Source organism: Parambassis ranga, chromosome 1 (assembly GCF_900634625.1).
Source record: "Parambassis ranga chromosome 1, fParRan2.1, whole genome shotgun sequence".
NCBI lineage: Eukaryota > Metazoa > Chordata > Actinopteri > Ambassidae > Parambassis > Parambassis ranga.
In genome coordinates, this window is record NC_041022.1 from 23,091,570 (window position 1) to 23,200,321 (window position 108,752).

General features: G+C 42.3%; 7 protein-coding genes across 10 annotated transcripts; 4 read left to right on the forward strand and 3 right to left on the reverse strand.

The window, feature by feature from the left end:
- Positions 1 to 4,517: 4,517 nt before the first annotated feature.
- On the forward strand, positions 4,518 to 19,602 carry LOC114439168 (heterogeneous nuclear ribonucleoprotein L-like). The gene is made up of 13 exons (XM_028410974.1): positions 4,518 to 4,827; positions 11,283 to 11,401; positions 12,800 to 13,037; positions 13,267 to 13,352; positions 13,667 to 13,763; positions 13,903 to 13,975; positions 15,452 to 15,511; positions 15,625 to 15,869; positions 15,951 to 16,072; positions 16,610 to 16,808; positions 17,048 to 17,105; positions 17,211 to 17,309; positions 17,450 to 19,602. The coding sequence occupies exons 1-13, from the start codon at positions 4,618 to 4,620 to the stop codon at positions 17,503 to 17,505; spliced, it is 1,662 nt and encodes a 553-aa protein (XP_028266775.1). The 5' UTR covers positions 4,518 to 4,617; the 3' UTR covers positions 17,506 to 19,602.
- Positions 19,603 to 20,863: 1,261 nt separating this feature from the next.
- LOC114439117 (atlastin-2-like) lies at positions 20,864 to 32,381 on the forward strand. Of its 2 annotated transcripts, XM_028410892.1 has the most exons (14): positions 20,864 to 20,962; positions 24,469 to 24,755; positions 25,468 to 25,602; positions 25,703 to 25,807; positions 26,271 to 26,321; positions 27,243 to 27,299; positions 27,433 to 27,525; positions 27,638 to 27,776; positions 28,094 to 28,221; positions 28,547 to 28,603; positions 28,736 to 28,807; positions 28,890 to 29,321; positions 29,504 to 29,518; positions 30,311 to 32,381. In XM_028410892.1, exons 1-14 carry the CDS (start codon positions 20,899 to 20,901, stop codon positions 30,419 to 30,421), a joined length of 1,746 nt encoding a protein of 581 aa, XP_028266693.1. In that variant the 5' UTR covers positions 20,864 to 20,898; the 3' UTR covers positions 30,422 to 32,381. The 2 variants fall into 2 exon arrangements, with proteins under 2 accessions (XP_028266693.1, XP_028266701.1); XM_028410900.1 differs by lacking the exon at positions 29,504 to 29,518.
- Positions 32,382 to 33,698: 1,317 nt separating this feature from the next.
- On the forward strand, positions 33,699 to 48,370 carry mark1 (MAP/microtubule affinity-regulating kinase 1). The gene is made up of 18 exons (XM_028410593.1): positions 33,699 to 34,134; positions 38,357 to 38,560; positions 39,721 to 39,774; positions 39,851 to 39,899; positions 40,917 to 40,982; positions 41,060 to 41,130; positions 41,521 to 41,577; positions 41,670 to 41,804; positions 42,056 to 42,157; positions 42,323 to 42,442; positions 42,620 to 42,719; positions 42,916 to 43,028; positions 43,155 to 43,299; positions 43,389 to 43,522; positions 43,660 to 43,745; positions 43,828 to 43,977; positions 44,058 to 44,324; positions 45,045 to 48,370. The coding sequence occupies exons 1-18, from the start codon at positions 34,090 to 34,092 to the stop codon at positions 45,385 to 45,387; spliced, it is 2,241 nt and encodes a 746-aa protein (XP_028266394.1). The 5' UTR covers positions 33,699 to 34,089; the 3' UTR covers positions 45,388 to 48,370.
- Positions 48,371 to 49,130: 760 nt separating this feature from the next.
- Positions 49,131 to 53,678, reverse strand: LOC114439511 (creatine kinase M-type). Of its 2 annotated transcripts, none has more exons than XM_028411493.1 (9): positions 53,607 to 53,678; positions 53,275 to 53,321; positions 52,740 to 52,938; positions 52,391 to 52,548; positions 52,195 to 52,327; positions 51,671 to 51,824; positions 51,254 to 51,377; positions 50,674 to 50,863; positions 49,131 to 50,520 (listed from the first exon to the last, which is right to left on the reverse strand). In XM_028411493.1, the coding sequence occupies exons 1-9, from the start codon at positions 53,620 to 53,622 to the stop codon at positions 50,360 to 50,362; spliced, it is 1,182 nt and encodes a 393-aa protein (XP_028267294.1). In that variant the 5' UTR covers positions 53,623 to 53,678; the 3' UTR covers positions 49,131 to 50,359. The 2 variants fall into 2 exon arrangements, with proteins under 2 accessions (XP_028267294.1, XP_028267303.1); XM_028411502.1 differs by lacking the exon at positions 53,607 to 53,678 and adding an exon at positions 53,432 to 53,561.
- A 1,558-nt stretch (positions 53,679 to 55,236) lies between these two features.
- On the reverse strand, positions 55,237 to 60,784 carry traf5 (Tnf receptor-associated factor 5). Of its 2 annotated transcripts, XM_028410879.1 has the most exons (11): positions 60,619 to 60,784; positions 59,102 to 59,374; positions 58,957 to 59,020; positions 58,659 to 58,760; positions 58,373 to 58,537; positions 58,157 to 58,234; positions 57,553 to 57,627; positions 57,388 to 57,480; positions 57,031 to 57,171; positions 56,705 to 56,870; positions 55,237 to 56,366 (listed from the first exon to the last, which is right to left on the reverse strand). In XM_028410879.1, exons 2-11 carry the CDS (start codon positions 59,368 to 59,370, stop codon positions 55,780 to 55,782), a joined length of 1,740 nt encoding a protein of 579 aa, XP_028266680.1. In that variant the 5' UTR covers positions 59,371 to 59,374; positions 60,619 to 60,784; the 3' UTR covers positions 55,237 to 55,779. The 2 variants fall into 2 exon arrangements, with proteins under 2 accessions (XP_028266680.1, XP_028266676.1); XM_028410875.1 differs by lacking the exon at positions 60,619 to 60,784 and having other exon boundaries at positions 59,102 to 60,590.
- Positions 60,785 to 61,913: 1,129 nt separating this feature from the next.
- Positions 61,914 to 70,922, reverse strand: rcor3 (REST corepressor 3). The gene is made up of 12 exons (XM_028410961.1): positions 70,703 to 70,922; positions 70,541 to 70,597; positions 69,709 to 69,786; positions 69,576 to 69,628; positions 68,893 to 69,054; positions 68,672 to 68,796; positions 68,313 to 68,391; positions 67,439 to 67,654; positions 66,254 to 66,331; positions 66,101 to 66,158; positions 65,693 to 65,937; positions 61,914 to 63,878 (listed from the first exon to the last, which is right to left on the reverse strand). Exons 1-12 carry the CDS (start codon positions 70,824 to 70,826, stop codon positions 63,492 to 63,494), a joined length of 1,662 nt encoding a protein of 553 aa, XP_028266762.1. The 5' UTR covers positions 70,827 to 70,922; the 3' UTR covers positions 61,914 to 63,491.
- A 1,904-nt stretch (positions 70,923 to 72,826) lies between these two features.
- On the forward strand, positions 72,827 to 104,339 carry kcnh1b (potassium voltage-gated channel, subfamily H (eag-related), member 1b). Its single transcript, XM_028410341.1, has 11 exons — positions 72,827 to 72,932; positions 77,236 to 77,359; positions 77,452 to 77,558; positions 78,736 to 78,864; positions 80,144 to 80,262; positions 84,316 to 84,708; positions 86,936 to 87,365; positions 92,803 to 93,002; positions 93,229 to 93,481; positions 96,775 to 96,971; positions 101,729 to 104,339. The coding sequence occupies exons 1-11, from the start codon at positions 72,860 to 72,862 to the stop codon at positions 102,575 to 102,577; spliced, it is 2,874 nt and encodes a 957-aa protein (XP_028266142.1). The 5' UTR covers positions 72,827 to 72,859; the 3' UTR covers positions 102,578 to 104,339.
- Positions 104,340 to 108,752: the final 4,413 nt, after the last annotated feature.

A 108,752-nucleotide genomic window follows, 5' to 3' on the forward strand; every position in this document is an offset into this window, starting at 1 on the left:
GGTGGACTCCAATCAAGTAGTGGAAACATCTGAAGCATGATGAGTAAACACAGAATGCACCTGAGCTTGATTTGGCAAATGCAGTGAGTACATGTTGTGTTTTCAAATTTTATTTATTATTAATTTTTTATTAATTTGCATAAGTCTTTTTGTGATTATGTGTGATTATGTCCATGCTGCCCTTCTGGGATTTTCTTTTATATACCATTTTCTACTCCAGTCAAAATAATAATGAATTAGAACTAAACAAAACATGGGAGCGCACCATCTCAAACAATCAAATCTATGGATCTGTTCCCAGTATGGTCTTATTACCTGGTCTTATTACCCAGAAAATATGGAAGTGGAATTTGCGTAAGCTTCAAACAAACTTTTTTTCACTTTGCCATTATGAGGTATTGTGTTGAATTTTGAATTAAATTTCAATTAATTAAAATGTATTTAATTATTTTTTAATATGGCTGTAACACAAGAAAAATGTGTAAAAAAGAGTAGTGCTAGGAATACTTTTCAGATGCAGTGTACATTGATGTTTACACAGTACCCGGGCCTGACAAATGTAATATCTTGTGGGTTTTTCCCATGGAGGTCTGGATTTGGAAGCATACTCAAAAAAAATGTAAAATCACATTACAGGCTGATCCAACTTGAGTGGTAGTTCCTCAAGACAAGTCAGCATGAGGCTCCATGTGTCTGTATGACCTCCCTACAACACCTGGGCATGTTCCTGATGAGGTGGTGGATGTTCTCCTGAGGGATCTCCTCTTTGCTTCCTCTTCATCATTCTGTAGAGGTAATTCAGAATGAGTGTTGACCTTGCACTACCAAAATACATAAATACAACTGATTTAGTATAGAACTGCATTTAAGTCAGACCCTTGCAGGGACTATTGACCCTGGCAACACAGCTCCTATAGCCCATAGGCCAGACGAGATGTCGGTACCACTCGAGGTGACAAAAGTTGCTTACACTGTTTGAAAAGATACATGTCTGTAGTCAACATTTTGGTATGATAACCCTTCTGAAGTCACAGCTAAACTATCAGCTGTTATCACTGATGCATGTCTTGGTATTGGCTCTTGTTAAGGACATATTTCAATGATTTATATTACATTTAACACTTAAACAACACAATGTAGCTCCAAGTCAGTCACACTTGTGTGAAATCAGCCTGTCCAGTTAGGATCAACACTGACTGTGAATCAGTTTCAGCTGCTGTTGTGCAAATGGAACAGACAACAGGTGGAAATGAGAGGCAGTTATCAAGACAGCCCTATAAAGGAGAGGTTCTGCAGGAGGACCACAGACCATTTCTCTGCTCTCACCCTTTCTGCCTGATGTTTGATCACTTTGCATTTTGTCAGTGCTCTCAGCCCTAGAGGTAGCATGAGGCGGTGTCTACAACCCACACAAGCTGCTCAGGTAGTGCAGCTCATCCAGGATGAAACATCAATGAGAGCTGTGGCAAGAAGGTTTGCTGTGTCTGCACAGTGTCCAGAGCATGGAGGAGATACCAGGAGACAGGCCAGTACACCAGGAGACATGGAGGGGCCGTAGAAGAGGAAGCAGGACCTTTACCTCCTCCTTTGTGCAGGGAGGAACAGGAGGAGCACTGCCAGAGCCCTGCAACATGACCTGCAGCAGGCCACTAATATGCATGTTTCTGCTCAAAGAGAAACAGACTCCATGAGGGTGGTATGAGGGCCTGACGTCCACAAGTGGAGGTTGTGCTTACAACAGATGTTGTCCAATGGCATCTGTTCGAAGGGAATGAATGAATTGAATGAGGGATGACTGTATTCAAACAGGGAATGCTAGAACTGAGGAACCCAGGGGGAGAGAATCTTAGGTGGGTATACAGCTATATATGTATACAGAGACAGAAAAAGGGGAGGAGCAGACGCCCCTGTATATATAGGTAATGAGGCCTGGCCTTGTTCTCGAACCCAATTTAATAAGTTCAAATGTGAACATAGCAGCCATCATGATCTATATATGTTGATGTCCTCACATAGTGTAGTTCCTCCATGCTACTATGGTAAGTGTCCTGTTTTCAGTGTTCTCACACACAATGTAATAAGTAGATAAGGATTTTGGACAAAGCCTGCCTTTGGTGTTAACATTAGCAAGTTTGCAAGCTAAGCCTAACCAGAATTACAGCAGAGAGAAGAAGGGTCACGATGCTGCATTTTATACCTTTGTTTATCCAATTCTTGGAAAGACTGCACTCAGTGTAAATAATCCTGATTTAATTTTCAACGCGATGACGCAGTGTTGTTTTTTCCTGTAAGCCTGTGTGAAACAGGTTCTCTGTTCGTGTTAAGGAATGTTGGATAAACATGTTGAATCGATTATTTTCAGGAATATTTGCTTTAAGAAATGTTTGCCTTGATTCACTTCACTAACATAGTTGGTCAGGGTCCTGGTTTTCTCTCCTGTTTTGAAGAAAGTGGTTTTAAGGTCTGGAGGGAGAAAAAAGCAAAAAGAGTCCAAAAAGTTTCATTCTGACCATCAAAGGTCAAATCAGCCCTCCCTCATTCCTTAACAAAGTTTTATGTAGTTTTGAGTGCAAAACATTGTGTGTTTTTAGATGTCTTTCATTTCCTGTTGGTAAAACTGAGATTGTTGTAATTATGAGAATTGTACTTTTTAAACAAATGTGTTGCTTGTTGGTACTGCAGGATAAAATAGTGAGTTCAAGCCAATCAGACCTTCACAAAAAGCATAACGGGGAGAGATGTGACAGATTAATGACATGGAAGAGGGTGTTAGGTGAGATATCAGTTACAACAATAAAGTTTGTCAGCTGATAAACAGGGTTATGGCACATTTCTATGACTGATGTACAGATACTGTCGGAAAAATGTTTCCCTGAAATGTGAAATATATGATTTTCTATAGCGAATAGCTTCATCCAGGTTTTTTGCTCAGTTAGTGAGCTGAAATGAAGAAAGCAAAGGAACTGTGTAAAACTGTGTCTCACTAAAAGGTATATAAACAATACGTGAAGAAGCTTTGTTATAAATAGCTAGTGTAATGATGACTGTCCACAGACTTCTAACATTACAACAAACCCAGAGAAACGATATCACCTGACTTTGACCATGTGACCTAATCCTTTTCCATCTTCCATCCTGACGTTGGAAGATGGTTGTATGAGGTTATCTGATTGTTCGCATGCCAAAAGCAAAACAACACTACAACATGAATCAGCTGACCCCATTCATGATGCGGTTTAACTTGTTTTACAGCTGGAAAAGATGATGGATGATGCAGTGGTTCAGCGGGGTGCAGCCTCCTTCTCCCTCGTTGATGCTGAGGACTGGAGGCCTGGATGATGTTTAGTATCCATCACATTGCATGATTGGATAAATATGCAAACTTTTCTGCAGCACATAGTAAGTATATTAAAAAGATCAGCTGATGTGGTCTGCTATTTTTGTCCTTTGTAAGGACCAGAAAAACAAACAAACTGACATGATCAATTATTCCATTACATGTGTCATTCTGTGTGGCTGTGTAGTGTTGTGTGTTTCTGTGCCAAAGTCGCCACCTGGAGGATTCTCTCTGCAAACACACGCCCCGTCCTTCCTTTTATTGCCACTATCACCACTTTCTGAGCTCCGAGTATTTTTACTTTTGTTTCATCATCATAAATCCTGTTGTTTCCCTGTCTGTGTACAGTTCTAAAAAAACGCCACTAGGTGGTGCTAATGTTTAAAACATAAGACATCTTTAGGGCTAAACCTCTTGTACCATTTAAAAGAGTAGTCTAATATCAAAAAATACGAATATTTTTCAGTTTAACCTTGTCTGTGTGCGAGTGAAATATCTGTATTAGAACTGAATAAAGTCACGTCACAGAGACATGCGATGTTAGTAAAAACCAAAGATTGTTTATTGTCAAGATGCGTCACTCTGTAACGAGACGAGCAGCAGCAGCAGTTGTGATCATGACTGGTAAAGTTGGTACTGTGCCCATAACCGTGGAAGGGGAATGTGGTGCATCTTTGCATATTATGATGCTATCTAGCAGGTGTGCTGTCACCGTAGTAACCTGATGTAGAGGAAACAGCTGGAGATACCACTGTCCTCATTTCAAGTTAGAGTGATGCCTCTTATTTACCTTTCCCCTCCTTTGACTCATCAGGGAAAAGACAAACATGTAGGCCTACATGTAGTGAATAGAATAGAATAGAATAGAATGCTATTGTAAGAGGTATACAACAGAATTTGCCTATATATTAGGAATAGCAACTAAACAATATAACAACAGGTTTAGCTTGTCGGTAAAATGTCAAAGCTAATAGTAAGAACGAGGCTGGGCCCTTTGGTCCTTGAAATCATGACAGAGTGAGAGGTGTTGTGGCTTTCTCTATCTTTGGAGCAAAAAGCCCGAGCCTGCAGAGACAGAGAGAGAGAGAGAGAGAGAGAGAGAGAGAGAGAGAGAGAGAGAGAGAGACAGAGAGAGAGAGAGACAGAGAGAGAGAGAGAGAGAGACAGAGAGAGAGAGAGAGAGAGAGAGAGTCGGGTCTGGCAGGTGACACCGTCTCTTCCTCGTTCTTCCCGTAAATCTGCGAATCTTCCTTGTTGTCTGTGAATCTACCGTCTTGTCCATGATGGAGGACAGAGAGGACAGAGGAGGAGGAGGAGGGTACCACCGGGCGGCCAAGCGCCTCCGGACGGAGGTGGAGAGCGGCGTGAAGGAGCTGGAGGACGGCGAGGAAGAGGAGGAGGAGGAGGAGGAAGAAGAGGATGACTCCGCGGGTGAGGAGGCTGCGGGAAGCGGAGGCATCGACAGCAGGAGCCGGAGGAGCGAAGGGAAGGTGGGGGACGCTTTGTATCGATGGAGCGCAGACACTGACAGACTGTGTCATTGTGAAAAAGGCCTGAATGTGGTTAAAGTAGCTGTTAATAGAGAGGCGGTTGGAAGTTAAAGATGTTTTTGTTGTTGTTTTAATTTCCTGTTTATGTAGCCTACAACAATAAGTCTGATGGAACATAAGAAATCCTGACCGCCCATTGAATCAGTAACACCATCAGTGTTTCCTCTGAGGGAAGAGTCAGGCTCTCTCTGGTTGCCAAGTCTGTTAAAATTTAAACACAAAACTCTAAAAAAGTCCTCTTCTCCTGCAGCTTCTGTCCAAAAACGTTCACTCAACATTTTCTCAGCATTGAATCAATGTTTATGCTAAATCTACTGACACGCTGGGCCTTTGGAGCCATCGATCTACACTGGCACACCGCCACCAGGAAATACCATGCACACATCTGAAAAGATGAAACTTTATCAGTTCAGTCACATCATTTTTACACTTTCTATGTAACGGTTACAGGACTTACCTGTGTGATATTAGGAACATATTCTGTGAAGATTCTTCTTGGGCCATTACTTTGAGTGAAATATATTTCAATATCTGGACGTGTTCATCAGCTAATATTCTTCAAACATAGCACAAGGAACATGATGATTGCCAGGAATCTGTTGCATGTCTCTCTGTACAGCTCAGTCTCAGTTTATTAACTTAGTAGTGGCACTGGATCTGACAGACCTGTTAACAAGCTACATAGACTACCAGCCTGCTCAGAGACAGGCCCGACTGTTCATGGGAATGTTGCGATCAGTTCTATTTTGGTAGAAATGTACCCATATTTTTATGTACAGTATATTAACAAATAAACCTGGTTAGCCAATTAAAAGGCTACCTGGAATTTAAAGGTAAAGTGTGGCCACTGCTACAAGAAGCAGTTCTAAATCTGAGCTGAGAAATGAAGCCAGCACAGAGGCGTCGAACACTGCACTTCCATTGTGGGTGGACTCAGAACAGCTCCTTAAAAACCAATAGAGACGTCAAAGAAGGTTAATTACTGTATTTTTATTACAGTCTGACACTGATATGTCAGTGATGGGATGATATCAACTAACAGTATCAGCAGCCATATGTCCGTCAGACTCTAGCTGACACTATAGTTGAAGCACTTGATATGGTGTCATTTACTATGTGGCTGTGATGACACCATATCTAAAGTACTCCAAGCATTTGTTATGTTGTGTTCAGTGTTCTGCTTCATAAGATCACCGTGTCCTATTAGATGACAAACTCTTAATGTGATTCAGCTGAGATGTGTGGCTCCATCAGCAGGCTGGAGATGTCAGGGAGTGAATGACGCTGGCTGTCTTGTACCGAAGGGCCGTTCATTGTTCACACCAAGAGGAGGATGGATTGTCAGCCACTGAGGAAGTTTTCACATGACTTTCGGCGAGTCGGCTTTGTCAGTTAGTGTGTCTTAATCTAACAAAGAAGAAAGCCTCAGGTTCCTTCTAACTAGCCTTCTCATTGCATTCTTATGTAATGTTTTTAGTTGTGGATCACCATGTAACTTGTGTGTGCGTGCATCTCTGGCTTTGTGCCTCTTGCTCAGTGAGACAATATGGCATCTCAATGAGATTGTGGCAGTGACAGGAAGTGCCTGCTCTCAGCGGGAAGTGAGGCCATCTGTCTACCTCGCTGAATGTGATATTCTTCTTTGTCACTGTGAGCGTGACAGTGGTCAGGTTGAATCCTACATCTGATCAGAGAAGTGACTGACAACTTCACTCCTGTCAGTAAACATCAAACACTGCTGTTAGGATTTACTATTATCAGATGGCCACTGTTAATAAATTACACATCTGGTACACTGCTGCTAATTTGCTAACAGTTGATTAAGTCAACCCTTATAAACCTCCACCCAAAAGTCCAACGCGGCTCCCGCTGTCTTAGACTTTTCAAGACCAGGTGTGCATACCGTCTGACTGTCCGAGTTAATAGACAATCAATTTTCTAAATTATGATAACTACAGCCAGTGTTACAGCTTTAAAACCCCCACATCTGCATGCAGAAATAAAATGCATTCTTCTATCAAGGTTACACTGTTCATAATTATTATATATAATACATTTGAGTTCTTTCTGCTTAGCCATGAATGTGCAGGACTTTGTGTGCTAAAGCACGCACTGACTGAAAGTGTCTGTTGCACTGCGTTACATCAATGTATGCAGCAGCCTCCTGCATCTGTGTTTGCACCGTAACAGTCTTCCACCATTCAGCTACCTTTCAACACTCTGTTTACATTCTGGTAAAGCAGACAATGAACAACAGTGCTTTTCCTGTTGGCCTCACAGACATAGATATAAGCTGTACGGACCACTTCCTGCCAACACATCTCTCGTCCTCGCTTCTATTGTCCTGTCCTCCTGTTTTTTTAATTAGTCTTCTCTCTAAGTGAGTCAGTAGCCTACAAGATTAAACGTGTAAATAATTAAAGCACTAGTTAGAGTTCAGTTGGTGTGTCCCTGTAAAGCGGATGGAGCGCTCAGTTCAAAGTCATGTTTTCCTGCCAACACCTCCTCCTGATGATTTGCATGTTGTAGAAGCAATGACTGATTCACCTCCTGTGCTGCACTTATTATATTTAAAGTGACGAGCTGTGAGCCGCAGCTCTCTCCAGACTTCACCTGACATCAAAGCTCCTTGGATCTCATGCTTTTAAATCATTATAATAGAGACTAAAGATCAATCAAGCATCAGCAGCCGGGGTGTAGAACTGACCTGAGTGTGGAATTAATCATTCATGTCCACAGCTTTAAAGCACAAATAGAAAAATCGGATCAGTTTATTTATCCAGATGACTGTCTGACCAGTCACGTGTGTAAAATGTCATCCATCCATCATCATCATATCATATATATTTAATTATCCATCCACCTATCTATCTATCCACCTGTCCAGCTGCCCATCCATGCCTCCATATATTTGCATTTCCACTCATACATGCCCGCCTAGTGTTTACAGCTGCTCCTGTTCAGGCAGTTTGTGAGTACTACTTACACTCAAACGATTTCAACATCACACCTCTTGCACAGGGTAGATGAGGTCACTCCTCTCCCACGGTCAAACTGAAGCACAGGAAGCACGCTAAGAACACAAATAGAAAGACGATGATAATGTCATGATGATGGAGTTGTAATCATTTTTAGTATGTCTATATATATATCTATATATAGATATATATATATATATATGATGCTGTCAGGCCATATACATATATATGGCCTTGTTCATGCAGTGAATCCCAGCTGAGGGTGATGGGATTTATAAATGATGTATCATCCTGCCTCGTTAAAAACTCGTTAGCTCAGCGTCTGACCAAGCTAATGTTTACAGTGAAGTGTCAGAGAGAGTAAGAAAGAGAGGAGGTGTGGAAGATGATGTGGCAGTAGACGTGCTGAAGAGGGAGGAGAAGGATGAGAGGATGAGCAGAGGCCGCACAGTCAGGCAGTCCTCTAATGATACAGCAGGCTGACAGGAAGGAAGGAGCATGTCACTGAACACGCAGCCTCAGGTTCACGCACATACTAAATAAAGACTCACACACACAACCACCAAATAAAGCTCTTGTTGCCATGGTAACAGGATTCTGTGCGCGTGTTGGTTATTGTGTTTCTACCAATATCATCTTCACCTTGCACAGGAGATAATATTCTTAATTGTGTCATCGCCACAAAATATTGTCACCATGGTAACTAAATGAAACTGCTTTTACTCAAATTCACCAGAATAGCTGTAACACCTTCCGCCTACTTTAACCATGTTTCAACCACCTGCCTCCCGCATGCTGTTGCCATAGTAACAGAGCCCAGTGTAGAGTGTGCACTCAAACCGAGTCTGTAAAAATATTTTTTGACATCACCTGTTGATTGTTTGTGATCGCTCAAAGCTGATGCTAACGTGCATGTCATTGACTCACCCCTTAGCAGATAAACAGTTTGGAAAATGCTGATTGCATTTTAAAAGAATATTTGTCATGTGACTGGAACATCTGTCAATCACTTTCTATCATAAGCTAAACTGATGTTACAAGGTACAAATAGCACACAGCATGTCTGTAAATGTCTGTAAGTACACACTTTCTTTCTAAGAGAAGGACAGCTGCTTATTTTCCATCATCACCCATAGGAAATATACTCAAACTGCTAGTACTTCTTAAAGGGCAGTTCTGCTTGTGAGCATTGTGCCTGTTATCAAAGCTTGCTGAACCTGAGTTTTCTTGACAGTTGTAGGCGTTTGCTTTTTGTAGTTTAATACTATTTTCAGTATGCTAATGCTGAGCACTCCTTTATGACAGTACAAGCATTACAAACGGTTCAAACACAGATGCCCTGCTACAAATGCTCATCTTTAAAAGCTCAAGTCAATATAGTCACGTATATTTCCAGCTCGTATCAATAATAACATCTGTATTAAAGTGAATTTCTTTGTAACTCTAGTTTAAAATATCCCATGTGCTTCCATACACCATGTTTTAGTGCATCATATGCCAACATAACAGATAATTTGACGTTGACTTGTTGAGTCAGTTTGTCGTCTTCAGCTGAAAACCACAAATAATAAAGTTACATAAACCAGTCAAGAACACAGGAAGTTGGTCAGCTCAAGATTTGGGGGAGAGATTATTAATTATCTTTCTTCTTGTAGTGGAAATATAGTTCAGACATGCATGTTCTATTAATGTTGGACTTTTTCACATTAGCATGTGTTATATTGTGGTGCTGGCTAAACCTCAGCAGTATAATTTTAAGCATGTTGGCCTGTAAAACTTTCCGTTCAATGAGCCACAATGGCTGCATATCTTCAGAAAACACCAGCGTGCAGTGTGCAGCTGAACAGCACCAGCCTACTCAACTGATCTTCCAGAGGTCATCAACCTGCTAATTGACGTGCAGCTTGCAGCCAGTCAGATCAGAGCATGTTTCCGTTTGTATAAAGCAAACTAAATCTGCAGCCTCAACCTGCTGCAAACGAAAGACTGCAAAATCCGTCATGCTTGCTCAACCTCTTCCTGAGAGAGACAGTAAACACCTTTTTGTTTTTTTTTGTCCCATTGTGAGATTTTCCAACTGTAACCGTCACAATGTTTTTTTTCTTTTCAACCACACACTGACTGATCCTCGGCTGTCTGCACAGACAACACTTCACATCTCAAGATTATTGCATTTATTCTCAGTTTTGAAGAATTTTCTATCAATTAAATTACAATTTCTGCCTTTTCTACCTATAAGCCTTCCATACAGATCTGTCAGTGCAGCAGCAACTGCAGACTGTTATCGCTCTCAGTAAACCATCATGAGAAGGCTTTGCTGACTAGTAGTGATTTCACCCCAAGGTTCACCTGTGAGGTTTTCGGCTATCTTCATGAGCTTTAACAGCCTTTCACCTAGATAGAGCTGGATTCAGAAGTACAGCCTAGAATAATAATTTTGCCGTACTGGGACATAGTTCTCTTGCAGGCATACTAAACAGTGTAGAAGCACAATAACACAATATGTAGCCATATTCTTCTTCACACTCATTATTTCTACATGTGTCTTCTTGTTCTTTCAATAAGTTAACCTCCCTGTGTTACCATCCCATGCTCCCAGTGTGTCTCTGAATCTTTTCAGCTGCGTGCAGCTGATTTGTAATTTTTGGTGAATGTAACCTTTAATGAATAGCTCACATTTTGCCTTCACTGTCTTTTGGTTTCATGACTTACAGGTGTCTGTAGTAAGAGGTGTAACCCTTATCTCTTCAAATATCTCAGCTTGTTTTTTTATTGTGCTAAATATACTAGCTTAGCTGAGAAATGCACTGTGTTATCTGCTTCTCACCACAAAGCTGCAATCTTGATTTCTGAAGGGTGTGGAGTCACCACACTGCGTGCATGCTGTTATAATTCAGCACAATAATGCATACCGTTATAATTTCTTTTTATTATTTTCTTAGATTTTACTTTTTTATTTACAGATTGCTTTCCACGTCCAGGAATTTTTATGCAATTTCATTGCAATGCTGTCAAAATTAGTGCAATGACAGTAAAACCTCTTATGTCTACAATTTGTTTTTCTATGTCTGTGGACCAATGGCTGCACAGAGGTGATCTGGTGATAACTGTTGACACAGTTAACTGGGGGTCTCTCTGTCTTTTTCGTGGTTTTTGATTACTCTGGCTTCCTGTCCTGACTTCTTTGATCTTTCTCTCTGTGTGGGGGTGTATGTAGTGTGTTAACCTTGTAGGCTAGCCTATATGTATGTCCTGTTTTGTGGGTTACTGACAGTTACGGTTGCAAAATGCTTGCATGCGATGGTTAAAGAGAGGAGGACAAAAACAAAAACCCACTCACACGCTGTGAGAAGTGAATTTTTTCATTTTCACATTTGGCCCCAGGGTCTCACTCATGGCTCTTGTGTCTCTCTGCAGGATGATGTGGACAACAGTCACCGCATCCCCCCGTCTCCTGTCGTCCACGTCCGTGGATTGTGTGATGCTGTGGTGGAGGCTGACCTGGTGGAGGCTCTTGACAAGTTTGGCAACATCTGGTAAAACTAATAGTGTTCAAGTTTTCCTTCATGTTTCAAACGAAGGTAGCTTTGAATAATACATTCAATCAGTATGTGCTCTTCATTATTTCAAAACTGACTGACTGACTCTTCATGGCAGGTGAAGAAGCAATTACACACACACACACACACACTACAGTATTACTGGTCTTTTCTAGCTGTAGGTGGAGCTGGAGTTACATAATTTATTTTTCACATTTCATATTTATATGTGCAGCCACAGCCTGCTTCAGACAGGTTGTGGTGAACAACGAGCATCTTCCTGTAGTTTTGATGCAGCTGAGCACTCTCTGGCCTCCTGTCCTGCACTGTCTGCACATTTCATGCTGACATGCGAAAGCACAGCGCTTTTAACATCCACACGGGGCACTCATTTTAGGAAAATGAAAGGACGGTTAGAAGATAATGTGTAACATTTATAAACAAAAACATATATATTGTACCTTAATTACTAATTTTGACTGCTGAAAATTGAAATTGAAATTTGAAACCTTTATTAGTCCCACAATGGGGAAATTGCTTAAGGCAGCCCAGCAAAGAGCGCCATACACCAGTGAGTACACTGGAGGCTATGCAGGTAAAGTGTCTTGCCTAAGGACACACAACAGTGACTAGGGAGGAGTTGGGATTGAACCACCAACCTTCCAGTTACTGGACAACCCTGCTATACCACTGAGCCACTGCTGCCCTCATCACAATCATAATAAACATCATAATAAAGTTGCCCTGAGTAAGAATTTGGATAAATGTATAGTTGTTTTATTGTCAATATGTAAACAAGGTGGCCTTTGGTCAAATTACCATAATCCCTTCAGAGTGTCGGACTAACGTTAGGGAACTAGTAACTTAGCTGAGTTATATATGAAGTTTGTTTCAGAATGTTCAGTCCAGCTTTCCCAATATTCTCATTCTCAGGTATACAGTCCTTTTTTAAAAAGAACTGGTGCCTGCTGGAGAGAGACCAGCACTGCTGTATCTTCCACTCATCTGAAGGCGTGTGTGTGTGTGTCTATAACTAAGTGTGTACTGTGATGTGTGACACTAAAAGGGAGCTGCCACGTTGCTGGAAAACAGTTATTACAGCAGTCATCACAGATGTTTGTGTAGAGCAGATCATTGAAAGGCCTTAATTGCCATTCAAAGTGATGACAAATTCAACAATAAGCTGCAGATGGCTATGAATTAAGGCTGAGCACAAAACAGTAATAATAGGCTGTTGAAGTGTGTTTATTTTGAAAAGGCAGCTGCTTCCTGCAAGCTTTGGCTTATGTGAGCTGCCCCTTTAACACGTGTTTGTCTTCCATCACCAAAAATGGAAAATTGAATCAAAATAATTGCAGTTTGGCCTCACACCCTGCTCCTCTGATTTGTCTGCAGCTATGTGATGATGATGCCATTCAAGCGTCAGGCTCTAGTGGAGTTTGACAGTGTGGAGAGCGCTGAGCGCTGCGTGACCTTTGGGACCTGTGAAGCCATCTACATTGCAGAGCAGCAGGCTTTCTTCAACTTCTCCACCAGCCAAAGAATCACCAGACCCACCAACGCAGACGACCCCACCAGTGGAAACAAGGTCCTTCTGCTGTCCATCCAGAATCCACTGTACCCCATCACCACAGTGAGTACTTGCCTCGCCACTAATCCCTAATCCCTGGTTAGCATGCTGACTTCAGTAGATATCACTGCAACAAAATACGCAGAGGTCTAGGCTTGATTCGTCTTTTACACTTTTTGTATATTTTTTTTTAATCCTACAGCTTTGTTATTTATGCAAAACAATAATGCTACAATGAGCAGCAGTGGTTATATTTATAGTGTGCCTTTCTCTGTCTCTCTGTCTCTCTCAGGATGTGCTGTACACTGTCTGTAACCCAGTTGGTAACGTCCTGCGTATTGTCATCTTCAAACGCAATGGCATCCAGGCCATGGTGGAATATCCTGACTGTGTGTTTGTGGGGTTTTGTGTGTATTTTACAGATCAGCAGAGTCATGTTGAAACTCATTAAAATTCCACTGAGCTGCAGCTTAGAGTTTAATAGACTCTTGTAGATACCACATGATGATGAGCACAGGGGGCAGAGGGGGATTAAACTTAATTGGTTAACTTGCTTTGTTGATGCCAGATCAATTATAGATTCACTAAAGATGATGGTACATCCCCTGGAGGGCTGTGGTGGTCTTGTTTCTCTCTTCTGATTGGCCGATTGCCCATTATCCTGATGAGTCATCCTTAATGAGCTTGTTAACATTTGAGTCAGTGGAGGACGCTCAGAAGGCCAAACTGGCTCTGAACGGGGCTGACATCTACGCTGGCTGCTGCACGCTCAAAATCGAATATGCTCGGGTAAACACACACACACACACACATGCTCTTTACAAACACACACTCAGGTGACACGCACACGTACACACTCTCACGACTCTGATGCCCACGCACGCACACACACCCACCCAGAGGTGCTGTGCTCTGTCGCCCCCTGCAGCCTAACAGACTGAACGTCGTCCGCAATGACAACACCAGCTGGGATTACACCAAACCCTTCCTCCTGCACCGAGGTAGGACATGCTCTGCGCTCACACGAACACACTTCACACACGCTCTCTGGAATTTTGGCATTTTATAGTCAATTTAGTAGAATCTGCAGAGGAAAAAACATCCAGAGTCTATTCTGTGTTCCCATTTATTGGAATGTTTTTGAACATAGAAACATATTTCTGCTTTAGTGGGTAATGCAGCATGTCATATATCACCTTTTGCTGGGACGTCTCTTTTATTTTTCCAACAAAAATATGTGAGTTTCCTGCTTCCAGACTTGCCACAAATATTGAGAATCTATAGATTCGAGAGATTAAAGAGATTATAGAAAGATTAGATTAGATTAGAGAAATAAAGAGAGTACGAAATCCTTACTACAGGACCAGAGAACCAGATAAGAGAGTCAGACAGTTCATATATGTCAAAAAAGTAGTGAAAAGGCAACATCCACAATGCACTGCACTGCACTGCATCCTGGCCCATCTAGACAGCGACTACTCCAGCTGTCCCTGCCCTGAACCAGACAGATCTGTCCTGCTTTCTTCTGGCACCTGTAATTCTGCTGCTGTGTCTTCTGCCCTGAAAATATGACACAAAACTATGACCTCTAAAACGTTTTGCAAAACATGGAGGTACAGTTTTAGCAGCAGCTACAGACTGCACCAGATGACACATTTGCTGGTAAACAAACAGGAAGTTCTAGTAGCTGGCTGCATTGAGGGTGTATGTACACATGTTGCATACCACCATAAGGTGGATTGAGCATTGTGTCGGGATGCTGTTAGAAAGACAGCACTTGCCTCAGGGTAGCACTCCTTTCTGTCCATCACAAACAGAACATGCTCTCATGTGACAGCAGTTAGAACCACGATTCATTTGGGGACTTGTTGGAACCAGCGTTGTCCCTCAGCGATCAATGCACTGGCACCAACCAGGAAGCTTTTGTTTTGAACAGGAGGTAAGATGCAGCTCGGTGACTCAAAGGCTCAGTCACAGCCTATGAGAGGTTGGTGATGTTGCTGAAGCTGCTGTAGCCTGAAAATAGAAATGTTTTTCTGCTGAGGAGGATTATCAGAGAGAGCGCGCACACTTCCACCTCCCACTGATCTGCCCTTATTTGGTCCAGAAGCCGCTAACACCGGCCATTACACCAAGCCCACCACACTGCTGGCTTTTTGTTTGTTTGTTTTACTTATGGTACTTACTTCTTTTTGGTAACACGATAGGAGGGCCTTTATGGAAATAATTACTTTTACTTTACAAAAAAGTACCTCAAATAGTAGAATAAACACAACTGGCCAATTACAAGAGTGAAGAGACTGTGATTGTTGGTTTCTGACAACCTGACGTGCAGACCACAAATCCTGCTTAAGGGTTAATGTAATGTCCACTGAAGTGATGGAAACAGAATGTGTGTGTGTGTCACACTGCCACTGGCAACAACCTTCCTGTCAGCTCTTATTTGGCTAAATGTTTTGTGTTAATGTGTGTTGCAGAGCGGGGGAAGGGGAGGCAGCGTCAGGCCATCCTAGGAGAGCATCCATCCAATGGCTATGGTACTTTGTGTCCACCTGTCTGTCTGTGCATCTGTCAGCTCTTTAGACTCTCTGATACTACAGTCTGTCTTTACCCTCTCCCTTTCTCTGCTCCCTCTCTTTCTGTTTCTCAGGCCCACACTGCCCCCTGCTGCCTGTGCCTGCTAACAGCAGGTACAGGAGGAGCAGTGAAGATCTGCAGGACATGATTACTTATCCACTGCTTCTACCTAAGAACTCTTCCTCTTCCTGCTCCTCTTCTGCCTACACTGGCCACACCACCTCCAGCTCTGTTGCCATGGTGAGCGGCCTTCATCCCACCAACATGAACTGCAGCCGTATCTTCAACCTCTTCTGCCTGTACGGGAACGTGGAGAAGGTGCGTGATTCTCGCTGATGTACCTAAGATTGATTTTCATTGTAGCTTAGGAAAAAAAAACCTGATTGGTTGTGTTTGCAGGTTAAGTTTATGAAGAGTGTTCCGGGTACAGCTTTGGTGGAGATGGGTGATGAGTATGCTGTGGACCGAGCCGTGACTCACCTCAACAACATCAAAGTGTTTGGCAAGAAACTCAACGTCTGGTAAGCAGCGTCATCACCGTTTACTGTCAGGACAATATTTAAATGTTATGGGATGGTGGTGATTCCCAAAATAACATGACATTGTTTGATTAAATTACTTTACTTCTGCATAAACAATCCCACCAGGACCAGAACTAAGGGATGATTCATCACATTAGTTTGCTAATGTTTGGTCATAGTGCTTCTGAACATCGTCTTCTATCAAAATGGACAAAAAATTCCAAAAAAGAGTTTGTTGTTGATCTATTTGGTTCCTACTTTCTGTAGGAACCAGGTTGACTGTTCACAGGAACTTGTAAGCTTTTTTAGGGCAGCCTTCTTTGGTGTCGGTATGTCTGAACAGCTCTGAAATATTGCAGGCTGGGGCGTGGCACTAAGTGCTTAAGCTGCAATACTAAGTTTTACATCTATAGGTATATATACAGTATATAGTGTATATGTAGGTAGGGAAACTTTCAGGGGTTCCTGTTCCCTATTTCTGTCATGTCAATTCTAACGGCTTGGTAATCACCCATCACTTCATCTTCCTCCCATTAGCGTGTCCAAGCAGCAAGCAGTGATTCCCAGTCAGGTGTTTGAGCTGGCTGATGGCAGTAGCAGTTACCAGGACTTCAGTCTGACCAGGAACAACCGATTCAGCAGTGCACAGAGCAGCAGGAACATCATCCAGCCGCCTGCCGCTGTGCTCCACTTCTACAATGCCCCGCCCACCCTCAGCCAACACCAGCTGCACAAGGTGGGGGTTACACTGACATGAGTTTAATATTAGATCAGAGTTACCTTTTGTTAGATTGCAAGACATGTGGTGACATGAGGTGAAACCAGAGGGGAAGAGAGAACCAAGTCCTGAGGGACACCTTTAGGGAGAAAATGGTGTTTTAATATTGGAGAGATGCAATGAGCTTTAGATTAAATCAAGTGTTAGTCGTGCCCAACTATGTCTCAATCAATGTGTCCTCTTTTTACTTTCTACAGCTCTGTACTGAACATGATGTTCCTGACTTCACTAAGTTTAAGGTTTTTGATGCCAAACGTGAGTTTAACCAGTCACACAGCAGATGACAAGCTATGAATGAATTACCCACTCCTTTAAATTCCTCTCCTCATGTGTGTCGTTTCTGCCCTCCTCCCCCTGCAGCCAGCTCAAAGACTCTGTCTGGTTTGTTGGAGTTTGACAGTAAAACCGAAGCAGTGGAGGCTTTGACAGTCCTCAACCACCACCAGATCAGAATACCCAGTAAGAACTCTTTGACGTATCTGTAGAGTGTCATACTGTGTTCATGCGCGGCTTTACAAACTGACCTCTGAAAGCTTCCACATTGATTGTCAGCGTTATTTACTCCAGCGTAGAGTAAACTTGTTTTCTTCAACCTGCAGACAGCTCCAGCCCTTTCACCCTGAAGCTGTGTTTCTCCACCTCTTCCCATCTGTGATCCAAAAGCACGACAGACACCACAGATGCTCAGCTCCTCCAGGAGTAACCGGACGGGGAGTTTTGTTCATTACTAGAAGAGTTAACACCTCTTTGGTGTCTGAATGGATGGTTTGGTGTTTTATGATGAGGCAGTTTGACAAAGAGAAGCACCTTAACTTTGCAGTAAATGAAAGGAGTCATGGCCTTGTCTTTTTCCATCATGGCGTCCATAATTTAATGTAAGTTCGTTGTTGGAATCAGTTAAAGTTTTGTGCCTGCCGGTTCCTACTGGTCCTTAAATGTTGGTGTATCAGAAGAACATAACTAAAATTACATCTAAGAAAAAGTGGAAGGGCTGCCTCAAAGATGTTAGGCTAATTGGTCTCTAATTGGACTCTAAATTGCCCATAGGTGTGAGTGTGAATGGTTGTTTGTTGCCCTGTGACAGGTGACCTGTCCAGGGTCTACCCCGCCTCTCACCCATAGTTATCTGGGATAGGCTCCAGCCCCCTGTGACCCTGCACTGCAGGACGAATTGGGTTCAGATGATGGATGGACAGATTGTCCCAATCATAAAACATGTGTGCATTATTACGGTAAAAATAAGCCCTGTCTCTCCAGTATTGTTTAAGTGCCCCTACATTTAAATCCTACCAGCAGGAACCTGCAGATTGTATTCATGCAGCTAAGTTGTACTCTACAGTGTTGTGTTATGATGTCAGCAAACTAAACAGAGCCTGCTCCAGCCTAATGAGTTTTCTTCCAAATGAGCAATCATACGAAATCAAATGTGACAAATCAAATCAATGATGTGGTTCTATCCTAAGTGAACTACAAACACTTCAATAATTTAGCTTGTGGTGTATTCGTGGTTGGATAATAAACAAAACTCAGGGAGGATTCAGTAAAACTGTAAACCAATTCTAAATCAGGCAGGAAGAGAAACTGCTAAAATACTTTTTTGGGAAATATTATTTTATATTTTATATTTAATGTGTGTGTATTTCTTTTAAACAGTGTATTTAATTTAGTTCAAATCTATGTACAGCGTATTACAAACTAGGCTCAACTTTAATAGTTTTATTTGTCTTCTTTTATTTTGGAAATAAAGGACAGGCATTTGTAGTGTGTCCTTAATCATCAAGTTATTTCTAAATAATATTTTGAAGACAAATCTTGGTTTAGTAGGGAAATAGTTTTCATTATCAGTGTAGATGTGACTGCAGAAAAACACACCTTAATACATTTTTATTTGTGGTTGTTTGAACTGTGACTCTTAGCAATACTTTGTTTGGTTCTTTAGCTTTAGCTGTATTTGATTATCACGTGGTCCTAGCAACTACATAAGTGGGATTCCACTTGTTTATATTGCAATAACTTCAAAACAGCTGTAAGATGTGGTTGAACCATCTGTTGGTCCTGGTAGTATCGCTGCAAACTCTCAATCTGCATGAGCTGTTTTTTCTTATCTGGCCACTTGGGTGCAGCAGAAACACACAATGAACACAACATTTGATAGATGGGATCAGTGGTGCATGTCAGAGGTCATCTGGATCTGCTGCACACAAATGGACAGAAACATGGTGCATGGCTATGCACAATTTTTAAATGACTTCGCCACTTAGAATAAAGTCCAGGCCTATAAACCTCATCTAAATGCATTGTGATAAGCATAGCATGTTAGGATCCTCAATTTAGAACTCTTAATACATCGTAAAATACATTTTATTTGGGAAGAAAAGCAAGAAATACATTATTTTGACCTTATGCAGAGGTGTGAGGTATGGATCCAAATACAACCACATGAGCAGCAGACAGAGATGAGAAATACAATTAGTACAATAAAAATGGTGGAGCAACTGTTTTTAAATGTCCTTATATATCATTTTAAGAGACAATCATTAAACATCTAGGTGTGTTTCTGTATCCATGGTTACTGGTAGTAATAAGTGTTGAAACATCTCTGTGAGGTTCATCTCTGCTGATTCTGACTGTGTTTAATTTGAAAAGAAATTCAGTTTGTTTGAAATGTTCTTGATCAGACAGCAGTGTGTTTGACCTACCTGACTGTGCAGACTCTGTGGTCACTGTCTGTTCAATAAACCGTGTGATGTGTTTTGGTTGTTTTTGTCTTTTTTCTTATATAATATATTCAACAGTATTTGCAATTTTCCTGAGGTTTTTTTTTACTTAATGGGAAAAATAGGTGTTAAAGCAAAAACATACACGCTGCTACTTAAGCCACATGTTCACATACAAAGTGCAGTGAATAGAAATGGGAATACTACTTTCATATTATATGTTTAATATATATATATATATATAAAGCCTAACAATACAATCTGGGCATATAATGATTTGACAGATGTGACAGATTTGTGTAAGAGTTATATTAAAAAAGGGTAAAAACTACCAAGCCTCTATTCAAACACACAGTAGAGTCATTCTCTTTATTTATTTCAATTTTAAAAATAGATCCATTGTGTAAAAAAGAACATCTTTTATCTCTTGTGTGTTGTTTTTTTTTGGTGCAGAGCAATTTGCAAATCACAGAAGTAGGCTAATGGTTGAAAGTGTTTCTGCAACAACTGGCGGCATATAAAAACCGCATCTCCTACTCTGTTATATTAAAGTCAGAATAAGCCAGTCTGACTGGACTGTCATCAGATAACTACTCTAAAATCTAGGTGTGAAGACAGATTGTAATCTGCACAGGGCGCTGTGTGACACATGTGCAAGAGAAATGAGGTCAGAGAAAGAGCCTGAGGCCTGGCTCACAATGACCAAGAGAACAAGAGCTTCTTTGGTTTCAGAAATGATAGAAGTACTAAAATTAAGGATGGATTCATTCACAGAGAGGGGACATTTTCTCCTGACAGTATTCAGTGTGAGGCAATCAGCTGACAGCCCAATCCATTTTCTACAGAAATCACAAGGTTTCATGTCCTGATGTCCAAACAAGTCCCGATATTCAGGGTGAATTAGGTCTGGTTTGGTGACATCTTCGTCAAATAATCTGGGAACCTACCTATTAAAGTATCTGCTCAGCACCCATTCAGGATTCACACATTTTAGATCAACTCTCAACTTATCAGTCAGGTAATTATTCCATCCAACCAAAAAAACATGTTGTAAAATGGTTCCGGTGCAGTGCTTTTATCTCATTAACATGACAAGGTTTGGATCGCTTCACTCTTAGTAAAGTAGAAGCAGTTTGTTTAGCTTCAAAAGGGGTGAATACCCCTCCAGAAAACATGCTAACTACAGCCATAGAGAGATGCTAACCATGTATTAGCCACCTGGCTAACACAGGGGCGGGGCTTCCGCTCAGTATTTTAGGACCGCGCGGAGAGCACAGCGCCTGAATTCAGTGACGTCAGAGCGAACTACCGCTATCAGCAGGTCAGGAAAGATGGCGGCGGCGGAGGAGAGCAGGTTGAAACAGCGGAATCATAAAAACAGCATCTTCACAGAAGGTAAAGAAACACATATGAGAACTGAGTGATGATGCAGTGGCGGCGTTTGTGTGTTTGCGGTTTTCGCCGCCGTGTGTCTGTGTGTGTGTGTTACACGGGCAGTAGACACACTGAAATGACGCTGCAGGCAGCGACCTGTTCGTCGAATAATCGCATCGTTTCGCATCCTGCTACGAGTCAGTGACCCGCTGTGTCCAAACGGTAAAATATCACTTAAAACGTGGCACTTTATTGACGATGACACAGTGTGAGGGCTGTGCTTCAACCGACGGTGGCTTCGTTCTGCCTGCTGCATTGTTGCAAAGGATCCAGTGTTAGGCGTTGTGTTAAGCCGCCTAGCCGTACTTACCAGCTGCTGTATGTGCATTTGTTGTTAGCAGCGTCGCTAACATACACGATGGCCCCTTCGAGTTTAGTCTTCATTGTTGCAGAAACTACTGTGTGGAACAGCTGGTAAATGGCCCCAACAGCTGGCTTTATGCAGCAAACGCCACGGACCGCGTATTGTTTAGCAGCGACGTGACTTGATGTAATAGCACTTAAGCTAGTGCGCGTCTACAGGGGTAACGGGATGACGCGTAAACTGTGTTTTTAGCATTATTATTGCCAGTCAGCCTATGCCACATCCTGCAAATATCACTTACGCAAGCACCAGTTATAAATAGAATAAATAAACAGTTTAAGCTAACCGTGCTGTTTGCTGTTAGCAGTCATTCTTGACGCTAATGCTCAAGTATTCCTTTTTGTTGGAGACGCATTCTAATTTATTGCTTCTTAATCTATTCCTAACACAGCACTATAATAGTGTTTATTGTGTTTGTTTATTGGGTTGTTTATTGTGATTGTCCTCATTTACCACTGTGCAATACTGTCATAAAATGCATGCTGGTCTGTTTAGGTAAAAAAAAACGAGATGTGTGTATATATGTGTGTGTGTGTGTATATATGTATATTCATTCTCCCAGGAAAGGGCTTCAGATGAGCAGTTTTGAAATATATTTGTAACAGCTTTATGCTCCTGTGATGTGCTTGCTGTTATTAATTAGAATTATCCACTTGGCTTTAGCTGGAGCTAACAAAATACCTGCACACTGCTAAATAGACAAGTGAATATAACTATTTCTAATACCTGCGTGTCATGCTGTTTTGCTGGTACAGGTGGGACTCAGAATGCCATCATTCATCTAAACTGTCAGTGTCAGCTCATGGTTTGAAGTTCTCTGACTGTGTGCTACTTCTGCAGAAGATGTAGAAGTTGGGTCCAGCTTTCAGAGTTTGCGTGTGGCAGGTAGCTTTGATTCAATAAGCCACATGTTTCCGCAGGATGAAAGAAAGCTACCTTTTGCTGGAATAACATACAATTTGTTAGAAATGCACAATCTTGACTTTGTGTGTTATGACACCAAATACTCTGTGTGAGTGTGTCTTGATAGGTATGTTGGGCAGTGCTGAGAAAGCATGTGTGTTCGTTATGAATGCAGCCGGACCAGACTGTTGAAGTGTCTGAGAGGACATCATGAGCAAATTCCTGTGCTTTATCTGTATAGTATAATTACACAGACCATGACTGCAACAAGGACATTTTAATATGAGACTACAGGAATCCACTGCACAGCTTGACCTGTTTGATAAGCAGGACTATAGGTCTGTTCCTTTCCAGTTTGGTTGTCAGCTGCTACCCAAGCAAGTGGCCTCATTTTAATCCAGTGACCTTCCCCACTTGTAGTCACCAAACTCACACTACAGTAAGTGATCATTATGTAAATAAATCTCACTATATCATGATCAGTTGACCAAATGCGAAGATGAGTGTATTAGTCTCAGCTCTACATGCATTGGAGAAACATTTTCCCCCAGGCAGTTCATGTGCTGTTCAGAGAACACTAGAGTGCTGAATTAATCAGATCACTGGTCTTTTCAACATCATCAGCTGAGGCATACATCACGGTCCCAAACAGTTTTTTTTACCTCAACCTGTACATTTTTTTCCTGCATACGTCCTGCATGGGGTAGATCAGTTTGTTGTGTTGCTGCCTGCAGAACGCTCACATGATCCAACCAGCATTAACATTGACCTGAATGAAGATGCTGTGCTGCTTTCCCATGAGGCTGTGGGCTGCTCAGGCCTTTTCAGTTAGCTGAGTAGTCGCATGACAGGCGTGTCTCGGTGAGCATCGCAATCACGTAAGCTCATTGACGCAGGTTCAGTCCACAAAATAAGACACAGTGGTACTCAACCACTGTAATGTATTGTTCTGCACATTATGTACAACATTTTAATGACTTTCAGAAGCTTCAGTGATAGATCGATTATAACTTTGTATTTGTTAATTTTTACTTGTTAGTTTCTTTCTTTTTTGTGTAAGCCATTGTTGGAAAAATGTGTTAGACGAAAGAATAACCATGTCTTAATGCAAAAATCACTAGGTGAAAAGTTCTGTGTATGGCTTATTGGACAGTTTGATTTACAAAAGTCTAATGTTTACCTATACCTAATTTTATATATTTTCATCATGTTTGTTTGATGTAGTAGTTAAACCTTTCTAGTCCGTATCAGTGTCTACCTCTGTAAGAAAATGCACTGACACAGTCAGATATGTCCTCCTTAAAGAATTTGGATACCACGTACCCAGAGCTGTGGATGGAAGGAAAGAAAAGTTAAACCGTGGCCATACAAGGAGAGCTGCGAGCTTTAGTGAGCCATGGGTTAAAACTGATATTGCAGAGGACTGACCAATGACTGTTTACTGTAAACCGCCAGCCAGCCCTGCCATCCCATAATAGCAATTATCTCCCCTCAGCTTTCCTCTTGGGTGAGTTCCTGTGAAGGCCTGCTAACTAGAGGAGGTCAGGAAACTTTTTCACTGTCCAGCAGCTACTGTCGGTTCAGATCACAGGGTTTATTGATTCTGGTGGGGAAACATGGCTTCTGTGCCTATGGTCACACACAGAAATAAGATCATGATATGCACGCTGTAAATGGAGGTCTTTTGTAATGAATTCATTTAGTGCTGTTTAAAAATGTTACTGACGTGATCAGATATGTTGGTGTGGTGCCAACATCAAGGACACAACATCCTCTATTGACTGTCTTTAGCATTTTCATGCTGCTGATCACACCGCACGGATTGTCAATGACATGCCTTCGTTTTGCTCTGATGCAGTTGTCATGACAATAGAAACGAGGTGAAAACCTCCTAGCATACCTGTCATGCACATATGAAGGTCTAAGCCTATGTAGATAAAACAGCCTAGATTTAGCAACATGCTACATATGCCAGATGGGCACACAGGTAAACTGCAATTAACAAAAGGCCCAAAATGATACCAGTCAAAATATGTGTGAAGTGACAAAATGTTTAGCTTTAAATAATCCTTTGTGTCGGAGTCGTCCAACCTGTTATCCATTACACGTGAAGAGGTCATTCAGTTATTCCACAGCTTTGTGTTTATAGCCATCAGCTTATCCTTGAGTCATATTTTAACCACATTTTTCTTTCTCTTAGGTAGTCACAAGTTTAAATCAGACACATCCCAGATGAGGCGTGACGAGGAAGACGATGACCTGCTGGAAGAAGAAGAGGACGAGGAGGTGGGTGCAGCCCAGCCGGTGCAGCTCGTGGTGGCAGACGAGGAGGAGCACGCATTCTCACTGCAGGAGGGAGCACTGGAGCGGCTGCTGCTGCGGGAGGAGGTCCAGGACCTCCATGTGGTCGTTGTCTCTGTGGCAGGAGCTTTCCGCAAGGGCAAGTCCTTCCTGCTGGACTTCATGCTACGCTACATGTACAGACAGGTACATTTCAACTGAAGCCATGCAGAGCTCACAGATACAGGAACAGGACTCTCGTCTCTCTATATGTGTGCCGATTTGTCTTGGTGTCTTTTTGGGACATTGCTCCACCTAACTTTATGTCAGGTATTTGGCTTTATACTGCAGCGAGTAATGCTAACAGCGCAGGGTGTAGTAGAACTGTGAGTTGACCTTTGGTCATGTAATCTACAGTAGGCACTGAGGAACATTCTGGAGGGTTTCATCGTGCTGCAAAGAGGATTTTAGGCCGGCACAATGCTGGCTCTGTGGTAGGGCCTCCGCAGAGCTCACTGCTGCTTATTCCACACATAAAGGACATCTTTATGCATAGAATAAGCCCTGTCACTGCAGGTCAGGTCATGGTAGGGTTGCTGCTCACAACTCCTACACAGGTCTGAAACAATGAGTTAAAAAAAAAGGTCACGTGATTGTTTTTAGCCCCTGAAACATTTCAAGAATTGCAGTATGCTGTTTTTTTCCCCTTCTGTGTGTTATCATGAAGTACACATTCATTTTTAAATCACAATTAATGTTACACACCCCAATGTTTTTTCTTCTTTAGTCTTGAATGAAACGTTTTCCTATTCCTGCTTTTTCAGCTACACCAAACGTGTTTAGCTGGTGTCCGGTAAATGTCATTTTATGTAGGGTTTGAGATTGTATAAGCATAAGCTTTCTTCTCGTCATCCTTCAGTCACCTGATTCGTGGGTCGGTGGTGAAGAGGAGCCGCTGACTGGCTTTACATGGCGTGGCGGCTGCGAGAGGGAGACCACAGGCATCCTGGCTTGGAGCGAAGTGTTCGTGGTGGAGAAGCCAGATGGCAACAAGGTCTGTTTACTGGCAGACACTGAGGCTTCACATTGTCTCATGATGATTTTTTTCTTTTTAGAATATGGTGCATTTAAGTCTCATAAGTGTGTTTTTGCAGGTTGCAGTTCTATTAATAGACACACAGGGGGCATTTGACAGCCAATCTACCATCAAAGACTGTGCCACTCTGTTTGCCCTGAGCACCATGACCAGCTCTGTTCAGGTAAGCTTTTCTTTTAATAATAATATGTCAAACTTGTATAGGGCTTTTCTAGGACACTCAAAGAGGCATTATTCATTCACACCACATTCACACAGAGTGGAAGTGGTAAACTACAGATGTAGCCACAGCTCCCCAGGCAAAGACTGACGGAGACTTGTGCCCCACTGCCGATTCATTCATGCACCAGTGAGTGCACTGGATGTGGGTATAGTGCCCAAGGACACACAACGATGACTAGGGCAGAGCTGGGATCGAACCGACAAACTTCTGATTATAGGACAACCCTGCTCTACCACTGAGCTGCTCTGCAATGCATACTTGAGTCTCAAAAAAGCACGATAGACACATTTTAATTCTGAGAGCTGGTTGCAATGTGGTGGCAGATTTAAGATCTCTATGGAATCATGAAGGCCTTATTTTGGTTTTACGGAGTGATTGAGATGCAGCTGTGTGTGTGTTTCAGGTCTACAACCTGTCCCAGAATGTCCAAGAAGACGACCTCCAGCACCTGCAGGTCTGTAGCCTACAGTCACATGATTCTTTTTTCACTCCTGAAAACCAGGTCTGCTTTACTGTCTGCTTAGTCAGAGCAGCCTCCTGTCTATTCAAGTGGGTTCAAAAGCAGCATTTATCAAACATATTCCTTTGAGGATGTGAGTGAAGAGCTCCATATCAGGTGTCTTACAATTGACTAACTTAGCTAAACCCAGTGGGTGGCCATATGAGGCAGAAGGCAGCAGAAAGCTCTCAAGGTGGAATTTCTCTTCTATTTTTGGTCTGATCTGCTCATCAGCAGGGAGAGGACTTATTCCCTTTAACTTTGTCTTCATCACCAAAGTTTGGTTACATGCATGTGTACCACTCATTTCAAATGAGTGGACGCTCAAGATTGGAAACATGTTTTCAGCTAGTCTGCCTGTCAATCTCCTGTTATGAATACGTTTGGGGAGTTTCTTCAAATGTGGTACACATTCAGTTAGGTTCAAGAAATGACCTGTGTAGAATTTGTGGCTAAAGGTCAAGGTGACCTCACAAACGGATTAAGTAATGAACTGCCACTCTTTGTCAGGAATACAATCACAAGTCAAGAAGCAAACAGCAGCAGAGTGTTTAAAGCTGCAAATGGAAAAGCTTTTATGGGCTGTATAATGCTCACTGATTTTCATTTGGAGACTTAATGTGGGATTTAATCATGTCTGGTATTTGCACGCTCTCATGCAGTTTATCGGAACTGCTGTGTCATGCACAAAAAAATGGTAACACCATGATGTCCTTAACGATTGTCATATCTTCACCTTATTTTCAAGCAGTGTTGTTCACTGCTTTGTTTAAAGAGCTGCCATTTTAAGAAGTAGAAGCAGTGGGATTTACATTTATTAGAATCACAATAAGTATTTTGTAAATGTATGTCTGTGTGGTTGCTTTCATTTCTCAGCTCTTCACGGAGTATGGGCGCCTTGCCATGGAAGAAGTCTACGAGAAACCATTTCAGGTCTGCTACGCACGATGTATTGTCTTCAATATATTATGATCGTGTTTTTCACACTTCAGGTCAACAATCACCACGAGCTTTCCACAAATTCCCACTATAGGCATCCATGATGTGAATGTGTCTCTCTTTTCAGACTTTGATGTTCCTGATCAGAGACTGGAGTTACCCCTATGAACACCCATATGGTCTGGATGGAGGGCTGAGGTTCCTGGAGAAAAGACTGCAAGTGAGTTTCACCACTACAGTTGGTTGAATTACACATCATACCACTTGTTTTATTTGGACTCTGTGGCATTAAATAAGGTGCCCAGTGATGACATGTCCATGCCTGCTTTCAGGTGAAGCAGAATCAACATGAGGAGCTCCAGAATGTCCGGAAACACATCCACTCCTGCTTCTCCAACATTAGCTGCTTCCTGCTGCCGCATCCCGGCCTCAAGGTGGCCACCAACCCTCACTTTGACGGCCGGCTCAGAGGTGCAGTACCACAACTGCTCAGCCAGTTTCAGTCAGCTAATATAAGGATGTCCCAGTCCCAGGACATTCTGGCTGGTTACGAACATCCTCATTGGCATAATGAGAACTAAAGCATGGTCCTTTGATTTGTGACAGGCAGAAGGAGAGATTCCACTCAATGAGTGAGAAAAGTGGTGATCTGAACAGGCTACAGTGGTTCTGTTTTTGTTTTCCCCAACCCTAGAGTTTCAGAACACCAAAAAAGTCAGCAAAAGTCCTGTAATCATGTGTGGAAGCAGCCAATTTCCCCAAAAAAATGTTTTTGGTGTGTGTCTCAGATATTGATGAGGATTTTAAGGAGCAGCTGATGAACCTCGTCCCCACACTGCTCGCTCCAGAAAACCTGGTGGAAAAAGAAATTGGAGGAGTCAAGATCACCTGTCGAGACCTGCTGCACTACTTCAAAGTGAGTTTATGTTGTTGCTCTGCTCATTAGCTGCTTCCAGCAAGAACGTGACTTCTCATACCATGTTGTTGTTCCACAAGTTTCCTACAAACAATCTAGAAACTCCTATGCAAATAGCATAAAAGTCTCTCTGCCTTTACTCTTCTGGGATGAGTAATCCCAGTTTTGAGAGCCCATTCTCAGTCACAACCCCATTTTGAGGGTTTTATTTTGTAGAACCAAAAGTCTACAAATCCTGAACATTTTGACGATCTGCTTTGGTGGAAAACGGCTCTGACGGATGTTGACGTTTTTCTTTCACCTCAACTTGTGTTTTTGTTTTCAGGCCTACATGAAGATCTACCAAGGAGAGGAGCTTCCTCACCCCAAGTCAATGCTGCAGGTCAGTTCAGCTCACAATGACTCCACCTGGTGGGCAGTTCATATGATGATCTGTGTCTTTAAATACTGCTGAATAAAAAACATTATTTCAGTGTCTAAAAACACTGTATTGACCATGTGTGTCTTCACTTAGGCTACAGCTGAGGCAAATAACCTTGCAGCTGTAGCAGGAGCCAAAGATGTATACAACAAAAGCATGGAGCAGGTAAAACATGGTTGTTCACTGTATATCGGAGGTTTTATTGGAGAACAAATTGGCCACAAATACACCCATTTGATTTTCTCAGGTCTGTGGCGGAGACAAACCCTACATTTCCCCAGCTGAGCTGGAGCGCCGGCACCTGGAGTTGCGGCAGATGTCAGTGCGGCACTTCCGCTCTGTTAAGAAGATGGGTGGCGAGGACTTCTGCCGGCGCTACCAGGAACAGCTGGAGGCGGAGCTTGACGAGGCCTTCGCCAACTTCAGCAAGCACAACGACGGCAAGAACATCTTCTACGCCGCAAGGACACCCGCCACACTGTTCGCCGTCATGTTCATCATGTATGTGGTGTCGCTGGTCACCGGCTTCGTGGGAATCAACTCCGTGGCCACGCTGTGTAACCTGGTGATGGGAGTGACTCTGACGGCGCTCTGCATCTGGGCATATGTTAAGTACTCCGGAGAGTTTCGTGAGGTCGGAGGAATCATTGACCAGGTGGCTGAAACCCTCTGGGAACAGGTGAGAGGACAAGCCTGTATGTTCTGTTCTAGACTTTGTGACTTTTGGATTACGGGAAGTGGGTTTAAAGCACGAGTCCTCTCTAAATTCACTTTATTCATATTTCTATTCTTTCACATTCTTGTCTTCATTCTTCATTTCTTCTAAACTTTCCTCTTTATTTTGTCCCTCAATGCTTCCAGAGGACTCCACGAAAGGTGAGCACTGTAAGAACCACATGTAATTGATGACCGTGCTTGAGCTGGCAGGCTTTTTACCCTCAAACTCCGCCGGCATTCATCTCAGCCAGAAACGGACGAACTGTTGACCTTTGAACTTTCCAGAAGTCATTGAACTCTACATGTGACACGGCTCCAAAATAATGAAAATATTTGATCAAAACCTCTTACTTATGATCTCTGGTGTCTGACATTGTCAAACATTCACTCAAAGTAATATAAGTGTTTGACTGATCTGCTGCTCTTCTACTTGTAGCCCTGACTCTGGGTCAACTTTATCACTGCACCCCTATGTGCTATCTGCCTCCCAGTATGTTTTAGAGTACAGCTTTATTTTCCCAGCTGTATCTCTGACTTCTTTACAACGTCACCAGTACATAGTGTGCTTTTCACCGGCAGAGGTCATTTATCTGTTCCAGAGGCCTGGCTGAAACTTAAAGGGACAGAGGAGTTACAGTGAGGGCTGCTAAACTCAGGAACCTTTAGTCTCGGTTTAAAACGCTTTTATTTTAGACCCTTTCCAGATTTTAAGTTCTCCTTATAACAGTCTTCTTTTAAAACTTGATGGTTTTTTTGACTTATTTGCTGCTCCTCTGACACATGCTGTAATAGGTGTTTTGCTGTTTGACTGCTAGATGCTAATTAATTGAAATATAGAATTGTTAACGTGTAATGACGCTGTCTGTGTTGACTGAAGCTTGATTTAGTGGTGTTGGATCAGTACTTGGTCATTCACAGGCCTCCTGACCTCTCCTCCTCCTCCTTCTACAGATTTTGTCCAAACTCTTCGAGGTAGCTCGGAGTCGAGTCCCGTTGGGAAGCCTGATCCCGGCGCCACGGCCCCGGCTCGCCTCAAACAACAACGTCAAGAAGAAAAACTAGCAGCACGCCCTTTGGGCCCGTCATGTGTTCACCTTCACTCTGTTTTGACAATGACGGTTTGAGCCGTGTAAATGAGTTTTGTTTTAACTGTAGATAATGGTTCCTCGCCATGCTGGCTGTAGGTTTAAGAACTCTCGGTAGATCTGGGCAAAGCAGTCTGTTGTATTATTTGTTAGTGGGTGGGGTTAAGGTATTTATTGGTGGGAGGGGCCATTATTCTGTCAGCTGAGACGTCCCAGGTGTGTGTTCACCTGTCGGACCATAGCACCACATTGATTCCCATTTATGTGAATGTACGGATGAAGAGCATGATCACAGACACTCCTCACTGCTCTCCACATGGTTCCCCTCCTCCCTCCCTCGTCTTCGTCAGGTTGTCGCTGGGCGACGTCATGAGGAGGCGTCGCAACCAAAGTTTACAGCTTTATTCGTAGAGGCTCTCACTGAATGGACTGAAACGGGCTGGGAAGGCTTTTAGGATTCAGAGGAAAGTTGGTTTTGGGGAAGTTTTACAGTTTTCCTTTTTATCCAGACTCAGCACAGATTGAATTGAATGGTTGTCTACAGCGATCCAGTCAGAAACGGACAAATGCAAACGGCAGCGATGATCAAAGCTTTGTGGGCTCCTGGTATCAAACCTACATTTAAATTCAGTATCTGTAGTCCTCTGCTGCTCTAGCTATAGAGGCTTTTTAGGTTTTAACCCACACAAAAGAAACTTTAAGACCCTAAAGAGTATTGGTAGCTGCAGCATTATTTCTATGAATGAGTAATAGCTGATGTTGATGCTGAGTCCAGTTAGGATCTAGCCAACAGGACATAAAGCGATTGGGTTTTAGTCTGTGCCTAATGGGCGTCTAAGAGTTTGACTGGTTGTGATAACATGGGGAAAGACTTGGCAAATTTCCCTAAAGCCTGCTTCATGTTAAAGCATGCAGCTGTCGGTGTGTTTTGAGAGATCACAGCTCCATGATATTGACGTTATTGGTTTAGAAATGATCGTGACTTTCAGTATTTACTTTCCAGTTTTTTGTTTTTTTTGTCAGGTTAAACACGCTGGGAAGTTTTCAGTAAGATTCTGATGTATGGTAATAGAGCTGGAGCCAAAGGCAGCTTGGAAATGCTTCATAGCCTTTAGCCATGACTCCAGCTGTGTACCTAGACAATATTAGTCTCCATCTGTCATGTTGTCATGGTGGCCACAGACATGACCTCACTACCGGAGAATAAGGCTCTTCAATTGCTGTCCTCCAGTCCAGCTCAGCTGAGACTGTAGATGATTCACTTGTCTTGTTTTTAAATCGTCATTCTTCCTCTTTGTCTTGACAAACCTGAGGGATTGGGAAAAACCTCCTCCTCTTTTTAAAGCACGACAAGCCGTTTGGTAAAACACTAAAGAATTGAGTTATCACTCATCTTTCGTCTTTTCAGCAGTTGTGACATCCACATAGTATGAACACTTGAATATATACACTGATGGGGTCATTGATTCCATTTTCAAAGCCAAAATCCATGGATCTGAGAGAAAGGTCAATTCCAAACGTTTTGCTGAGTCGTATTTTTTTATTTATCATTCCATCCACAACATCACCACTGTGTGCTTTTGTTTTTGTACAGCTTAATTTTTTTACAGCCTCATCGACACATAGGGCATGTGTATGAAATATATACATATATAAATATAAATTTTCTAGACTTTTTGTAGCTGGAAGAACAATGGTTGGGTGGTAGACCAGATTCAGCTCACTGGATGTAAAGGAATGCTTTCGTGATTTGTGGATATGTCTAATAAATTCCTTTTATATATATTTGTAAATTGAATCTTACATGAGCACTGCTATTCCACCCCCTGCTGGCAAAGAATGTTTTTAATCTGAATCTTTTTCTTTCTTTGTCTTTGTTGCAAGTTATTTTCGTTAATTTATTTTTCAGTACAATATTAAACCAAACTCCTACAACACACTGCGATGTCCTTCTCTCTGTTCTCTCTTTGGAAGGATGTTGTCATCATGGAGGAAGCTGTTATCTCTGCTGGCACTGCTAAGGATAACGCAGATTATTTATTGTGCCATGTCGAACTGACAACATGGAAGCTTGGGTGGCAACTTCTTCATTCTGAGATGTTATGTCAGATAGTTGTTTTGTGTTAGAATAATGGCCCAGAGTGTATGAGCCACAGACAAAACAGCTTGGTATCCGTGGAAACACTTCACTCATCAGTCTCCTAATCTGCTTGTTTTTAAAATGTTGACATCGGGCAAATCTGAGACGCGGACCGATGTGGTGTACGATGAATAGCCAGATACACAACATGTCTGTATGCTAATAAAGGTCATCCTGCTGCAGACATAACACTCTGGTTCAGCACAGCCTGGTAAGCTGGAAGGTGTTAGGTCAGGCATCCCGGTGGCTTTGGTAAGGATTAGCAGAGGAAACTTGTGTCTGCTATCGTAATCTCTTTGGATTGTTTTTGCTAGTACACCTATTGCATCTATTCCTGTATTTGGATCACCATTACTTATTTGTATTCTTCCAAATGAGAGTCCATACCTAAAATGAGGCTGGGCTGTTATGGACCCCTGAAATGGTCAGCATAATATAAACTATTTAAATTTAAAGGTGGTTTAATTACGTCCATATTTCTACATATGCACATAATACAGACTGAATTTACCTTTGTTATTTTAAATTGACCTTTAATTACTGTGACTCTTCTTGTTCTTCTCTTCGCATTAAACCTTCAAAAACAGATTTAACAGGATGCAGCTAGGCACTGACGCCACAAGATGGCAGCACAGTGTAAACTGGAAACAAAACTAATTTTCTAAAAGACATGAAGGAAAACATTAAAGGCACAAAGCGCAACAACACACGAGGCAAAGAACGTGCTAGTACTGCTCAGTATATAAAACAGTATACATTCAGATGACATTTCCCGTGTTTGACCTTTACAAATGTATGTGCGCGATGCTGAAATGGTCCAATGTGTTCATTTGCCGATGATCTAATATATAAAATATATATATATATATATCACCGCTTCAGATTTCTACAGCAGTTATCTTCCTCCATACTTAGCTTGCAGCCCTGCAGCATCCTCTTTGGTTTACAGGTCAAAAAGCAGGAAGTCTGTGATTAAAGTTAGCTGACCTTCCAAAATAAAAGACTTCCGGTGACATGGCTCGGTAGCTCCGAGGAGGAGTGTGTTTTGGAGAGAGCAGCTGAGGATGCTGGGATATTTTTAGGATGACGGTGATGATGATGAAGATGAGGAGGAGCTCTGACGTCATGCTTTTTTCAGCTCTGCAGTGCTGCTGTGTGACCTGGTAAACCGCTGGCAGCTGCAGGAAGGATTTTTACTTCACACTTTCCCTCCTCTTCTTCTTCCTCTTCCTCTCCTTGTCTCTGCCTTTTGTCTCCATGCGGGTCTCACTTCGGCACCAGCGCAAACACCGGGTTTTGACGTAGCCGCCTCCGCCGCCGCTGCTGCCGCCGCCACCACCGCCGCCGCCGCCCGGGCCTCCCGCTCCTTCCAGCCGGCGGAACCTCCCAGCTGAGCCCGGCCGAGGTGGCCTGGTTCCCGGTGTGAGATGCTGTAGAGCAGCCGGCGGAGGAGATGCTTCTCCCGGACTAAAGAGTGCCGAAAGCCGCAGAGGGAAAGCAGGAAGATGTCCGGCAGGATGCCTCTGACCCCAGTGAGCGAGTCCGAGCAGGTGAGTGATCTTCAGACCCCTCTCTGGTTATTGATTATTGATCACGTTCAATTATTGATGGAGGGAGATGATGTGTGTGACTGAAGGGCGTCACGTTATTCAGTGAGTTGTTCTGATTGACCAACCTGTGTATTGCCACTGGTTTTACTTCTTAATCAGTGCAGTTTATAAAACAGTGAGTGAATTGATACTGTAATCGATTAAAGCCTGCAGTGTTTGATTTAAGGTCAATAGTTTTCATTTTTCATCAATTGATTTTCATAATTGCACTGTTACTTACAGCTTAATGACTGATTAGAGTGGACTTTAGAAACACAGGAAGTGAATGAGCTGCTCAGAAGAGAAGTTAAATATCCATTTATATTCACCCCTAATCTACTAAAAACACAATGAAGATCTATTAAAAAATCTGTCGATATAAATACTATGTAGATCTACATTCTGCTGCCTGTTTTAGTAGCAGGGTCTTTCTTAGTGTTGGGTGGTAACGCTCAGGCTCTGTAAGTTCACTTCAAGCTTTAACTACATAGCTTACAGTCATGTAATGGCATCTGAGTCGTGACTCATCTTTAATAGAGGACTCAGGTGACACCGAGGTTTCTGCACGGGCAGAGCCCACAGCATGTTCACACACCTGAGCTGAAAGTGAGCAGCAGCTTCAGACCTGACGTGCAGATGTTAAACTGTGGCGAACATTAGCCACCCTGTTGTTATAGTCTGTGGTGAAGGCACAGTCAGCGGCTAACCTGAGCCCCGGTGGTGCAGATGAGCACCACTGTTACACTGAATAACAGTGTGCATCCTGGAGGACATCAGTCACCCAGCATCAGTAATCAGTCGTCTTTGTGATAGCGTGTGTTTTGCTGCTTTCATCTGTTAATGCTGTAAATATAGGGAATATTCTATGTGCTTCTCAAATGCCCATCTGTACGGGTCTTGGTATGTGGACCTGTGGATGTTGTGGAGCCTGTTGGACCTTGTAGGAACGCTGGGTAAACCTTATCCTCCACATTGTCATGCTAATGCTGGAATGCTAGCAGTGAGCTATTCTCAGGCCCCTCATCATTCAGCTTCATGCCCTGGTGTGTCTCCCAATCTTAGACCTACCAGCAGTAAAAACACCTCAGAACACGTCAGCAGCTGAGGGCTCTGGTCGAGGCTTTCATCGAGTGTGAACACTAATGATAAGCAAACTGAACAGTACCGTAAATGAGCCTGTGTGGATGTTGTTCATATACACTCTTGCCCAGTCATGCCCTTGTCTCCTGAGTTTTGATCACGCTTTCCTCTGTCAGACATACAGCAGCTACAGCTGGCTCCTACTGTCTGTTTATTATTGATCCTTCCCGAAATACACTGCAGGCCGTGAGCACAGTGATCTGGAAGTCACATTCAAAATTCTAAGATCGTCACGACCGCGTTTAAAGCACGTCTTCCAACCAGTAGCTCTGTGTAATCAGACTGATAATAACTATGAACACACAGAAAATACCACACATTAACCAACAGTAACAACAAAAAGACATGGAGACACAAAATGTTATTTAGATGCAAACCCATTGAGACATAAACAGACACAAAATATGTACAGATGGCAGCAATATGACTACATGGCAACAACTTCATTCTATTATCGACACACAAACAACTGCAAAGACATGAATAAAAGGTACAAAGAGCTCCAGCAGCCACAGACATAAGCACACACATGTTTTTGTTATGTATACAATTCCACATGTGTTAATTCATAGTTTTGATGCCTTCAGTGTGAATCTACAATTTTCATAGTCATGAAAATAAAGAAACCTCTTTGAATGAGAAGGTGTGTCCAAACTTTTGGTCTGTACTGTATGTTTTTGTAAAAGTAAGCCAGTTTTGTGGCCCTCTCTCTTCTACAGCAGGGCTCTGTGGGTGCTTTCTGCATCGGGGGCCCGTTGTCTCCTAATCCGTCGGTGACCCTGCTCCCCGTGTCATGTGCAGTTCATCACAGAGAGTGAAGCTCCACTCCCTGCAGAGGAGACAGTCATTCTCCCCCAGTGATGAATCACTCCTCTATTTTTTTTGCTGAACTGTGAAATCAGCTGCTGGAGGCTTTTTCTGTCACCATGGCAACACATAGCTTTACTATAGGATTCACCCAGTGGGAGTGGAAACCTCCTCCTCCTCCACCCACCTACTTTAGTAATGAGACAAGAAGTCACACGGGGGTTGAAATGCACCTCCACCCTGCTAAAGTCACACTGAAAGTCCCAACTAGACCCTGAACTCTGACCTCTGACCTCTCTGTGGGGGGAGCCGGGGTCAGGGCAAACACTGGCACGATAACAATCCGACTCATCTCTTGGATAGCAAAGAGTAATTTTGTGTTTTTAGGCAACATTAAAAAAAAACTTTACAAACTTATTGGCTTCAGTGAGAAACACACACTCCTATCACAGCTATGTACCACAGCTGAGTTATACAATGTCTGCTGCTGCAATGTGTGTGGCCTGGTGACTGAGGTCAGGTCATGGCACTGAGAAAACCCAAGGCCGCAGAGGGCATGATGGCTGCAGCCACAGATCTGCTGCTGAAGTTAACTTTGAACTATTGTATGTGAATACAATACTGTGGACCAATGCCATGAATTGAGTTTGTGGCTGTTGGCTACTGACCACAATGTTACTTCCTCCATTTTAAACCAACAATAACCAATTAAAAATGGTCATCAACATTTTTTTGAAAAGTACTTTCAGTTTTTACACAGGTCCATGTCCTAACATAGAGGGGGCGGGGTTTAAGAGCTGTGGTGCCAGTCAGCAGGGGGCAATGCAGGAAGTAATCCAAGATTGTGTAATTTCATCATGTGAGAGAATTTTCTCAACATGACATATCAGTTCATATTGAGTGGGTTCTGTGATCCTCTTTTGTAGATAAACCAAACAGGAAAATAGGTTAATTCGTCCAAAATGTCATGTTAAGTAACAGTAACAGTGTCAGCTGGGCTCTGCTTGCAGTCACCAACAGCCAGATGTTTCGACAAACCAAAGACAGTCCTCTGCAGTGACTGTGATCTGTAAACGGAGCCTTAAAAAAGTTCCTGTTTTTAGAGTGCTGCAGGGGGAACTCATCATAAACCAGATTTCACAGCGTGTTTCTGGAATATCAGCGGTTAATAGATAAGGAGAATTCACAGTCATTTTGTGGTAATGCAGTCCCTCACAGGCCTGCACACGTACAGCACCTGAGTCAGCCAGACATCACACTTTATGACAAGTTAGTCATAAAGTGTGATGTGAGGTTTTTACCGTTGAACCCTCTTCATCCTCCTCCTGCTCCCTCTCTTTGGGAGGGCAAGGAGAGCTCTCTGTCACCTCTGCCATGTTCTTTTTCCTTCTCTTCTTCCTCCTCCTCCTTGTTGTTCTCCTCTTCTTCTCCTTCATGTGCAGTCACTAATTCAGGATGTTAGAGGCCGTAAGGTCAGATGTGTCTGTTAAAGTTTCTGAACCTGCGCAGTGAGTGTGTCTGTAACACGCCATCCTTCGGTTGGGGTTGTGTGTCGGCAGTGCTGCTGTGGTGTAACAGTAGAGGTGTTTATCTTCTCAGCGCCGACTCCTCCAGCTGGTTCAGATGCTGTCAGACTGGTTTCTGTCAGCTCCAGTTCCTCTGACAGCCGTCGGCCAGCAGTAGATAATACTGTAGAATAGTCCTAAACCTTCTAGTTAATGAAGGGGCTTTCTGAGCTTTCTGTCCTTTTTCTGTTTTTGTTTAGTTTTTTCTCATTTAATCAAAGCATTTTAGTTCAAGTGATGACACAAGGTGAGCACCTTATTCACTCAAGTAATACAGATCATCTCAAGCACATTCAGTATTTTATCCGACTATATCAATAATAAATTTTATTTTAAAAAGTGTATAAAATGTCAGAAAATGAAAATTGCTCTAGGGTTTAGTTATCATTGTATTCAGTGGAAAACCTTTGCATAGGCCCTCTAGACAAAAAAGAAGTACCAGTGTATTCCACTGTGGCACACCTATCACCATGGCTTTAGAATTAATACTTCTTGTGCCAATTGTGACCAAAATTTGGCATCAAAGAATCAACTCCAGACTTTTCCTGTCCAAATCTTGACTGCAACTCAGCTGTTCACAGAGGCATGTAAACAGCTGTAAAACATCTGGCACTGTTTGTTCAGTTCAGTCCAAGATGATCTAAATGTCCACAATAATCTGTCTCTTTCAGGTTAAGTCTTCAGATGGCCTCCCTGAGCCGCCGGCACCGCCCACCAAGTCGTCCAGCCGTCACAGTCTGCCGCCATGCCGCAGCTCTGTGGCTGCCATCGCAGATGAACAACCGCATGTCGGCAGCTACCGCCTGCTGAAGACCATCGGCAAGGGCAACTTTGCCAAAGTCAAGCTGGCCAGGCACGCGCTGACCGGCAGAGAGGTGAGAACACCACACAGACATGAGACGGCCAGTGACAGGCTGCGCTGTACATTCTCCCACAGACATGTTCAGATACACAAAGTGTTTTCATTCACAACATTTACATATTGTAGCACTTTTATTATCCAAGCCTCTGTATAACTGCAGAACGTGCCTCACAATAGTTTAGGCTGTTTTCTGTTTCAAAGTCCTTCAGTGATCTGTGCACAAATGTATGCAGTGCAAACAGCAGCTGATAAAGGCTAATGCAGTGACTGTGGTTCTTTTACCTTGCTCAGTGTCGGTGGGGTTAAATCTGCTTGAACCTGTGACATCACAAGCAGGAGGCGGCGGCTTTAGGATGAAATATTGATGTTGCAGACGTCAGCAGCTCAGAGCTGGTTGGCCAGGCTATCAAACGGAGAGTGTGTGCATGTGATGTTTTTCCCCCCCTGAACTTATTTTAAGATCCATTCTCTGACAGGAGATGTCACGTGCGACCTATCAGTTGCTCTGTTTCTCTCCGGAGACTGTTGTAGGTGTGATAGAGAGGAATGGGACAGAAGCAGTGTAGAAGAAGGTAAAGGGAGGAGGAGCAGGAGGACAGGGATTGAGGGGAAAGAGGAAATGCTGGTGTTTACTGAATGAATCCTTGCATCTTCTACCCGCTGATTTTAACATATTAAAACATCTGTGCTGCAGTCTGCAGTCAATTCTACTCAGATTTGAATCTATAAGTGATTTCTGGACCTGAGCCTGAATAAAACTTAACAGTTTTCTTGTAAAACTCTTCTCATCTCTTTAACCCATCATACCTCTTCTGTTGCTTAATGTAAAAATCAATACAACACAATGATGTGAATAGATCTACCTGTATCCTCTTAACCCTTCTCAATATTTTTTTTTTTGCCTAAATTACATCTTTCCACATTAGAAAGAGAAAAAAAGACAGATTCATAGCACCGTTTGAATGCATCATCAGTTTATTCTACTCATGTCTCTGTTAAAAGTTGTTCAAAACTAAAGCGTCTGCATCAACAAGATTGTTAAAAACAAAACATTTTGCACTGTTTTGCAAAGAGGGTGTGTGGCTGATGTGCAGAGCAGAGTGAAAAAATGCTTTATGCTACTACTATACACTGTTAAGTGGTCATAACCTCTGCTTTTGCCTCCTCTTGCAGGTTGCCATCAAGATCATCGACAAAACTCAGCTGAACCCTACCAGCCTGCAGAAGGTACTCACTTCCACCAACTTTTTGGACGTTTAGCAGGACACTTGTCACCTAGTGTAATCTTACATTGTCTCTGCAGCTTTTCAGGGAGGTCAGTGTGATGAAGATTCTCAACCACCCGAACATTGGTGAGTCTCCTTCTCCTGCTGCAGAAGCAGCGGAGCTCTCTATTTAACAGTAGTGCACACCACTGAAGAGTAAAGCTCAGTATTACTCAGCATTTGGCAACAGTAGACCTGTCATTTGTCAGCAACAAAATGCAAGTGTTTGATAGCAGTGCTCAGTATTTATCAGCTATTTACTGACTGTTTCACAGCAGTGGATTAGTTTTACCTGGGATCCTCCGGGGATGTGATCTTAAAGGAGATTTTGAAAACTCAGTGAGTCAGCCAGATTTTTAAAGTAAACACACGCCCCTTTCTCTCGGAGCTCACCCCAAAGCCACGCCTCCCAATCACAATCACATTACCTGAAGACAAGGTCTGTGACTTCGGCCATCATGCACGTACCTCTCTGGTGCGCGCAGAGCAGGAAGAGAGTGACAACCAGCCAATACTCTGTGCAGGGTCGCCTCGCAAGATTGGCTGATGTGTTTAGCGTTTTATAGCTTCCACAGATGATTCATATTCTTCGTTTTAAAGCGAAACTGCCGAACTAATCGGTTGCTATCGGATTGTAAAGAGAAGTTACACTAATTTAACAAAAAGTGCATCAGAATGAACTCTACCCGATCTTTAATGATGGCCATGTCTGTATGTGTACAGTAAAAATCACCCACCATATTTCACCTCATACAGGGGTCCACTCATAGCTCTGTGAACCAGCACCTATGTGATTTGGGCTTTAGGCGGTATGAGTGTAAAGTATTTGTCAAATGCAGTGCTCATTATTTGCTATTTGAGCTTTGTAACCTGATAGGTTTGTGATCTGTTGAGGCTTGAGAGAAGCTGCTTCCCAAGGTTCATTCAGCAGAACTGCTGTTCTATAGTCAAGCATAGTTTATTTGTGCTCATTATTTTATTTAGTATCTGACAGTAGAGTCAGTGTTAGATGCTGGAGCTACATGTTTGACAGTAGAGCTCAGTGTTTGACAGTAGAGTTGATGTTTGGGAGCTGTAATGTTGTTTTTTCTGTGTTTTTTTCAGTGAAGTTGTTTGAGGTGATTGAAACGGAGAAAACTCTGTACCTGGTGATGGAGTACGCCAGCGGAGGTAAGAGAGACATTGTTTTTAAGTTTTTAAAGTGCTGAGGTGTGATACATGTTCTCACCTGACTGTCTGTGCCACAGGAGAAGTCTTTGACTACCTGGTGGCTCATGGACGAATGAAGGAAAAAGAGGCCCGCGCCAAGTTTCGCCAGGTGAGATCAGTATCCCAGAATTCACTCTGTTAGTTAAAGATGCATTTTGGAACCATGTGTGAATGTCAAGAAATGGTTAATGGCTCTATCAGAATGATATAATCAGTGGATCTGTGGTCAGCTCTCCTGCTGTGTTCACTTCTATGGGTCTGTGTGCAAACAGAAAAGTTTTAACGGAGACTTCAGGGTAGATTGTCCGTTACTCATTGCCAACCAGTGTTAAAAACATAATAGAAATGCTAATGCTCAAGTGACCCAGCAGGCCACTGAGAAGCCCTTTCTGAATAAAGTTTCTCCTGTGGCGCCATCCTCAGGACAAACTTTAGAATGCACTTTATTCTATAGACAGCCTCAGAGCTCTTTTATTAAAAGTGTGGCTGTCTGTGTCAGATTGTGTCAGCAGTGGAGTACTGTCACCAGAGGAGGATCGTTCACAGAGACCTTAAGGTAAAAATAACTCATATTAAGTTGTTATTTTCAGTTTCTACAGCTTTCTGTTCCTGTTGGAACAGTTGTTTATAAAGTTGTTTGTCTGTCAGGCAGAGAACCTCCTGCTGGATGCTGACATGAACATTAAAATAGCTGACTTTGGCTTCAGTAATGAGTTCACCTTGGGCAGTAAGTTGGACACGTTCTGTGGCTCTCCTCCGTACGCTGCTCCCGAGCTTTTCCAGGTAACACTCGGCTCCTCCTACCACACCTGCCATTCTCTATATAGTTTTTTATATAAACATTACTAATCTGCTATTGTCCTGGTTTACTTGTATTTTCGTAGTAGTCAGTATAAAAAATAAAAATATAAGAAAATTAAATTAAGTAAAAGTCTAAAATGTATGTGGTTATTTTAAGTAAAACGCTGCACCTGTAGACGGTAAGCTGTCAACATCAGTGGGCTGCTGGGTAATGTAGTTCTGCAACCATGCAGGGGAAGAAGTACGAGGGGCCGGAAGTGGACGTCTGGAGTCTGGGAGTGATCCTGTACACACTGGTGAGCGGTTCGCTGCCCTTCGATGGACAGAACCTCAAGGTTAGACCACACTGATACACTGTCAGTTTGATTATGATGTATTACATGTACACAAGCTAGCTCAAACCAAAGAATCATCGGATCGTGTTCAAACCTTAAAAATAATTTACACTAGCAATCAATATATATTAGTAATGGAGCTGTGGTGTGTGTGTGTGTGTGTAGGAACTGAGGGAACGTGTTCTTAGAGGAAAGTACCGTATCCCCTTCTACATGTCCACTGACTGTGAGAATCTGCTGAAGAAGCTCCTGGTGCTGAACCCGGGGAAACGAGGCAGCCTGCAGGTAAAACCAGCACTACGTCCTCAGAGAGCAGGATCCACACTTAAAACTGATCTGTTTACCAAATCTACATGCGCTGCTTCACTGTAACAACAGTGTTATGCACAATACAGACCTAACCAGAAAACCAACAAAAAAAACCCTAAATTAAAGAGAAACAAATTTTTTTGTTTGTGTCAGCAAATCATGAAGGATCGATGGATGAACGTCGGCTACGATGAAGAGGAACTGAAACCATACATCGAACCAGAACAAGACTTCAATGATCTCAAGCGCATCGGTAGGACGCACACACACTCACATTCATTTAGCCAGTTGTGGTCCAAGGCTTGTTTTTAGTGTAGCCTTTGTTCTTCCTAAATTAGTTTCATTTGCAACCAAATCCTTTAACCTGCCCATTAACACATGGACACATTGTATTGAGCATGACTCGGAGTAGTTTTGCTGAGTGTGGAGTGTGTTCTTTGATCAATCAGAGCTGATGGGAACGATGGGATTCCCTCAGGAAGAAGTAAGGAAGGCGCTGGATGGTCAGAAATACAACGAGATGACTGCAACGTACCTGCTGCTGGGAAGGAAAGCTGCAGAGGTTTGTCATTGCAGGTTCTTGTTGTGAATTATAACCTAGCTTAGTGTGAAGCCCCTCTTTTTCCAAATCATGACTGTAAATGAAGCATTCCGTTACCCAGAATCCTCTGTTGTGTCTCTCCATCAGTTTGAGGTCTCCACTGAGTCTTTCTCCAGTAGCAACCTGGCTCAAAGGTCACGACCCATTAGTGATGTGAACGGCTCCAGTCAGTCGCCAGCCCAGTCCCGCACTGTAACAACTGGTCAGAAGCAGCGGCGTTTCAGTGACCACGGTGAGACAAATGCATTGTTTTTAAAACCCAGAATATATAACACAGTGTTCCAGAACCACACCTTGAAGTACCTGTGTTTCATGTCTCAGTGGCGCCCTCTATCCCCCCGTCCGTCTCTTACACCAAGCGCTCTCATGCTAACAGCGTGGAAAGCGACAGGAAGGAAGAGCCAGCTTCACCCATGGGAGCTCCAGACCGCAGGAAGTCAGCCACCGCCTCAGGGGTGAGAGGATGAGGATGATGATTTTTATATCATCGTTTCAAACCGGTGTTCTGAAATACAGATATATGTAGGATGAGTTTCCTTCTATTAGGTACAGAGTGCCTGTTACTCATGAGGTGTGTGCATGCGTGTTACAGAGCATGTCTCGGAGGAACACATACATGTATGACAGGAGCAGCACTGATCGACACTCGGCTGCTATTCCCAATGGGAAGGACAACAGGTGAGGTGCATTCTGGGAGCTGATCACATGCTGAAATTCTCTAGATCAGTATTTGATCTGAAAATATAACTGTGTGTTTCAGTCTAACAGAGGTGCCTGCAGCATCCCCTTCACCGTCGCCGGGGGCAACTGTCTCCTCTGCGCGCCCCCGCCACGTCAAGTCCATGTCAGCGTCAGGTCATCCCATGAAATCCTCCCTGCCTCCCATTGATGACAACGCAGAGTATCAGAGGTGAGCACTTCCTGCAGGAGCATTTTTTATTTTAGTTAGCGTGCTATGTGCTAACAGTACCTCGTCCTCCCCTCCCCCAGCTCCCCTGCCCAGCCCCCATCGTCGCCTTCAGCCTTCAGTGTCACCAGCAGCAACAGCAACACCACACCGGACCGGACCCGCTTCCCCCGTGGCTCCTCCAGCCGCTCCACCTTCCATGGCGCTCAACTTCGAGATCGTCGGCCAGCCACTTACAACGGGCCGCCAACCTCTCCTAGTCTGTCGCAGCACACCGCTGCATCGCTGGCCACGCCCCACCGTACTTCCACCTCACTCATCGGCAAGATCACTTCAAAGTTTGTACGCAGGTCAGTCACCGCTGGGTAACAGCCTAATATGAAGACAGTTTGCTGATTGATTGTCTCTGTCTGCTTGGAGCTCAGTTTTGTCTTTGTTATTTTTAATCTGTCATTAATAAGAAGATGATGTCAATGCACTTCTGGTTTTGCAAGTACAAATGATTTACCTCTTGTTATCAGAACTTGAACACAGTTTCACTGCCCTGCCCCTTTTAGAGACAAGTCATTTGACTCGAATGGGAGGAGTGATGAACTAAATATTTTACATAAGCTAAATATAGCATATATTCATACATTAGATATGTATAAGTGTATATGTATTAGTGACAAAAGCTGCAGAAGCATTCACTCCTCTGATCGTCTACCTGCCCACACACCAGCTACGACACCAGTTATCAGGAGAAAGTGAAACACTGTGGTGGTATACAATGTTTGCAACAATTTAAGACTTGTATCATATGCACCTCAGAAAAAATGCAGAGCTCCAGACCTTGGGGAACTCAGAGGTATGGTCTACACATGCACAGTGGTGCAACAAGGTTCTTTGTTTGAACCTTGGTTTGTCAAACATTAGCTATATACTTCCTGCACATCGATACAAATCAACAGGAAACGGTTTAGTTGGTGTTCTGTCAGTCAGTTCATCTACAGTCTGTGTGTTCAGACCTGCATTTGCTGCTTGTGGCCTACAATCTGCCGGTTCACAGTTTATCATGTCTCCTCCTCCAGGAGTTTATCAGGGGAGCCTAAAGAGGAGGGTCGGGAATCCAAGCCTCGCTCCTTGCGCTTCACCTGGAGCATGAAGACCACGTCCTCCATGGAGCCGGGGGACATGATGAAGGAGATCCGGAGGGTTCTGGACGCCAACAACTGTGATTATGAGCAGCGTGAGCGTTACTTGCTGTTCTGCGTGCATGGCGACGCCCGCCATGACAGTTTGGTCCAATGGGAAATGGAGGTGTGCAAACTGCCGCGCCTTTCACTCAATGGTGTGCGCTTTAAAAGGATCTCTGGCACATCCATAGCCTTCAAAAACATCGCCTCTAAAGTGGCCAATGAGCTGAGGCTCTGAAAAACTTCCTGAAAACTACAAGCCGAACACCTCTGCTCTATGACTTCAATGGCGCCCCCACCAAGTGACGGCAGCCATCTTGTGTTCAGCACTATTCCAAGCTAACTGCTGTATGACTCAGAGAAACGACACCTTATTATAACTTACACAATTAATATTTAATGTTGTCACTAAATGTTGATGCAAGTGAAACCAAATATTAAAACGGCTGACGGCGCAGATATTCACCAGGTTGTGGTTCATCCCTTAGTGTTGCTTCTCGACAACCAGAGAGGATCACAGACTCCAGCGGACTGACATCCAGAACAAACAACAGGGCTAACATCATGACAGCGGTACCTCTGTTCCACCTGTCACTACCTTATGGAGCGAGACATCATGTGGATCGATCCCTGTTTACATGCACTTCTGAAACCTTAAAAAATGAGTTTTTGATGGGACCAAATTCGAGTCCAAGTTTTGTTGGAGCTAAACAATTTGCATGTCGGAGCCTGCTCAGTAAGATAACTGGCTAAACTGCATGTTATCTGGATTTTTACATTTGTGATATAATTGCAGAGCATGCCAACAGACCATCCAGTTACATGGCTTAATCTGATTGCAAACAGTAATGTGGTTTCTGTCGTGCAGGTAAACAGTCAGTAAAGATTGCCACTGTTTAGCCTGTGCAACCCTGCGTGCACACAGAACACACAGAAGAGCTAACTGTGTGTGCTGCACAATGTTTATTATTATACCACCATGCTTTCTGCTGGTGTAAAATACTGTTTTCCCTCAAACTCTGTTGATAAAGAGTGCAGGCTAACACATCATTTAATATCTTGCACAAAAAGCCATCTTTCCCCTTGTAACAGTATGTCCTTGATGATGTTTGTGGTCCCAGTTAGCTACTGTCTTCTGCGTCAGATATCCAACCATGCAAATCATGTTGAGCATCTTAACCAAAACTACCTTGAGAAACTCATTGGCCTTGGCACAAAGGGACTGCTAAATGCTAACACCCCTCCATTTTTTCAGATTCACTTTTATTGCACTCCATTGCATAAGAGTTAAACCTCCTTGTTGGGGAGCATTTTGTGACTTTATTTCATGTTTTGTAAGACCAAAAAAAAAAGTTCATTTGCTTTTAAAAGCAGGCAGATGCCTTAAGGCACACTAGTCACTGATGGTCCTTGTTAAGAAGGGAAGGATGCTGTTTTTAGCTGATATTAGCATAGGTTTAGCACATTTATTGTCATATGTTTTGAAGGAACCACTATAGAACAATCTATAAAATAAAATGATAGAAATTAATAAAACATAGATCCTGACATATATGTAGTCATAGTGAAGTAACATAAGAAATAATCCCAACCGTATACTTTGTATGGGGATTGATAAAGTTGTGGCCTCCCACAGTTCTGTCCTGGTCCACAGAAGGATGATGTCATCATCACTTTTAACACGGCCATCATTGAATTCCTCCTTAATGTGGGGTTGATGTAGTCAGAGGGGGCACAGCAGGTGAAGAGGGAGTTCCTGAACAGAGGAAGACCTCCATCAGACTACAACCCCATAATCTACAAGGCCGTAGCTTTACATCGTCCAATTCTTTTGATAACTGCTTGCAGGTGTTTTCTTGTATGCTGTGAGTTGCACAGGCTACAACAGAGGTAATCCTCACTGTTCACAGCGAGTCCTTCACTCCCCCCCCTGCTGGCTGATGTTAATACTATCGCAATAATATCGGAGCTGCTGGTCAGTGACGTCAGCGCTCAACAATCATGTCAGGTGGCTTGAATGCAAACTCTTTCTCCACATTTACAACTGACAAACAGAATGTGTTTGTGTTATTATGCTGTCTAATAATAATGTGCAGGTACTGATTCCTTTTATTGGTCCTTGTTGTCGACTTTATGTTTTCACCTCTGAAATGTATATTTTGAGGCTCCTAGAAGACGTACAAGATTTATTGTTACATTTTTTTATACACAGTCCTGCTGGGGAAAGGTGGGCTTTTTTTCCACATTATTGGACACATTAACATTTAACCCTTTTTATAGTAGTGTCTAGAGATGTTGGTGACACCGTGATGATTTTCAAATATCAGTTAACACTTTTAATGAGACTTATGATGCACTTAAAGTTCGGCAATGCAAATGTATATTTTAGATTTTATCCGATGTTACTTTTTATCCTCAACAAATCCCATGCAGATCTAAACTAACATGCCCCCCCCCCCACACACACACACACACACGTCATATTTTCCAGATTTTGCACTTTAAACATGTATCATCAGTATTTGTTGTCTTTGTTGATGTCTGTAATGTCAAATCAAGACAACACAGAGATCAAAGAGTTTGAAAACTTGAAACTGGATCCACAATGGAAGCCACACATGATTCATTTAGTCACTCCTCGTTGGTTTGGGTCTTTTTTAGGGATTTGTTGTTTTTTCTTCCAGAAGAATCTACGTTTCTGTGAGCGACATTGTTGCTGCTTCCTGGTAGGCTGAACCACTTTATGCCTTCTGAATGTCTTGGTTTGTGTTTCTGAAGTGACCAGTTGTAACAAAGGAAATTAACCGATTGTTTATAAGTTTGCTTTTTATATATTTTGAATGATTTGTGGCTAATCTTTGGCTGTACATCAGCAGAGCCTCTACAGCGGTCCTGAGGGTTCAATGGTGGCAGTGGTTCTCCTTCCTGACTGAGAACACTTTGTACTGTATGCTGTAGCACTTAAGGGAACAAACTAATGTCACGTCCTTGTCTGACAAGGATGACCGGTTCAAACGTGTGCAAAGTCTGAATATGACGCTGCCTTTGGGTCACCTGGGAAACTCTGTAAATCTGAGCCTCTTACTTGAAAGTAGCTTTCACCTCAGCTTTTAGATAGTCATGTGTACCAGGTGACTGAGTCTGACTTTCAGACTCAGTCACCAACAGGAAAGTAGCAGAAGTCCAGTGTAGCCATGATGGATTCATTTGAAATAAAAACCACAGGAAAAGATCTTCAGTCACTTTGTGTTCACTGTGGGATGAACTGTTTCTAACAGGGTGATTAAAAAACACATGAATGATGCAAACACTGACTTAATCTAACTTCCTGTGTAGTCCTGCAGCAGAGGAGTCCAGGACTGCATGTGCCTCTCACACGGTCAGGGTGATTACATAACCTTCATTTTATTTATTCAAGAGCTACGTTTACATGCTGTACCTCGTTTCGATAAGAAAAGTCTAGGTTTTCTTGATAAGGCATGCACATTTTGACATTATTTTCTTAATATTGTAAAGGAGATTGTAATCTGGACATATCAGATGGTAGTTTTAGCACTGATGTTAGAGCCTTTTGGAAATACAGCATGTGTAATTTCATTGAAGATAGGGTCATTGGATAAATATGTATACCTGTCTTATCAAAAAACTGAAAGTACGTCAGCACATTTTGTCACAGAGAGGCAGCGGGTAGCGTTGAAAGGCTGGGGAGAGGTGGGGTTTTGAGGTCACCTCACTGCGATGAGTTCAATGAGTTATTCAACAGTGGGGTGTCATTATTGTCATTATACTGGTAAGCATCGTAATGTAAATTCAACATAACAATACTGTTTGTAGTGTATGCCAGTGTATTTTAGATTTTAAAGCAGAAACAGTTTAGATTCCTAAATGCACTGCAATAATAGATACAAACTGCTGAAACGTAAGGTGTTTATTGAGACGGTGAACAGACCAGGTTTCACTGTAACAATATGGCTTCCATCGATACTGTCCACTCAGTTCTGTTCTATTTATACAGGCCAGTATCATGAATCACACATTAGCCTCAGAGGATTTTACAATTTGTACTGCAGCTATAGTTAGACACTGATTCACTGCAGGGAACCCTAATAATAGCTTGCACCAATTTTCATAACATCACACAAAACAAATCACATGTACAGTCAAAGACAGGAAGTGGTTTAGCATGCCAATCTTATAATAATAATAAATAATATAATAACCTATAACCTAATATGAAAATAGCCTGCAATGCTACACGAAGGTTTCTGAACGCTGTAGAATTTTCTATGTCTGCATAAATATGACATCAACCTGACCTAACTGGAAAAGAAGAAGCCAATCAAACAAATGAAACACAGATACTCACTTTGTCATTTATTTATCTGTTGTGACCTCTATATGCAGCAATAACAACAGCTGAATGTTTCCTTGCTGATCAGCGATCAGTCGTACACAGTGGTCTGGAAACATTTGAGGTCATTCCTCAGTCCAGAACAGCTTCAGTGTCATCATCTCGCTGCGTGACTCACTTTTTGACGTATAGAGACAGATGTCCCGACATTTTTCTCTTTCCAATTCAACAGTATAAGTGTGAATTCATGGTTCCGTGTCGTAGCTTGTCTGTTTGGTACGCTGTCCTGGCTCAGATGCAGCAAACAGACCCAAACCATGATTCCACCACCCTGTTCAACAGATGGGATGTGTTCTTATATTTGATATCCTTTAAGGCTTCTCATTTAAACCAAATTCTATTCTGGTCTCACCCATCCACCAAACATTTCCCCAGCAGGCCTCTATACGCATCTCTGCCACACACACCATGTTCTCCTGTTGGTGGATTCTGCGTAGAGGTTTTCTTTGTGACGTCACAGACCATTACATGTGTGTTTTTGGAGTGATATTTGTTAGTTGACCACTCATGATGAGGGTAACAATGGTTTAGAAGTTCCTTTGGATGTATGAAATCTGTCTGTGGGTTAGTGGGGTCCAAACTCTTGGAGCCTGATGAGCAACAATAAATCTTGTCCTCAGAAATCTCCTGCGATCAAACAGGGCACTCACTGACATCCTCCATTGATTGAAAGCTTTTCTACTTTCAGGACTTGTTTGAAATGTTTGGGTCATATTTATGCAGAAATCTAGAAAATTCTAAACTTTTAAACAGCCCTGTATCTGTTCTCCTCCTGACTCCAGCCAGTCACCATCCAGATCTACTTCTGTGCAGGAACCACTTCATCGATGTCTCTGCCGCTCTCCAGCCTCTTCTCCATAGTGATGAGCAGTTTGACACCATCCACCACCAGCTGGGCCAGTCCCACCTCGCTTATCCCAAAGGTCGGCACATTGCTCACACAATACAGCACTGGGGATTCTGGGAAATAAAAAGGCAAGTATGAAAAATGAATTGAAAGCCAGAGCTGCTGTCTTGTGTTGAACTTGGTTGTTTAGAGAAAAATACTTGGGGACATATAATGCTAACCAGATCCACAGTTTTAAAGACAACGTCCTCCTTCGACTAGCCTACCTGTTTTGTCCATGCGGATCCTCAGTCTCTTCAAGACTGCCGGGAGTCGCCTGTGCATCGGAAGGTGTTGCAGTTTGAGGTAGACATTGGTCCTCAGACCTGTTCCCACATCTGCAGGAGAGCTCGTCACCCATCCCAGCTGCTGCTTCCAGATGAACGGGTGTCTAAGCTCTCTGTAGAACTCCTCCAGCTGCACACACGCAAATAAAACTTCAAACCTCTGAAGGTCAAAGGTCACACCAGAGAATCATTGAAGGCCCCAGGCCTATATCACTTTCTACCATTTCAGACTTCCTGTCTGGTAGACAATTACATTATATCCTTAGATGTTTCTGTGTAATTTCATGTCATCAGCTAAAAGATAAAAGTATATATGTATTAACCTTATGTCACAGTACATGATGGTGGAATAGGAATTAATAATTTGATTTATTTACTTTGTAAACGCAACATTCCACCTATAATGCTCACAATTCTAACTAAAATCCAGAACTCTAAAATTCTTAAGGTTTTTCTTTTATGTTAGGTTGCACTGACTGTCATTTTAAAACCAGTGATCACAGTGAGGCCTGTCACTGACCTTCTGCAGATTGATGCAGATACTCTTAAAGGCTTCAGCCACATTGCCATCATCTTGTGTGGACACCAGCCTTATGTGGTCCTCTATGTTAACCCAGACTACCAGGCTGCCATCTTGACTCACCCTACATAAAGAATATACATAAATCAAGCATCTGCTCCAAATTAATTGACTCACATAATCCTAATCAGAGGCAGAGTGTAACAGACAGCACCAGTTGCTTTGGTTCAACCAAGTGTAACAGTGGGTGTAGTGTAACTAGGGCTGCTTCTGTACATGCATCTGTAGCAGCTTCGTTGTCTTTGTCAAGGACAGTTTGACATGTGGACAGATACGGCCGGGCTCTTACACTTAATGCCTGACCTGCTCTACCACCTAGGCCTTAGCTCTCCTCCTCATACAAGAAACCGCACTGACCAGACTGCCCTTGCATCAGGCCAGTCTCGAGCCACGCCGATACGGAGCTGCCAGGAGGACGGTGGGTTCAGAGTCAGCTCCCCGCACTGCTCCTCGTTCGGCTTCTCCAGCAAGAGGAGTCGACCCGGCCGCTCCTCCTCCAGCCGCTGCAGAGCTGAGAAAGACAGGAGATTCACAACATCTCTTAGGTTAGCGATCCGGACCCGCATGTTCTATTCTCTACAAAGGATTGTTATTCTGGTCTAGTTCAAGCTGGATTTCCAAGGGGCAGTACCAATGGACACACAATATACTGCTTCTGTTGTATAGGCAACAAATGAAACATGTGACATAGGCAGAACTATGACCTGACTAGTATCAACAAAACACATGGTATGCCACTTTACTACAAAAATGAATGTGGAAAACAGTGACTTAACACATCAGGCCTGTGGTGCAATAAGGTTTGTAAGGTGACCTGGATGTAAGGCTAGAGGTTAGCAACACACTCTAAATCAGCTATTGTATTAGATAACATGTAGTACCTTTCCTTGCCAGCATTAGGAGCTGCCTTCGCTCTCCTCGGCTGCAGTGTGTTGGGAAGCAGAAGTCTTCAACACCTCGAACGACACTGACCTCACAGCGTACAGCATATGACTTGTCCAAGGCATCACCCCCCTGCACACACACACACAATGGTAATAGAGCCTTCTCCAATCATTTCCAGTGTTCTGAGCTTACCTTCAGGTTGTCATAGTTGAAGTCACTCTCTGGAGTCAGGCTGGTGACCTTGTGTTCATGATATGACTCAATGATTCGATCAAAGAAGTCACAGAACAGGATGTAGGACTGAGCGTCGCCAGCAACACACCCGACAGACGCGGGGCCTGACCAGTCACCTACATACAGCACAACAACATTACATGTATTTTAACTTTGGAGTAAGCCTTATTCAATCTGGAGAACAGGACAAATAAACATTCATGAGCTGTATTTTGCAGTATAATACAGTTTAGTCAGCATCAGTTGTCTGTTGCTCCAGATAACCCCAGATTGATCCCTGATGACCATCCTACCACTGTGACATCACCTGGTTCCTCAAGGCCTGGACGGATGACATCATCAAAGATGACTCCACTCTGGGTGCAGCGGTTGAACTGCCTGCGGTACATGGCCGGTGTGAGGATCCGTCCCATCCAGGTAGTGTTCCTGCACAGGTCTGGAAACTCTTCCTCAGGGGAACCTCTTTTCAAGTGGAACTGGGACATGGGGTCAGGAGGAACCAAACTCTGAGCACACAGGAGGAGACGATGAGAGGATTTCACAATATTCCTCTTGTATCAGTATAATTTAACATACACACTATATTAAATAATTGATAACGTGGGCAAGCCCAATTTGTGGAATCTGTGATCAATACACACCAGTAATAACAGCAACAGTGAAGCATCTGGGCTCAGTTCATGTGTTAGTGATAACAGCTTCCATGTAGTAATTATCACTCTCTAGGAGGAAATATCAATACCAAAATAATATCGACTGTCACATCAACTGCTGCTCAGTGAGCTTTAAGTTCTGGCTGAGTGTAGAGATTACTGAACGGTAACATGGATCATATCAGTTACCTCTAAAATCGGCCGGTACCTCGTCTCCATGGGGAATGCAACAGGAGCTGTAACAAATATATAGATACAGATATCAAGTCTGCAAATTTAAACATGTTACTTAATGAATCATTGAGTCAATCCTAAAGACAAATAATGATGGAATCTGGATTCTTACAAGGTTAAAAAAAGATGAAGTGATATAAAAATACAGAGAATACAAAAACTTCTTCAGACACCAAAGATCATGTATCTGTGTGAAATAAAACTGTAGCCGGTCAGACGTGGTTATCTCTGAGTTATCTTCCTGAGTGAAAATCACAGGCATGCAGGGAAAACGATGGGACACTCACGTTTGACCTTCCACATGTCGTCGGCTTGATGGCAGTTCCAGGCGGCCGTTAGCACAACAAAAGGTCTAAGAATAGTTGTGTTGGTCCTGAGCAGCTCATCCCGCAGCCTGCAGGGCTCCGGTTACAGTTCAAACAATATCAGCCTTTTTATAACCACACGGCTGCTATGTTCGTACTGCTGTGAAGGCATGCTCTCATCCACCAGGAGAGATGTGTGACATCATTCTTTGGTTTTTGAAGTAAAGGGCACCCTCTTAGGCTAACAACTACATCAAATAGTGGTTAGGGAAAGTATCACATCGTTTGATTTAAGAAGCCACAACCATTAATTATTGTAAATACAGGAAGCAATGTACAAAACTAGATAGCAACAGCCAGAAGAGACACAGACATGGAAAACAGAAGATAACAAAGAATCTGGTAGGTGAAAAAGAAAATGGAAGAGATGCAGGGAACACAGAGGAAGAGGAGATGGACCAAATACACAAGGTGTAGGAAGGAAAACAAAGACAGGAAGTAAGACTTTCAAATGAAAAAGTAAAGGGTGCCACAGAGAAACACAAGACAATACACATTCAAAAACAAAACAAGCAACAAAACCACAACAAAAACCATGGACATGGACAGTAGAGGGCGCTGTGGTTTCTGTTAAGATACTGAAGCTACTTCTTAACATAATGTGCTGTACTATAGTTACACAGATTTGCTCACCTGCCATCTGGAGCAACAGTTTCAGTGTCTTGCGCAGGTGAGAGGTGGCACACCCACCTGAGCAACAGCCAACCTATAGTCTAGAGCTTTATGGTAATTGAAGTAAAATAATAATAATAATAATAATAATAATAATCTCAGTCCTTGATATTAATGTTTTTCTCTGCCAGGACATGGAATTGCACAGACAGCAGCTGTGAATCTCTGCTCTCAAGAGAGATCACGCCATCACACCAGAGCTGCTGTCAAGCCTGAAGCTCCTGTCTGATCTACAGAAGGACAGAAAGTACAAGCTGGAAGAACAGAACAACAATATAGTAGACTATATATTGTGTGTGTGGGTACATGTTCCTATACCCACATGACAAAAATTCAGCCAGCCATTAAAAACAGTTATTGTACCTATGTTTTTTTTTATTTATTTAATTGTAACACATTATTATTCATTAATAAATCTATTTTATTGTATCTCATTATCACAATTTCTCTGCCATCTTTAAATTTTATTTTAGGCTTATTAAATTGTTAAACAACATAACATAAACTGACCAGAAACTTGAGCAGATGTACACAAAAGTCCTGCGAGTAGACAATCAGACCGATGATTCAAAATGTGTGAAAATCAGGGTCAGACATTAAGCAGAGATATTCAAAACTGAAGATGCACCACTGTTTAGTCAGTATGCAACATACATATAAACAGAACATTTTTTTAAGTTTATTGAAATAATAATAATTATTGTTAATTTCAAAAAAGGTCTTAAATAATGACAAAGATGTTTCATTGTAAGAACCTGGTCATAACATTAAGACAGAATCACAGAATGATCCTAATGTTACATTCATGTTAAACTCAATGAAGACATGAGTATATGACATACTGTACTGTACAAAACATTCGCTGAGGATCTATGGTTAAAACAACATCAGTCTGTCAACATTAGGCTGCGTAACTGATGGCTGTTGATAAACTCAAAACGACACACAGTGTTACAGTCGCTATTTATTATTTGTTTTACCTTATTAGTGCAGCTCTGGGATTACTGATCACCATCAGTATGAGCTGCTAACACTGAAAAAGAGTCTCTCCCTCAGCTTCAGCAGAAGGGGTGCAGCTGCAGTTATACTTCTCTGTAGCACGTGCATGGATTCAAACACTGAATAAATAAATAAATAAAAGTAATATAACGCACCAAACGAGGGCCGAGAGTTTTCTACTCACAGCTAAGTCATGTCATTAAAACATCAAAATAAAGTGAGTACTTTATTAATAATAATTGATTTTATCCCTGAGAGCACTGTGTCCATGTTAGACACATGATTAGAACAAAAAATGATCAGAAACCATTTTATAGTGCACGATCAGTCTTCTCTTGAGAACATGTGCAGTAAATACACAGCTGCCTTCTTCCATCACATCCCTAAACGTTTGCCAGATTTGGTCAAACCTATAGAAGAATGCCTAAAACTGCTCTAAACCCGACATGTCCACCTTCACTTTAAAGAACAGAGTGTCGTCCTTGATGTATGCAGCATTCTGAGGAGTGTCCAGCATGTCCAGAGGAATGAAGCAGGGAAATCCCACAGCAGTGTTGCTTATTGCCTCAGCAGCGGGCCGTTGGAAGCATTTGTTTGCTGGGTCAGGTCTGAAGCTGAGGCTACGGTGGTTAGCGGCTCCACTTTGATCCAGAATGGACAGAGAAACAGTCTGCCTGAAAGGCCATGGCAGCAGAGCGTCAAAGTCTCCTGGCATCAGGACCACATACAGGGAAAGGTGAGTCCCTCTCCCCTCCCCATCCCCATTCAGATAGGCTTTGATCGCCATTTTGTAGCCACAGTGGCCGGTGTAGAATGGTACGCTGCTCAGGCATGGCGGCTGACCTTTGACCTCGGCTTCCCTCTTTGTCCTGAAGTCCTCAATCTTCCAGATCAGTTTCCCGTCATAGGACGTCGTTTCGAGTTCCTGCAGACGCTGCTTGTTGAGGTCGAGCTGAGCAGAGTGGAGGTCCAGGAGACCCGATTGACGCTTCAGCTTCTTCTCCAAAGTTCCTGCATGAAGAAAGCACAAACAATAATTATACAACAGCTGTGCTTGGTTTGTTTTTTTAGATGTACTAACAATCCCAGTCAGTTCAAAAATATAATGATGTCAGATTTTATATTCTGTCAAGCAGTGACCCCCAGGCCTGAAAAATGAAGCCCATGCTAAGTGTGATTAATGCAGTTCTCCTCATGACCTCTGGGGGTCTAACAGTGAGTCAGTCCTTAATGTTAGGTCTAACGTTGCAGCAGAAATAAATAGGTTTACAGCCTAGGAGCTAAGTTAGATAGCTGATTAGGCATATATGCTGAGTTTCATCTGTCCTGTCTAGTCCCAGTTTACTTGCCCATTTGATCTCTGAGAGCCTCAGCTGAGGACACTTCCAGCATCACAGCATCCAGAGACTTTCTGAGCTGCTCCAGCTCCGCGAAACCAGGACCCAGTCCCTGTGCCACCTGCTGGACGTCCAGTTGGAGGGCGGACAGGGTGTCCTCCTGCCTGCTCAGAGTCCTCTGATCACACCCAGAAAGAGACAGGGACACGTTGTTTCATTATGCTGCTCTGACTCTCAGGACAAGATCAATATTTTATGGTTGAGACCTGGTTCAGTAAGTAACATTGTTGTAGCTGTGTGGAGCAGACAGGATGATCAACTTTAAACTGTGAATTAACCTGAGCTGTAGAGATGATGTGTTCGTGGCTGCTGCTCTGCTGTAGCAGCGGCCTGATCTGCTGCTGCATTCCTGTAACCAGTAAACTGTCAGTGTTGGCATCTCGCTGTCTCAGCAGCGCCTCCTCCTGGAGAACCTCCACCTGATCAAGGAGACAAAGGTCTGAGGTGAACACACGTGTCTGAAACCACTCCCTACTCCCTGGTACCTGTATAGGGAGTTCAATGTAGGGCACTCTACAGTGAACTCATGAGGAAGCATAGGGCCATACATAGGGAGTCATTTCTGACACAGCCATTCCTTATGATGGTGATGCTGATGTGAGCTTCTTCTCTGTGACGTCCAGGCTTGTTTTTACCTGTTGTTCAAGGTGTGTGTTGCTCCTCAGTACCAGCAGCATGTGATGATTGACAGCAGCGTCTTCGTGCAGCATCACAGTCCCTCTCTTGCCCTGCATGACACACCAGGTAAGAAGAAAACCAGCTTATCACAAATATTTGATTTGTCTGTTCGATAATCTCACCTGTACAGAGCAGCCAAACTTCTTATAGGAGCAGTCAGTCTGAACCTCAGGACACAACTCTCTGTGCTCCACCAGCTGGAAGACAAGAAAAATACTTTTACTGAACGATTTAAATTTGTTCAAAACGTGACTCTGACTCTACTCTACATGTAGTACTGTGTGCACTGTGTGTGTTTATGTGATTACATACTACACTGTTGGTGTGTAATGTCACATGTTTCCAAATCATCCAAAGTAAGGACTGAACTGAACTGAACTGAAGAAGCCACTCGGAGGAGTGGCGAAACGTCTTCAAAAAAACAATCCTTGAGTCCAGTTGCCTCAATTTAAACTCTTGGAAATACACAAATTGGGCCACAATAACGGTTTCTTGAGTACCACAAAGGCTGCTCTTATTTAACAGACTAAATATCCAAGGCCTTATAGCACGGCAAATTCCAAGACACCCTGCTTGTATCCTCTGGTATGCTGGTATCAATTGCTACAACACAGCAGCAATTGATTTTCAGTCTAGATGGGCCCAAAGTCATGGATTTGTTGCCGAAACACAACCAGTCAGAGACTGTTGATTGTACATATAATGTGACTGTGAGGGGGAGCTCACCTTGTGTCTGGGGACTTGCTGCGAGCAGCCATCAGGACAGTCCACCTCTACCTCCGGACACGAGATGTGCACGTGATCCTGCAGAGTCACCAAAAACACACTGTGAACATAACAGATGACTGTCGTGGAACACAGGAAGGTCAAACACAGAGCTCTTTAAGTGCATCCTTTAGGAAGTAATGGCTCAGAGATTCTTCAGGCCCTGTGCAACGTTACCTGGATGAAGCTGAGCTGCAGCGGCTGCCGACAGTGAGGGCAGGGCTCCCTGCGGTGAGGACAGGTTTTGGTCATGTGCTCCTGCAGGTATCTCCTCTGTAGCGCCACCCTGCAGCCCGGATTGGTGCACTGCAACACCTCATAATGACATGACCTCAGATGCTCCTGCAGATGATGCACAGATTTTTCCCATAATTCTTCACTGCTTGAACAGGAAACAACTTGAACGGACACCGACATGGTCCCACAGTTTGGCCGTTAGAGCCGGGCCCAGACAGGAGATTACCTGCAGGTGGTTTAATGTGACAACCGAGGAGCATGCTGGGGAGTTGGTGCAGTACACGTCTAAACCAGAGATCTCTCGTTTGCAGCACTTATCCTGAAAAACCTGTAGGGGGAAAACATTTCTTCAAACTATTACTGACAAACACATCAATAAGCTATGATGCTGCACTGGCAGCCATGTTTCATCCATCCACGGTGGAGGAGTAAGCAGCCACAAAGCCAGGAGACCAACACAGAGCTAAAAGAGCAAATACTAGATTTTGATTCTTCGGGTGTAACCATTACTGCACATGTCTGACCTCTGCTGGTGTGATGACTGTCTTGTCCACTGGGCAGACTGGGCTGGATGGCGATGAGCTCTCCCTAAAATGCAAAGCAGACAGACATTCAACTGAAATGCAGCTTCAAGGTCAGCCTGTCTGAGTGTGTTGCCCCGGTTCTTACAGCAGTCCTTGGAGGCAGTGGAAGCAGTAGATGTGTCCACAGGAGTTCTGCTGGGGGTTGAGCACCACCCCTCTGCAGATGGGACAAACAAACTCCTCCCTCAGCTTCAACACAAACTTCAGAGAGTGCTGGATGGAGGTCAGCTCCGCCTCCCAGGATACCAAGGAGCCCGTCGATCTCATTTTGGACTCCTCGGACTCCAGTCTTGATCCCTCTGACTGCAAAGTGGATTCCCGGGACCCGCCCAAATTTGGATCTGCTGTTGCCATGAGTCTGCCAGTGATCATACACAGGTGAGTTGATCAAATGAATCACTCATTCATTTTACACATTTTTAAAAACGACTGCTGTATCATGACTTTTGGTCATGTGCCTGATTGTTTCGGTGCAGTTCTATTTATCTGTGTGATTTTTCATGCACCGCGATGCAGCCTAAACTCTGCATCCAGGTGATGCAACAACACACTGAAGAAAAGATTGCTCTAGGGCACCTGGACCTGTTTTAGAATAGAATAGAATAGAATAGAATAGAATAGAATAGAAACACTTTTCTTACTTACTATTCATCGAAGCTTGGAAATTTCACTGTTGCAGCAGCCAAATACAGGCACTCAAGCATACCAAAGAAATAACAAATATACCTCTAACGGTAAAAATAACAGTATAAACATTATTTACAGCAAGATAAAAATAAACACAGGTGCAGAAACAAATGTAATGCAGGTATAAATATAAGTCTGAATCGGATCAACTTTTAAACTGTAGTTAACCCATACGACCAAAAAAAAACACGGTGAATATTACTTAAAAAAACCTTCTGATTATCAGGGTATGATTGATTATAGGACATCTGAGTATTTGGATGTTGTGTGTGTTATGTATGTCAAAAAACCTCGCTGGAAATAGACTGTGATCATAGTGTGGCCTATCTGTGAATACAGGATCATTATATTACAGCAATCTGAACCGTCCAGACCAGACCTACCGCTAACGCATCAGTGTGTGTTTTACAGCAGATCTAATACGTGGTGCATTCAGGTACCTGTCGTGAGAACAGCCTCGAACTGAGTGTGCACCATAGACCGTATATGGTGTGTCCTTAGGGTCGCGATCGCTCGTTTGAACGTCATTTGACGTCTCACGTGTCAGTGACGCGCACACGTGGTTTGACATTACTGTATGGTGATAAATAAAGATATTAACCGGAGTGACACACATGAACAGACTAACAGCAGCGTGTGAATATGAGCGCTGATATCTGAACGTGTGGAGCTCTGCAGGGGAATCCCCGCCGCTGCTTCTGCCCTCACAGCTGAACCTACAGTAACCTTAGCTCCCACTGTGTCTTTGTACGGATTTAAACTATGAAAACGAACACGCGCAGCTTTCTCGCGTTTATACTTTTATTAAAGTTTCTGGTAAGTCTCGCAGTTCCCGCGCCGCAGCTGCTTTACTTTCATTTTCAGGTCTGTCCCGCCAGCCGCACACACTGTTGAGCTGTTGTTGTATTTTCTTACCTCAGTCACTGAAATCCCCGCGAAGTCATTAAACACCTGTAAACTGCCGGCCGGCAGGCACAGCAGATCGATCCTATCGATCGGTGTGATCAGGAGAGCAGCCGCTGCAACAAGAGGAGGAAATCAAAACTGCAGGAAGTGACTTAACATCAGCAACCTGCTGCTGCTGCTGCCCACCGTCATTACTGAGTGGTAAACATGTCTCCTACGACAACATATAAGCATGTGTTAGGATGATTAACATCAACACCGTGAGTATTGTCTCCAATTGGCTCAACAAGAGGGATAGCCCACGCTGGACCTGAGGTATTTGTGTGTGCTGCACATGTCAAAGCATCAGATGACAGCGGAGCAGAGCTTCTATTCAACATTCACTTCTTACTTAAGTAAAGTTGAAGTTTTCAAATTCTTTTTTTCAACAATGCCCTTAAAAAAATCCACAGTCAGAGGCTGGGCCGCTACATCCAGAGGAGTATTCTCCCTTAAGTCCCTTGGCTTCAGCACATCAGGGATGATTGACAGGTAGTGATGCACATTACCTCAACTCAACCAACCAGTCACATCCTGAGGGTAAAAACTAAAACAGCACATGCCTGTCTAGAGCCAGTCTCTAAATAAATGGCCAGTGTCGTAGTAAAATCTTTTAAAGTGCTAGTTATTTTTAACAATAGCCGCTCCTCTGTTCTAGCCTAAAGGTGTGTGAGGCTATTCCTGTGAAGATAATTAGGCTTTTCCATCTCTTACCCAGTGTGCTGTGACATCAGTGTCACTTTCTGATAACATTTTGCGGCACTGAAGCAGCCGAAGCCCTGCCTCCTGTAAGAAAACCACAGCGTGAAGCTTTTTTTTGTCTCACAATATCAAAATGTCACATAATTTAGTGATAGAATGCAAGAATATAAAACTTAAGAAAGAATGGTAAGAAGGGCCCCAGGCCTACATCATTCAGCAATCAAACACTAACAACATGTGATGCATCATACTGTAACTTTTTAAGCACCTACACATGAAATTTAGACAAACATCACAGACAAGTCTTAAGATTTCTAACTTAAATATGTTGGCTGGGCTTTTTTTCTTCACATGCTGAATAAAATAATGACTCTTCAAAAGTGTAGTCACATGGCCAACATTGTTTATGGTTGCCTAGAAACAAGGGATTGCTCAACTTCCCCACAGGCTTACATCACCCCTCTCCTGCTACTCAGACCTCAATGCAGATGGTTAATAAAGGGGCACGCTCCAACATTAACCCCTGCAGGAGGAGGAAAAGCACATTTACTGTCTGAAGTGAAGAAGGAAAACACTGGTGGTACAAATGCAGTCTTTAATGAGAACAGCCAACAACCTCAGAGAGACATCTCAGCAGCTTTATCTTAACATGAATATTTCACAAGTTCTACTGAAACTGAAAGGACTCTGTGTGATTCCAGTTACATTTGTTGCAGTGATACGTTTGTCAAAAAAAGCATTAAGAGCACTTTCACAAGGTTTTTTTTCTTTTTCTTTTCTTGAACACAAACTGGCAGCACCAGGAAGAATAAGAATAAATAACTGAAAGACTAACAGACAGCACACAATCAAATCAGCTTTGTTCCTAAATGGGTGGCGGACATATAAAAACAACAGTTAAACTTGGGGAAAACACAACAGAACAAGAGCAGTCATGAACACGTTCTGTGGGCTGATGGAGACATTTTCTACACATGTGAGAGGAGGTTTGAAGCTTTAGTGTTTTCAAAGAGCATTGAATCAACAGCAGCTGTTCTTTTTGTTTTGTGTTTTTTTAACCAGGTTAGAATCAGTGACAGCTGAGTGAATGGACTGAGGGTTACAAATCATTCAAAAAGATACCAAACTGTACATGTTGCTGTCTAATGCTACTGTACACAACACTTAGGGCTTAGTTTAATCAATCTAGTGACATCATCATTCCATAATTCTATGCCCCCCCCCCGAGTGTGTTCTGTATTAGCAGTAGGAGGGCTAGTTTGTTGTTAACAGGTAATCATTTACTGATCTGTGTGAATTTGAATGTCAACAATCATGCAAAAGTCACGCCTCTCAGCTCCAGCATAGCTCTATATAACTATGGATATGCTTTACTTGTAAATTCTACTACCTTTGCCGATTCTCCTCCTCTTTCTTATGCTGCCGTTAGTATTACTAAATGAATACTAAAGTAACTGCTAATGTTAGCATGCTAACATGCTAACCTCAGATTGTGAACACTGGAGAATGTCGTTGGTCAACCAACCATTGAGCACATTGAGCTCAAAGCCCCGCTTGACTATGCACCTACAGGACTGCTAGCATTGCATGATTGCTATTTCCATCTTGCCTAGAAGATGGCTAATAATAATGACTTAATTACCTTTTTCTGCTGTGATTTTGGCGGTTGTGTCTAATTGGAGTCATTGATAAGGAAACTGAAGGGATCCTGGAGGGAACCCTGAGGGATGCCACAAGTCTGGTGAAGATGAGGTGATCATGAAAAAGCTCTGACTGAACAGCCTGCACACTCTCACATATCTAAAGAGTGGCTTCTAGTCCGGACTCCTTTACAAAACAAACAAGATATGCCCATTAAATTCCAGATGTGCTGCATGTAAGTCCTGTGGGAAGAACAAATATTGTCCATGAATATTAAACACTAAGCCCCTTTGGGTTTAGTTTTGTGTAAATACCATTAGTGAAGCACCTTTACGTCCCTGTGTGATAGATGCGATCAATAGTACTGCTGTTGTTTTGAGGAATAATGTCTTTCAAATTTTCCCACAGGACTGAGTGCAGCAAACTTGCAGTCAGTTCTAGGTGACACTGAAAACGTTTTGTTCTTGTCTTTGTTAAATAGAAACTCAGTCTGACATTCATTAGTGGAGAGAGGAAGACGAGGCAGTGTCCGGTTGGTGGACAGCCAGCCCAGCGGCCTGCTGAGTGGAGCTTGACCCTGACCCTCCTGGGTTGCCACCGAGGGTCATCGGTGCAGGAGGACGGGGGTTGAGGCGGGGTGGCAGAGGGTTGGAAGGGCGTATAAGAGGTGGGGGTTGCTGCAGGGAAGGACGGGGCTGCAGGAAGCGGGCCTGCTGTTGGAGAGGTGGCGGCTGGCGGTGCAGGGAGGGTGTGGCAGGGAGGGAGGGTCTCAGTAGGGGAGGGGGCTGGTGGAGGGAGGAGGAAGAGGAGGCGTTGGACGTGACAGGAGTCTGAGCTGAAGAGGCAGAGGAAGCAGCAGGAGATGCACCTGAAGAGGTCACCTGACCCTAGAAAGAAGGAGAGGGCGGGGCAAGTCAAGCGGTGATCACAAGGAGGTCAGCTGCATTTTGACCATTCAGGCAGTTTTATTGTAATGCCTTTTTTTAAAAATAAGTAAATAATTAAATAAATACATTTTCACAGAATATAAACATTGAAATGCAAATTCAATTTCAATTTTTTTCAATTTGTAATTCACTTTCCTCCTGCTATGTTTCAGGTTTAATGTCACAATTCAGCATTTCTTTTCAATAAAGTTTTTTTACTAAGATTCAAAGTTTAAAATATGAATACTGTCTGCTGAGAATAATGCCAGAAACATACACTGCTCAAAAAAATAAAGGAACACTTAAAGAACACAATGTAGCTCCAAGTCAGTCGCACTTCTGTGAAATCAGCCTGTCCAGTTAGGATCAACACTGATTGTGAAGAGGCAGTGATCAAGACAGCCCTATAAAGGAGAGGTTCTGCAGGTGCTGACCACAGACCATGTCTCTGCTCTCACCCTTTTTGCCTGATGTATGATCACTTTTGCATTTTGTCAGTGCTCTCACCCCTAGAGGTAGCATGAGGCGGTGTCTACAACCCACACAAGCTGCTCAGGTAGTGCAGCTCATCCAGGATGAAACATCAATGAGAGCTGTGGCAAGAAGGTTTGCTGTGTCTGTCAGCACAGTGTCCAGAGCATGGAGGAGATACCAGGAGACAGGCCAGTACACCAGGAGACATGGAGGAGCAGGAGGAGCACTGCCAGAGCCCTGCACCATGACCTCCAGCAGGACACTAATATGCATGTTTCTGCTCAAACTGTCAGAAACAGACTCCATGAGGGTGGTATGAGGGCCCGACGTCCACAAGTGGGGCTTCTGCTTACAGTCCATCGTCATGCAGAGTGCAGAACACCAAGATTGGCAGATTCACCTCTGCTCTTCAGCAGGTTCACACTGAGCACATGTGACAGACGTGACAGAGTCTGGAGACACTGTGGAGGACGTTCTGCTGTCTGAAACATCCTCCAGCATGACCGGTTTGGCGGTGGGGATGGGAATGGTGTGGGGAGGCATTTCTTTGGAGGGCCGCACAGCCCTCCATGTGGTAGCCAGAGGTACCCTGACATTAGGTACCAGGATGAGATCCTCAGACCCATTGTGAGACCGTATGCTGGTGCAGTGGGCCCTGGGTTCCTTCTGATAATGACAATGCTAGGCCTCATGTGGCTGAAGTGTGTCAGCAGTTCCTGCATGATGAAGGCCTTGATGCTATGGACTGGCCTGCCAGTTCCCCAGACCTGAATCCAATCCAGCACATCTGGGACATCATGTCTCGCTCCATCCACCAACACCACGCTGCACCACAGACTGTCCAGGAGCTGACTGATGCTTTAATCCAGGTCTGGGAGGAGATCCCTCAGGACAACATCCACCTCCTCATCAGGAGCATGCTAAGGTGTTGTAGGGAGGTCATACAGGCACATGGAGGCCACACACACTACTGAGCCTCATTTTGACTTGTCTTGAGGAATTTCCACTCAAGGTGGATCAGACTGTGATGTGATTTTCCACTTTCATTTTGAGTATGGTTCCAAATCCAGACCTCCATGGGTTAATAATTTTGATTTACATCATTTTTATGTTAGTTTGTTCTCAGCGTACCTTATTTTTTTTAAGCAGTGTACATTGATTATAAATTCAATATCGATCATCAATTGTACAAAATTTCCCTTTAGAACAATCATATTTAAATATTTGATCAATAATTTAGAAAGTGATCAGCGGAAATGTTTTCTTTTTCAAATATCTATATATAAAATAAAATGCCTCACCTCCTCATCCTCCTCATCTGTGCTCTTTCCTGATGGCGTGGTCGAGCTGTTCTTTCCCTCCTCTCCAGAAGTGACGCTGTCTCCGTTGGGAGCTCGGGTTCCCTGCTCCGCCTCCCACTCCTGCAGCACCTCCTCTAGGTTGAAACGCCTCCGGTAGTTCACAAAGAAGTTCTTCACCTGGCCCACTGTCTTGTTACCAATAACGTCAGCGATGGCCTGGAAGTCTTTGCCGTACTTCCTGACACCTGTAGAGCATTCCGGTTTCATTAGCTCATATCCCAGCATGCAGCAGACAGATTAAAACTGGGCAACATTACAACATATAAAGTTATGTAGATGTTTTGGTACGTTTTAACATTTCAGGCTGTTCATCTTGTCACCTGATGCTGCTATGAATAAGAAGCTCACCTTGAACAGCCAGGAGCTGCTCGTCTGTAGTCCAGCGGGCATTCACCTTCTGGTTACTCTACAAGAATAAAAATCAAAGTTACAGTGAGTAGTTCATATGATAAGCTTCATGCAATATATTGATCATTAATATTAGCTTCATTGTGTTTGTACCTCAGGCAGCCTGAACTCTTCGATCCCAGACTCCAACATGTGTTTCAGTCCACTGTTCATCTGTTTGGCATTCTGGACCTGAAAACCAGTCACAAACAGCTCAGTGAATGAGATTGCTCCAGATGCAGTCTTACCACTAGGTAGCAGAATATTAGCACCAAGTAACATGTTGTGATCATAAGATGAAGCTTCAAATGTTTATTTCTGCACAAAAAAGTGAACATCTGACAGCTTGAAAAACATGCCACAGCCCTTGAGATTAGGGCCCAATCATGTGAGCAGAAAGTGAGATTATTTTAATTTAAATATTTGTAAGGTAGACTGTTCTCATAAATCATCATCATATTTCTCTATTATTCTCTTTGCTTCGCTCAGTAATGTGCTCTCCCATAGTAAACGGCTTTGGTAACAATCCTATGGACAGGCACCTGACAAGACAGCTCAGGGGGGTCTTTAAGCTCCATTCACTTCCTCTGTGCTCGAGCACACGTAGCACGCAGTCCAGAGTGACGGAAAAGAAGCAGGACCTCATCTTAATCAGGGGTGTAAATGAAAAAAGCTCCCTGACTGTTTGGTGGGGTGAGTTAAAACTCTCTGTCTTTACACCTATTTCAATGTGCCAATGCTAAAGAAAATGACATGCTAAAATTTGCATGTTTATGCTAATGACTAGTGTGTGTGTTCTCAGCTGATTCATGTTTGTCTTAAGTTTAATTATTCTAAATAATGAAGGAATATTGTTGATAAAAGCCTAAACACAGACCACACACAGAAATGCCCACACATGTCATTGTAACCAATGCAGTGCTATGCAATTAGCCCATGTTGTCACAAACAGCTACCAGTAGAAGCTGTGCTTACTGAAGTTAACTTCACCACGTGTATTTCTAAAGTTATGAGTAGTCTTTTCTGGGATTTTTATGTAGATTTATGAATGCATATTTGCCAAATGGCTAGAAAACAGTCTTAAACCGTGGAATTTAAGAAGTCTGGTTCACTAAAAGTTCTGTGGAAACTGAGAAATAAAAGTTTATTTAAATCTCATTTGTGGTTTTAAGTTGTACATTGAAAGTCGCTGACACACATAAGGTTAGAGAATGGATCCGGATTACGTTGCTTATTTATGGATGTCTGTATTTATAAGGTCATCAGTGGCATGAGGAGTAAAGTTGTAGCACCTCCTACCTGTCTCTTGAGGGACACCAGCTCCATGTCCAGCTGACGGAGGAGGGTGTTGGCAGCGGAAGAGCTGCAGGACACAGCCACCACGTCCTCCTGGGTCAGGTACATGCCTTTAGGGGGGCGACAGCGGGAGCGCTGGTGGTGCCGATGCTGCAGAGTTTGGTGCTCCCGTCTGCCCAATGCCACCTTAGAGCCAGGCATTACCGGCTCTGCCTGGTTCTGAAGAAGAGGGAATACAAAATGGAGGAGAGAAGATAAAAGCTGTGGAAACCGCATGGTGGCCTCTCCTCTGTCGGTAGTATTCGATCAAGTAAGGATGTCAGTCAATGGGATGTAGGTCAGAGCTGGCCTGGTTCACATGTGAGGAGGAGCTAGTTTTTCTTTCAAATAGATGCTACATACTTTAATATCACATAAAGGGGGCATTGTGTATTACTCTCTTTGTGCTGTTCTAGATTAAGCAGAACCCAAATGACACTGGATTGCTCAGTAATATGCAAATACATGGTAGCACACACCAAGAGCTAATAACTACTAAAAAACATTTCAGAATCAGAATCAGAATCAGAATCATGTTTATTGCCATGTAAGTGAAGGGGGTTCACATTACTAGGAATTTGCCTTAGTGATTGGTGCATACAAAGAACATATAATAATTAACATGCAATAAGATAAAAACTAAAATAAAATTAAGTAAATAAACTAAACTTTCTGCTATGTAATGCTCACCACAGTAATCTGGTCTTTTTTCTGTTTACAGTGAACTTCTTAGCATGCAGTCTCTAAATTCGTATTGCATTTTTTTGTTTCAAAAAAACCACATGCACTGATGTGTGTTATCACCATGCCAGCAGCAGTTTGGGCAAATCCACAATACCTCTTTCTTGGTTTCCTTGTTGGGGTCATAGTCGCTGTCGTTGGCCTCAATGGGATTGGCTTCTTCCATTTCCTCATCGCTACAGCAACGACAAGGCCAAGGTCAGTCACTAGATGGCACATAACACATTCCCAAAGAAGACAGCTGCACAAGGTATGACATCCTGATCTCGAAGTACGGTAATGTTCTGTGAACTCTTTTGTCATTAATAATAAAAAATAAAAAAATCAAGCAATGCTTTCAGAGGCAACTAGACTTGTCTATATATCTCTATATAAAATATGTTGTTTATATAAAAGATAAGAATGAATTTTCTGTTCATTATACACAGAAAAATGGCTGCTGCAGACCAGCTGTACCTGTCATCCTGGTTGCTCCTGTTGGCCAGTTTGCGAGCCTGTCGGTCCATCAGGCTGGTTCTGGAGCGTGTCTTCTTCCATGAGTAGTAGTACTTGACCAGACTGGAGATGGATTTATCTGGTAACTGAATGGAACACAGTATAATTACACATGGAGTCCTCTAAATGAGACTCTGTAACAAGGTAAGATGTTGCACGATTTTCTGTTTTTAAGTGTTTACCATCTGCTGGATACGGTGGAAGCTCTTGCCATGGAAGCTGAAGGCCTGTTCAAACAGCACCTTGTCCTCCACTGTCCACTCATCTGGGAATGGAGTGAAGTTTGGCAGGTCGGCTAAAGACTTCTCTATGTTATGCTTGTGCCAGAAGAGCATGCCAAGAGCCTGGGCACAGAAAATAACACACACATGACATGAAGCTGTGTAAATATCATATGTAGTTTTGATCTGTGTGCATGTTTTCAGTAGGACTTATAGCATCCAAAATCACTGCCTTTATACAGTATGCAGATGCTTGTAGAAGCAAAGAGCAAAATGCAGTTTTATGGCAACTTTCAACACATTTTATAAAAGCAACTGCTCTGAACTCAACACCTCATGAGTCCCAGGTCTCTGTTAGCTCTGTGTGATCAGATTTGTGGTGGCTGAAGTGTTTACATAAACTTACTTGTAGTTAATCAGAAGGTTGAAGGAAAGCGTTTACTTGAAGTTTTCTTCAACCTTCTGAATGAATAAAACCCAGATGACTGAGCATCTTCATCAACATCTTACTTCTAGTTACTTCCCACCACTGATGGAGCAGTGGAGTCAATTCACAGTTCATGTTTCCTTGTATGAAGATTTAAAACTAGCAGATTGACATTTACACCATGTTTGTAAGGACACTTCACTAATGAGGGACCCACCTGCTCCACATTGTATCCATGTTTCTCTTTGGCAATGGCGATGTATTCATCCACTGTGGAGGGGAAAAAACTCTTTCAGTTAGGCCTGAATGGGAACAACAGACTCTCACTCAGAAGAAGAGTTTCAACTTACGTTTGGAGTCAACAATGGTGTGATAAGGAGACCAGACCAGCATCCCTCCACTGTCTTTGTCTGTGTACTTAGTGGAACCTATTTATCACGAAAAAAGGAAACAATAAGTCCAACTTTTGTGCAGATTTGCTCCTTATTATGCAAAGATAAAGAGACAAATTACCAATGTTATGCACAATGATGTGCAGTTCACATATATGTGAACACATCTATCACGTTGCTACTCAGTGGTCATAAAGCATGTACTTAACATATAGAAATTACTGGGGTGTGTGCTGGTGGATAAAAATATCACAATTCAGAAAATTTGAGCATCATTACATCCATGTGTTTAATGGTTCAGCATAAGATAAATAAGATCCTTATTAGACCTGGTTATGGTAGGTAAATTTTCAATCATTGTAATTTTCCTTTTTTTTTTACCTTAATATTACAGGCAAAAATGATAATGATAAAACCTAGATACTAAATTTGTTTCTTTGATATGATGCTATCATTGTTATTCTTGTTGTTTAATAATGTGATTGTGCAGGAAAAGGATAAGTGAACGGCACAGTCGGTTCATTACATTCATTACTGTCACAAGTTGAGAAGTTGAGGTAGCCTCGGTACATGTTCCTGCAGCCCTTATCCTCACGTTATAACAAAGTAATGACTGTTATTACCGCCACAGACTCAAACCCAGCTTCAATTAGCTGCTCTAATGATACAGGCACAGTTTGGATCTTCAAACCCAGTTGCACAGTGAGTGCTGTTACATTCTGTGCTGTACATGTATCGAGGCTACCACCGTCCGTCCCGTCACTCAGGTAGAAAAACAGTAAAACCTCACCGGGCTCGAACTCGGGAATGTTGGCTTGATAATCAGCTCCAACCCGCATGCCCACATCTGGAAAAGACATAATTAACATGTACAAGAGACGAATTATTAGAATGTACACGCTCAAAACGCGGGCATGGGAGGCGATAAGAGGTTGTTCGAGGCTATACTCGCCGTGTTCGTCGTCGCTGCCGCTTTCGTCAGAAAAATGTCCATTAGAAGCATTCGACGGACTCTTGGTACCGTTCGAGCGACCTTTCCCTAAGTATTCCGAACCTTTATCCATCATCCCAGGCATCTCCGCGGGCTATTTCAGCGTTTTTTAGCTGCCGTGTCGGAATATAAAATGTCAGCAGGAGCTGGACGTTTTTCTGCTGCTGTTCGCTCAGCAGCCGCAGCTCCGTCCGTGTCGCTGTGGCGCCCTTCTTTTCACTCCCATCGTATTTATACGGTCACATCATGTTAGGACAAAACATTTTTTACAACGACAGTTTCTTATAAACTTTCTTTTAATTTATATGTAAAATTTACTCCCAGTGGAAGACATATGAGACTCTTAAGCGGAGGCTTAACTAGGGTCTAACCAACGCAGCGGAAGTTTTTTTACGCACCGTGGAGCGGCAGTTGCGGCTGCGGAGCGTGTGGCAGTAAATCCTTCCGCCCACATAAACTGATAAACTAAAAACATCTTTAACACAAGCTAACACTAAAATTAAGATTTAACATCAACCACCTATAAATAACAACAAATGAAAAGCAAACGGAGGCTAGAATATGCGGAGATCAAGAATAATCCAATACAAACGCCTTCTTTGAAATTAATACACATGGTGGCATTTGGTATATAAATTGTCATCATATTTTTATATCATATGTGCTGATGATTGCTGTACATTGATCACAAATTAGCCTCTTATTTTATTTTTATTTTTTCCTCTCCTTGTTTATCAGCGACTTTTCTGCACTGTCCACATTTAGCCAGCAGAGGGAGACACTGCACAACAGTCCGACTCCTGGCAGCAGAATAATGCCACTGCACCCAAACCTGCATTCATGTAGAGAGCAAGCGGTCAGAAATGGTCATGAATGGACTGACCTCTTTCAGCGGTCTGTCCAATACATTTGCTTGCATTTGTTTAAATTAACTTTACTGGTAGACCTCTCACACATAGTGCAGCTCTTTTACATTATATTAATATAAAATACATGTTTATTTGTATTAGATGGGTTAAACATTGAAAGTGTGGCAACTTTGGGACTCATTAAAAAACGTGCTGATGTTGTGAGTTTTGTGTCATTTGCAAATTTGTGGTTAGTCTATATAGTATAGCTACAATATGTGGATTTATACTTAGGATACACACAGCCTTTCAATTTGTCTTTGTTTTCTCCAAGTGTTAGACTACTTTTACTCTGCAGGCATGTTAGGCTACAGCAAGATCCACTGTATTTGTGTCATGCTGACCTTACTCTGGCCTTACTCTCCCTGTTGTACACTGGTTTTCAGTACAGTACTTTGACAAAAAGAAAACACTGTAGTGCCAGGGGACGGCCCAGTTTGGACTCTTGTTTGTATTGCGGGCTAAGTGGCAAAAATGGCACAGCCTTCAGTTTTTGTCATCATGGGTTCTTCATTAAATGTAACCAAAGATCCACTGAGCTGCACAAAGATGTTACTTTGTGACAAAATGTCAGAGTTGGAGATAGAAAAAGGCAACAAAGGCACTGCTGCATCATTTGATGCCTTTCTTGGATTGTATGTATCTTCCTGTGTTACATGTCTGTGAGCCTTCGTTTCATAATGTTCTCCAATCATTGATTGTGTTTAGGTGGACTGACCCTTTAATCACAACTGCTCTCTCTCCCTCTCTCCCTCTCTCTCTCTCTCTCCCTCTCTCCCTCTCTCTCTCTCTCTCCCTCCCTCTCTCCCTCTCCCTCCCTCTCTCCCCCTCTCTCTCTCTCTCTCTCCCTCCCTCTCTCCCTCTCTCTCTCTCCCTCCCTCTCTCCCTCTCTCTCTCTCCCTCCCTCTCTCCCTCTCTCTCTCCCTCTCTCTCTCTCTCTCTCTCTCTCCCTCTCTCCCTCCCTCTCTCCCTCTCTCTCTCTCTCTCTTTCTTCCCCATTGTCTGTTAAGCTCGCTCTACCCCACCGTGTCTGATCTCAAAGCTCGTGCTGCAACCATCTGCCAATAGCGAGCCTGCTAACAGAAGACAGGGGGGGGGGGGGGGGGGGGGGGGGAGCGTGAGCTCCTACTCCTACAGCACGCGGAGCTCGCGCATCATCACATCATCAGATATGTGAGCGGCGCGCAGCAGCTTGGCGGAGGAAGGCAGAATGGCGGGAGGACGGCGGGGTCTCGTGGCCCCTCAGAACACGTTCCTGGAGAACATCGTCCGCCGGTCCAACGGTAAGATATACGGTCCGGTCCGGTTCTGCCTGCGGGCGGGCAGCACGCACATCTGTGTGTGATTGGTGGAAGCTGCGCGTTGTTGCGCCGTCAGGCAGCGTCACTGTGGCATGAAAACCTGCACAGGTGTAGCTCGTTACGGCACGTGCTGTTTAATTAGCGTGTAATTAGATGGAACCTGTCAGTGGGAGGGGGAGGCACGTGGCTGTGGGTCAGCTGATAGCTAACACATGGACCAGCCTTTAAAATTAACTATATTTATAACATTGTTTAAATATTTCTAAAATAAATATTAGGTAGCTTGTTGATGACCACAAACTGAAGTCTGAAGGTATGACAACAGTTAGCTCACTGACTGTTTTTATGCAATGTTGCCAGCATTTGATTTTTGGTTTGCCCAAACCGAAACAATTTTCAGGATTGTACATTAAAAAAGCAGATAACAACATTTTCATGTTTACGCCATGTTTAAAAACTGTTTGTTGACCCAAAGGAATCAGTAGTGCCCCCTTCCACCCAGTTGCTGCAGTGCAACAGAGGATTTGTTTACTTTGTAATAATTCTATGACAATTACCTGTGACTATGGACGCATATGGTTTTGACTAATTCTCAGAACAAACCTCTAAAAACTGTTACCCATCCCCACTTCAAACATACAGGCTACATTTTTATATGTGTTTTTTTATGAAGAGAGAGAAACTGACTGTAAGCATGTGGTTAAAATGTGGTTAATGTCAATAGGCTAAAAACATGAAAGTGTTTGTAATCTCAGAAAACTGAAGGGGTAAAAAAGATTTTGCTCTGACAAAAAAACTAAACATAGTTTTCGAATCAGTTCTATAAAGAGAAAAATAATAATGGCACGACATATGTGTCTGACGGAGGCATTGCTACGAATCTTCTCCACAGTGAGAAGTGCAGTGTTCACACACCTCAGTTCACTCTCAGGTTGTAGCCTGTGTTCCTATTCTCTGTCGACATCGTTGCAGTGAATCTGTCCTAATTTTGCTCTGTTCTCACTGGTGCAGCTGTTTGTGCTCTTTTAACCATTTTCCTTTTCAACTTTTCAGTTTGGACATTATCACATAGACAGACAGGTACAGACCAGTGTTTCCACTTCTCCTGTTGTGTACATGTATCCCTTCCCATCCTCTGACCTGTGGAGACACACACAGCTTCAGTTCCTGACTTCCTGTCAGATGCTGTATTGTATCCTTGTTGTTGCGTGAAACTCAATTTCTACTTTTATGTTGTTGTTGTTTTGTTTTTTTAGAGTAAGAATATAAACCCTTTCATCCACTTAACTCAATTAGGTTTGTTTTTTTATTACCTTTAACCTCAGCTGAGCAAAAACATGCAATTATAACTGCTGCTTGTTGTAGCTCTGTTGGATGTTTTTGTGATCACCTGTCTAGGAAAGGACTTTGAAGGTGTCCCCTTTGCTCGTCCAAAATTCTAACAGGAAATTTAACAATTATTTGTATAACAATAATTGTTAAAAGTGTCTGCCACTTGATTGTTTCTTTCTGTATTGTTTATCTCATGGCAGTGGGGGCTCAGGTGAAATCAGTGACTCTCTTGTTCTCTTAGTATCTACAGTAGTAATTCAGTGATCTACTGTCTTTTCAACTTTTATTTTTCCTCAACTTAATCTGCAAATTAGGTTGTCTCAGGATGCTGTAAAACCTTGGACGCCACAGACATACACACACAGACAGTACAGATGACCTCCTCTGTATACAAAAACCATATTTATCACTCACAAACATCTTTGTCTCTGTCATTGTTCTGTGGTAGCAAAAATGTCTGGCAGTGTCAGATCCCTCATGGTCGTCGGATTAGTGGCCGTCAGGCAGCTCTTGCATTCAGTGCTGAACAATTAATTAACATGACATACTGCTGCTAAACCTAATTCACCCCAATTAATTAAACAACAAAGGATGAAATCAAGCCATACACTGTGAAGAGCCTCCAAAGGCCCTGAAAGGATTCTTTGTTCATTACACCACATAATATGGAAAACGTGTTCTGGTGGTGGTGGTGTTAGAAAGGTCACAGGGTCATCAAGAGGTCTGTCTGAGTGGATGTGAACTTTTTTATAGTGACTTGAAGGAAGTAGCAGCTTCCATTGGTCTGCAGGGACTGAGAACAGTTATAGTTCCTAAAATGCAATTTCAAGGATCTGGACTGTTGGTGCTGTTTTCCAGCAGAAGAGGATAGTGGCGGATGAGGTGATGTGCAATACAGGGGTCAGTCCAGAAATCACTGTACAAACACATGAATGAATGACCAGCTTTGTTTTTTTTAATAAATAAAAGTCTGTAGGTAAAATATTAGCCACAGCTCTCCCTACCTAGAAATGAACCTAAGCATAGTAAAGCCTTTGTTGAGGCGATGCATGTATTGTAGATTGCTATTGCCAATACTGTTTTCAGCTTAACAAAGGGTTTCGTTTTTTAATGGTGTCCATATTCTTCTAGGTTTTTCTTTCAAATACAGTTAATTATCAACAGGATTGGGTTTTTATGAAATAATAACATTATCACAAATATGTCATAGCAAAACAGAAGCAGTTTCTTCTTCTAAAGCAATTCCCCAATCCATTTTTTTTGCTTGGTGTACGTTAAAGCCCTGCAGGCTGCACCACAAGAATTAACTTCCTCTCTGTTGGGATTCAACTCAGGCTTTTGTTTGAAAAATGGATGCAGATGTATGAAATATTTAGGGAATCATATTAATGTGAATCTTCATAAAGTGAGAAAACACTGTACATATGTTTAACACACAACTCATAACAGCTGCACCGTGTCAGTCAGGACCCTCTTTATCAGGCACACACACCTGTGCACACCTGTTCAGCCATAAAGTTACATTTAAATAGGTTGAAATTGATAGTTTATAAAATCAAATGTAGTATATACAGAACAACATCAGATTTGAGCAGACAGAGGCTACTGGGCGCATATGTGCAATTAGCTCAGAGCCCCACTCAGATAGGGAAAGAATATTCACTGTGCTGCTTGATAATTTAGCTGCTAGTTACAGATGGGATTTTATCATGATAAAATTTTAATTATAACCTTTGTTTAGCCAGAAGATGTATTGAAAATAAAAGTCTCTTCTATACAAGAGTCTTTTGCTGGCTAAGACTGTGGATTGTCATTAAATAAATTGTGTGTAACAGAAAAAGAAATCAAGGATCGAACATGTTTACATTATCTTGGGTTCTACAGCCAGTCAGGATTTAGCACAGAACATGACACAAACATATCCACAATACTCAAGTAAACACTCTTGAACAATCGTGACTGGCACTTTTTTAAAAAAAGGTTTTGTCTTTAGTGTCAAGGATCAGTGTCCATATATCCGTGGTTCCACTGCAAAAATATAAACTGCACATGCTGTCACAGAGACTTTAAATATGCCTTTCTGTATAAAATAATCAGAGATAATGCACCATATGCCAGGAGGTGTCGTCCTCATCAGGGTTTGGACTTGAACTCCCCTGATGATCAGAATTATTCAATATGGTGTAAAAAATGCAAAAGACAGTAAGACTCTGTTGTCTACTGCAAATGCATCCCTCCAGACCGTTTGTGGATAACTATAGCTTTATTCACTTTAAGAAACACACTGCAGATGGTTCTTAAAATGATCACTGTCTCTGGTTAATCCAGCCCCACTGTAACCCAGATATCGGAGGTCAACTTTCATTACTTCACACTTTTTGATGAACTCTTTTCAGAATGTTTTAGTTCAATATACAGCAGTGCCACTTTAAAGGGGTCACCATATACACCTGTAGCACCAACTGGTGTAAGGTGGCTCTGTCTGATAGACATGCTTAGAATTGTAGGTCCACTTCTATGAATTTGGTGAGCTCACCCTCACACACATGCACATACACACATATACATACATGCAGAGAAAACCTACCTGTGCAGCTGTGAACTGGTGTGTTTGTGCTTCTTACATGCTATGATTGGCTTTTTGCTATTTGATCTTGTGAGTCCAGACTGAATATTAATTGCAAACACGGTGTGTGCCCTAAATTTAAATTACAGTGAGTTCCTCAGTGAGCTCTAAAAGTACGATGACCCACAATTCCACTGCAGAGACTTTGGTTTGAGACCGATGGTTAAATATGTCACTCTGGCTCTGAAAAGCTGCAGTGAGCATTTTTCACAGGCTAATTCTTCAGCCTTAATGAAGTGTACAGTGCTATTGTGCATAAAGCACAATTGAATGTGTGTAATATATGATGTTTGAGGTAGATTCTAAGCTTCTAATATTTGTGGTCAGATACCAACTTTGTGCTGGGAAATGCTCAGATTGTCGACTGGCCGATTGTCTACAGCAACGATGGATTCTGCAAACTGTCTGGTTACCATCGAGCCGAGGTCATGCAAAAGAGTAGCACCTGCAGGTACTGCAACACAGCTATGCACACTGTTTGGGTAGTGGTCTGAGTCTCTGTGTACTGTAACAGTTCTGCAACACCTCTGGTTTCTCCTGCAGCTTCATGTATGGAGAGCTTACAGACAAGGAGACAAGTGAGAAGGTTCGACAGACCTTTGAGAACTATGAGATGAACTCCTTTGAGATTCTGATGTACAAGAAAAACCGTAAGTACTTAACAGTACTGCATATGTCTGAGGTGTTTCTATGACCTGAATCCACAAAAAAACTAGAAGCATCTCCAGGCCGCAAGGCCCACTTTATGTCCTAAAATGGGACACGCCATGCTGACAGTTGGCGGCCTTTCAGCTGCTTGAGCTTGTCAAATTTGGCAACAGTGGCAGTCAGTGAAAGAGGGAGCTGTCTGGCTTACTGTTCTCCAATGAATCAGCAATTTCAGCTTCTGTTTATATTCTTCTATTCATTTTCTGTACTTTGAAGCAACAGACCAGAGTTCTTGAAAAAAAAATATGCTGACAGCTCTGGAATGTATAGAGCACCATCGGCTCCCCTGCATCCTCTGTGTATTCAAAGGTACCTAGAGGTGTTTACATGTGGTCAGATCACCAAGAGTCATAATAATACCAGGTTTGAACAGGACCTCTGACCAACACTTCATAATATGATGCACGATGCTGAAACAGCAACTGGTGCTGATGGGGAGAATCCCACATGATCCAACCCAGTAGGTTGGCCAAAACCATGTGGCCAGTATCAAGGTGGGACCCCACCATCTTTACCCCTGTTTACTATGATGTGTTTTTATACAAATGAAATCTATTTTATGCTTAGTTGCATTTCCATTTCCATTTTCTTGTTACTCCTAATGAGGATTTGTCTATTTATTTATTCTAAACTGAGGGTTACAAGTCAGAGGGTGTCACATGCTGTACCGATTCAGGCGAATTTGTGATACTTGGCTGCATAAACGAAAGTGACTTGACAAGTATTTCAGATCTGTCTGGTGGCAGCACTGTTTTGGACTCGGGGCTTTTCTCATCAAGTTATCTTTGTCTCTGTGGCTGACAAGTCTGTGGGTTGGGTATTGTTTGTTGGGGCTTGCTGCTGAGCAGGATTTTAGAGCCTAGAGCCTGAAAACAGCTGCCTTATGTTGCTGCCTTATGTTGCCAGATGCTGTAATTCCAGGTAATTGTCCAAAGACTAGTTATCATGTCACTCCTTGGAGCTGAATTATTGTCAGTGACTTGAATCAGCACCATTTCCGCAGCAGAGTAACTTTCTAACATTCTTCATTGTCAGTGAAATAAATTCATTACCTTGATGACAGGACAAATCACTTTGGGGATGAGAGTGGCACAAATGTCTCTCCTGTTTTTACCACAGGGATGCCAGTTTGGTTTTTCGTAAAGATTGCACCAATCAGGAATGAGCAGGACAAAGTCGTCCTGTTTCTCTGCACCTTCAGTGACATCACTGCCTTCAAACAGCCGATTGAGGATGACTCTTCCAAAGGTTGGTAGCATTCCTAAGTGCACTCTGCTTTTGTCACAGAAGAGTTATTGTTTCTAAGATGAACTGTTAGAGAATGAAGATGTCTACATAGTTTATTTAGCTGTAGCTGTACACAGTTAAAAGATGCGCAGAGGATGCTTCTATTGTGGACACCAAAGAAAAAAAAACAGTGAAGAGAGGAAGGGAGAAATTACGTGCAGTGGATCCTTTTATTTCCAGTTTTAAAATAGTAGAAAAAGCCTCAACAATGTAAACCAAACCAAAAACCTGACCTCAGAACCATGATACAAACTGAACTGTGGATTTTATGAACCATTCCAGCCCCAGAAAACAATGATGATTTTCCCTCATCTCTGAATCTCTGTTGAAAAACACCAGAAGATTCTAAATAAAAACAGTTTAAGATCTGAGAGGTCATGTTAGAACACAAAATAAATGTTTACATGTATGAAATTCACACACATGTAACACAACAGGATGTGTTTGTGGTGCTCAGAGTGCAGCAGCAGACAGCCATATGATGACAATACCAACAAAAGACTGGAAAACAGCAAATAGAACAGCTGCCTCACTCTGAAACCTCATCAACATCACCACCAGTTCACCCACTGTTATGTGCTCAGTTCACTTCACAGGTTCAGTCAGACATTGCACAGACTTTATGCTGAGGAGGTGAAAGAATAAAGTCTGGTTCATGTCGGGGCCCTAAGATTTCGACATTTGTGATGACACAAAGTCACGAGTATGTTTGGAAAAATTCATCGTAGCAATGCATGTGTGGCTTAATATTAGAAGGTGAAAGTTACATAAGGCTTTATAAACAATTCGTAGTGACTAGATATGGGACGGTTCAGAAAAAAAATAGGAACCGTTCGGTCCACGTGTCACAGTTTGGGACATGCGCGTTGTCATGGTGCAAAAGGAAGGGAGTAATTATGCTGTTGCGTTGAGACCCAAGGTTCAAATAAAGCGAGTGAGAGTGAACTCTGCCTGGGCAGCGGATCCTTTTTTATTTGTATTTTTTAAAGAAAAACACAACTCGCATCAAATAATGCAGAGAGGGATTTTTCCCACTGGCACGGAAGATAAGTGTTGCCAACTTGGCAACTCTCTTGCCCCAAAGCACTCACAGGCGCTCTCAGCTCCAGCCACACCCGTTTCCAAGATTTAAAAACTACGTTTTCATAAAGTGTTTTTACCATGGATCATTTTAAAGGAGTAGTGGGTTAAAATGTTTTTCATTGATGTTTTCAGTTCTGTCATTTTGTCTTGTTGGCAGGGTGGGGTAAATTTGCCCGTCTGACTCGTGCGTTAACCAGCAGTCGAGGAGTTCTTCAGCAGCTCGCTCCTGCTGTCCATAAAGGAGAGAATGTCCATAAACATTCACGGTTAGCAGAGGTAAGAGCAGTTTGTTATCTTCCTGTTCTAAATAACATAATAAATAACAATTGCCCCATTTTGGACTTCTTCTGTTGCTTCAGAAGCAACAGAAGAAGTCCAAAATGGGACAATTGTAAGGCCTGTCTGGTGGTTGTTATGTGAAGTTCTTGCTCACATTGCTTGGCTGTTGCTTTGCCTGTTCTGCACTGACTACAGATAGCTTTGTTCCTATGTTGTGATTGGTTGTTTGCACATTGGCAGTACATAGAAGCTTCAGATGTTTTTGTATGTCAACAAGTCGTATTTGAAGATTTAGTTTGACTTAACTACAGAACAGACAGATTTGGTTCTTTTTTTTAAATTCTGCATTTGCAGCCATCTTATTTGATTACATTTTAATGGAACTGTTTCAACTGCTGGTGAAAATTACATTTATTCAGTGTTCAACATTGTGTTTAGTTATCCACTGAAAGCAAAGAAGCTGAAAGCTTTGCCCATTCAGAAAGGTGAATTGAATATAAAGTCTGAGGTTGTGTGATTTATACCCACCTATATGTACAATTGTATATTGCTAATCTTATTGACTGTTTACACTGTTTAAATAATTAAGATTATTGAAAGCAGTTTCACACTTTCTTCAGCATGGTATCACATATCAGGTGAGAAATAGATGTTTTATAAAGATTTCCTTAAATACTGGAATGAAAAATCTTTTGTAGTCAATGACTGCCTGAAGTCTGGAACTCATGGACATGACCAGATGCTAAGTTTCTAAGCAGCTGTCTTATCAACAACACACTAGACTCCTCTAGAGTGTTCTCAACTTCACTAGGTGCTGCAAAATGTTTTTTCTTTATTCTGGAAAGAATCGTGTGCTTTAGTTTTAGTTGTCTTCTGTGGTCTTCCAGGTATTTTGCTGTTGCTGAGTTGGCCAGATAATACCTTCCTTCTAAGAACCTTCCCGTCTGTTGTATTGAACGTTGTGTCTGTTCTGTCTGTCTGATTGGTTAATTATGTGTTTTGGGCCTAATGATGGCCTCCTTCACTTGCCATAGGCATCTCTATAGACAGCATGTCGAGAGTTCCAGTGAACACCTGCCAAATGTAAATGAAACACTCAGACCTCCTACAGGGCTTTTATCTTCTGTATTAGTCATGGAGTAATGAGGGAACAGGCCACAGTTTGCCCACATCTTAAGCTTCATTTCACATTTAATATAGTAGTAATGCCAACTGCCAAAAAATGATCATTCTACCAGTATTGTACACAGGACACATACAATATGAGTGTGGGTTATCTGGAGCTGCACATTTCCTGGAAGCATCAGCCTTTGAGAATGCATGTAGAGAACGATTTTTCAAGGGAATGTTTTCCCGATTATACTTTTTATTCCCCAGCTCCCCTACAAGCTGAATGAAAAAAATATATGGATATATGGACTAACTCATGCTTTATGGAGTCTTCCCTCCTTTGAGATCTTTGAGCCTATTCAGGCACTCAGCAGCAGAAACTCCATCCAGGTGGACTCCATCCTACTTCCATCCTACACTACGCTTTACACTTCATAAACGATGACCCATTCTAGCCTCAAGGAGCCGATGGGATGGCTCAACCTGATGTATTATGAATGGTTGTACTTTTCTGGAAAATAACCTGGCTGCTAAAACAGCAATGTCTAGCGCAGTATGACACAAGACAGAGTTTATGTGTTGGAGCAGGAAGATGTGGTGTTTTATTCTGTCATCAGATAAGGTGTTTTTATTGATCTGATTTAAATTGATATAAACGGACGCCAGCAACATCAACAGCCAAAAGTGCCTCTGACATCCTGTTATTTGTAATAGCGGAGTGTTCATATTGGCTGATAGGTGGAAGGAGTTTCTGTTATTCACTGATGGATGACCTGCTCTCAGGCTGAGCTTGCCGTGGAATATAAATGGAGAAAATTTCCTCCTGACTACTCCTGTCTCAGGCACAGGTCTTTGGAGTTCCTCTGGAATCTCAAACACTTGTCTTCATAACCAAAAAATAATGTGAAGTTACTGCTGTGTGACAAAACACTGCACGTGGCTAAGAGGAACATGTTACTTTATTCAACTAACTACACTTCCACTTGAAATGTATTTTTATTTTTGCTGACCGAGCCACAAATGGACACCTCTAAGTGATTATATGAGTCTGATGATTCATGAGCTGTCAAGGTCAAATGCACTTTCATGTGAATGTGGAGGTGTGGTGTGCATAGCTTGGCTCAAATCCCATTTGTTTGTGTTGTGTGTGATCTCCCAAGGTCTTGCACCCAATCTGCTAACATGCTGCTATCCAAGCGCTCTGAGCTCTGTGTGTTTACAGTGTGATGTCTCATACAGTAGGCTGTAAAGTAGATCTGTTATTCAGACTATCCCAAAACACTACACTAACAGCATCCTTGTACCTGATCAACATGTTCCACACAGTCATATTTTCCACATCCTGTCACTACACAGGTAGTGAACACCTGTATATATTTGCTGAAGGACTCTGCTCCATTTTCAGCCCCATAGTTGACAATATGATTCAAAAAGGAGGCAGCAGGCAGACTAAACCCAGTTAGCTATCTAGTAAGTCCTTGCACTGTAGAGTGAATGTTACATTAAAGAGAATAAGTTCGAATAGACAGTCTGCTGAGGTGTAACGGAATATACTCTCCTATAATATACAGTTTTTTTTATCTTATGTCATCATTTTGATGTGGTAATCCTGTTTTTGTTAACAAGTAACTGTAAAAATCATCAGTCTTATGTTTCTGTTATAATGAAACACTGAAACAGTCTATTTTATCGTTTGTGCTGAAATGTCAGCAGCCTTCTGGTTTCATGTTGCTGATAAGTTGTTTTTTTTAGCTGTAATTAGCTGTGTCTAATCTTTCCATTTACCTAAGGGCAATAATTACCTCATGCTCTAATGAATGAATCCATTATCAGCATGGGTTGCTTGAGTGTTGTCTACATTAAATATTTTGCTTGGTAAGATTACAGGCAAGTTTCTGTCATCAGCAGTCCCTCTGGTGTGTTGCTGGATTAAACACATAAATCCCAGTAGCAATCCTGACTGTAATGCTGTGATTTGTTTTAATTCCTGTCATTATGGGGTTTTTTTGTTGTTGATCAAAAACGTTTAGTTTCCAGTAGCGGCTGCATCTAGTCATGTTCTTGGAAAAAAGGGGGATTTTATGCCAAGTATGCTGGAAATCTTTTCATGATTTTCATCATGATACATGAAATCCAAAATAGATTAATGTGTTGTCCTGGAAAATCATTTTGGCATTTTCCTCTTGTACTTTAAAGCAATATGCAGCAACAGCAGTGACCTGAAATAATGTCAATGGACCAGATAAAGCTGGAATCTGACGGTTACTGCTTTAAGACACTCAAAACCCTCAACTAAGTTGGAGGATTTTGAAAGTATACCTCCTATTCACCAGCATAAAAACTCTAATAAAATCATAACTGAATTGTGAACTGAACAAATCAAACAAATCATCGCTGCCTGGTAATGAGTTGCTCCCTGTGAACAGTTTAATATGTTGCCATCACAGTAGCTTTTCTACAGTTGTCTAATTTTCTAAAGACCTGTACCAGCCTGGGCCCTTAGGCAAGGTCCTTAACGCTACTACTGCCTAACTCCACAGCTACTCCTTCCAAGTAGCAGCAAAATAAATATATTATGCAATTTCCCCATTGTGGGGCTAATAAAGGTTTCTTAATTACTGATTTTAAATTGGCTGCTAGCTAACATTATCATTACATTTATGTAAAAACAGCCTCACTTCTCTTCTGTTTTTTCAATGTACTCGGCCAGTAGAGAATATTTGCATGTTATTCAACACACAAGAACATGTAAGTCATGTGGTTCCAATGTGTCACACCAACATCTGTCATTGGCTTATATGTGATAGAAAATATTGAAGCAAACTGGACAACCAGTTATGTACATGTCATAACATATGTATACTCTCCATGGCCATGTTTCCTGCTTTGCACAAGGATGAGCCCACAGCCTATCTCTCTGTTTATAATTTGTTGTCACAGGTGCTGCAGCTGGGTTCAGACATCTTGCCTCAATATAAACAAGAAACCCCGAAGACACCACCACACATCATTCTGCACTACTGCCTCTTCAAAACCACGTGGGACTGGGTCATTCTCATCCTCACCTTCTACACCGCCATCATGGTGCCCTACAATGTCTCCTTCAAGACCAAGCAGAACAACGTCACCTGGCTGGTGGTGGACAGCATCGTGGATGTCATCTTCCTTGTTGACATCGTCCTCAACTTCCACACCACCTTCGTCGGCCCAGCTGGAGAGGTCATCTCTGACCCGAAACTTATTCGCATGAACTATGTCAAGACCTGGTTTGTCATTGACCTTCTGTCCTGTCTGCCTTATGATGTCATCAATGCCTTCGAGAATGTCGATGAGGTTAGTGAATTTTTATTAGGTTGTTTAGTGTGCAACATAGCAAGAAACTGAAGTGCAGTAATCCTGATCACACACAGGATTCGTCATACAGTTAATACACAGTAGGAAAAAACACAAGCTTGTTGTTTTTTCATGTTTAAATTGAAAAGTTGGACGCTGAACTCCTTTAGAGTTCATATATACCTATACTATTTTTGATTTCATAAAATCTGTCAGGTTAACATTTGTTGAACATGGAGGAGAAAACAACAGACTTGGGCTGATGGAGCATTTTGTGGAACTATGCTTCATGCTGCTCTACTCCCATTTTGTTCACTTTATAGCAATTGGTTAGAACCTGCAAGCAACTATTGGCATGATTTCAATTATATTGATAAAACACTCATCTGAATTTATTCAGTCATAGAAATGTTGAGTCAATTAGGGGCCACTAGTTCAATCAGTAAACCTAAGGAGCCTGGTGAGATTTACTGTTGACTCTCTTCCAGCATGACTTTCTACTTCTCCTCTCAATGCCCGACTGCTACTGCAAATTACAATGATTTCAATATGGATATAGGATAATAGGATGCTGTCTGTGGTTTGATTTTACTGCATACTGCCCACAACTGACTGTGAGGAAGCTAACCTATATTCAGCAGCGTGCTTTGTAATAATAGCAGCAATGTAAATGACTCCATGCAGAGACTGACTGACTGCATGCTGAAGCATTCATACTGTACTCATCCAGCTGAGGTGTGAAATTAAAGATGATGCTGTGTGGGTGCTGAGAGTCGCATCAAGATGATGGAGTGGACTGTTTTACATTCATCCAACACAGCATGGAGTTACTTCCTGTAGAGAAAGGTCACGGCTGAAGAAACCAAAAGTGCTGACATGTCAAAAATGCTAAACCCAAAAGTATCTTTTAAATCACTCCAGGGACCTTTTTGTACTGCCAGCCATGTCCCTCCAGTGTTTTTGTCTGTTTAGATAACTGACAGGGCAGAGGGGGAATCCTCTTTGAGCTGAATAATCCAGTTTATCTTAAGCTGCTGTAAGATGAGCTGAGGGGAGAGTAGTCGGTTACAGATCTGTTTAGAAATGGCCGACGTGATTGTGAATCAGACCTGAGAACATCTCCGGTGGAAGAATAAACTTTTTTTTTCTTTTTTTAAACCCACAAACCAGTTTAAATGTTACCGTTACCTTATAGGTGGAAACCCAGTGTCAGAATAAAAGAATGAAGAAAACAGTGGCCATTTTTTTTCTCAGTGAACATTTTTGGCACAGCTGGAAAACAAAGCTTTTGTCACATTATGAGATGATTATGTTGTGATCAGAAAAACAAACTTGAGTGATGTACTGAGGGTTCAGGTCTCCCTACAGACTGATCTGAGTGAAATCAAGCATTTTATTCCCCCTTCATTCACGATGGCAGAGCTCATTGTCTCTCATTGTCATTAGCAGCCCAATGGGGCAGCAGTGCATTCTGGGTGCTTCCCAGGTGAGGAAAGAGTGTTGTTAATGAGAGGAGCTGGAGAGGCGGCTGAGTGGTCTGAGGCTGGCGTGACCTGACGAGATGAGGCAAACATCCAGAGATGTGTTTCTGTAGGTGACAGCTGCTGCAGGCTTCATACATGATTTATATACTTTTTATACATGTTTCATACATGTTTATACATCTTTCATACAGACCATATCCATCCTAACTTTAAAAGCACTAATGGAGTGCAGAGAAGAGGATTAAAAGCAAGTTTGACCTCAGTCAAGAAGCTGTCTTACAGTTTATACATTTTCCTAAGCAAAGCTGCCTCATGCGTTACTTCCTGTGTAGTGCCATGTACTAAAGTTAAAATATACAATATTTATACATGTTTATATATGTTTCATATATGTTTGATGGATTCCATTGAAATTTAGTTCAGAGGATGAACTCCTTCTGACTTCTTGTGTAAATGTTGTGTCTTTGCTCACGTGTTTGACATTTACTCATGTATTATCACACAGTTTAACACTTCCTGAAAGTGAGACCTCTCTCACTAGCTGGACATTGGAAACTTGTGATTTTGAGACAGACTGGACTTCGTAGTTAAAGAAGTCGTTTCTCAAATTACAGTACCGTACAGTATTTAAGTAAACCTGCTAAGGGATCTTGCCACTCCCACAGTGGTAATAACGTCTTCTTCATTTGCTTTTCTCGTTGCTCTCTAGTTTTTGCTTATCTGTTTTATTCTTTGTCTCTCAGGGAATCAGCAGCCTCTTCAGCTCTCTGAAAGTGGTCCGTCTGCTGCGTTTGGGCCGGGTTGCCAGAAAGCTCGACCACTACATTGAGTATGGTGCTGCCGTACTGGTTTTACTGGTCTGTGTGTTTGGCCTGGCGGCCCACTGGCTGGCCTGCATCTGGTACAGTATCGGCGACTATGAGGTAATCGATGAGGATACCAACAGCGTGAGGATGGACAGCTGGTTGTATTTGCTTGGGGAGACGGTGGGGACTCCCTATAGATTTAACGCCTCAGGTTTGGGGCGCTGGGAGGGCGGTCCCAGCAAAGACTCAGTCTACATCACGTCACTGTACTTCACCATGACCAGTCTGACCAGCATCGGCTTTGGAAACATTGCACCGAACACAGACGGAGAGAAAATCTTTGCTGTGGCCATGATGATGATCGGATGTGAGTAACAGTCAACTCCTTTTTTCTTCTTACCGTTGTCTTTTGTTTTCTAATTTTTTAAGGTACTTGGTACAGTAGTTGTTCTACAATTGTATCAAATATTAAACAGCTTGTTTTTTACTTATTCAGAAATAAGACTGCAGAATTCTGTGATTGACCAATCAGAAAGCGACAGACAAATTATGACTCATTTTATTACTACATAAATGGATTTTAAGCATGGCTACATTGAAGCTGAACCACGTTAATGGCCCAATTAGACCTCCAAACATCAGGGGCTTTGTCCTCCATCTGTCATTCCCTTCAAAATTAATCTGACATCCTACAATCCTACTGTACATAAACAGAGGGGAGCAAGCAAAAGAGTCAGACAGGTCTGTCAATAATTTATTGATGGATGAGTCAGTCATCTGACACATCCTGACTCATACTCAGAGCACAGTATGCATTTCAAACTGCAGATTGGGCTGAACATGCATTCAAATTGACAGAAATGTTATATAGTGATTAGCTAACATAGATGAGACAACAGGTAACAAAACACTAAAAAAATCAGGTGTCATTCTAAAGTTACAAAGGCTGTGTGCTTAATATCAGAATTGCTATAAAGATATGTAAGAATATGGGGAAATCATTGCATTAGAGGGTTAGGATTGTGCAGTTTCTGGCATCGATCATTTTCTAACTTACTTAACATGTATCTTGTGGCACACTGCCTCATGTGAATCAGAACTTGTTATCTAGTGTTTTCAGCTGAGAGTCTTCTTTCTGAGAGTGTGGTGTAGCAGTCTTTTGTTTTGGTGCGTCCTACAATCTGTCATCCGAGCGCCTTTGTTTCATTCGATTGATTCTGTGCTGTCAGCTCCGCCAGCCTTTACTTTGAGGGATGTGGTGTCACTTTCAGACAGTTCTACAAACACACCCCATTTGGTGTAAGAAACTGTTATTAAATGTCGAAACTACTTGTTTACCAGCTACAGAAGGTGACATATTTCACTAATGAAAGACATTTAAAACTTACAAACAATACACAAAACTCTAATAATACCAGCAGAGAAATGTCCCAGTTACAGGATTATGAAGGTGTAGGATTATGTAATAGATTATAAATTAAACATTAACAGGGTGAGAGTCATGGCCAGTTTCATGTGATTTGAGTCCCGAGAGATCATAACAAGAGCAGTCTGCTGTTTTGCAAAGTGGTGATGACACGTATGTTGATGAGGGCTGGGTTTTAATTAGAATTCCTTTATTTATCCGCGAGGGGAAATTCTTTAAAAACTCTGCTTTGTTGCACCATGTGCTATGAATGAAAGTGGGAAGCTCTGTCTAAGATATGGAAGACACATCATCAGTTTGTGCTATCTGGATTACCGTAATTATAATATAATACACTCTGTGGCTTAGTTTGTGGGACAATAGACCCACAATTAGGTGGCTGCATGGGATCCAGGTGCATTCTGGCTCCAGGACATCTGCACTTTATTATCCACTTGGAGATATGAACTCTGTTTGTGAGGTGATGACACGGTGAATATCAATAGCCTGTTGCCTACATCACTGCAGCTTTGGGAGTTCAAATATGAACTGGATATAGTGTAGCCGAATGTAAGTATGAATACTGCCTGGCAGTTGTACTTTTGTGTTATTACTATTAAGCCCATTGACAATAATATTAGCAATTATTATACTTCTGAAATATCTCCCAGATATTGGACATAATCCAGAAGTGTAACAGTGACATAAGCTGGCACAAAGGTCAGCACATTGTTTCAGACAGGTGTGATGGAGCTGCAGTGTGATTTGATGGAGCCCTCTGTCTGTTACCTGCTGCGCTGGTCTTTTCTAGTCTACGTGCTCAGGAGCCACTGCAGCGCCTCAAGCCAATGGCCAATGCAGTGTTGCTCATCAGCGTTTTAAAGATTTAGAAAGGCCTGTCTCCCCCAATCCACACAGACAGATGCCCTCTCTGTTAGCAATTGTTTCCTCAGCAACATGATGCGGCCTGACACATGCTGTGGTGTAGTAAAACTTCCTGGCTGAAATATTAACTTCTGTCATATCGGCTGGACTTCCAGTCCTCCCTGCTGTCTGCTACAGTCTGCACACATCCAGCCGCTCAGCAGGATGCCTGACTAAGCCTGAACGTTAGAGGTGACAGCACTGATCCTGCAACTCCACACTAGTTTAACACCACAGTCAACGTGTGTCTGAAGTATGTAGTAATTATGGAGCATAAGCACACCCTTGGCTTTCAAGAGGTTTACCAGCTGCAGCAGAGAAATGAATCAGACATTCTGTAAATGAGGAGTCCTGTAAATCTTTTCACACACCCAACCATTTGACTGAGTAATTATACCTACAAACACAACTTTTACCTGCAGTACCTTTATCTTCCTCCACACCTGTTTCAGACAGCTTTACGGACCCTTCCGTTTATGTTCAGCAAGCCATGTGGTTCGCAATTTTCATCCATCTGTTCATCCATCGACACCTCTTTCATAATTTATAGCTTTCAGAGGAGTAATCATGGTGTTCAAAATTAAACATCGAAACAACATCAAAATTTAATATCTTGACAAATCCCTATGTGCAAAACAAGTTACAGTAAATCAAGATGTGTCATTGTTTTTGGGTGGCCCACACCTCACTGCACTTTGATGGCAGTAGCAGACAAAGTGCAATGGGACAAGAAAGGTAGCACTGCAGGGTTATGTGATGATGTTTGGAAGAGGAGGAGGCAGGAAAAGAAAATGAAGCAGCATTGAAAAGGGAGGGATTTGTCTTTGATCTGGGAGATTCAGATATTATAGGTCCAGACATTAGCTGCCTCACTTAACTATATTTCCTGTTACCTCTATATAATGGCAGGGTACCAGTGGGAGGAACCATTCATAATGATATATTTGCTAATGTTCTGTTTATGCTACCTTTTTCTATTAACAGCATGACAGCCTTGCTTGTGCTGTTTTTATTTTATTGGTTTAATTAGTCTTTCAAATAGACTAGGAACTTGATTAAAAAACAAATGTTGCCCATATTGTTTACTCCTATTACAGACCACTGGTCAGTCTTCTGCTCCATTTGCTCTTGTCATAGTCAGGGTCTACGAACGGATGAGCTCTTCTTTGCTGTTTATTTTGGCATGGTGTGCTAACAGCAACATTTTTTGGACTGGATTTCAGCAGATTTTCTGCTTTAAGGATACCTTTTGATTTGAATGAACTCCTCTTCACCACCCCCTTAAAATTACATAACAACTGACAGTTCAGGCAGTCAGACAGTTTGTGGAGGTTTTCCAGAGCAGATAGGACATCTGCAGGTAAAAGCTTTTCCTCTCTTATCCAATGGATGACAAGCTTTAATGTTGACAATTTGTCTCCTTGATCGGAAGCTGCTGTCGTTTCATGTCACATCAGGACGTGCAGTCTGTTAGTCTGGATTACATTCACACCCACAACCTTCCAAAGAAGGCATTCAGAAATCCCAACAGATGGAAAATAACAGTGTTATCTTTATTGTAATATTTTCCATTTTGTATGCTTGGCTAACATACATCTAATATTACAGATGTGTCACTATTTAGCAGAAGTGAAATGTTCATTAAATAAGACTTGGAAGAGTTTAGTGAAAGTACATTTGTAGCCCAGTTTCAGTTCTTGTTTGTGAGTGTTCATCTCAGCTTCCTGTAGTTGCACTGTGCTGGTGCTGCAGTACAGGCTCGATGAACCCTCATGGCTTCCTATTAAGATTCACGAGGAACTCTAAAGGAAGCAAAGTTTTAGATTAAGCACCCCTCCTGTCTGCTTCCTGGCCCCACTCAAGTGGACGGAAGCCACTGGAGGCTGATTGCTGGTTGCTATTACAGCCAGCATCCAGAGTCCAGGCTGAGAGTTCAGGTCACTAGCACAGCAAGTGTGAGTGTATAATGCTTACAGTACTGTATAGACGCACAGAAATAGCTGGTCCATTTTTTACAGAACATACTCCTGGAACCAACTCCTGTTCACCGCTTTAGATAATTACACTGTATGCAAATACATCTTGTATTGTACATAACGGTTGCATTCAAAGGTAAAAAAAAATCATGACAATCTTTAACAAAGTACATATATTATCTAAATATATAGAGAATTCAAACAGGCTTATTTAAGTATCTAACAATATTAGTGGTCTCTTCAGCATTGATATTTTGAATTATTTATCATCTGGAGTTGTGTGAGGGGAAAATAGTGAGAGGGCGCACAAGGCCTTTTTTTCTCTGAAAACAGCTCCCTGCTGAGAATGGTGAGAGCCAGCATCAGCTCAACAGAGCTGCAGTTGACTACCTACTAGAGGCACATTTAGTATTGGAGATGTTGCTTTGGAAAAATGAATTACTGTAAGTCCATATTAGCTGCTTTAAACTGGCACATTAGTGATAAGTTTATCCTTGATGCCTGTTGACATTTGAGGGTAGGACACTGTTCCACTTTTGATGTGTGCCACTGCCCTAGAATAAGAGCACATATTTAATATACTGTAAGACAGCTGAGACCAGTTTGACATTTCTACTCAACGACTGACTTAACGATAACACTTGTGATAGTGTGGAAGAGGACTACAGCCATTATTTAAAAAACAAGTTTGATAAGTTTGAATTGTTGTTTCTGAGAATTTGTCCCTCACCATCCAACCAAAGTTGTTGGACGCTGTCATACAACAACATATCTGTTGAAACTATACTAAGTCTAAATCTGGGCAAATAATTTTGAATTTCATGCTGATTAAATGTAATCGGAAATTAATAATGGAGGTGAACAGATCTTTGCATGAACATAGCTCTGATCCATTTCTCGTTTTTTTCCCCCTTGCAAGATCAAAATAACACACACACCACGGCTGCTTCGTGCAGCAGCACATGAGTGGTCGACCATCAGACCTGGCTCTGCTTCTGTTACTGCTTCAGCACCAACTCAGCCCCACTGCTGTTCTGAGGCTGCACGGTGCCCTTTATGAAGGTCACAGCCAGTCCTGCATAATGACACTTCTGTCACTGCTCACAGTGAATGACAGCAGGTTGCTGCAGCTGCTGATTCTGGTGGACTGGTCCAGCACTGATTCGGTGACCCAGGGTCCATACTGCTGACAGGCTACGAGTGAGGAGAGCTGAGTCAGGGACAGATGGCAGCTGTGTGCATTGATAGGCTGAGCTGCAGCTTTGAGGAGACACAAACTGTTAATCTGTCGATACAGGCAAAGACATGAGGGCCGTCAAGTCACAAAGAAAGTTAGAAACACTGGTGTTGGCTGCTCAGCTTGTTTTTTGCACAAATCAGAATAAAAATCATCCTTAAAGTATATGTCTATTACCTCTAAACCTCCCCTGCTAATTGGATATTTATAAGGTCACAGTTATAAGAACTAACAGGCACTAATGCTCCCCTTCTGTTTGCAGCACTGCTGTATGCCACCATCTTCGGTAACGTCACCACCATCTTCCAGCAAATGTACGCCAACACCAACCGCTACCACGAGATGCTTAACAGTGTGCGAGATTTCCTTAAACTCTACCAGGTCCCCAAAGGCCTCAGCGAGCGAGTCATGGACTACATTGTATCCACGTGGTCCATGTCCAGAGGCATCGACACCGACAAGGTACCGTATCAGGGCATGACACGTAGAGACCTAGACACATGTTTTAATGAACGTTTAAGCTACTGTTTTATAGGGAGAATAATAGGAATAAGTGACCTTTGGTTGTGATATACCACAGCTGAAACCAGGATATTTCTTTATTAAAAACGATTTCAATAACACAAAGATCTCTAAAAATGACTGTACAGTTGGAATTTCAGGATGACTGACATGGCTGTCTCTGCAGGTGCTGCAGATTTGTCCCAAGGACATGCGAGCGGACATTTGTGTCCACCTCAACAGGAAGGTGTTTAAGGAACACCCGGCATTTCGACTGGCCAGTGATGGCTGCCTGCGGGCCCTCGCCATGGAGTTCCAGACCATCCACAGTGCACCAGGGGACCTCATCTACCACGCCGGAGAGAGTGTGGACAGCCTCTGCTTCGTCGTGTCGGGATCACTGGAGGTCATCCAGGATGACGAGGTGGTGGCCATTTTAGGTGGGAAAAAAATGGAAATCAGTTGTGCACTGTGTACAGCACATACTTGAAGCACTTTTTAGAGTAATCATATTTGCCAAAAACAGATTACAATCAGAAAAACACTGGATGGTAATGAAATGAAATATAAAAAGCATATTTCACAGAAGAGAGAAGTGAGAAGTGTGTGCTCCATTTTAACTTTCAACCCAAACCTGCATTTCAATTAGATTGTATTTATTTTTATTTCTGTTCACACAGAAACATTTAGTTTAGTCGTCTGTCAGTCATGGTGGAAGTGGAGATGTGTGAAGCTGAAGCTCTAACTTCCTTAGAAACACACTTTTGCACTGCAGAATCCTCTGGGTTTCATCAACATGCTTTCACTGTGGTTTATAAAACCTACTTCAGCAGGAACTGAGATGAAATGTCACTATTAATCTGGATGTGAAATGGAGAATTAACGAAAATGTGTATTTGTCGCTCTCAACCTGACACTAGCTCTGCTTCACTGTGAAGGAGTCACCTGAGCACTGAAACAAAAGCCCTGCAGTCACCTGCCACACAGACAAGCACAGAGCTGCTCCCTCAGCATATCAAAACCAAAAGCTAAACGTGTTTGCTATTTCCGTCAGCATGTAGAAATTATGCTCCGGGGCCCTCATTAGCAAAGCATCGTTTGTATGCATGAAGTGATCTATGCCTGGTTTTTTTGGTGGAGAGATCAGTACAGGAGTGAACACGGTGAAATATGATGGCGGAAGCTGTGGAGGCGGGGCACGGCTGAACGAACAGCTGTCAGAGTCATTATGCAATTCAGTCTGCATGTTCACAAAAGCCCTCAACCCCTTAACAGCACCATGACAAGTCAGCCTCCTCTTTGCATAAGACATCTGCATTTAGATTGTGCACATTATGCACGAGTCAGAGTTAAGTGACATGAACTGCCACTTTAGATTCAATACAGGTCAACATCAGGATGATGATGTCATTACATTTACATGTAATGTAAGAAAGGCAAGAGAGAATTACCAAAAGACTCAGATAACTTAACTGTCCCATCAGCAGGCTGGAATGTTAGGCACCAGGCACCTGTTCAGTGAAAGTGCCATGCTTTGCAACTTCTAAAAACTGCCAGCAGTTGTGTGTTTAGAATGGATGTCCCTTGGTCCCAGTGCAGGGACCTCCAGGGTAGAGAAGGTCATTTCTTTTTGTCCTTTCTGTCTGAAAATTCAATGCAATGACTCATTGAAACTTGACGTTTTGGCACAAGTTTTCTTGCTTTAACCTCCTGAATCCCATGACAGCAGCACAGACAGTACAATCATGGCCAGACGTACTCAAACATGTCTAAACCCACTTAAATACTTAGAATACACTGTGCATTTTGGAAGCCCATGATTAGTGCAATGAGTCTACTGCAGGCAGAAATAAGTTGATATTTGTACAATTTACCATCTAGTCCAAATATTGTCCTCACATGTTCAAATCTCTCATCATTCATCATTTTCTTTGCTGCATCTGTGCTGCACCTGTACACTGTAAGTTCTTCAGTACTCGCCCAAATGCATCCCACTGTAAGTCCTGTAACCACCATGTTAAACCCACATCCAAACACACAAACAAGTCACTTCAAAAACCTGATCAAACATATCTGGTTTAAATAAGCATGCATTAACTCTACTTTATTTTCCATTTTGTATTACTGACATGAGAGGGGACATAAGTCACACCTCAACAACCTGTTTCTGTCCTCTGGTTTCACTTCCACATCCTCTCCAGAAGAGTTGTTATCAGCAGAGCAAGTCAGCTGCAGTTCCTCTCTGGATAAATATTTATATTTCACTCACACACACACACACACACACACTGTGCAGCACATTAGACCCTATTAAAAGTCTGCATTCTCACCTCAGCTTCACTTCCTCTTTTTCACATTAAGACAGCTGTTTCCTCAAAGCAGCTGCCATTTGAATCACAGTCTTTTTCACATAAATGTGTGTTATCACTGCCTTACTTTATTAATGATGGCGTCCCTCATATTATTGAGCCTCTGATGCCTCGTCATTTATCCATATTCGCTAGAGGGGACAAAAGCGTTAATGGAAGGATATCAGGTCAGTTGCCTGTTTGGCCATGTGCACTGTAAAAATCTGTTTTGTGCTGCCCCATTAGACCTGAGACTACAGGGGGTCAGTTGATTACAAAAGAAGAAGTGAACATGATCTCAGATTCTGACTGATTCTGTCCTCCATAATCACCAATTTTCAGCACATCACCTCCAGTCGTTCAACTGATAAATTGAGGAGAATTCTTTACTGGTTTGAAATTATTAAAGCCCGCAACAGTCCTCTGCCAGGCCTTGGCGTTTTCTTGCTGTCATTTCACCCATAGGCGACTTTGCCATCAGAATTGGGATAAACAGAGCATAATGCCTGGCCGTAAAAGTGACCAGTCCTGCCATAAAAAGACCAAAACCACAGGCTGGCCAAACTATGGACATGAGTATTCATGTTGTCACCCATAGGTTTCTGGGGAGCAGTGTTGAATTCCTTTGGAAGGCTCCAACGCCATGTTGTTTAACTCCTACTTTACTTTACTAAGAGGTGCATCACAAGCCCACCCACCTGTCACTCAAAGGAGTCACACCAGTAATTACACACACAAAAAAACTTATTATACTTGTAATATAATGTAATCGAGTTACATAAAAGTTCACCCTCTGTAAACCTATCTACAAACATGTGTGTTTCTGCTGCAAAGTTGGCCATTTTAACAGTGAGGTCTAAGAGTATTGACTTACTTTTGGTGACAGCCCCCAGAGAGTGTGGAGGAAGCTGCAGTTTCTAACCCAGCCAAGAGGTAGCTGTTGCTGAAAATACACAATACATACGTGGCAGAACCTCATTCTAGCTGGGACAGCTGTATCATCTTTAATAATAATTTACTGTTGTCTGACTGTAAAAACATTCTATAAATAACATTAGCTAATTAACACACACGTTCCAATTTTTTGGTTCAACATATTGTTTCCACAATAACTACATGCTGACAGTACAGTAAGCCAAACCTTTTTCTGTGGGCTACAGTCAACATTACACAAAGGACTCTCTCTGAGTTTTCCATTAGCAGCTGTTTCTCTTTTCGTGTCCGCTGACTCACACTGTGGAGATCCTGATGTGTTTTTTGCCTGTGCATTATATTATCTATTCTATTCTATCCTGTTGCATTTTGTCTGCCTCCACTGATAATAGAAAAATGAGAGCTGTATTGAATCGCCCTGTTAAAACCTCACTGTGCATGTGTGTCTGCAGGTAAAGGCGACGTGTTTGGTGATGTATTCTGGAAGGAAATGACGCTGGCTCAGTCCTGTGCTAACGTCAGAGCGCTGACCTACTGTGACCTCCACATCATAAAAAGAGACGCGCTACAGAAAGTCCTGGAGTTTTACGCCAACTTTGCAAACCACTTTGCCAGAAACCTGGTGCTCACCTACAACCTGAGGAAGAGGGTAAGTTAGCTGTGCTGAAGTGTGTTTAGTACAGATTGTTGTGAAGATCATTTAAATGAGTTTGAACTTTAGCTCCACCTGACCTGCTCTGCAGAACGATCGCTGCACACCCAGTCTGTAGGCTCATTGAAACACAAAATGAAACACCATGAGATGTTGTAGCACATCATGAGATGTGTGTGAGTCATGTGAGCAGAGATTGTGTTGCAGTATGATGCAGGGATCACTCTGTTGTTGCCATCTGAAGACTTTACATAAGCTGCTTTGTTCTCAGCCCGTCCTCCTCCACAGAGCAGGTGAGGCTGTCAGTGAAGCTAACAGTGCGGAGGTGGATGATGACAGACTGCTGTGTTCACACCTCAACTGCTACCACAGACAAACATACCCCGCTCTATATAAAGTCTCTAAAGGACACAACTTGAAAAAATCAGCCACAGTGCATTTTAGAGATTTGCCACGTTTTATGGTATACGTTTAATGGAAATACTCTGCTTTAAATATGGTTATGAATAATGCTTAAAATTCTTTAAATAAGAGCCACACACCTGCTACCCAATTAAAAACTACAAAATATTTTTTTAGTTTCTAAAGTCTGTATATTGGTTACTGTAAGTTAGTGGCTGCTGAAGAGTAGTGATGTTTGTACCAGAAACTAAAGGCTTCCTTCAGCTCTGTGTTATCTTTGTTTCCAGTATTTCAAAAAGCTTTAGAGCTGAGACATACTCATCAGTGTTTGTGCACTAGTTTCAGCAGTTTTTCCCCTCACATCCGATAGTCGTACCCATCGGTGGATTTTCAGAATAAATCTCTCGGAATGGCTATTCATCTCAGTGAGTCAGTGCACAAGAAGAGAAACTAGTGAGGAAAGTAAGCATAGATGAATTCAAGACAGCATTCAGGCTCTTACTGTTATCTTTTGTCTGATTTTTCCAATATTCACATTTGGAACAAAGATAGCAAACACATGGTTATTTTTCAGGCATTTTTAGTATCGGTAGTTCAATAGTACAATGTATATTTGACACACAAATACATATGTCATCAGGAAAATATATACACTTTCATGATTGGAAAGAATCAGTAAGAAGAATATAATTCTTATAATTATATACACGGATCAGACACTTGCATGCAAGCTGGCTTTTGCCCTGTTCTGATGTGTTCAAGGACAACTTTTTTTGGATGATACCGCAGTCAGCTTTCATCTGCACTAGTTCTTTGATGTCAGTTTGGCGTGTCTTGGATTTTTTAAAGCCGGTACCAGGGCACCTTCAGATGTCTTGCAGAGTCTAGGCCTCAGCAGGTTGGAGCTGTCTTGGCAGCACATAAAGGACCACCTACATGTTGGGCAGGTGGTCATTATGTTTTGTCCCATGAGTGCATGGCTTCTGAGTTTCAGGTTTTTACATCCTGCTGGTTTTAGTGACTAACAGAGCTAATCCTTAAACACATGCAAACTCTGATCAACATTGACTTTAAGGTCAAACGTAGAATATATTTAGGAGATAAATAATATTAATAGCCTCTCTGTCTTGTTGCAGGTATGGGTAGTTTAAATAAAAACATAAAAAAAAGGAAAAACGTTTACATTTTTGAAAAATCCTTTACCATCCAGTAAATATTCAGACATATTTTTAATTTTAGGACTCAGCTTATAGCACATTTGTCATAGTAATTGACTTTATTTATTGATTTTATTAAATTATTGTAATAGAAACAGACATCAAGTTGGTAAAGTTTGAGCTCACACTTCAACATGAATACTTTTCATTTTAAAAAATCTCATTTACTAAAGCCTGAACACCTTTAAGGAGTGATTAGGACATTTTGAACCCAGACTTTAGTCCATAATCAGTCAATCAGGAACACCACATGGAGAACCTGTGACCTGAACGTGTTATTTATCATAGCATCCTCCACAGCTGTAGTTTGTTCTCTCTGTCTTTCTAATTTGCAGGAATTAACAAGTCCTTGTGCTGTCCTTGTCAATTTAATACGACCTCCTATTGATCAAACCCACAAGAATCAATGCAGTGTTTTACTGATTTCATCAGCAATCCATAAACTCAGACACAACTGTGCTCCTGTTCAGATCACCTGTACAGGACATGAGATCTAAATCCACTTCCTCTTGAGACATTTGTCTTTATTAAATGTGTCCTGTAAGCCACAGTCAATGTGGAGAGTCAATTTAAACTGAGATAATAATATTGAAATCCTTTCTGAAACCCTCGTAACATTGTGACTGCGTATCCAGTGGAAGTCTGGCAGTGTTTCTGGTCCATTTTCAGCCTGTAGCGTGTACCGTCAAAGCACGTATTCTAGTTTCACTTCATCTAAATGAAAATAACATTATTTCCAGTTTGTGAAGTGAAACACCCAACATGGTGACACCTGAGTGAAACTGAGAGGTCTGCACTCTCACAGCTGCTTTTACATTGCTCTCAGCTCCATAAGACCTATTGGACTTTAAAGATGAGTGAATAAAACAAAACTCCTACAATATACCACAATAATCACAGAAAAGCTGCCACTTCCTGTAAGAAAACCATAAAAATGAATCACCCAGGTATGAACATTCAGATGTATAACTAATCTACACTGTCTGTGGTGTTTGCTGTAGAGTCTATGGATGCAGCTCTTGCAGTGAAGCTGCCATACTTTATTTTAGCAATAATGAGGGAGCACTGGGTCTGTGTAGGACGGCTGATCTTACTCTGATGTTGGGTAAGAAGAGTAGAAGTGATACTAACCTGTTAACTGAGTGTGAGCAGCCTGGTCGTAGCCATTGTCTCACAGTTGTATTCTTACATCTCAAGTTACTAATAATTGGATATTATCTGAGTATACACCAGGATCACTGGATGATCACTGATGGGTTCCTAGATTGCATTAAATATTAAATTGTAATATAGTTTCTACGTCCTTCCCATTGAACTTCTGTCTATTTTACGACACTTAGTTTAAAAAATCCTTGAAGAGAAACTGCTTTTAAAAAAATATTAATATCATTTAGGCAAGATATTTTAACAGAAGGGATTTCTCTCTCTCTCTCTCTCTCTCTCTCTCTCTCTCTCGCTCTTTCTTTCTGCTGTAAATCAATGTAAAAGCCATCGTGTCCTGTTCTGCTTGGCTGTGCAATAATGATGCTGGTAAAGAGAAACGACCTACCAGAGCTGCTCTCACCTCCAAACCCACAGACTGCACTGTCTACGGTCTCACAGCTGAGAACTACTGCACAAAGCAACGTCTTGTTTAACATTTCACATGTAGAAGACTCGTTTTAATGAGGTAAACTACAGGTAGAAGCAGAAAATACATATTGACTTATTTTACCTTTTGTAATGGTAGGTCAATATCAGTGGGATTAAAGCCTGTTCTAATAACAACTGTCAAAAAAATGGGAAAATAGAAAAAAAAATATAATACAATCATAACTTTATCAAAATCTCAATGAACTTTGAAGCTTTTCTTGCAACACATCCGAATGAATAAACATCACTTTTGGTTGATAATAATAACTGACGTTTAGTCGGATAGATACAACAACACACCAAGGAGTGTAGCTGATGTAATCTGGCCACGAGGCGGACAGTACTACGTAGGCTTGCAAAGGCCACCAACAGTCCACAGTTTGGGATGGAGAGTTGGATGGTGGCTGTAACTTCAACAACAACATTTTTACCCAGAAGGCTCTCTCTTCTATCAAGTGTTTCATGACTCATGGCAAATGTATGAAATTGTGATATTTTTCTTCTCTGATTTCTTGTTTGCCAATTTATGGGCATTTGTTTGCTTTTCTGTTTTGGCCTCTTAATTTTCACTCTCCACTGTCCCGTCAGTGATGTCAGGCTTCTTATCTGTTCTGTCACATTCTGTGTTCACCTCCAAGAAATCCCTGATAGAACAGTCTAGCTGCTCCTGCTTCCTCCACATGATCCAATTTCAGCAGGTCAGGTGCTCAGTGGTAGGCTCCAGGTTACTCCATACTGATTACATCTCATGTGAGAGGGGGCCCGGACGCCACTGCCCTGCGCTGTGCTTGCAGAATAAATATGCACTTAAGCGTTGGCCATCGGCCTGAGCAGAGGTCATCAGAACACATGTAGCCAACAGTTGCTCAACAACATTAATGTACATTAACAACATTTCTCCAACTCTGGTTCACAGTTAACGTGTAAATCTTTTAATCCTTAGTGGCTACACACTGGTTACAATATAAAATTTAATAAACAGCAGACAAGTGTTTATTACCTCCTCTTCTTCTTCATTATCATATTTGCATGACAAAGTAATGATACTTGGATTAAGCATGAGAGAGAGAAAGATTAGGTCTCACAGCACAGAGATGTTTCTTTAATAATAAATGGACTGCTTTTAACAGCAGAGCAAATGATGGGTCAATCCACACACGCTCTCAGATCTAAGTGTTCCTAATCATGCAGTTTTAATTGGTGGCCTAAAGCTCTGTTTGGGACTCAGCCCCTGTTTCAACTCTGTTTTCATCACAACATGATGCATTTCCTCAGCAACTCCTGTTTCCCTAAGGTAATATTTTTGTCTACTCTGTTTTTTACAGCACTGTATTTCAGGCACTTAGATGTTAGATTCCAACTGGAGAACCATCAGGAAGGTGTCTCACATCCGGAGGTTTAGTGATTTATTGACCTCTGTCTAGGAAAGTTAGCTAGGCTTGTTTCACCCAACTGTATGTTAACCACATCTCTCTTGTGTTTTTTTTTTTTCTTTGGGAAAAGATCGTCTTTAGGAAGATCAGTGATGTGAAGCGTGAGGAGGAGGAGATGATGAAGAGGAAGAACGAGGCTCCTCTGAACCTCCCTCCAGATCACCCTGTCCGGCGTCTCTTCCAGCGTTTCCGGCAGCAGCGAGAGGCCCGGCTTGCCGCTGAGCGGGTCTGTCAGAGCACTGGTGATGTGGAGAAAGGTGCAGTTCACATGGAGGCACCCAGAGGTCCAGAGATCTTGGCCTCCACCAGTATCGTCATGGTGACTGAGAGTCCAGCCACACCCACCACCTCCACAGCATCCACTGGATCGTCTTCATCCAGGACATCCAGCCGGGTAATGCTCCACAATCCCATCACCCAAAACAGCAACCTGAATGGCTGCAAATCTGCAGAGCCTCCCAAAGCAAAAGGCTGGGGGCGCTTCAAGGAGTCTGTGGTGAAAGCTGAGTCTTGGAGCAGCGTCTCCAAGGCCGAGTCCATGGAGACACTGCCTGACAGAACTAAGTTTCATGATGAGATGTCGCTCAAGAAAACCGACTCCTGCGACAGCGGCATCACAAAGAGCGACCTCCGCTTAGACAACGTCGGCGAAGCCCGAACACCACAGGAGAGGAGTCCAGTCCAGTCAGAGGAGAAGAAGGTCTTCTGTCCAATACCAGAGCAGAGCATTCAAGCCTCTTTCCTTGAGCTGAAACAGGAATTAAGAGGAGACATCAAATCTCTGAACAGCCGTATGGCAGCGCTAGAGACTCAGCTGGCAGAGATGCTGCGACTTCTTAAATCCAGGAAATCATCCGGCTCGTTCTTTGAGATCTCTCGGCCACCCTCCCCCGACTCTGACAAGGACAGCCTTTCTTAAAGTGGACATGGACTCATAGCCAGATATGTGAAGTGAAGAGCTACAGATGGCAGCGTGAACTTTGTTATGTTTGTAGCATCACTCTGCGGTGTGAGACGTCACACACTGGAACTGGAAGGAGGATGAAGCTCATGACAGTCACAATGGCACCTTTGGTTTGAAACCTCGATGTTGGCAATAATAACAGATGGCTTTATTTAGGACTGACACTGTGATGAAGAATCTGTGTTCAAACGGTTGATTCAGGTTCTAAGGCATAATCTTGTGGACAGATGAAATCTTAATGGTCAAGGTCAATGTCTGCTACCATTGTATGACCTCTGCATGACATCATATCATATATTTTGTTAGAACTGTCAGAAGACCTGTCTAGTTGAAGCAAGAGATCATGGATCAGCTGCTGGTCTGAGCTTTAGTTTGGTTTGGTTTGGTAAGGTAACTAAAACGTCAGAATAACCAACACATTCATGCAGGCTGAACACTGTGTGTGCATACTTCAGTGAAATGGAATCAGTAGCATTTTTATATCCAGGGTGAATGTAAGGAATTCAATACAGGGTTTCTGTCAATGTTTTTGTCCTGCACTGAGCAGGACAGCTGAGCGGGTCTTCTGGATTCTTAGATAGTTTTTATTAAATTGCATGTTTCCAAGTTAAACATGTCATTTGGAAGAAACATCTGATGAGATTTATTAGTGGTGGGGCGGTTCACAAAATCCACGGTTCAGTTTGTATCATGGTTCTGAGGTCACAGTGTTCTGTTCGGTTTGGTTTACATTGTTGAATATTTTTCTACTTTTTGAACACTGGAAATACCATAGATCAGCATAAAATATATACCATAATTATCAAAATTTGCTGTATTTACGAATCAGTTCAGTGGTTCCCCTACATTAGGGGGGCGGCCTCCTCTCCTCTCTGCTCTGACTGCAGCTGAAACTGCTGCGTGAAGCTCCTGTGATACTGACTGCTTTGAGGCGGGGGAGGAGCTCACTGTTGTTGCTCGTTGAGGACAGCTTGAATGATACGTGCTTTAACGTCATGCATGCATTATGTGCATGTCCTGAACCGAACAAAACACGTGTACTGAACGGTTCCCATTTTTTTGTGAACCGTCCCATGCCTAATATTTAATGATATATGTCAAATCTCAGCAAGTTTCTTTCTACTTAGAATCAACTTGTGGTATGTATTTTATCACATTACTCTATCCTTGGCAATAATGAGCGCTGTCATCATCTGCCCATCACTAACCTGACATATCCAGTTGTTTGTTTAACAGAGTCATTAACAGGCAGGTGTTTTTAAGAGAAGATTTGGCATGACTGAGAGAGTCTTTTTAGCAAACATGGGACAAATTGTGTCAGTGTGTAAGGCAAGGGTCACATGACAGAGGTTGATCTAGCATCTTTTCTGGGTAGATTTGTTGTGTAAAAATGCTTCCAAAATGTAGGAATACAACAAGTTTACCCTGACCCAGATACCAGATGGGCATCAGATCGCATCACACAGGTCTGACCTAGGTTCACCTTGTACCGTAATTTCCGGACTATAAGTCGCACTTCATCCTTTAGCTAGGTATGCGAATTAAGCTTGTTCCATACTCACGAGAACAGAGAACTCGCTCCACGGGTGGTAAGAGTAAAAAAAAAGTTTGTTTTGGCACAGAGGTACCATAATCTGCAAGAAGTGTGTGTGACATGTATGCACACACAAAAGGTTGACAATGCAATTGTGTTGCAAATTGTGTGCACAGTCGTGGTTACCTGGCCTAACGGGCTGATAATGCTCAGGGAAGAGAGCGCACAGCATGACAATAGACAGAAGATCAGTGCAGCTGACTGTAGCAGACCTCTGGTCTGTGTGAGTTTAACTCTGTGAACGTGTGGATGACTGTCTGCAATAATACATCCCGTCTCCCGGGGTTTAATGTGCGCGTCGAATTTTATCGCCACCTTTTGGACAGACACTCTCCTCTGTGCACCGTGTTTCTCCCGTGAGCTGTTTGCCAGCTGCTCATCTAAACTGTCCATCTAACTGTTGTACTTCCTCCTTCTGTCTGTGTGTTCTGCACCTGAAGAAGCTTTTGCGCTTCTCCATATTCATCATGCTTACTAAATTCCGACCAATCACACAATTGTTCTTGCACAGCACTGAGAGAAAAAGTTCTGCCCGGGCCATGTGTCCGGTATGTTACGCTGGCCCGCTAGTGCGACTAATGCTCCGGTGCGACTTATCTATGTTTTGTTTTCTTCATTATGCATTTTTTGGCTGGTGCGACTTGTACTCCGGTGCAACCTATAGTCCGGAAAATACGGTAGTCTTGGTGAAAAGTGAAAACAACTCCAGGTTGACTTGGTCAACTTTTAGTTTTTGCTATGAGCAATAAGGTATGTTTGTCTGAATTATCACAAAGAAAGTGAACATTTTATAAATGACAGGACTAACCTAGAAGCTGAAGCTTAAATTGCAGCCCTAAAAGAACTGCTGAACCTAAAACATCATGTCATTTTAAACCTCAGTTATCAAAGGTAAGTGGCAATCGGAAGGGGGCACTTCTGTTGGAATTCAGCTTTCGCTAAAAATAAAAATTAAAACTGTATGTATGCAAATTTGACCACTAGGGGTAGAAAGGAAGTGAGTTTTCTTGTCCACCAGTGTAGTTGGGTCACTGGAACTCAGAGAAGATTTGTACGTCGGTGCCTCCTGTGGGAGAGAAGCTTTATTTCTCCTGAGACTTTTGCCTCTTTGTTTGCCTGCTTTGCAGTACTTGTTCCTCTCCAGCCATCGCTGCTTGTGCCTCTTAATGCTCAGCAAAAATCACTTGTAGCAACCAAACTGCAGTGCAGACATGAGGAGGTTTAACACTTGAAGTGCTTTTCATGTTGTCCATTGTGACAGACAGCAGTGACTGTTGATTAATTTGCTCTTATTTGTTCAATCTGCTGTCCAATGTATGTACAACTCATATACTGCCGTTCAACAGCTAATCGTGTTAAAGCAAGTTAGGGGTTACAACCACCAAAACACTCCTAGGACTCCCCTAGCAGAGCCATAATTGGTGCAACTAAACCATGTGTGCATGGATCATGGGGTCTTACTTCATCTTTAGCTTTGACGGCTTCATCAGTGCCTCCATCCGAGCTCAATGCTTCCCAGTGCAGTAAACTATAAGAAATGTTTTTCATTGAAGCAGGACTGCTGTTAAGTGCTTCTGATTACGTTGGTTTATCATTGAGGAAAAGGTCTGGTCACAGGAGTGGCTACAGTGAGTGGATGCACATTTTAATGCCCTTTTAGTGACAACCCATCTGCAACAATGGTAAACCCAGCATACTGTTCTTTACAACACCTTCTTAAGTTTTTCTACCAGTTTTAGAACGAAAACAAAGATCAGGTGAGACACCTCCTTAAACATACTTATCTGTTTAAAGAGGCATTAAATGTGCACTCAGACTGCAGAGCTGCATCACTTCCAGCTTACATGCGGACACATGGTGAACAGGAAGTACTCCTTTAGCATCAGAGAGTCTGATAGTGTCAGCTATTCCCTAATGGTGCTGGTGCCATCATTGTTGTTCCTTTTCAGCCAGTAAATCATATCTTAGATGGGGTAGGACTTGTTGCCACAGCAACCAAAAAATGCTGTAAGTTAATATTTTAAAGGAGAGATTTTCCTCCTGCCTCCAGATAGGTCACAATAAACCAAAAATGACCAGGCCCAGTGTCCACGTGTTGAGAATTAGAAAGTGAAATTGTAGACTGACATCCATCCATCTAGTGGACATTATAAGAACTGCAGCTGTGAAGCTGCACCTGAGATTATTCTTCCTGTCTTTGAGGTTCCATGTGGACAAATTGATCACATTTGTTTATTTGATTCTTTGCTGTATGTTAAATACTAAAATGTCATCATCATTTAAATGCAGGCTGTCGGCCCGCCAGGTTGATAATGAAGAAATATTTCCTGTATCACACTAAATTGAAATGAAGCATCATGCCTCATTTGATGCTGTGTTGCTTTTAATCAGAGGAAATGTAACCTGTCACTTTGTAGATGAGATGTTTAAATGGTATCCAAGATGTTTTGTCTTTGTATCCGTGTGTCCCGTGTAGCTGTGATGATATATTGTTATAATATGCAATTATTGCCATGTATGCTGAGAGACTGGTTGGTTTGTGTGACTCGTAGCGTCTCACGAGCATGCCGGTTATCAACAATGATGCACTTTGGTTGTCTGTCGTCCCTGCATGACGCTGGTGTCTGAAACGTGTTTTTCTAAAAGAAAGGCTGAAAGCAAGCTGACTTTGCCTTGTTATCTCTGAGGTTTCCTTCTTTCTTAATGACACCACTTTTTGCCGTCGGTCGCTTGTATGCTGCGACCGCCGCCTGTGCATGAAGAGCACCTCAATGTCTTTGTCAATATCACTGTATGCACTGGTTTGGAAATTCACCACTTTTGGAGGAGAAGCTTCTTGTAATCACAAATATGTATTCGATTACTGTTCTTCACTTAATGTCAAAAAATTCAAACTGTATCAGCACAAAGAGTATTTCTAAAAACAAATCACATCAAATGTCAACAATAAATGATTTTATACTTTGTACTTGTGTCTTTGTTCTCCTCTTTGTACCTGCCGACTGCTCAATGTGACATCAAATGGGTACAAAGCAACACAATACAAAGAAGAGGTTAAAAAGGTTTGCCTTGTCTCATGAGATCAAACTGTTTACCTGATTGCCTGTGCCTGTCTGGGGAGTGTGTGAAAATTAAAACAACACAACATGTGGGCCTTAAAAGGCTCCTTTTGTAGTCGCACTGTTGCTCCTCTTATGTTGGCCTGAGGTAGACATTAATCTGACCCATTCAAGTACCTTGTGGTACCTTGTACGAAGTAAAATACAGGCTGCGGTGAATGTACATCACGAAACAAAATGACATCACACAGCTGGATGTGATAGTAAATGTTTCACATTTATCGTGCTATGTAAAATGGAGCTAGGTTACAGCTAACATCATATCACTTCCTGTTCTGGTTCACATGACCAAATAAGCTTTTCTATATTTGTCTGTAGAGTTTATACACTGTACTATTTTCTATACAATATATATCAGAACCATGATACAAAATACAGATGACTGTCCACATCACGATTACTGGATAGGAAAACTGACTGCAGATCCACTCTGGATTTCTTTAAGTGCTTTCCTGTGTGTGTTTGTTTGAATCCCACAACGTCACAAACAACAGTGCTGAGACATGAGGCCAACACATTCATTCCGTGGGTGCTTCGGGGTCGGGGTGTGCCAGCCTACACTTGTCATTGATTCGCTACCTATGAACACATTGCATTGTCCAAGAGTTTAAATGGACTCAACTGGACTCAAGGATTTTTTGATGATGTTTCGCCACTGCCCCGCCAGTGGCTTCTTCGGAGGAGTGGGGAAACGTCTGTAAAAAAATCCTTGTTGCCTCAATTTAAACATTTGGAAATGGCTCTGACATGGATGAATGAGAGCATCCACATACAGCGCATTGCATTGTGATGTCAGATAAACTGCCAAAAAGGCTGGACGGGCGCTTGCTGATAAAACTAGCATAGTGGTTGATTTAGCCAACACAATGGACAAATTTGTGATAAAAATACTAAAAATATCTACCAACCAGACACCAATATTGTATAGACTGATAGTTTGAAATAGCGTAGAAGAAACATAAATCACCTGGCAAGTACCACAAGCTGCAGTTCCTCAAATGACCACTTATCAAAACATAAGAATCCATGTCAATGTACAACTCTCCAGCAGAAATAAACATGTTTACAGCCTGGTCCGTTTAAGATTTCAATGACAACTGTCGGCCTGGTGAATTTTATGATATAAGCACTTTTTGTATAGTTGTAGGTGTGACTTGCGTTGAGTGACAGATAGCGGCTTCCTGCTTTCACTGCTGATAAATTGCCAAATGATAATTCATAATGCATGTGTCCTTCACCAAAATAAAGGACAGTTAATTGTTCTGTGCTGTTGCCATGGTTACCGGCAGTTTGATAATGAGCTCTGATAGTGTATCTTACTGTACATCATCATTGGGAAAAAAAATATAAGCTCAAGGTTGTTTAATATTAAGTCACTTATGTCAGTTCATATTGAAACACACACACACACACACAC

Coding starts and splice junctions, on each gene's coding strand:
- LOC114439168 (XM_028410974.1), top strand. CDS start 4,618: ATGATGGAGGACAGAGAGGACAGAGGAGGAGGAGGAGGGTACCACCGG. Junction 13,038..13,266: donor CACTGTACCCCATCACCACA/GTGAGTACTTGC, acceptor TGTCTCTCTCAG/GATGTGCTGTACACTGTCTG. Junction 17,310..17,449: donor CCACCAGATCAGAATACCCA/GTAAGAACTCTT, acceptor TTCAACCTGCAG/ACAGCTCCAGCCCTTTCACC.
- LOC114439117 (XM_028410892.1), top strand. CDS start 20,899: ATGGCGGCGGCGGAGGAGAGCAGGTTGAAACAGCGGAATCATAAAAAC. Junction 24,756..25,467: donor TACGCTACATGTACAGACAG/GTACATTTCAAC, acceptor GTCATCCTTCAG/TCACCTGATTCGTGGGTCGG. Junction 25,603..25,702: donor AGAAGCCAGATGGCAACAAG/GTCTGTTTACTG, acceptor GTGTTTTTGCAG/GTTGCAGTTCTATTAATAGA.
- mark1 (XM_028410593.1), top strand. CDS start 34,090: ATGTCCGGCAGGATGCCTCTGACCCCAGTGAGCGAGTCCGAGCAG. Junction 41,805..42,055: donor CTGCTCCCGAGCTTTTCCAG/GTAACACTCGGC, acceptor GCAACCATGCAG/GGGAAGAAGTACGAGGGGCC. Junction 43,978..44,057: donor GACAACGCAGAGTATCAGAG/GTGAGCACTTCC, acceptor CCCCTCCCCCAG/CTCCCCTGCCCAGCCCCCAT.
- LOC114439511 (XM_028411493.1), bottom strand. Junction 52,939..53,274: donor GGTACCGGCCGATTTTAGAG/GTAACTGATATG, acceptor CTGTGTGCTCAG/AGTTTGGTTCCTCCTGACCC. Junction 50,521..50,673: donor GATCCGCATGGACAAAACAG/GTAGGCTAGTCG, acceptor TTTATTTCCCAG/AATCCCCAGTGCTGTATTGT.
- traf5 (XM_028410875.1), bottom strand. CDS start 59,388: ATGATCACTGGCAGACTCATGGCAACAGCAGATCCAAATTTGGGCGGG. Junction 59,021..59,101: donor CACTGCCTCCAAGGACTGCT/GTAAGAACCGGG, acceptor TTTGCATTTTAG/GGAGAGCTCATCGCCATCCA. Junction 58,538..58,658: donor TCACATTAAACCACCTGCAG/GTAATCTCCTGT, acceptor CATCATCTGCAG/GAGCATCTGAGGTCATGTCA.
- rcor3 (XM_028410961.1), bottom strand. CDS start 70,826: ATGCCTGGGATGATGGATAAAGGTTCGGAATACTTAGGGAAAGGTCGC. Junction 69,055..69,575: donor ATGGATACAATGTGGAGCAG/GTGGGTCCCTCA, acceptor TTCTGTGCCCAG/GCTCTTGGCATGCTCTTCTG. Junction 66,332..67,438: donor TGGTGTCCCTCAAGAGACAG/GTAGGAGGTGCT, acceptor ACTGGTTTTCAG/GTCCAGAATGCCAAACAGAT.
- kcnh1b (XM_028410341.1), top strand. CDS start 72,860: ATGGCGGGAGGACGGCGGGGTCTCGTGGCCCCTCAGAACACGTTCCTG. Junction 80,263..84,315: donor AACATTCACGGTTAGCAGAG/GTAAGAGCAGTT, acceptor TTGTTGTCACAG/GTGCTGCAGCTGGGTTCAGA. Junction 84,709..86,935: donor CCTTCGAGAATGTCGATGAG/GTTAGTGAATTT, acceptor TTTGTCTCTCAG/GGAATCAGCAGCCTCTTCAG.